The 144179-nt window shown below is 42.6% G+C and overlaps 4 protein-coding genes across 4 annotated transcripts in view; 3 read left to right on the plus strand and 1 right to left on the minus strand.

Annotated features, from left to right (window-relative positions):
- The first annotated feature begins 1084 nt into the window (after positions 1-1084).
- Positions 1085-91960, plus strand: spock1 (SPARC (osteonectin), cwcv and kazal like domains proteoglycan 1). The gene is made up of 13 exons (XM_061079174.1): positions 1085-1132; positions 1347-1487; positions 42683-42691; positions 45128-45173; positions 56547-56627; positions 67642-67756; positions 70851-70983; positions 74543-74663; positions 87201-87320; positions 87648-87869; positions 88575-88637; positions 89169-89306; positions 91764-91960. The coding sequence occupies exons 1-13, from the start codon at positions 1085-1087 to the stop codon at positions 91958-91960; spliced, it is 1434 nt and encodes a 477-aa protein (XP_060935157.1).
- Positions 91961-97364: 5404 nt separating this feature from the next.
- bicc2 (bicaudal C homolog 2) lies at positions 97365-107296 on the minus strand. Its single transcript, XM_061079175.1, has 19 exons — positions 107017-107296; positions 105854-105900; positions 105350-105419; positions 105134-105213; positions 104826-104987; positions 104668-104721; positions 104242-104457; positions 103903-104151; positions 103649-103780; positions 103219-103408; positions 102935-103068; positions 102632-102837; positions 101960-102065; positions 101487-101526; positions 99540-99709; positions 98510-98729; positions 98239-98408; positions 97615-97714; positions 97365-97495 (listed from the first exon to the last, which is right to left on the minus strand). Exons 1-19 carry the CDS (start codon positions 107294-107296, stop codon positions 97365-97367), a joined length of 2757 nt encoding a protein of 918 aa, XP_060935158.1.
- A 2694-nt stretch (positions 107297-109990) lies between these two features.
- Positions 109991-116402, plus strand: dele1 (DAP3 binding cell death enhancer 1). The gene is made up of 12 exons (XM_061079483.1): positions 109991-110170; positions 111331-111448; positions 111832-111934; positions 113350-113494; positions 113655-113888; positions 113985-114073; positions 114207-114300; positions 114490-114632; positions 114729-114887; positions 115077-115169; positions 115309-115468; positions 115608-116402. Exons 1-12 carry the CDS (start codon positions 110140-110142, stop codon positions 115847-115849), a joined length of 1611 nt encoding a protein of 536 aa, XP_060935466.1. The 5' UTR covers positions 109991-110139; the 3' UTR covers positions 115850-116402.
- Positions 116403-120192: 3790 nt separating this feature from the next.
- Positions 120193-144179, plus strand: part of LOC133012043 (amyloid beta precursor protein binding family B member 2) — a 29472-nt gene continuing 5485 nt past the window's right edge. The window contains exons 1-8 of the mRNA XM_061080009.1: positions 120193-121438; positions 122634-122842; positions 123479-123622; positions 124063-124148; positions 124292-124352; positions 126877-127023; positions 127396-127523; positions 142222-142227. Of these exons, the coding sequence (XP_060935992.1) occupies positions 120193-121438; positions 122634-122842; positions 123479-123622; positions 124063-124148; positions 124292-124352; positions 126877-127023; positions 127396-127523; positions 142222-142227 (2027 nt within the window). The remainder of the gene's footprint in view (positions 121439-122633; positions 122843-123478; positions 123623-124062; positions 124149-124291; positions 124353-126876; positions 127024-127395; positions 127524-142221; positions 142228-144179) is intronic.

The following is a 144179-nucleotide window of genomic DNA, read 5'->3' on the forward strand; positions in this document are numbered from 1 at the left end:
GCCAAAGCAGAAACTATCTTCACCGCACTCCACTCTCATCCAGACACACACCCTGCAAAGAGAAGGGGTGGGGGGGGGGGGCTGAGACAAGAGTGTTGCCAAAGCCAACAGAAAAAAAAACAGCGAGAGTCGAAGCAGAGAGTCAATGAGTAAATATTTAAACACACTGTATATAGTTATATCTCTCCACCCCCAAACAAGGACGGCCTACTTACATGGCCCATTTAAGAAATGTGTTTTCATATAAATACAAGAGCAGCCTGTCTCTGTCCATGGTGCTGAAAAAGACGAACAACTCACTGAGGCACCGAAAAAAACACAGCACTAATTTCTTTAAAAAAATGACTTCACAGTATTCACTATGGTGGACACACAACACCACAGACGTGTGACTAAAATGATTTGTGTTGTGCACCCTGAACAACACGACTTTCTCTGACACGGTTCCCAAATGTGTGCACCCTGGTGTGAACGTAAAAGAAACATGCATAAACCCCCCTGGTGAAAATCAATGACACGGTTATTGCGTTGGTCGGAGAGAGAGAGGGGGAAGGAGGGAGAGTGAGAGAGGGAAATGGAGGGAGGGAAGGAGAGAGAGAGAGGCGGTGTCTAGTGATCGAGGAGGAGGAGGAGGAGGAGAAAACTCCCGGTCCGCTCCTTGTCCTCTCAGCTCCCTCTCGCCGTCAGTCCTATAAGCAGTCGGGTGAATCCGGACGTAGTGCCCGGGGCCGTGGGTTTATTTTACCCGGGAATCGGAATAGGACACCGACGAACTCTCCCAGGTAGGTACACGCACTCCTACCAGCCGTGCACGCGCTTTGTCCGAAAAGGGGAAAGAATTCGAAATTGGAAATGAAAGTAAATAGTCGGCTCTCGCGGATGCTGCTGCTTCTGCTGGATGGATGAGAGGATGGAGGAGAAGAAACCAAGACAATGCTCCGTCTCCGTGGGGGTGGAAATTAGTGCTGACGCCGCTAATTGCTTTTTAAATTGGCGGAGGGGGGAAGCTCGCGAGCTGGAGGGTTTCTCCTGCGCCCCATCTGCCGCGGTGACAACTCTCCAATGTTTATAATCCGATTAGAAAATGGATGAGCCGCTCGGTAAAGTGAGCGCTCTCCACACACTCCTGAACGTAAACAGCGTGTGTTTTGTTTTCGGGCTCGTGGTCTGTGGTGACATCCTGACCCGCTCTGCGTCACAGCGCGCAGAGTTCTGGGTTCCTGCAAAGTGCTCACTTCATCCAACACTTTGCAGCAGCAGCAGCAGCAGCAGCAGCAGCATCCTCTCCTCTTCTCCTCTCCTCTCCTCTGTCCACTCTCACGCCCTCTCTCCGTCTTGACTTCCAGAAGATGTTCCTCTCTCTGCTCCTACCGGCCGTGGCTCTCTTGCTGAGCGGAGAAACGACGGTCTCCGGGGACAGTAACGACAAATGGCTGAGCACCGTGGCTCAATTCAACAAGGACAGGTCCTGGAACCGATTCAGAGACGTGAGTTGCGCTGAGCGACACAACATCCACAGCCAAAAGGGACATTATAATTAGCTTCATAGTGTGTTTTTGTGTGTGTGTCCGTGTGCGTGTGTCTGTGACGGTGTGGGAGCGCACTACGCCCTTGCTACAGCACCCTGTGAGTACTTGAGCACTTGCCAGCAGGCTTAATCCACCTTGTAGAAACTCTGCAGGCTCTAACCCTGGTGGAAACAAAGTCAGACTCAGAGAATCAAGTCTCCGCATGAGATGGAAAATGTTTTTCTAATGATTTGAGTTTGGCTTTTTTTCTGATTATTGATTCTATCTATTTGAGTCAGGTTTTTGGTGTTCCTACTTTTAAGCCTGCAGTACTTTGTGATCTTTTTGAAAAGGAATGAACATGTTAATCTACATATCTGCTATATCTGGAGGTATGTGTGTAGTTCACCAAGGCCAGTTTCTTCAGTTGAATGTGAACCAGCATGGCTCCATGTGCAGTTAGATGCAAACAGATTCATTTATGAACAACTCTGTATAAATTGCCTGGATTGATTGACCCAGTTTCGGTTTATGCTTTGAAACTCAGCCTTTGAGACTCGGGTTTTCACTGTTGAAACGATTAAATGCTCTTATGAATCACTTTAAGCCTTGACCGAAGAATGACTTGAAGAATAAAGTATCTGCTTTAGAGGAGGAAACTCTAATTCATCAGTGCTGCAGTGGTACTGGAACACAGAATCAGCCTGTTGCTGCAGCCTCATTGTTTAAACCCCACACAGCTGTGAATTTTTGTAGAGATCCTCAGGTTTTCCCGAGTCTCACTCTGTGTTTTGAGGAAAGGTGTTTAAAATGCTGCACAGAGTATTTCCATTTGCAGGAACAGTGCAGCCATAAAACCATTCTGTCATGGGTTGAATATTTCACTCTGTGTAAACATCATACAGATTTAATAAAGACCTGGGGAAAACTTTGAGGTGCTCCTTGACGATGTGACCTACTTTAAGATGTTCCACGTGTGGTGTGTTGCTACGTTAGCGACATTAGTCTTAGCTATTACCATTCTAGCAGAAACATTGCATGGACTCCGTCAAGCTCATTAAGAAATATCTTCTGACGTGGAAGACGTCTGTTTTTCTTCTATTTCTATCACTTTTTGCCTTTTATTTAAAACCTGCTAGCTGCAAGTCTTCGTAGGGTCCATTCTGTCCATTAGAAGTAGCACTGCAGAGGGGACGTAGAATAACCTCTCATTGTTGTCATTGCAGCATTGGCTGAAGCTCCTGGCAAGAGACCATCACAACTAAATTAAATGAACTGTTTTCCTTTATTCCAACATGTCATGAAGATGACGACTTAGATAGTCTCTATTTTAGAATAAAGGACTAGATGGTGAATATCTCTTTTCCATATGAAGGTCGGTGTAGGTTACAAACTACCTGAGTGGCATTAGCCTAAATGTCTGCTGATATCTTCCTACAAGATCCAACTCAGGGGCCGTCGGAAAGGCTAACATCCACTAGCATAGCCACTTACTGTGGACTTTTATGAATTGAACATTTGCATAGGGATTTAGAGTAGATTTCAAAATATTGATTGATTTTGTGTATATATCGATATAGCCTAAAAATATTGAGATATTTGTTCCAGGCCATATCGCCCAGCCCTACCATGATGCCTTCATTCACTAAACTTTCTCCAATTTATTATCTAGTCTAACCAGTTGTTTACAGGCCCATGCTGACAGTTGTGTTACCACTAGCATTGCATTTGATATCGTTCTCCTAACAATACGATGTCTTTTGTTGCATGCTAACGTATTCGCCAGGGATTTCACTAAACAGGCTAGCGTCAGCCTCATTAGCAGAACTGATCTTCCCTATACAGCACTGAAGTCATGATTTGAAAGCTAGTATTAGTCATCTCTCTACACACTTGGCCAGGGCTTGACTACCTGCAGTGTGTGTGAGTGGGAGTGAGTGTGTGTGTGTGTGTGAGTGTGTGCGTGTGGTTGTGCTGTCCACTCTTTACTCCTCTTCGTGGTCTGCTGTGCAAATGAAACTCATTAACAGGAAACTGTCAGTGGAGGACGGAGGACAGGAGCGGAGTGGAGGGAGGTGGGAGGAGGAGCAATAGATAGAGGGAAAGGTGGTGACATTTATGTTTAATATTTCAAGCCATGCTACCAACCAAACGCGGTTGCTTCTGTTGTGTGTGTGTGTTGTTTGCCCTATCACACAGGGAAACCCGCTGGTCGTAATTTGTCTGCTGAGACGTTTGCTGTCTTTTGTCCCACTGTGTCTTTTTTTCCCTATGCCAACCTTTCCCTGTTATTTCTTTCCTCGTCTCTCCGGTGCCACACAGTTTAATAACACAGATAGCTCAACCTTAGATTAGGAAAATATGTCTCTGTATCAATATCAAACAGGGAAACTGTTCTTGCAACCAGCTTAATTTGATGAGTCAGTTAAAGCGTGATCTTGATGTACTGCCAGTTTGATCATGATGTGTTCAAAGCCACATTCAAACTGGAATATTTAGTTTTCTTAAATTAGAAAAGATATCGGGAAGTCGTTGGCCAACAGGGAAAAATGGTGGTCATACTAATTTCATTTCAAGAGCTGATCGAGACATTTGGTGACCAGTGTCGAGCAGTTTCAGACAAAGTTACGTCCGATAATGTGACTGCTGCTCTGATCCACATTTAGTATTTTAGAAATGTAAATTAGTATCAGTGTCATCATTATTGGTTTTCACGTAGGGATGGAAAACCTTCCAGTTTCATGGTTTCGATGTCTGACAGTTATTAGTAACGTTTCTCTTTAGTTGGTTGGTACAGTAACAGCAAGGACTGCTAGTGCTCTGTCCATAGCTAGCAGCTGTTAGCATCCACTTTCCACCTGACATCAGTTTTGTTGACATATGGTTGTTTAATTCTTACATGCATGTAATCTTGTCTTAATAGTTGTTTTTATACGTATATTTCATTTGATTATTTAAGGTTTAATTTAAACCTGCATTTCGGGAAGTTTTCATCGTAAGGCCTCCCTTCTTTAATGTTAATGTTGCATATTTGATATGGTGTTGGTGCTATATTATTATTTTTTTTGATAGTAAATATAGTATTTAAATATTAAACTTGCGAAAATTTGTTCATTTTGTGATTCAGTACTTTTGAACATTTTCGGCATGGTCGTAAAACACAGCGGTAATACTCATCATGATATTTTTGGTTACTGTAACCGTGGAACGAAATTTCTCACTCTTTCATCTCTATCATCATCTGAGTGATTTGATGACGTAGTTTAAATCCTTTATTCTCCTCCACAAATATATGAAGTACAGTAGTAGCGACAAACAACAGCCCCGCCCCCTCCTGGCCCTCCTCACCGAGTCATGAACTCCACGTTTTCTTCTCTTTTCCTCTTTCTTATTTTGTTCCACTGTTGCCTCTGAGCAGCGAATGACCCTGTGCTTCCTCAACCATGGCCCCTCTCCATCTCCTCCTCTCGCTCCCTTTGCCCTCACCCATGTCTCCTCCTCTCTGCTGCTCGCCTCTGCCTGCCATGTTTCACTTCGCATCCCTGCTGATGAGCCACTTGCTCCCTCCTGCATAATGTATGAGCGTCCGTATGTTGGCAGGGGAGCCGGGGCAATAGTTTAGCCGTCAGAGTTCAGGTGGCCTCATCTAGAAAACATGAGGAAAAATGAGATGTGATTTATATGTTTATCCATATTTTCTAGTAAGTGAGCTTTAATGCGTTGGGACATTAGTGCAATGCAGATTGATGCAGTTTTATTCTACCTCGACTGAGGAAGGTCTGCAGCTGAAATTGAAACAATCCTCTCAGTTTAAAAATAATAAAGCCAATGTCTTTGTCTGTATTTGCTTATATACTAACTGCAGGTGAATTCCAGTGTGGACACATTTCTTGTATTATATGACACACTATATTGGAGTCACATTGAATTGCATGGACAGGTTTGCTGGTTGAGCTGGTCCAATTGTTTACTCCCCACGCCGCTGTGTAAATGTCTGTGTATAATTAGCTGAGTTGTCTTAGCAGAAAAGAGGTTTATCTTGGTTTCTAGCGCAGTGCCTTTGTTTCCGTAATGCTTGGTGAATGGCTCGGAGCCGGCTCAGCGTGTCTGTGGATATCGTAATGTTTACGACCAATTAAATTGTTTCTTAATCCTGAAAAATTTGCTACACCACATTTGTTTCCCATTTGCCAAATCACTTGTGATTTATGCGAGCGGTATTTCAGTTTTACCTAGGATGCAATCACCATTTAAACTTTCATGAGCTTTCGTGGATTTAAAATGCAACTGAAGAAACACACACACACACACACACACACACACACACACACACACACACACACACACACACACACACACACACACACACACACGCACACACACACACACACTCGCACACACACATACACATACACGCATTTGTATGCAGCAGTGAGTTTGAAAGTGTTTTTGTTTCAGACACAGGTCAACTCTTGTTGTGAGGCCGTAGCTGCTTCGTGTTGTCGGCTACATCAAAGTTTTCCGGTCTTGACAGAAGTGGATATGAGGCTCCAGCTGGAGCACGGATACAAGTACCTTCATGGGGAATAACACAACATCTTAATAAGATATCTAATCTCACAGGGCCGCACACTGACCCTCATAGCATGGAGCTCCAGTTCATTGTCTCCGGTTCTCTGAAGACCACTTTCTTAAGTGTTCTTCGTGGATAGTTATGGCCCTCCACTGTTTCTTAATGATGTTTTTATAACAGTGTGTCAGAATGGCCGACCTCAATCCCCTATGCCCTCTGCAGCCAGTAGAGGAAACACTGTATTATGATTAGGAACTAAACAATTTTTTATCACTGCAGAGTTTGTGGAAAGGTAAAGTCATAACATTTGAGTGATGTAACAGTACAACACCAGTATCATTTTCTGAGTGTATAATTGTGGAAAAGCTGTTTCCACTCCTCTCTGTCCCTTGTTTGTTTTTCTTAAAGGAAGCTTTTCCCTCTTTCCATCCTCCTTCTCCTGCTCTTCCTCTCTTTTCCTTCTTAAATCCCATCTTATTTCCTGTTTTCACGCTGTGAAGTGAACAAAATCGGATCATTTCCTCGTGTGTTTTGTGGAAATACATGTTATCGCCAGGGTGTCTATTCATTCGCTGGTGATCCTGTTGGCACGTCGAAAATCTTAGGAGGATGAAAACTGCTGTATGTGTGTGTTGTGTGTATGCAGAGGCCTGTGTCAGCTCTGTCTCATGGTAAGAATTATATGTTGTCATCTTTTATCGGAAGCTTTTTCCTTTCGGAGACAACGGTCTCTCTGGGGCGGCAAGTCACACAAACCCCAGAACTCTGCATGTGTGTGTGTATGTTCAATCCTTTCTAGGTGATACTACGTGGTCTTCACCATCTGCACTGACGCTGTTATTTTCACTTCAAAGGTGGTTGGTCGGGTCGCTTGTACCACATGTTTTCCCATCTATAAAGGAAATGCTTTTGCTGACGGTGCATGTTCTTTCTCAGCTCCACTCCACCTCACAGTATAAGCTTTCACACCTGGGAGCTTCCAACTGCATCCAAATTAACTGGCGGTCTTCTGCTATATCTGTGTGTCTGTCTGTGTGTTTTTCTGTCTGTGTGTGTGTGTCTGTCTGTTCTGATTGGTTGGTTGTACAGTTGAGGGGGAAGGGTGGGTTGCGGTTTAGAGAAGCAGCTTAGACAAGACGAACCCTGGAGTCACCTTCGTCTACAGACACACACACACAGCACACATACAGTATACAGTTAAGACTTGACCAGACAGCCATCAGTCTTACTTACAATTCTTCTCCCTTTATACCTCCTATTCAACCCTTTTTTTTAATCGCCTCTTCTTTTTTCTGACTCTTTCATCTCTCATTGTATACCTAATGAAAAAGTGCCCTTCAAAATAAACCTCTCTCACGCTGTCTGCTCCTTTCATCCCTTTTGTCTTTTGCATGCTCTCCTCCTGCCGGCACATTTCTCACTGGGCTATTGATTTCAAACGAGAAAATGCTGATTCTAATCTCTGCGCTGAAGGATTGTGGTTGTATGTGTGAAGAGGGACAAGGGCTTTTTTCTGTGTCAGGTGGTTCTCTTTAAACGGTGAATTGAAAAATGTTCACATCTCTTTGCTGCTTTCTCTCCATGTGTATATGCTCACACTAGTACACACACACACACACTAGTACACACACACACACAAACACACTTATACACACACACACAGACACACAGCTGCCCATTCACCCAGAGGCTCTTGCAGGGATCGATCAGTAAATTTACAGGGCCTGGTAACCCTGATTGGAGCCTTGATATAATCAATGAGAGTGTGAAAAGGCAGGAAGACCCACGCCAACACACACACAAGCGCGCACACAAACACACTAGAGGACAATTTGGTTGCAGGGTAGACAAAGGTCAATGTCTCCTATGACCAGGATGAATATGTTTTGTGCGTGTGTGTGCGAGCCTGTGTGTGTGTGTGTGTGTTTGTTTGGCAGCCAGAGAATTGTAATTTTGGCTGACGATAGGGAAATGGGAAAGGAAAAAAAGAGAGATTTAAGAGAAGGGAGGAAGAGGAGGAGCTTTAATGTGAAGTCCATAGAGACTGTGGACAGAACAGATAGACGGATGGAGAAATGTCGACTCCATCATCAGTGTGTGAGTGTTTCAGCCAGCTCTGTCATGTCAGCCCCTGCACACTCCCTACTCTCTCTCTCTCTGTGGGGAGAGTATTTGTATTAAATTGTCCAGTACATAAATTGTCCTGCTCAGCTGTCGATCCTTTTGAAGAGATGCTGTTGGATTTTGTTCTGCTAAGACGCAGAAACCAACAATGGTCCTGAGAGCTCAACGCATGGCAGCTGATGAATCCACATTTAAATACCGTCACAAGCAAGCAAATTAAGAAAACACCCTAAATTTGCACCACATTCACCAAAAGAATGCTGCAAGGTAAAACACAAGTTAATTCACAGAAAAACAACAAAATCAAGAAACAACGGCTACAGAATCACTGCGGGAATAATGTTTGAATGGTACAATAACATTGTTTAATCTTATTGAATCACCATGGCAACAAAAAGCATGTATTCTCCTATGTATTTGGTTGTGTGTCCAGGCATATGCTGTCAAGTTAATGAGTTTTTTGTTTGCTTCTGTTTTGACTATTTGCAAAGAAATATCAGTTTCAGTGAATTGAGCTCTCTGAAAACCTACCTTTTACTTATCACTATACTGTATCTGAACATCATTGCATTGCAGTGGTCAAGCATATTCTTGAAAAACATACTCGATTACTATTAGTACTAAATTGCAACATGACAAATTATTGTGACTAAAGAAGGCTTCAGAAACCTACAGATGGTGAGATGACATATGCTATCACATCATTTAATGTGTTTGAGATTTGCCCATTAGTTGAGATGTTCTCACATTTTATCTGATATTCAGGATGTGTTAGATCATTACTGTAAATATTGTAAATCAGCGAGTAAACAAGTTGTTCACAGCAATATCAGTCTTTTAGCCACAGTGGCACAGACAGATCACATATCACCTATTCCTTTCCTATACACAGTATTCTCTGTTCATCTATTAGGATATTTTGTTAATGATAAACTAGCACATACTATATTCAACATATACTGTACCTGCTTTGGGGCTACAACTAATGATCGATCCATTATTGATTAATATGATGACTTTCTTACCAATAATTTGATCATCATTTCATCCACAATATGTCGAAAAATATTGATAATGAGCTCAGGGTGACGTGTACAGGATTCTTTATTTGTCCCAATAACTGTCTGGAACCTGCACCGAAAGTAAATGTCTGTCAATCATCATGGATTAAACGATTAATCATTGCAGCAGAGTCACTCTAAATTTAATTTGCAGGTTTTATGTGCCATTACGCTGCACGTGGTTTTGATCCATATGGCTTCAAGCTGTCCTCGCTGTGTTTACACCATATTTCATCTTCATGGATGTCTGCCACCGTTGTTAGAAAATCTATTTATACTAATGACAGGCAGCGAGCTTTCTGCCAACATATGTCAATAATGTAGGATTTGAGCTTGTGTCTGTAGCAGCTGGTTTTCAAGGAAGGGGGAGGAAAATATGTGTGAAGAAAACGGCAAAGTATTACATTATTTATAGCATGTTTTGTGCCTTGAAATATAGATGGATGTAATCATTTTGTATGTATTTGTTGTTTGTTTTGAGCCGTCCTCCCCACAGTGCGCAGGGTCTCCTGTGTGATCAGATGTTTCCTCCGGGGTTTTGGCTCCTTCCACTTCTCTCCATATGCCAGGGCTGGATTTGTCTTCCCCTAATCAGGTTTATAAGTTGAATCTATGAGTGGAGATGAGCCATAGCAGCCTTATTTGCCTGCTTGTTGGGCTGCCAAATGTAAAGTCCCTGTACTGTTGGCACACACAAAGTATTGTTGTGCTGGGAGTGTGAGGTCTTGGGGAGGGTTTCTGGCTCATCTGAAAGTAAAGCTCATGTATTTATTCAGCAATGAAGATAAACTCTCTAACTGCAATATCGAGAGGAAAGAGTGCAGGCCATATTTTTTGGGAGTGTAGACTAATATCTTAGGGATGTAGATGCCATGATATGATTTATTTTACTGCAAGAAAGGATTAGTGGGGCTTATAATTCAGTGAACATAGAGCTGGGACATGCAAAAAAATGTTTTTTCTTTTTTTATTGTTATCACATCTTTTGATTCTTCTGGCTAAATTTTAACATCAGCTTGCTAACATGGTTACGATGTGAACATGCTAATGTTTAGCACGTATACCGTTAAATATGTGTAAGTGTGCCCAGTCTAAGTTAATGTGCTCAGTTTTAAATCCGTTATATTGCTCCATCATTGTCTGATCGGTCCACTCGCCTCCCGTCATGTGATTAGACGCCACTTCTCTATGAGGTGACTCTGCTCTGCAGGTCGGAGCAAACACCTTCTCTTTAGAATTAAAGCGTTCGACTCAAGTTCTCACAAGTTTTTCACAAGTTTGGGTTTGTTTTATGATGAATATGGGGGCTTCTGCTGATGCACAAAGGATCAGGTTGGTTGTCTGTAGAAAAATGAATAGATGATGGGGCTTTCTACAACTTTAAAGTATTGGATAAAATATTCAGCAAATTATGATGTTAGATTCAAAGTCAGGAAAAATAATTAATCCTTTGGGCACCTTTGAGGTCTGTGCCAATTCTCATCACAACCCACTCAATAGCTGTCAATACAGTTTGCTCTGAACAAGATGGTGCCCCTAGCAGTAAAGTCAAGAGATTACCAACATAACCAGGACTTCTCCATAATGATGACTGGGATGTATTCAAAACTGGATAGAATTCCATTCAATGATTGATAAACTACAACATTCATGCGCTGCCTTTCATTCATCCTTCCTCTCTTTGATTAAAGTTGAATAAGTTGATAAGTAGTCAAGGCAGCTATTAGTGTGTCAACTGTTAGTGTGTTAATTCAAACAGTTCTTTCAAACAAGAACTAGTCATTGCTTGCTCTCTATTGAGAAAACTGAACACAAGGACAGAACTAGACACACACTGGACATTGTAAAAAGTAATGGTTACTCAATATAAATGTGGACATGAGGTATAATCAGATATTTATTGGTGTTGTTAATTTTTTTCCGGTTCCAATAGTCGTTCCATTCCCATTGCCTCCACACTCTGGACCTCCGTTTTGCTGGTTTCGCTGCCATGTAATGAGGTTATATCTTTTGATTTATAAAGCAGCTTTGTGTTGTGATTGATTACATGCGTCTGCCTCTGCTTGTTCCCTGTAATCAAAGCAGTTGTTATTGAGATGATGGACGCGGTCATCGCTTCATGCCCACGGGGATAGCCGATGCAGATGATCATACGAACAGCATTCAATTTACACATTGTGCTTCGTCATAAATGACCTGGCCACGCATTTTGTTTTGGAGGCAGCTTAATCAATGATGTAATGCTGCTGATTCTATTTACAAGCGGGCCCTCTTGCTCCCATCACATGGGAAAAGTAGCCTCCCCAGCCCAGAGTGTCACCATGTGAAATAAATCATGGGCAGTCTGGTTCTCTTTTTCACACCTCTCCAGCCCTCCTTTCCATCAGTGTCAGCATATCTTCCCTCCCCCTTCTTTTCCCTCTCCTTCTCTCACTCTGATGTTTATGGTCTCTAAAACCATGTCAGATTGAATTCGTCATTATCTCATTTTCCCCCTGAGGGCAGATATACAGTTACTGTTTGTGTGTGTGTGTGGGTTTGAGAGATGTCTTGTCGGCTTCAATAATTCAGGAGGTTTTTGCTACTGCAGCTTATGTGAGGCTCCTGGGAGAGACGGAGACAGTGATGAAGGGAGAGAGGGGGGGGGGGGGGAAAGGGGAGGGAGAGATTGACACAAAGATGTGTCAGATCTGTTCCATGTAACTTTTAGTGCCTTTCCATATTCCTTGCTGCATCATTTTGTCATTGTCTGCAGTTGAGTTACTCCCCTGTTGCCCTCTTGTGTACGACATTCAAACATCGGGAAATTGTTGGTAATGGCAACGAATAGCTGAGCCCTGAGGGAATACAGCATATACACCCATAGGCCTATTGATGAGGGATCCCAAGTTTTTATCAACTATTCTGAGGTACACATTATTGGCAGTGGTGTGTCACTAAAGACTAAAAATATCAACCTGCTGGTGGCGGTGGAATAATAATCAAAGAATTAATATAGGTCAGTTATTTTTTAGTGACAGAACTGCATTGTATTCACTGTTCAGTTTGCTCATCTCATGAGCACATGGGGAGTTTGTCCACGGTGGTGCCAGTGCAGAGCTGCTATGTGACGTTTCTAGTATATCAACTGTCTTTCTTTGAATAAAAGTAGCCTATATTCTAAATGCTAGGATTCTACTATATTAAGCAATGCATGTTCCGGTCCTACAATAACAACAAAAACCTTGTTTAATCAAATAAATAGATTCAGTAAACCAAAACGCTAGAGTGCTTTCCTTTAAAACGGGTACAGGAATGTTTTGAAATATTCAGGTGGCACTGTAGCTGTTACTGGGAAGGAAGCAGGCTGTGATAAAAGCTAACCCAGTTTGGGGCTGAGAGAGTGAGGAAAGAGATGCATCAACTAAATGCCTGTCTGAGTAAGTCACCATGGTGTTGGAGTTGAGATTTTATTTCAGCAGAAATATTAATAAGATACTGGAAATGTGCTGCCAGAGTTAGTGCAAACTACAAGGTTTAGCTCGAAAAGGTCCCTGGCAGCAAAAATGGCATCGCAACTAGTTTTGTCTTGTGTTGAGATACAATGAAATCAATCGATCAAGGGTCAATCGAGTAGTTAAATAGGCTTATTTTAAATGCTCACAAATGTTGACTGACATAATTTATATGATTAAATTTGACAAGTGTCAGGTGCAAATGTTGGACCCTGTGACAGCGTATAAAATGTTTTTCTTCTCCACCCCAACTGTATGAGACCATCAGCTATAATCCAGACTCTAGAATTCAGCACCACGGTCAGCACCACAGTGTTGCTCTCCACTTACAGTGGAGAAGAACCCCGGTCCCTGTGCGGCTCTGTGTGTTGGTGTGTCTCTGCTGTCAGGGGGTAGTTAGGAGAGTGAGTAATTTCTGCTGAGTGTTGAAGGTCAGAAAAGAAAAGTTCAAGTGGATAAAAACAGCATTGGACAGGGTGTTTTGCTTTCAGGACAGACTGCTGCTGAGCTGAATGACGGTGCTGGGGGATGTTAGCCTTGGTTGTAGCCAGTCATTGCCAACTTTGCACCCATTTTCTCTGGCGCCGCAACCGCTCTCCAATCAGATGCCACAGTGTTGTCAGGGTAACAGCTGGCTGGACGTCCTGTTTCAGGCTGACTTTCAAACACAGAGAGACACGAGATTCAATCCAGATGGTGCTTATTCCCTTTAATTCTGTTTAAAGTTTTTATTTTAAAGTTTGAACACAAACAGGATATAAGTAGCTGGAAGGAGAAATTATAATTTGAAAGTCAAATTCTAATAGCATTTCTATAGTAAACGTAGAAACTGTTGAATTAATCTACGAATGTAATATTCATAAATGTACTTAAAGCACAGTTTACTTGGGCTTCTGTCTTGTGTACTTCAATAAGACATGCATGGTAAGCCACCAGCATCAGCTACTTCAGTATCCTCCACCGATACTAAGCCTGTATTTCCATTCAGCTGCAGAAGCTTTCACAACACAGTCTGCAAGGCAAACATTCACAAATCTCAGAGGATTTGGAAACTGATGAGGTTTGTTTTATTCAGAGTCATAATCCAGATAAATGATATTACACACCAGGGGATTGCAGAGGGTTTGTTTGCAGGTAAATGACAAACAGATTCATAAAAAACACAAACAGGATGAGATTACCTGAATCATATGAAATGTGTAATAACACAAGCTAATTATATACAGTTACTGCTACAAAGTGCCCCTGTGTGCACTTGGCACACATCTCGGCAAAGCCTGACATCAGATCAGATCATGCTTTACAAAAGATTTGTTCTTTTCCTTACTATACTAAATATGATAGGATGAAATCGTTAAACTCTTTACAGCAACACAAACAAGGTCCCCTTTGTGCTGTATGTGCTTTTTAGTTTATAATGGATGATAATCTTGGAACATGATGCTTGGCGCTGCTTTCAGGGACCCACATGTGATTACAGTGATCTGACTACTGTATATTTCCTGCTGCAAATGTGGTTCATTAAAAATAAAAGGTGGAATCTTTCACTGTGGAGTTAAAGCTAGGGTTGGTTATCATGGAGAGCAAGTAAAGGCTCCCATTGGAACTTGCGTCACAGTCACACCCCCAAAACACATGGACATGCACTGCCTGAGAACTGCTAGAACTGTCAGTGACTGACCAACCTGAGCTTTAAGGGCAAAAATCTTGATACTGTACTCGGTATACAATACTACTGTAAGTTTTATTCGAATAAGGTCCTTTATTAAACATAGGCCTGGAAAATATAACTTAAAACTCGTATTACAATAACAGTTGTATGTTAATAATATAAGTTACTGCGTCAATAACACATACCAGGTCTATATAATCTGTACATGTCTCGTAGGAATCCATTGTATTTTTATGTCAAAGGTCTGGAGCAGAACTCCTCCCACTTAATGACAATCAGTGCTGGACTCACCCTCCTCATTTTCTCCGCTCTTCACGTGTCTGTGCGTTTGTAGCGATACGTTGACAAGGCCAGTCCCTGTGATCGAGCTGGGGGCGGGGGGGCGGGGGGGGCGATGGACACGGATTGAATAATGAAACCAAATGGCCGGTCATGTCTTTTGCGATGAATAAAGGGAGATCGGTTATGCCAATTTTCCATTTTAATTGACGGGCGAGAGACGGAGGGAGATGGGAGTGGGTGTGGAAATGAATACATTTATGCATATGCATGTTGGAGGGTGACACAAGAATAGTTTGACAGCTTTAATTAAGCTCCGCTGAGTCAGCCTCTGAGCTGCAGCTTCAATCACATTTTAATGAGCTACACACCCAGCAGGCCACATGGAAGAAAGTCCGTCTCTTTAAGCCTCTCTGCTTCTTTCTGTCTGCCTCTGCTTCCTGTGTGTGGGGGGGTTCTCTCTCTCTCTCTCTCTCTCTCTCTCTCTCTCTCTCTCTCTCTCTCTCTCTCTCAATCTCTCTCTCTCTCTCTCTCTCTCTCTCTCTCTCTCTCTCTCTCTCTCTCTCTCTCTCTCTCTCTCTCTCTCTCTCTCCTCTAACCTTGAAAGAAGGCGTCAGCTTGAGTTGGATAATAAGGTGAACCGGGATGGGGCTGATCAATAGTAAAAGCTTCTTTTATCTGGAACTGACCGATAAAACTGTTCCTTCTCCGACAGCACTGACAGACCGGGCTTAACTTTGGATTTTGCCATTTCAAGGGGTCTAACAACATGTTTTTTCTTCAGGTCAAATAAAGATACCGATTAATAGTCAGACTTTATTTAAATCACTGAAAATGGGGTAACCAGACATTCAGAACTGGAGAAGTTCATTAATAGTGATGGCTATCACTGAATATTGCATATAAATAGTAATATAGGATAATAAACTTTCTACCATCTATGCAGTACATTGGGTGAACAACACAGACCTTTAGATGCAGTTCTAGTGTATTTAAACTCTCTAACAACAAATCCCTGCGCCTCTCTGCCAGAAACAGTCAAATACAGCCTCAGGAAAACCATCAGTAATGTTACTTTTAGGGCTGCTGTGATTAGTGGTTTTAATCAAGTCTGTTTTTTTACGGCTCGAATCATTGGCTGCTGCATTTTAAGAAGATGGTTGCTGCTGCATAGGCCATCTTGGTCCAGTGTCGGAGTTTCATGTTAGACTGCTAATGTTTGGGAGTTCTTCCCATTAAATAAAAATGATTTTTTTTGGTAAACTATGCAAAGTTTTGATGCCATCAGCAGCACTGTTGGACTATGCATGAGCGCAAGAAGAGGGAAAGACATAACCACCATCTTTTCTCTCTCCTTGTAGTTGCTAAATACACTCATAAAGAAATTCCATTGAATAAGTATTTGGGAAAATGTTGACGCTAATATCTGAGCTTGATCTGCGATGAATGACAGATTTCAGAAAGTCGAACTCAGCGTCTCCTCCTGGCCTGTTTGACACCAGAGGCAACAAGTGTCGTCACCGAGCCACATAACCTGTCATTATATCAACGATGACTGGGAGCTCATAAAGTGCAGTTTGACTACAGCGACACTTGAAGAGCGATACACTGCAATCAATATTGCATCCTAAAGCAGTGCTGCCATCAAGTAGGGGGAAAACGTTATGGGAGTATATATATTTTTTTCTTTCTACAAACACACAACTGAAGAAGTTCATGACCCCTTGTATTAGCTCTTAGTTTTATTGCAGCAGCTATTCATACTGAACAGCTCACACAAACCAACTCTGACTATCTCTGCCTGGCTTCTCTGAAAGAGAGAGTGGGTGAGAGTGTCTGCGCCTCCCTTCCAGGGAAAGTATGTTTTTATCATTGTGTGCTTGTCTATGTGTGTGTTAGTATGTGTGTGTGTGTGTGTGCGTGCACCCATATGGCACCCAGCATGCTGTTTGCCAGAGCTGAAACTCTGTTGGCTGAGCTTCAGTTGTTTCACTTCCTGGGATACAGGAACTACTTTACCTTCCCATAATGATGTAGGATCCCTGGAGAGTCATTTTGTTATAGACTTCAAGTCGTCGTGGCGATACCTGGGACCCTGCTTCCACTGAACCACGGTAACAAATGCCATGTTTGCTCCAGTCTGGCAGAGTAATTAATGATCATTAATTAATTTGTTCAAAGATACAGGAGGGTAATGGCTAATGCTAATGTTCAGACTGTGTCACTGACACCAAGAAAGTTACACTTGTTCAAAGGTTTCCTGTCCACAGAAAGTTACAGAAGTCCTAACTGCTTGTTTTAAGGCAGTGCTTTTATACAGTGCAGAGAGCTTCCTTATTTATCTGTTTGAGTGTGTGTATGTGTGTGCGTGCGCGTGTGTGTGTGCTTGTGTGTGTGCCTTATTGACATTTCTTACTTTTCCTCCCCCTTCCTGTTTTAACAAGGACACACAGCAAGGGAGTGACAAAGGGTCAGAATATCCAGGCTGTGATTTTCCTGACTCAGATTTTAAGACTGGCCTCGTTTCATAACTTTTGCAGCAAAGGTCAAAATAGAAGACAACATTTTGTGAAGTTGTGTGCTAGTACATTATACGTGTGAGAGTGGAATATACTTTTCCCTGCCTGACATTTTCAATAGAGAATGTTCTGGATGAATAGAATGAGGTGTGGGGTGGAACGCGAGCCCAGTAACTTTGGGAGTCTTTTGGGACACACACGTAGCTGGAACGAGACACACACACAAACTGAGCCTTTCCAGTTCGGTTTTAAGAGTTTTGAACAGAGCGTAAAAGTAAACATAACAGGTTTGAATTTTTATTTATTCATGTTTTTATGTTTGAGCACTTTTTACAGCCGCGTCTCAGCAGCACAATTCTTATCTCTGGAACATAATCTGAACCAGCAGCCTATAAAGTTTATTTCTGAAGTGGAGCCTCTTTATTTTTCTCCTGTAAAAAGCTCATCTTTGTATCATGGACGGATGCTATCTGTGTAATAGAAAGTCGCTGCTGATGCTCCGGTTGACTCTGGGTGGATAAAGTTGTGCTTTTCGTGCAGTCCTGCTGTATAACAGAAAACTGCGTTCTTGACACAGAATATAATAATATAGAAGAAATTTCCATCTTATTGATATGATTATTTCTTATTCCATATTACTCCTGCTGCAGCGGGGAGGATTTTTAAATCTTAGTTGATATTTAAATGTGAGCGAGATCATAACGAGAGATGATTTTCTTTTACTAGCGAGAACACACACACTAGACGATCCAGCCAGGAGGACGCAGGACCACACACTTTGGCCCCAAACATTAGAAACTCTCGGTGGTGGGTCCAGAGATGTGAGCCCATAAAAACTTGCGTAATCAAGTGTGACTTCAGAATAAAAACAAACATTGAGGTGAACTTCCGGCCTCGTTAGCTAGTTTCTCTTGCTTGTGTGAGTTTCTACTGTCCAACTGGTTCGGGACACAAAAGTTGTATTAGCGCTGTAGGCAGTAATGGTGCGGTCCGGTTGGCGACACTTCCTGGTCAGCTCACTATCATTGGCTATGGCAATTTTCTCTATCAAACATATGATATTTACAATTCAAAATCAGGGAGGCTCTGATTCATTCTGTGGTGTTAAGATTGTGTCTTTAAACCCCTCACACTGCAGGATAATTTGGCCGGATCAGTTCTGATCGTCAGCAGGGCTCAATCTGACCCGTAATCATGCCAATTTAATTATATATATATAATAGTAATTATAACTAATTTTGTGTTTTGCTCCACATCAGTTATGGTAACTGACCTCCAAAGTTCTCCCAATGTAACTGGAAAAATATAGTTGTGAAAACACAAGCTGTTTAGAGTGCGTGCCAGATAAATGGGTTGTAAACTGAAAGTATCCTCTTAGCTGTACAACAGCACTGTCCCTAGTGTTTCTCACTGATTATGCTCAATTAAATATGGTTTGTTTACCTAACTGCTCGGAAACAGCTTTATATTTAGCTCCAACGAAGGTTAACATCTGTAGCAAATGGCCGCTGCACAAACAAACCCATTCACCTCATTAGTTTATTTTTTTTACTGACTCCATCTTTTCAGTACATCAACCTCAGCAATAACACACATGTCAACACAGGTCTTTGATACAAGGACTTTAAAGCTCACGCACATTCACCAAGGTTTGATGGAGATTTTCAAACCTGAAGCAAATATAGATGGTTGTCATGACGAAACACCAGTGTAAAGTTGCAGCGTTGTGGGTCGGATGCAGCACAGGAAGTAATACTCATTTTATTTGTGTTTAAGACAGTGTCCAATAAAGGTAAAGGCCAAGCTATGCATGAGAATAGTGAGGAGTGAAATATTGATATGACCATTTTCATTAAAGTGTACAAATTAGCAGCAGGTACAGAAGTGAAGACAACAGGAGGAAGCGAGAGAAGGAGCTAAACAGAAGAGTGTGAGTTTTGAAAGTGACAGCTCCATTACTACTATCATCCATTAATAACCTGCCAGATCATTAGTGTGAGAAATGAATCCGGGCGCCGGCGGAGACAAACAAACACAATGCTAATCTGTGCTCTCAAACAGGGTGTCAACAGCCTGACATGCGCGAGGGGAATGGAAAGTGAGCGGAGAGGTCAGGGCGGCGAGGAGGAGCGGAGGAGACGGCGAGGACGACGAGGGGAAGAGAGATTGCGGCAGACAAATGAAAAGCTGACGGGGGAGGTTGACAGTGTTTGGTAGACGTGACGAATGGAAATTGATCCGAGAGATATCGAAATGGGGGTAATGAAAGTAAGAGGGATGAGGGAGGAGGAAAGATCTCTCTTGGACGACTCTCTCTCTCACTCTCTCTCTCTCTCTCTCTCTCTCTCTATCTTTCTTTAAGTTTTGGGGCAATGACAGCTCCATTATTTCCATCATCTGCGGGGATCCTGCGCAGTCATTAGGTGCCAGAAGTGAGCAGCGCCGAGACAAACAAACAACGCGCCGATCTCCGGCTTTCAACAGAATGCCACTCAACAGCCATTTGTGTTTGTAATGAATGGCCATTATAGTGCGAGGGGGCCAGAAAGAGAGAGAAGTGGTGTGTTCCACAAGTCTTATTGCTGCATCATTGCCACAGTGGAGTCAGCAAATTACATCTCAGGGAGAAAATCCTTCTCTCTCTCTCTTTTCTTACTTTATAGCCTTTTGTTCAATTGTGCACCTGCTCTTTTTTTATCCATTCCTCTTTTTATATCTGCCTGTCACTCGCTTTTCCATTATATTAGTCCCATTCTATATAATTCCTCCACTATCAGCTCAGCCATGCTTACACACATCTCACAGGTCTGTCTTCCCTTTGAAAAGCAGCCTCATGGGATGGTTTTGATGTTTTTTTTGAGGTACAATAACAGATTTCCTGCAGAGGGGCGAGGACACCATCTACAAATGGTGTGTGTGTGTGTGTGTGTGTTTTGGCACGCGCCTGCAGGCAAGCTATATGGGTGGGTGGACGTGTACATGCCGGAAGTTGACAGTAAAATGGACAATGTCTCTGAGCTGAGTCTGCAGATGTCGCTTTATAAGACGAGATGAGACTAAATGAAACTTTATTGATCCTCGTGGCGACATTTCTTCTTTGCGGTATCTAAAGTAATATACCCGGGGACAGGGTTTAACCACACACGTTAAGATATAAAGCAATAAATACAGCAATATAAAACATTAACAAAATTGAATATAAAATTTCATGTGAGAATTGATGCAAATGCACGCGTGAGTCAACTGTGTCCCTGCAGGGAGTTCTGTTCAGATTGTACATTCTAGTTTTGGATTATTTCTTGTTTTGCTGCCCAGAAAAGTCAAAATTCTAAGCCTGTAATTATTCTGTTTGTTAAAAAAAGAAATCCATTTAATTCCCTGCCATGATGCACGTGCAGCTTCACAATGGTAAGCGTGCATATTTGTCTAAAGGACCAGATGAATGTGGTTCGTTGATAGCTTCAGACTAATTAGAGTCTCGGATTTGAAGATTTCCATACGACAGGGAGTAAAGACCCCAGAGCTTCAGAATGAATCTTAGACTTTATCCCTGATATTATCAGTTGTTGACAGAATATGTTGGAGAACAAATTAAATCATTTTAATTCTGGTGGCCAGAGTGAGAAGTGTCTGGAGTCCTGCAGGATTAACTCATACAAAATTCTCCAGAAACAATGAGACTTAATTGCAGTAAACTGTGTGGATTTTAATTTTAAGACTTTAAATATTCTCACATCCCTGATATACGATTTGATTCTTTCACCCTCAATCGACATGGAAGCTCTTCCGAGTCTGTTGTGCAGAAATGCACAGAAGTTATTGAACCTATTTCATTCGATGTTGATCAGGGTTTACATGCTGTTTGACCCGTGTGCACTCAGAGCACAAACTGCAGATGGGAAATGTCTCACTGCAGTATAATGGCTGCAGTATTCTACAGTATTTGTATTAACTGAAAGAAAGCCTGATAACAAAACTATGGATTAAGTTATTTGCAAGAATAAATCATGAATCATAATCTGGCCAAGGATATCTGCTCTTTGGACTTGTACCTTGCTGCCTACAGTCTTGTATACATTTTTAACAATGATGGAAGAAGCAAAAGTTGAATTTTAGAAAAAGAAACTTCTGCAAATGCTTACTTTCAATCAATATTTCTCTCTGATCTATCAAGCCTGGGATGGCCACATATTGTTAAGGGCCACTGCAGAAACACAACCTCCATCCATATCACTGACAACTGTTTCATTCGGAGCCACAGTTTTGCAGAACGGACTACGAACGATTCACGAACCAAAGCCGAAACCTTCAGACATTTACGGTTCTTTCAATTTCCCTGTGGAGTTTTCCTGGAGTTGTTGGTTTATGAAGTTTCACAATAAAACCCGGAATGGACCATTTTTGTTGTATCTGTTTTTTGTTGTTTGAAATGGATTGAACTGAGCTGTGGGGGAGAGAGAAACAGACTTTGTAGGGTTTCAACTCTGGGTGTTGGGACCCTTATCTCTTTAAAATGATTTTATTTTGTTTAGGCAGTTTCATGTGAAGTCAAGTCCAACAGGTTATTTAGTCTTCTTCTCTTTATTGTTCCACATGTTCTGGAATGCTTTTTCTTACTCACTACTTTAAAAAAAAGTAATCCAAGGTCCGAAACGAACCAGTGGATTCTGTGTATCGTTTAAGCCCTATAACGGACACAGGCACCAAAGAACTGACTTTCATCCAATGGAACTGGATTGAATTTTACCTGGCTTTAGCCACTGCTGCTCTCCAGTCCCAGTCTGGAGCTGTTCCTCTTTGAATGTATCACAGAGGCGCTTTTATCTGCTGCATTTCTTTATCCAGCTGTATATCTATTAGACAGGTGTTATCTGGATCTACGCCTTCTTGCTGTGATGCTCCAAGATTGAACTGCAGTTTCACTGGGGAGCCTGAGGTCCTGATGAAAAAATTGTTTAATCGTGTTCTTCACTATGTGGGAGCGTGTGTGTGTGTGTGCATACCAGTGTCCCTTTCTCTCCTTTATTTTCAGTGGGATTGGGTATTGCTTCAATTTGAAATTCACAAATGGAAATAGATGGATGGAAAATGGTGGGAAAAAAACTACCGTGAATAAAGGAGCCTTGAAATTACAGTATTACTCAGTAAGATTCCCCTTTCAGCCCCTCCAGGCATTGTTCCTGCGCTCTTTCACTGGGAGAGCAGGTTTTTAACGTTGCCTTGATCTCTGACCTCATTTGACATTCGCCGTGAGCCTCACTTTGATTTGTTTACTGTTCGTGTCTCGCTCTGTTCTTTCACACGGGAAACTACAGCGCTGAAACACAACCACTCTGGTAGATCTGAGAAGGGAAGGAACATAGAGTCAAACATCTAAATTAGTGGAACACAGGGTTTGCATCCTGCCTGTGTTTTGTCTAGCTGGTGAATGTCTCCAGAAATGTTTCTTATTAACAGTAAAATGTCAGGTTGGTGATTATTTCAGTTTCTATTTGCAGTTTCCACTCACACCAAATAAGGTTCTGGTATCTTTGTGATTTATTCTCCGGGCGGGTCAACATCCAGCCACCTTTGCGTCTCTCTCCTCTCACACCATCAGTCCCCTGATTGGCTTGTTTCGGCCTTCTTGACATCTGGCTACCATTCAAAGTTACATATGACAACCTGTGATCATGACATTACTGCGACACAGTGTCTACACATGCTGCATAAAGAAATCAGCCCATTAGTAGCAGCAGCAGCAGCTTCAATCCTCTGACAGTGTCTAGACGGGATGCGTTCAGGCACAGAGTTGAGTGTAGGTTGCCGTTTGGCAGCAATCAAAGCCCAACACGGAATCACTGTAATTATGTCTTGCAGCCTCTGTTAGACGGTAATATTGGTTACAATGGTAGATTATCTGTTAAATCAGCTGCGCGTGAGATGGACGAATATAAAAATGTGGCTTAAACGCCTCCTGTTGAGACGAGCCTTGAGTTATAATGAGCCGGGCTGCCTCGGCTATAGAATTGCAAATGCACTTCAAGTAGAAAACACATCGGTGGAAAGAAACCCACTCATCATGGGGGCCTGTGAGGTCAGATTCAACATCATATGCATGAGTCTCTCAAGAAAGGTTGCAGACATGACAACAAACACTTTGTGTCGTCGTGACCACTGGCACCTACGTTGCTCCTTTTCTGTTACAAAAGATGAACTTGTTGTCATGGCAACGATTCTTGGCCACAATGCCCAAAGTCATTAGTTTAGAAATATTAGAGAAGATTAGAAGAGGAAAAGTAAAAGCATCTGTCTATGATTTGAGGTTTTAAACTGAGTCGCTTCTACCAGACGCTGCTGTTGCTTTATAAATATGGTGTGATGTGTGTATGTTTGTGGACAGCTAACATGGATTTGAAACAGGAAAAGTTGTGAATGCTTGTCGTCTACTTGCATGGAGCGCAATGACTTTTAACAAGTGCACTCCGGAGAAATTACAAGCTTCCTTTTTATCCCCACACAATTATCTCTTTCTCCCACACACAATATACACTTACTGACAAAAACTGACTCTTTTTTCCCCCGTTCTTTGTTATTCAATAATTTAGTAGTTTCTTTACTTTGTAAAGCAGACTCCCTGTGTATCTTTAAACTCTGTTTTCAAGTCCTGTTTGCTGCTCTGTTCCAAAGTCCTGTCTACAGCGTTCTGAAGTTATACTCCCTACAGTAACCTTAACCAAACTGGATAATGACCCGCAAAATCGTATATTTTGGCAGCAAACAATGATGTTGTACGTGAACATATGTGCAACACCAGGCTTTAAATTCAGCGTGTGACTGTACTATACTATTTTATTCAAATTTTATTCAAATTTTGTTTTTGTTTTTTGGTTGTAATGACTTGAGCATTGCTAGAAGAGAGCCTTTGACTCAAGCATTTCATTGCCAGCGTCCGCTTAATGTTATTGTTGTGCATTTGATAATAAACTCTTGAATCTTGGTTAAAGTGCGGTTTGGCAGCCCGTGACGAATTACATTCCTCTGGACTGGACATGTTGCGAGCTTCCATATGTCAGCTGTAGGCTGTGTAACATCACACCGATACACTTGGCAGCCTGGCCTGGACTCACCGTCGTGTTGTCAGCGGTGATGGAAAGGTCTCGAAGAATATGAGGCCCACCTGGGAAAAGAGCGATACTCTGTTCTGGCAGTGCTGGCCAAGCCTCAGCAGGCGGGAAGCCGTCCAGCTCAGCTCAAAATGTCACCCTAAGAGTGGGAGTCGACCTCATGAGCCAGAGAGTCCGGAGCAAAAATTAGGAAGACGTGCGTACCTCTTCCAAGTCCTAACTTTCCCTTAAACTCATTCAAGCTGCAGCACATTTCACACACAGGTAGATATCAGTTCCCAAAATGTGCCAGATTTTTTTTTTTTCATCTAGATCCATGCAAAATCCCTCCGCCAACAAGGTTGTGATATTGTTAGAAAGCTCAAATGTTGTTCTCACATAGAGCATATTATCTGGTCAATCAGTAGAAATTTAGCATGCAAAAAACTGATTATAGATTAATTGTAGTTCGTAGAAAACTAGAAAAAATAGAAAAATCTTTCCGTGACAGTGTTGACTGTGTGCTTATTAATGTTTTTAATCATAGTGCCGCCACAATCGTCACACATCCCATCAATGCAGCAACACCTCTCCTCCCTTCCTCTTCCGACCTTTAACTTCCCTCTTTATTTCTAGCTCCTCACCCTCTTTTTTCTCGGCTCAGTGTGATAATTGACTCCCCCCCTCCCTCCTTATATGTTATCTCCCCCTCCCATCCCCTGTGGAACCTTTCAGTCATAGCAATTTCCAACACCCGCTCTCGTTATTGACAACGTCTCTCTCCCTGCTGCACTGACACATATACTCACACACACACATACACACACATGCTCAGATGCACGTTACAAAGACAACAGAGTCTCGCAGGTGCACAAAATGTAAAACAGTCTCCCTCCCTCGCTTCAGTCATGATTATTTGTCCTGAAGTCGAGAAAACAAAAGAAGCTTCCGCCTTTTCAAATGGAGACAAATATCTATGCCTCCATTTCAATTACTTTTCCACTTCACTGTCGGTATTTTGATTAGCGCCCCTGTCAGCTTTATGATTATGATGCAGATTACAGTGATCATAACTGTTGTGATGATGGTGATGATGATTGTGTTTGTGATTACTCTGCTTATTGACTGTGGCCATGTTACCGACGCAATCTTTCATCCAACTCAACGTGTTCTGTGTGGACTTTTCTGTCTGGGGTAGAGAAGGACGAGCGTTAACTGATCCAGAGAGAGAGAGAGAGATGATGTCATCGGTGTGAGAGACTAACAAGCAAAGAAAAAGAAAAGATTTTCATTTTGTAAGCGGCGGATAGATATGGAGGAGTTCCAATTTAGTTTAATGTGATATTTTTTCTATTTTTCTATTTATTTTTTTTTTTGCTCTGCTCAGAAAGTTTGTTATCATCATTTAGCTGATATTTATATCCCGCCCTATCAATTTGGGAACAGCCTTTGTTGTTGATAAAACAATATTTTAAACATTGACAATTCAATTTCATTTGTATATGTCCAAATTGCAATATACATAGTCTGAAGGATTTTATATAGTAAAGTGGAGACTCAACAATATTATAAAGATAGATTATTTCCTTCTAACATGAATAAACCTCGAACAGAACCAGACTCAGTGTGAGCAGCCATCTGCCTCAGTCGGTTGGAGTGAGAACAAGGGAGAAAGAAGAGGGGGAGAGAGAAGAGAGAGAGAACGAGAACAGTTGTGCAGCCGTCATATTTAATCTCAGTCATGTTATTGTCAGAAGTGATTGTTTTCTGTTATATTCATTGTTAATTACACCTTGAAGCAACATTATAGTTTATTATTTTTACTGAACTATAGCAGAGTCTTTAATGTGATGAAATGCGCAAGTGGAGAAAAGTTAGTTTTCAATGCTTTTGAATTTAACATTAAATATATATTTGTTATTACCTATTGCACGTCCATGCAGTTTTTAATTATTCAACGCCAATCACCATCATGCATAGTGTTTGGTGTAGAGGGAGTGAATCAAAAATAACAAAAGGAAAGAGGAAAAGGGAGAGAGTAGGAAAAAGAAAACTGCTCTTCCACAGAAAATGTCCCTCTTGCTCTGTGAATTGGCTGTGAATAGAAAAACACACACTTGCAGACACACAGAGGTTAAGACCTATAATCAAATCAGTAATTTGTGGAGGAGAAGATAAAGCGTGTTGTAGGAAAACAAAGACGAAAAGGTCCATCCATTTTTAATTGTCGCCTGCTGGGAAGAACCGGGAAGAAACAAAGGTTGAAAGGAAGCAATGATAGCAAGATTATTCGATATTCCTGGAGTTTTACAGGTCAACTGGTTTTCCAGAAGGGAAAAGAGAGGAAAAATCACTAACAAATGTGACAGGGGAAATTGACAGTTATGACAACTTTTAGCAGTAATGTGTCTCTGGACGTTTGTTTTTTGTTGCTGAATTGCGTAATAATTGAAGATGATGAAAAAGCAGTCTGTATCTCATCATGCATTCCTCATGCAGTAGATTGTATTTGATGAAGAGTCTGCAGAGGAACCACCTGACAGGCCTTTGCAGCATGTTTCAGTTCTTGCACTGAACGGCAAACCCTCCTTCTGTCTGTATGAGTGAACGATGTAGCTCTCAGTTGTTAACTGCAGCTCTGTGAGCACAGAGGAGCTGCTGACTTACGGAGCTTCAACCAACACAAATCTGCATTGACAACAGTATGTCTAGAAATGTTATTAGAATCCTCCGTCATCAGGGTGCATGTTTGAACTGATGCAGTAGAACTCTACACTCTCTATAGCTGTAACTCCTGCATTGTGGTGTTGTCTCTTCTAGCTCAGTGCAAACTAATATATCCCTGTAAATAGGATCCAAGTTATTTACCAATGGTTCTATATGAAGGTTTCAGACATACTGAAATATCTAAATTGAATTTGGGGATTTTGCCCGTGGATGAGGGATGTCTGATGCTAGCAAAACTGCCTAAGTCCCCGACTGGCTAATTCATTACCTGAAAATTGTGATAAAGTTCTTGATTAAATAAAAATATCTTAAACGCCAAAGTCTGTTCAGTAGCTATCGTGGGATGGAACTGCGGATCCACATGCTCAACCATTATAAGTCACTCCTAGCGGTCAATCATGATGTTTCATGTCCCATCCGTTATCATGGAGGAGGCAGGATTTCTTTTCTGTATGTATAGTGTATGGGTTCAGGCATTTTGCTCTGGCCAGCTTTGTGATGAACATCACAAAAATTGTTGCGACATTAGAAACTGCTTTTGGTTCACAATTGGCCTGACTTACTGTTTAGTACTCTGTTACCCTCATGTGGTTTATTTGAGGATAAATCTGCACTCTGTATATGGTATTCAGTTGGTACCCTTACCCGAACAGGTACCCAGTCCTATCTGTCACCCTGAGTGAATCGCTGTGTCCACAGGATGACAGGAGGTTTGTTTGAAGGGCATGTGAGTTCTCCACGTCTCAGTCCAGGGAGACGTATGAAAGCTTAGAGCACAGATGACTGGAGCTGTCCCCTCAGTGTTCCTCGGAAGAGTCATTGTTGTTTTAAGAGTGGATTGCTTCCAGTCTCCCATCTCCTCAGCATCTTAAGCATCACTCTCATGTTTTCCGCCTAATTGGACTGATCTCATAATTACACAGCGATCAAGAGGGATTTTAATAAAAAGACATTAGGGCTGACTCGACTAATTTAAGTGAATCTAAAGTTGTGAGTAATCCACAGAACTCCGCTGCCGTCGAGTGTGGAAACACGAGGTTTTCCACTGAGCAGCTGGAGAGACTCAAATTGATAGTGCGTGTGAAAGTATCTCCTCTGGAGCATGGCTGAAAGACAAGTTAAGAGAGTTTAGAACTAAGTAGAGAGGGAGAGAGATAAAGAGAGAGAGCTATTACAACTTCACCGTCCCTGTTTAAGAGCACATGTAACATCCAGACTAATAATCATCACGAGTGACGGAAATAAAAGGATTCACAGATGAGAGCTTGTGGTTTGGCTGTTAAAATACCAGCTGGAGAATGTGTGAAGGCTACTTCTGAGTTTAAAATCTACATGTGACGTCACTGTCAGACACCATTATCCAATAGAGCAGTCATGATGAATCATAACAGAATTATTTTTTTAATGAAACTGCTGAATCACAGCTATTACTGAAGCAGCCCTCCTGCACTTTGCAAGGATAACGAAAATAAACCCCATTACAGTTATTTAAGGTGAATACTGTTTAAACTGTAGATAGCCTGTCATCATCTGCAAAGAGCCAATCACCTGGGGACGCCTCCTGCCAAGGAACCAATCATCCAACCAGTCAGTCTTCAGTTTGCATTATATCACACTCTCACACTCCTGTCATACCATCTGTTGGAGCACAAGACAGGTTTTCAAAAAATAATCCCACACCTAAGCCTGTTGTCTGTCTTTTGGGTCTTCTCACCTCTGTGCATGTTTACAGACGATAACCAGCAGCTACATATTCAATGTTTAGAGGGAACGTGTGTTGTTTGCTTTCAATTTGCTGTTGAGCTTAAAGTTGAGTTTCTGTCAGGTGAGGGATGTGGCCAGTCAAAATCATTCAACTGTTTGGTTTGCTTTGTGTTTTTGGGGTAATAATCCTGAAACAGGGGGATCATGTATATAAAGAGCATGTTCTACCTTGGTCACCCACAGAACTGTAACCCCATACTGATTGTTTCATTTAAAATCCAATGTGCCGGAGTCAAACCAATACAATAAGAAACATACGAGTTCCTTTATGCGTTCTGACTGCGCTATGCATCATCATAAGTGGGTAAAGAACAGAAATGGAGCTTGTATAGGATCAGAAAATGTGGTAAATCCTTGTTTCACCTCTAAAGGGTAAAACCAAGCTTGCATCAACCAGTGGAATCAGTGGGAGGCCGCTTTTCCCTGGAGGGCTCATTAAATTTGATTTTGTTGTTTGTTAACTCAAAATGAAGAGGAGAGACTTATTCTCTGTGTTATTTCAGACATTGCTCGGATTGGGGTAGTAGTTATAGGATGTCTCCCACCAATACCAAAGAAGGTTGCGTCATTGAGGTCTCATAGAATATAATAATTGTATTAGATCATTGTGTTAGTGCTGAAGAATGAAAGAACGTCTTTCAGCCAATCAGTGCAGTGATCACCCAGTTGGAAGGAGCATTCCCCATGTGGGGTTGTTAGGGACCCGGTGTTTGTTTGTCTCGAGGAGAGGGAGAGAGTTGAGAAAATAGCAGGTTAGAATGGAAAATTGTGTGTGTGAGTGTGAGTGTGCGTGTGTGTGTTTGTGTATTCGTGCATATTCTCTCTGTGGTCTTTCTATCAGGATATCTGTTTAGACACTTATACCACAATGCTACATTACCAGTACCTCACTCTGAGAAATATAAAAATGTGAAACAGAAGACAACATACTGTTTGTATCAGGTGTGTGTTTGCAGCTCTGCCGTTGGTCAAGTGTGATGGGCAGGAGAGTGAAGAGTTGGGTTCTCTGCACTCGTCTTCAAAGTGGAGCTTGAGGCTATTGTGATCCAGTGGAGACTGGTCCCCGGAGAGAGATGTGACGGATTAAACGTTCAAACACCATCTGGACTCGTGTGTCCCACTGATCCTAAAAAAGCTTTGGTGTCTCGCTCCTTAGTGAAAGTATAGACCATAATGTTGCCTTGGACATACGTGGTTCACACTCTCAACACTTAGACATCAACTGCAACAGGTCAAATAAAAGACTTTCTACTAAAAGAGTGATTCATGTGAAATATTCTTTACTTTTCTTCATCTTATTTTTCATGTTTGACATGTGGGTGATTATAACTTCATTTTGGTCAATTAATTGACGATGACAACGTGCAAATTCATCAGCATTAGGGTTCTTTTAATGAATCATTTAAACATCCATTTTCATGCATAGTAGATCAATTTATGTTAGAAGTCTTTAACTTGTAGTTTTAAGTAACAAAGTCAATATTTTGTGCAGTAACAGCTACAGTAATTTCTTCTTAAATTCTATATTATATTTTTATAGGTCTCATAAATTGAATAATGCAATTTACAAACCTGTATGCAACCAGAAAAGAAACCCTGGCTTTTACAAATGATGAAATGAAAACATTTCTGGGAAATAAAATGGCCATGTCGTATCTCAAATACCCAAGGTTGCACATTACTTTAACAACATTAAAAATACATATTATTTTATAGGTTTCTTCTCACAGTGTTGTGTATTGCTTTGTTGAAAACTCAAACAATGAAAAATGTATGTTTAATTTTTTTTCCAAGTCGAGGGAGGAATAAAAACACAAAAATCCTGACAGAGGTTTTCGTAACTCGAGCATGAAAGAAATATTGTGCTTTTATTTTGTCTGTTGTGAATTCCCAATGCTGAGACTCTTGAGTCGGTATTATTTGTCATTCTTAAAGTCGTGTATCAGTGGATATAACAGATCAGCATATCTGACACCAGTATCGTTTCAAAAGCCATAAATAAAACAACTCTCACAAACTTGGTTGTAATGTAACCAAACATTAACAGTATCTGTGCTGTTGATCTCTATAAAGTATAAAAAGGATCTGGTGTTTATTTTGATAAAGACGTCTCTCAGCTAACCTGAGGAAGCGTTTCTCTGCTTCATCATCTTGCATCTTGTCTCCTTTTCTCTTTCTCCATGGTTTTTATCCTACATTGACCTTTCCAATTCATTCACCTCCCTATTTTCCTACATCAGCACCTTTCCCGCTTTTCTCTTTGTTTCCCTCACTGATTCTGTTCCTGAGTAAGCATTTTAAACTCCCATGGGGCTGTGTGAAATTAGCTGGTTGTTGTGTAGTAGATCTGTGTGTGTGGGGGGGGGTGGGGGGGCGCATCAGTGAGAGGTCCTGGTCGTCTTCAGGACTAACAGGACAAACAGGACAATCAGACATAATGCAGTTTGGTTCCAATATTTGTCCAGAGTCTTGTCCTGTTTCAAATCCTCTTTCCTCAAACAGCTGCAGTGCTGTTTTGTCAAAGACCGTCCACATTGTGTGTGTGTGTGTGTGTGTGTGATGTGTCATTTTGGACAAGCAGTCTTACTTGGCTTTTGCCCTCTGCAGTGCTGTATCCTTCAACCACATGCGCCCTTAGCAGTGCATATTCTGCCTCCAACCTAGTATATAAAATACACTTGGATGCTGCAGCCTTTAGTACACAGAAGCCCTTACACAGTTTTTGCCGAGCTTCTGTGTTTGCCTTGGAGAGATGAAACAGGAAACTAATTGGGTATTCTCAGCATAAAGGGGTCAGTACGCTTCAACAGAAGTGCTTTTCAGGTTATCCAGCAGTGACATGTTTGTTGCAGGGTAAAAAAAAACAAAGCTTAAGAAGTTATTTTTCTGTTATACGAGAGGGTCAGAGATAATCAACAGAGGATGTGAGTTAACCTGCACAAGCTCAATTGATCAGTTAATTACTAATTACAAAAATGAATCGATATCAATTCTGGTTAATTGTTGAATCCTTTACATTTGTAGGTTTCAGGTTCAGATTTCATACAGGTTCAAGGTGCTGTACAGAGACATTTAAAACAGTTGAAGACATCAATTCAAAGTAAAAAAGCACAATTAATAAAGAAAAATTAGAATTAAGAAAATAATAAATCTTCATAATAATTTTTAAATTAGTAAGAGGAGTAAAATATAAATAAAATTGATAAAAATTAATAAAATAAAAAAATAAAACAATTTTTTGTAGTTTAATTAAAGACTGGTTTTCACCCTGATTTTAAAAGCTGCAATGGATGGAGAATTCCTACAACCAAGGCAGTTCCAACACGGTGAATATTAAGATGAATCAACTGAATGATTAGTTTTAGGTTAAGGTTATCCCTTTGATACCCTCACATATACTGTATAGTGCAGATGTCAGACTTATTTGGAAACATGTGATCTAACCAGGAGTTTTTAGATTTAAAATGAATATCACCCCCACCCACTACCACCACCAAACAACCCCTACCCACCCCACCCCCAATACACACATTGACCTGCAGTTTTATCCTAGTTTCTGTGCATGAGACACACTGTAGGCTCTAACAATAAATCACTGTCTGTAAAGTGAGGGATATATAAACATTTTAGACTTTAGCTGAGCGCAGCCTTTACTGTAAAGAATAGTTTGACTGACGTCCAGAAAAACTCCCTCGGTGGAGGGAAACAAACCCTGTAATTTGAACTCTGCAAAAAACAAATTTTCCATTCACACATCAAAACACTTTTTGAAAACCTTCGTACGAGAGCTTGTCTCTGGCCCGGAGCGGTGTGTGCGTGTTTTGTCTGCATTCATGTTACTTACGTTTAGTTTGACAAAGCCTCGGAGACAGGTAGGTATCAGCACACACACGCATAAACGCACGCTAACGGTAAGATATGAGAGGCCTTCTTCCTGCGGGCTTCCTTTCTGCCGGCATTTATTCTGCGAACAGACAAGCAAACACGAAGAAAGACAGAAAGTACCAGAGCAGAATGAACACCAACGAGAAGGAGTTGGCGGGCGGGGAAAGTGGAAGTGAAGAGACGCTGCGGCGCAAGACTCCTCCGACTGTTTCAGGGAGACTCGAGGAACGCTCGAAACCTTGTGAGGGGAACTGAGGTGAAGGAAAGAGAGGAGGCGGAGGAGTAAAAGGATTAAACCGAGCAGAGTAATGTACTTGGGGTAAAGAAAGGACATTCATCTCTCCGTCCTCCCGAGGTATATCCTTGTTTCATCAGTGGAGGAGACAGATAAGAGAGCCTGCGTATGATTGGCTTAACACTTGGCCCGTTGCCACGGACGCACTACCACCGTGGGAGGAGGACGGGAGCTGAGGGAATCTATTAGATAGGATGTGTTTTTTCTACTGAAGTATGTGACTGACATCAAAACGTGCATTTGAATTCTGTGTGTGAATTAGTCCATGCAGCTGTAAACCACCTATCATGGTCCTCTACACACTATCTGCATAATTCAATCTGTTTGTCATGTTATTTCACAGCTAGACTCAGTAGATCTCTGTTTAGGACACTTTACTCACACCGAGAGAAAAACCTCTGTCGTCAAATGAATATATTACACATGTTGCATCCGTTCTGCGCTTTACTCATCTGCCCCTTCATTTATCTCCATGCTGGAGCCTTCTCGCAGCTCATCAATGCAAATGTATGGATTTAGCTACAGCCAATGAATGTTTTCATCACCATTGGTTCCCTGTAATGCGACAAATTGAAGGTGTAGTCATCGGTTTGGAAGCAGGAAGAGGGGAGCTCGGCCCCATTGTCTTCCACCCTGTGATTCCCATTGTTTGTTTCCAAATATCACCTGATGCGGCACTTTCACGTGAATTATTCCGCTCTGCACATATGTAGGGCAGCACGAGCGGAATGCAGCAGAAGCAGGTGGGCTGGTAATGCTTCACAGTTTTCACTCTGAAGCTCTGCTGTACATCCTGTGCCACGGTGACAGTGGAGCAGCAGCTGTCAGCTAACGCAAAGACAGAGAGAGAGAGAGAGAGAGGGAAGAGGAAACTGAAATGTTTAAAGCAAGCTGTTGGCTTTGTTTCCAGGAGCACACGATAGTATAAAAAAAATGGACGACTTTGTTTTTCACACCAAGGAGAGGTTATGGAAGCATGGCAGCCACAGGAAAGCAATGTGTGAGCAGCCAGCAGCAGCAGCACAGTCTATTCATCATCATCGAGCTCATGGCTGCACACTCACTGGTGGAGCTCACCTCACAGATACCAAAATCAAGGACCCACATTCAGAGAAGACCAGTACAGACAGACCTGTAGTAGAGCCGGGCACTAAATCGATCAAGATATTTGACATAATATAATAAAGTGCCATCTATATATATATATTGCCTCTACAGTGTGCGAGCATGGTGAGATAGTAAAACATAATCAGTTTTAATGCGGTACCTCAGTTTTGGAAAATGTTTTGCTGTTTATCAAGTGCTTGTCATTCTCTGCTCATAAAATCCCAGCCCCTGCTTGGATCTGCACCAGATAGCACACACTCGGGTATCAGTCCCCTAGTCAATGCTTGTTTTTTGATAATTTATTCTCTGAGAAATCACCAAAAATGTTGAAAACAAATCTCCATTCTAAAGACAATGAAAACAAACTATTCCTGGATCTGCACCAAAATGTAATGGGTTCTTTCCTGACCCAGAATGCATCATTCCACAAGGTTTTGTAGTAATCCATCCAGTTTAGCAAAATCCTTCCAACTAACATTCAGGCAAACACAGATGGGAACATAACATCCTCGCTGGAGGTTACTTTGATAATGTGATAATTGTGATTATTGTCAAGATCGGCAGATTTTTATCTTGTTAACATTTTAAGCCGTATCACTCAGACCTGACCTGTTGTCAGCTACACACAGAGACAACACATTATGCTTCTTTGCTGCCTGTGTTCTCTACCGATCAAACAGCCAGAAGGCATCAGACGTCACATGTCCAGCTAATCTAGTGACATCTTATCGGTTATTTATCACTGTGTCCACCAGATCCTGTCTGTGTTGACCTTGACACGCCTGTGAGCTATTGTCAGACTGACTGAAACACTGATCTGACAGCCGAAAGAGACTCGGGCACAGTTTTCTAGCATGACACGTAGAAAATGTCTCACATATGACTTTGTGTAGCTTTTTCTTTCTTTGTCAGTTTCCTCCTGCTTTCGCTTGGATCTCGTTCTCCTCAGCTCTGTCTTTCTCTGACGCTGTATTTGGCACAAACAGTTTTGAAGTTTTTCTTCCGTATTTTTCTTTCCCTTCATCCTTATCACTTACAGACTTTTACAGGCAGTCACTCAGGAGTTCAATCATTCGCTAAACACTATCCACATATCTCACTGCGGACGTGTACAGGACATATCTATAGGTACAGGAGATACCTGACACAGATCACTAGGATGGTATCCATAGCAACAGTTTATCTTGGGCTGAAATAATGAGAGGAAATTAGAGGATTATCGCTTCCATCATTCATTCAGGTTAATTTACTGTTTCTGAAATGAGAATGAGTGAGAATTTGCTGCTTTGCTTTGTTTTGTAGGATTATAATGAAATAAATCAGGACAGAAATCGTTGTGTTTTGCTGTTGATCTGACAACACAAATCATATTGAAGATGTCAATTGCTGGAAAATTGTGGCAGTTTTCACCATTTTCTGGCATTTCATACACTCAAGTTTTAATTAATTGATGCAACATAAAACCTTATTGACAGACATTGACAATCAATAACAAAAAATATTTTTTTGAAGATTTTAATTTATCCTCAGATTTCGTTTTTGTCCAGGTTAATTTTTTATGGATGAATCCACAAACTGGCAGAACAAGAATATTTTTTATTAAGCCTCGTTAACAATGAGGCTTTTTATGTCTCATCGTCTTCTTTTTCATTAGCTGCTTTCCGTCCATACACTACAACGTTTGTAATATATTTTTTTATTAAACTGCATCAACATCTGGATGGCAGTATAACCGCAGATGCTCTGACAACTGGTCCAAAGTCTTATTCATCTTCACCGAGCACGCTGCAACCATCGTTCCTCTCAGTGGCAATGTGCAAAGATCGTTGTTTTCAGAGCTCCATTACCGCTCTCCTCTTTTGTCCCTTCTCTTTTCTCCCCAGCTTCCCCTCTCAACTAACTAACCAACTCCAAACCATTCCTCACCTCTTTCCGCTGCGCCTCGACTCTTGTCAGCGACTCATTTTCATGTGCAATATCCTCACACTGAGAGGAAATAAAAGGAAAAGCAAAGGAAGCCAGTTTGGAGAGAGTATTAAAAAAAGAAAGAATACAGAAGAGTGTGAAGATGGTGAGATATTTCCCATAACAGACCCGTCAGTGAAGGTTTTTCCCTCATTAACATGAAAAGAGAGGGAAGAATGAAGAGGAAGCCGATTTTTAATGTTCAGCTTTTGAGACACATTGTTCAGTTTCTGGATTAGTTGAGGGATGTTTTCAGCAGTGGGGGGTGGGGGAATGGGGTAAAAAAGGAATAGAGAAGTGAGGAAGAGAGTTGATGAATGAGGGGGACTATAAAAATAGAAAGCCGAGGGGAGAAGGGGGAAGTAAGCAGAGAGAAGTCGTTTGTCTCCGTTTAGAGCAGCTGGATTGGCTGTGAATGCAAATGTTCACGTTGGTTAGCCAGATCCTTACGTAACTTTACAGTCTAGATGGAAATCAGTGTTGTAATGATCCGTCCATGTTTATTTTAAGCCTATTAAGTGTGAATATGTGTGTGGGTGTGTTTGTGCATGTGTGCGTGTGTGTGTGTGTGTCTGTGCGTGTGACAAAGTGACAGATAGAAAGCAGGTGAGACAGTTTGATTACCTTCGAATTATTAATTTGAGTTCATGCAGCTAGAAGAAGGTCCAATATTGTGTGCCTGTGTGTTTGTGTGTTTGAAAGAGAGTGTGTTTGTGTGTGCGTGTGTGTGCAGTAGCGTGCTTCTTCATCATCTCAGCACCATATGTAATATTCACTGTTTCCTCTGTGTTCATATGAATGAGATGCTGCCTGTCAGTCTCCAGGATGTAGACACGAGTCTGCCAGTGCAGCTTCAGACTCGCATCTCTTTTCTTCTCTCTCTCTCTTTTTCTCAACCCCGGCCCCTCTGTCCTCTCGTCATCTCCTCTTCTCTCCCTTACTCTTCTCCCGTCTTGACATTCTCTCTCTGCTCTGCCTCTGCAAGACATCCCTTTGCTTCCATCTCCTCTCTCTATCCACTGCACTTCTTTTTCTCTACCCACTGTGACTCGATACTTAATATTTCATTGTTGCATAGTTCCACAAATCAGGGATGGAATGTCTAAGAAAATAAGCCTGCATTACAGTAGTGACATTTTACCTGTGGACATGCTGCAGTGACACTGTGACCCTCTAACCTCCAATACCATGTTGGAAATAAAGCCATTTAAATGCCATTGAAATAAAGGTTAATATACAAAAACTATACTAAAGTTGTACAGATGCGGACACATCTAACCTTTTCATCAGTAAATCAACAAAACCAGACCCACTGTTCTGTGCAACTATTGAAAAATATATAAGAAAAAATAAGGCAGTAAAATCCACAGTCCCCCTCTCTACCAAGTCCATTTGATAGTATTAATAATACATTTTAGAGACGCCTAACAATGTGCCATAAAGAAACGCATGAATAATTCAAGTGAAACCATCAAAATCACATTAGAGAACACAAACACCTTTCAACATGTGTGACACAAAAGGTTAAGAACAAGTTACAGGGAAAAGACACACAGAACAGCATATGTGAAAACAAGACTTTTAATAATCTCCATTAAACCTCACCTCTATAGGCTTACAACAGGCTTACGTTCCGACGTTCCACCTTTAGCTTGGATGTTTCCAATTGTACTTAAATCTTCCATCTGATTACGGGCTCAAGGATTTTCAGATTCACATTCATGGTGTGGAGGCCAGGCTAAGACAAAAAGTTCTCCTAACGCTCAGCCGGTTGAGGCTAACCTGCACGACCTCACATTGTCGTGCAGACGAATTGTTATTTGTGAATGTGGGCTATACAAATAAAACTTGATTGATTGATTGATTGATTGACATTGCTGTGGGTTGAACTCTGGTCATATCGTTAATAGCATGTAATGCCCTCGAAGTCACTTATAAAACTGCTGATCCAAGTCATTTGTCAAGCGTTTGACAGTAAATGAGTTTTCATAATAAACTCATCCTATTAGGACAACGGAGGAAGTCTGCGTAAGCTCTAATAATCCTGTTACCTTCATCAGTGTAATCGCTGTAATTGCGCTTGTAAAACCTGTGTAAATTTCTAACAGAGGTTCACGTGACAGTCACTTGAAAGGAATCGTTTTTTCTAATATAATACTTGACAAGTGATAGGCCTGAGCTCTGGAATAGTTTGGTTTTTCTGGGGTCAAACTATTTTAAGGTTGTTGCAACGTTTTGCTTAATTTTGGGAACATGATTGGCTCGGTTGAATTCATTGAAATGTGCAGATTCCTTCTAATGAGGACAGAGTTTCTTGGGAGAACAGGATCATCAGAGCTAAACCTCTGTGTGTGTGTGTGTATGTGTGTGTGTGTGTGTCATTCCTGAACAACTCAATACTGGTGCCGAAGCGAAACTGCATCCACTTAGCATTCTTCACTTCTGCAGAGGCCTAACTGTAATCTGATGCAGTGTATCGCTGAGATCCACTCGCTGCTCTGTTCTGCTATCTGCTCACAAAGCTCATATATCAGCTTCACCGGGCGCCGATCAGGCCCCAGACTGGTGGTGTGCCTATAAGTAGGATGTAGCCTTAAGGTGGGACTTGGCGGAGAGGGAAGGAAGGAGAGGAGGAGGAGGAGGAGGAGGAAGAAGAAGAGAGGGGAATGAATTAGAGACTATGGTGTAAAATATGAGGGTGGGAAAGAATTTGGCATGGTTCCAGTCCCATGAATAAAATGCATAAAGTACACAGTAAATTTTTAATACTGTTAAGTTTCCACCAAGAGGCTAGATTTGCATCCCCATCCCCTGATTATGACATCTTCAGTCAGCACTCCAGGCATGGCTTTACACACACACACACGCACGCACGCACGCACCCACGCACGCACGCACGCACACACATACGTTTTCAGTAGAGGTTACTTCTGCTGAGAGAAGCTAATCGAGCTGAAGCCATTTCCTCTTTCCTCTGAATCTATTCTGTCCCTTCTCCACCTTGTCCTGTCACACACTTCCTCAGGGATCTGCTATCAGATGAAATATCAGGTCCATCACTTTAAAGTGAAAAGCTGACCTGCTGGTGCCTCGCACAGAATGTGAACACGGGTCTCAGCAGAAATGGAAGACTTTTTCAGACTGTTCTCACAGTGAAATAAATGCTCTGTATTTATAGAGAGCTTCTCGAGTCTTAAGGACCTCTCAAAGTGCTTGACAGTTCACTTTTGCCATTCACCCATTCACACACATATTCATACTGCATATGTATTTGCAGTACTTTCTTTCACACATCAATCAATGTAGCAGCACAGCCATCAGGCTCAATTTTGGGTTTAGTATCTTGCCCAAGGACACTACAGCACATGGAATGGGAAGACCTTTTGCTACTTCAGAATCCCTTTTTTTAATCTTATTATTTTTCTAATCTTGTTTTGGATATTGTGTCTGAACTCAGTAAGATAAGATAACCCTTTATTAGTCCTACAACAAGGTGGTTTGGCATCAAATGGGACAATAACAACAAGAAGCACCAGTACAAAGTAATAGGTAAACAAACAAATAGCAAATAAGTAAACAGGATTGCACATGGAGAGATGATAAAAATTGCAAGGACGTTTTGAAGTAGCTGAAGTTAAATCTGTGTAAATTAGAAATGCATTAGACTGAGCTGGCTCCTTCTCATCATTCCGCTCAGTCTCTTCCTGTTGGCTGTTGAGAAGCTGCTGCCAGTTTGCCGGTGCCCAGTAAACCACTCAAATGATAGATTACCTCCCTGTCTCCCCTGTGGTGGGTGGGGATACTCACCGCTATACTAATGAAGAGAGTAAGAGCTAGAAGCAGGTTATGAATCTTTTTGTAAACTGGTTACCATGCCATGTATATATGCTCGAGCTCCCTGGATCTGTCTCCATCAGATAAACAGTAATGGGAGATGAAAGCTATAACATTTAGCATTAGGGTGTTTTCCGATACAGAATAACCATTCCAGCTTTTTTTCTATCTCAAAATCTATAAACATCACTTTATGGAATCATTTACATGAGCACCAGGATTCCACTGGCACTAAAAACAGTTCTGTGGCCCACCATGATGGAATGAATGTAACTGAATTTTATAGGGACTCGAGAAAGAAACTAAATTGTTAATGCGGCTCGTCACATCTGGTGGTTACCCAGTCCAATTACTGGACTCAATAACCGACTGCGATTCAGCCTATCAGACCACTGCACCCCTAATTATCACCATCAGACTATTTTCTCAGCATGTGCACCATCGCTACATCATTTATCATCATTTGCCACAGAACTGGAGATGGGGCTGCACCTGCTCGTATGACAGAGAATAATTAGACATGGCGTTTACAAGCCATAGTGTCTTGGTTTTTCTAATAAGGTTCTCTCGCAAATATGTCAGCTTTCTGAAACTGGGATAGTACTTTTGCATGTGTTGATGGCTCAGTAATTGCCCTTTTGAGAAAAACAAGATCTTTGCTTGACATAAAACACATTTATGTTCGTTTTTGTTGTTTACTTCAGCAAAAATCATTTTTCTAACTGTAAGTTTGACACTGAAAGGGTTCACAATGAGCATAACATGGCCAAGTAGAGTAATAGTTTTAACCAAGTAATACAAAAATTTCCTGCCCCCTTTCTCCCTCTGGGGTGACTGTCTGAACACTGCAGCCCAGTTTAATGTTATGATTTAGCTGCTAAACAGCAACTTCCGATGGGAGAAGTCACTGCCACATGACAGTGTTTACACATGCATGCAGTCACTTAACCAGAATTAAAGAAGGCTCTGCTAAATAAACTGCATCATGTACAATTTTAAAACAAAGGAATCCCATTTTCACCGACAGCTGTTGAGTTACATTTTAAAAGAAATTTTAATTAAACACCCCCTTAAAAAAACGACTTAATTAATCCATTGACATTTTGGCCAGCAAGTTCCTGCCATGCAAAAATACACATGGGTGAGAAATTTCATTCACCGCGAGTAACCAGTCGACTGAAAATCCCAGCACCACCTCGAACAAAGATGATATGATAATAGCGACACACTTTTATCTCCTTGTAATCACTTTGAAGGGTTTGAATGACATTGGGGCAGTGTCGCAGGGAGCTAAACAGCCAGTTAATGCTTTTGAGATGAGCCCACTAAAATATTAATGGGGGTCCTGGGCAAGGAAAGGTCATCGCTGAGACATAGACGGAATAACAAGAGGGCTGGTGGTTACTGCTGCAAACCTTAAGCAACACCAGTAAAAGCAAAAAAATAAAAAAAAGCCACAGCTGAAGACTATCACAGGCAGCAGATCCTCAGCCGCAGTCCTTGGGTGGACACAGTAAATGTTGATGAGAACAGATGAAACACTTTATCTTGTGCACACAACATGTTTGTAGCTGCAGGTCAAACTGAACCCAGCAGAAAACACCAACCAAGTGGCAAATTGTCCAGATGGTACAAACAAGACAACAAATAGTTTTATTTTTATTTTATAACAGTTTTTTATTCACAGTTGATTCTAAAGAGGAACTCAAATCAGCTGTTTCACTACAGGCAATAGTACATTTCTTTAGGATTTATATTTGTTTTCGCTCTGGGTCTTTCATCCGTTATTATAAATTTCACTATCTGCGGAACTCCTGCTCCTTAAAAGTGTTGTTTTTCCTATAAAACAGAAAGCCGGTGTTATAATAAAGCCGTGGAGGGAAATGTATTTACAAAATTAATGCATTTACACCAAATTGCATGAATCGCATATACAGTCAAAAGCTGAGATAAAGGTAGTTACTCTCTTAAGTTAATGCTAGTGGTTGTGGCTCACATCTCGAACTGCTATCCTGTTTAGTTTAGTCTGTCTTTATGAGGGATTCGGAAATCCTTCTTTGAGTTTTATTCATACTCAAAATGTACTTTTTTATTGATTGGTTGTCTTGATTATTGTGAAGTGGTTTGTATTAATGTTTTGAAAAGTGCTATTTAAATCAAGTTGATTATTATTATTTATTTTAAGCTAGGTTTTACGTAGTAAAGGTCGGAGATTCCCCAAAACTCGTAGTGCCTAAATTTTGTCCAAACTATTTCTGTGTTTGACTTTGGACTGAACATATAATTACCATCATCCACTTTACCAGCACCCACTCGCTCAGATCATAAGAGCCTCCACCTCCACCCTCTCGCCTCTCTTCCATCCTATTTAAGAACTAAAATTATAAGCCTGATGTCCTCCTGCCTCTACATTTGCACCACTCACCCCTCTTTCTTCCTGCCCTCTCTCTCTCTCTCTCTCGCCTCCCTATGTGCTGTGCTTTCGCTCCAGCCTGTAGAGTTTGCCCTCGCTGTGTTTTAAATTACATGCCACATCAAATAAGGCTATAAGGCTTATAATGCTGTTAGCGCAGGTGCGAGTGTGTATGTGAGTGCCTTGGTATTCCACCTCCTTCAGATTCCTTTTAAATGAATCTCTAGGGTAGAGCTCAGTATTCTGAATGAGTAACACCGAGCTGTAATAGATCTGATTGACACAGCATACTGTGCCATTATCACTGACCTTTCTTTCTCTCTCTCTTCTTCTCTCCCCTCTATTCCTCTGCCTGGCTGCTGTGCAAACATCTAAAGGAAGTGGAGGTGAGTAAATCCATTGTGCTCGTAACCTGATAATACTGCAAAGAAGCATACTGCAGAAATGGTATGTGTTTGTCTGACACTTGCTGCAAGGCATTGTTGCGGAGCTGAAGAGGTGTTGCTAATTTAAATGCACAGCAGGTTGGGTGGCTGGTCAGCTATAACGTGGTATAGTTCAGCATATTAAAACGCTGCGGCGGTGGTTTGATACTTTCCTCACTTTAAAGCAATTTATGCAGGTTGCACAAGTTTTATCAGTCAGTGCACAGCAGCTTCATTCACGTGAACCTCGCAGAATCTCCTTTTTAAATAGACATGAGCGAAAGTATATAGACATGGTAACATTACACCCATATTTGATTGGGTTGTGGTCCGTGCTATGTGCAAGCTAGTCAGGTAATTCTGCTCCAAACCTGAAAATGAGGGCCACCATCATCTTTAAAGAGGAAAAAGGCTGATATAATATGTCTAAAATGTCCATGCTAGTAGGACTTCAGCCCAAACAAGAACAAAAGAACACATCATTTGCATTGGTAATGTTATATTTCCTATTTGAACTGTACAATGTGATAATTTGCAATCCATATTTTGCTACAAAAAATAACGGTATAAAAATACATATAAAACATTATTTGATCAGAACTCCTATAACAACTCATATATAGTTCTGGTAAAGATAAAGGTATATATATTTATATCAGAAAATTTAGTGCGTAAAGCAGATAAACATAATGGTCTGTCATTTCTCTACAGGCTAGAAGTCTACAGAAATGACTTCTGGGACAGTAACATCCTACGTTTCACTCTCAAAGCCATAAAGTTAATTTTATATTAGAGCCAGGGCTTGAGAGATGGACATTAAAGAAGAGAAAAAAGAAGTGAGGACATGAATGAAATAAGGACCTGAGGGAGAAGCTAATTAGGTTTTAGCTCCTCATGTGAAACCTTTGTGTCGGCTCAAGCGTTGGCAGTTGTCATTAATAGAACAAGGACTGCAGGAGTGGGTCAACTGTCCACTTTCTGTGGACTGTTTCTGCCTAATTTAACTTATCTATCTATCTCTCCTTCTTTCTTTCTCCCTCCCTTTCTCCCTCTCTCTTTATAAAATAATGACCGAGGTATAGATCTTGCTCTCTAACGCAGCAGGTTTTCTCTGCCTGGTTCATTTAGTGTCACTGACACAGGATCACTCCCTGCTGGCACACATATGGTTTGCTTTGGGTTCTGCTTCAGATGCAGAACCCACCACTGTGTGTGTGTTTGTGTGTGGTAACACTTTACCTCCCCGTGTTTAACATTTATAAGCACTATAAAAACATTTTATAAAGGGTATAGAACAAACTTAAAGAGGTTGTATAAGTAGATATTCTTTATTTATTTTTTTGTCAATAGCTCCAGAACTCATGTTCATGAAATGGATGACAGTACATTAAAACACTGCTGCAATAATCTAGGTACTTATATGTGCTTACAACTACATTATAGTATGTTATAAACCATGTATACTGCTTTTAGATGCTATAAACCTTGGAGCTGATATAAACAGGTGAAATAAAGGAGCATAAATAGTGGTCCATTGAAATGCACAGCTGTGTTTCAGTAGCTGCTGCTGCACCAGAAAACAACAGCTCTGCACCTGGACCACTCCTGCCTCCTTAGATATCTTAGTTTTACAGGGTGATTTATGGATAAATAACCTTATTCTCACCTATATACTTAATTTAAATCGTGTTTGAGCCTTGGTTCTTTCCATAATGGGTTTTTTAATTGCTTTACACAATGGAAGATGTCTCTAGAATCTGCTCTGAATGGAGCCACTGAATCAAAGTGTATTTAACAAATCCAAATCTTCTCTCAACTGAGGAAAGCCAATTATTTTCAGTTTAAATATTTTTATTTGATGAGATTTTCTTCATGACTGTGGATTTTAGTGTATCTGAGCAGTAGGAATAATTTGCACTTATTCAAATATGATTATGAACATCCTCACAGCTTGAAGACCTAACAGAAATAATGTAGTAATACTGTTCTACACCAATCCCGCCCTCAAATAACCACCAGTGCCCTGTGTTCTGAATTATTCTTGGTGTTAAAGTCCATGTTGACCCTGACATCAAATATTTTTGTCCAAGTTCAGCTCATCTTTACTGAAGCCTACAATTTACTTCACTCCCCTGTGAGTCTCTTGCAGTTTTCTCTGTACATTTGTCCTTTTTTTTTAAATGCCCAAACAATCGTTTACCTCATGCTTTAAACTATCTTCTAAAATCATTTAGTCAAGGAAAGAACACAAGGAGAGAAGAATGAGGACATGCTTTTTTGGTTTAGTTTAGTATTTGAGCCATTTCCTCTCTGGTCTACAAAATAATTCAAAGATATCCTCGGCAGGGCGTTATGGATTTTTTATAACCCAGTTTCTTCTGTTCTGTTTCCATTCAGGATGACTACTTCAAGAGTTGGGCTCCTGCCAAGTCTGCAGACCAAGGTGAGTCCAGTTGTTTGTGTGACTCTAATGTTTATATTCATGCTAACTGCAGTATCTGAATCCGGGTGGTACTTTTGAGTACCAATCAAAACGGGTCTGGAGAATTCAAAAGGTGTGTCCAGGAAATACATAAATCCCTTAACAACCTGAAAACAAACTACAATTTTGGTGTCAGAATGCAGAGTGTGTTGATCTGTAAGTCTCTCAAGAAATCTACAAAAACTATTTAACAATCTTTTACAGCACCGATCCTAACTTAAGCAAGAAGGGCAATTTGTGCTAGAACACCAGAGGCCAATCAGGCAGTAAGATAAGATACAGTATGTACCTTTATTTATCCTCCTTAGAGGAAATTCACAAAATAACACAGCAGCACAACAAAGTAGCAGCGCAAGGGGGGAAAATAGTAAGAATAATAGTATAAATAAAAAAAGAAATATTATACAAAAAAGTAGAACAAAAATATATACACGAGACCATCATCACCACAAAGTCCCTAAAGGATTTCTTGCATCTTTTTAAGTTAATTGTTGCAGTCTTTAAATATGTGTTAAAACTTAAGGCAAAAATGTATTCATATTCATTATATTCACATGTATAACCATGTGTAATAAACCTTGTATCCTCTGTTGGCTCATCAGTCACACAAACAAAGTCAAATACAAACTCAATCAAGAATGTTACACATATCATTAAACAAAAAATAATGCAAGATTCTCACAGTTACATTCAAACTGCACCCTCTTGCATTAAAGAGAGATAATCATATGCAGGCAGTGTTACATTAATCAGTGTTAGGTATCTCATGGTAGAAGTAGTGCTAAACCATTTACTGTATTAATTAAGTTACTGTAGAAAATACACAGAAACCTAAAATGAATTTTCAGACAATATTTAATGAAACATGCTGTGTGTGTTGATGCGTATGGTTATTTATTTAGCTGGCATTAATGGTACAGTTGTACTCGTAATGAACTAATTTAGCTTTCTCGACACTGTGTGTGTGTGTGTGTGTGTGTGTGTGTGTGTGTGTGTGTGCGTGCGTGCGTGCGTGCGTGCGTGCGTGCGTGCGTGCGTGCGTGCCTATGCGTGAGTCTTTTTTTTCCAAGGCCAAAATGCTGCTACTTTCACTCTGCTTATAGATGTTTGCAATCACTCAGAATCAGTCACACTCAGTCTCACCGTCTCACACGAGGGCTCCATATTAACTTTCCTCCAACATCCCAGAACTATTAGCAGAAACAAACTGCCCCAAAGTAAATTAAAATTGTGTTCGCTGCTCAAAGAAATACGGTTAAAACAAAGCAGTATCGTCACCGGTAAAGATTAGAGATGCTGCTCAGTAGCCGTGTCCTTGATGATCTGTGCCTTTGCAACACAGTTTCATATTTATGTTCTCTTCAGTGCACGCCATGTGAATTTTCTTTTTCTCTGAGTGTAAAGTTCTCCCAGTTGTCCCACGACATACAGCTCCGCCCCCTTGCTGCAGAACTGAGCAGATTGCGTGTTTATTCAAAGTGTATTAATACTACATGTGTTGCGTGCCCAAAAATAATCAAACAGCTGTACTTCCTTTGGGTCCACAGGCAGCAACACATTCGCAAAGCGTCAAGTCGATAGGATGAACGTTTTTAGAGATAGGCTGTGGACACATGCAAAGAGACAGATAGATACACAGCTAGAGATTTATACTTTAAATTGGATTAGATTAGATGGTAAGATCTGTTCTTCCTGCTCATTTCTGCTCCTGATAACTCACCGTTAAGTTCGTTGAGTTGTGTCGGAGCAGCAGACCGCAGCTCTGCTCACATATTAGAGAAGGTAATTAATATATGCCTGATTAAAAATGTATTATTTCACCTCTCAGGACCCATCCACTATTAATCAGAGATAATTTTTATGACTTGACCTGCCTGATCCGTGGATTAGCTGTAGGGCCCGTGGATAAAACTTCAGTCACTCCTGTACGTGTGCATGCCACGTTTACTAAATGTCTAAGGCTCAGCTAATGAACACAGAAAACCATAGAAGGCCTTTTTCAGTCATTGCTTGGTTCAGTTTGTCATTTGCTAAGAAATGTAGATCTTAATAAATAAATAAATAAAATACTACACATAAAATCGTTTTGGTCTCTGGAGCCGTCTTGGGGAAGATCTCTGTTCATCTAAAAAACACATTTCCTATCATAGCCCACGGGAAGAGATGAGATGCCGTGCGTCATGAGCACAGTCTCTCACTCACTCTCTCTCTCGGGGGGGGACTTGATTGGTCTGCAGCTTTCTGAACAGCAAATCTCTCTACCGCCAAGTTTGTTCTGCTCTGTTCTGGCTTGGTTTTGCATATCTAGCACAGGAACAGTAAGTCTTCAGGGAAAGAATCGCTGAGCAGGTTTATCTGGGCCAGCTCCTCGTGGATACTGAGCCTAACAAAAAAACAGTCTCCCCTCAGCGCATCAAATTTGAGCTGCTCTCTGGTTTCTCAGAGACGACTGAAAGACAAAAAGTAAACAGAGCTTAATTTCCTTATAACTACGGACTAAATACATGAAAAGTTATGGAGGAATCCTCTGTGCCAGAAATCCGGGGGAAGTACATGTACATGCCGGATTCAGATGCTGAAACAGTGTTCTGTGCTACATCTGTGCTCTGTTCTCCAAACATGAAGGCTCTATTTGATTCCCATCAAAGGGGATTTCTGGTATTTTTAGTTTAAATGAATGGTACTTCCAAAACCTATTGAAATTAGTCCAGTAGATCGCCTCTGCCTGCAATAACTTATTGGGCAACTGCGACAATCAAGGCTAAAACTATAATTCTAGGTCTTTGTTTAGAATCTGGTAGCAATCTAACTCTCAAGTATCATTAAACTTTGCTTTGGTTTTTGCTTGAAGACGGAAGAAAAATGTGAGAGAGAGATAAAGAGAGAAGTTTGGATTTTACTGAGGGAAACTACGAATGCTAAATCTTTTTTCTGTTGTGAACAATGTCTATAAAGCCTTTTACTTGAATGCCCCCCCCCCTCTTGTTTCGGCATGGGTATATCGCCAAAGGGCTCCTACAAACTGAAGAGTGAATAAGCTAGAGACAAGCTGAGGACAATTAGCTGATGCACAGTCTCGAGTTCTGGAAACCTGTCATGTTCCTCAGAGTGTTGTGACCTTTTGGTGGACATTTTGTGGACTGATGCAGTTGCCCCATAAGATTACAATATAGCCACTGCTGGTGGCCGCGATCTTCCAATTCCAAAAGTTTTTCTAAGTAGCATTCATTTACACACATTTATAAACATATGACCCAGGTTGTAAACTACAGAAATTACCCTTTAAAACCAATCTGACTGTGGTGTCCATTTTGAATGCACTGAATAGTGTGGTTGTATATTAAGGGCAGCTGTGGCTCAGACAGTGGAGCAGCTATAGCTATAGCTAGAAAATAGTTTATGAATGTGTGTGTAAATGTAAACTGTGATGTAAAGGACTTTGAAAGGTCAAGAAAAATAGAAAGGTTCACTGTCCATTAGTCTTTAATTTACTAATATTTCATTCAGTTATAGGCCAGAGTCAAACATAGTGTCTCACTGTTGATGTCATCAGCAGCTGCTTGGGAGACCCAGAAGGAAAAAGCAAAAAAGTAAAAAGGTTAACTGTAAAGTAGGCAGGAAGACATCACCCTTAATTTACCAGTTTAACATTACACTGTGGTTTGTGTATTGTCCTTCATCGTATTGAAATGACAAGTGTGACTTAAAAAAACTTGGTTGGTGGTCACAACGAGGGAAAGGAAAGCGGCATCAATCACCACCTGCTGATCTCAGTTTGACTAATGAATCGCTGGGCGCCCTTGGAGACTAATCAGCAGCAGAAAGGTTGATGGGGGGGTATCCAGTCCCCTGATGAATCACTCTGTGGTTAATGTGTCTCCATCACCAATGAAGGAAATCAGCTGGATCGCAAATTACTTGTTGATAGAACTGAAAGTTGGACGATCAAATCCCCCGGTGGTAAAGCTGTTTTCCCCGCGTCTTGTGGCATAATGAGGACAGTTGTTGTGGAGCTGCCACATAAACTAATCCACCTGTCGGCTTTGTCTCATTATAACAAACATATGACCCAGCTCATCCGTGTATTTTAGACATGATAGGATTTTGACTTAGTTTTGCATGTAATACTGGTTTCTGTGGAAATCTGTTTTTCTGTTTAGGTAACAGAAGGCCAGGAAAAACGTATTATTACAACTTTTACAAAATCCAGATTTTACTCATTATTCAATTTAACTATTGTTTTTTTGTCTTTTAGCTCTGTAAAAAATCACACGGCAGCAATTGGGGGGGTTTTCAGGACAAAACATCATGACAATAACAACACTGGCCCACTAGATATTTTTGTGGGATTACTGTGTGGTGTAGGAAGGAATTCATGCATGGCACTAGCAAAGGTGAAGAGTAATTTGAGAAAAAGTTTTTGGGCTTAAACCAGCAGACTTTACAGTATAATCATGATTATCATTACCATCTGACATCAGACACTTCAAAGTAAGGATGATATAGATGTTCAATAATTTAGTTTCGTTTCCAAGAATGCCACAAAATGTATATGACAGAAAAAAGCTTTCCTGCCCTGGATATAGGTTACTGCATAATTAAGTAGACCAGTAACTGTCTGACACAAACAGTTATGGTGGTTTACAGTGTTGTGGTCTGTTGAAGCTTTGATACAATGCAGCCAGGAACCCAGTTCCCCACATTCCTGCTGCTCCCTCTCCTTTTTCTTTTAATTTTACCCTCATTTTCACTAAACTCTCTCATCCTTTTAATTTGTTTTTCATTTTTTCAGGTCATCTAACTCTCACCAGCCCTTCACCTCACACACCAGTTTCTGCTCATTTTTTTCTATTGTTTCTGACATATTTAGTTCATCAGATGGAAATTACATAATTATGAACAATGGATGACTGTGAATCAACATACCACAATGAAGTAAACACACACGCGCACACACACACACACACTGGCAGAGGAAGCCTGTGAGATATTGCTGTTTGAGGTCTTCAAAAAAATAATTGATTAATATTTTAAGAGGTTTGGTTATTACTGTCACATTTCTATTGTGAATTTGCACTTCTCTTCTCTCTTTGCTTGTTTTGCCCTGCAGAAAAAATTAGCTGAAACAGTCTTGGTACATATATACACATTTTTTCATGTTGGTATCGCTGCTTCTTTTATGCATGTGATCATTTTTGAACTGGTCATAAACTTCAGTTGTTCCATGCTCCGACATCTTAGTAGAGACCTTGTCCCAGTTGTCATTTTCACAGTACAAACTATATCTAGCCTCATTCAGATTCAGGTGGATTCATGATGGAAAGTTTGTCCGAAATTAATGTTTCATTGAATCAATCTTTACTAATCTACCTTAATACACAGCTCTTGAGATGAGAAATTTAAATATTCATCTGTATTCCAGATGATAATTAAGTTAAAATGCACAATGTGATATTAGTTGAGAAAAATATGTGGTATTAAGCTGAGAGAATTCTTGAAATCCCACGTCACAACCCCTCTTGTGTCCATCATGCATGTGGACCAAGGAGTCTTAAGTGCAGCATGTACTTGTTTCCCTGGTGACAGCTCACTCACCTGCCGGTTTTCCAGTCATGGATGGTTAATCTGCTCAGGCTCTGTACATGTAATGCTTAAAATTCTTTAGCCTTGTGAGTAGGTGCAGGTGTGTGGCTTGGGTTGTGTGTGTGTGGGTGACATTGGCCTGCATCCCGGACAGCCCGGCTCCCCCTGTGAGTGGATTACACGGACATCTGCTGTCCTCAGATCAGAGCTTCATGCTTTCATAGTGAGTGCATGGGGGCCAGTAGGACTGACAGGGGACATCGTTTGCAACAAAATAAAAGATAAAAGCAGCACTTGAGGCTGATATCACTAATACAATAGAAGCTATTCAATAAAAACAATCTCAATACATGGTCCTCCAGATATTTTTTCTCTTCATTTATGATTAATCTGCAGATATTTTTTAAAGAACAGGATGTCAGATTGATGTTTTATTAAATAAATCAAACAAGGAAAATACATCCCAGCAGGTGACCGTTTTTATTTTTAACAATTCAAAGATATTCAGTTTACTACGTCTGATGAAAATGCATCAAATCCTTTAAAACAATATAAAACATGATTTTTTATCTTTAAGAAAGACTAAAACTTTCATTAGACTTTGGAGTTTGCTCATTAATACTCGAGTGATAGGCTCATTTAAATGTATATCAAATATATGATCAATAATATTTTACACGTAAGGACACTAATGCTCTGCATCCTTCAGAGGCTGCAATTGATGACTGATTGCATCATAGTGTAACCCACTTGGATTAATTGCCCTGTGACAAAGCTAAAGAGCTAGCCTAGCAGAGGATCTTTGTCAGGAGTGAAGTAAGTGTGCAGGCCCCTCTTTGTTTTCATTGAAGACAATTGTCAAACATTGTCAGACCATGCTTTCCGTTGTCAAGAATGAAGTTTTACATTCAACAATAGCCACATTTTTATGGAGTTATGGATTTGAATTCATGAGGAGGATAAACGTACCTGAGATGCGTCTCCCTAGTGATATCTCAGAAAACAGCCCCTGGAAAACTTTAACATGTCACATAAGAACCAGTTTTTGCATTAATTTAACTTTTAACTACCAAAGATAGTCCCATTGTTTAGGCAAAACCCAATATCCTGTGACTTTCCACCGTCATAAAAAGTACAAGGAATATGAGCATTTACACCCACATAGTTCTCTTTTGTTCACACAATATACACAATGGGCTTATAGACTCAGCTGCACAGGCACGCTCTATGCTTGTTACTTTTACTTTCCGCCCACCCGTGACTGACTGGAGCGGTACAGGCTTCCTCGTAGTCGTTCAAATATCAGCCATGTTTTCAGTCTTGTCTGAAAACTTTTCTCATTTACAAAAAAAAACTGAATTACCTCCCGTTAAACAATCTCATAGACACATACACACAAAGCTTTTCGACTTGAGCCACGACAGTGAGGGGAAGACAAATTTTCATATTTAGATTTAGTGGCCTGAGGATTTATGTTTACGGGTTGTCTGTCCATCTTTCTCATTCTTGTGAACACGTTATCGCAAGAATTTCTTACATTTTTAGTGCAAATGTTCAATTGGACTCAGAAATTAACCGATAGTACTTTGGGGGTCAAAGGTCAAGGTTAGTGTGACCTCATATTGCACTATTAACCCTGTGAAATCGATATCTCAGGAATGCTATCAAGGAACCTCTTCAAACATTCAGTTGGACTCCTAGATGAAATGATTATAGTTTGAAGATCAATGTCACTCTGACCTCATGTTCTTGTGAACGTGATTCATCAGCTACACCAACAGGGAATCTTTGAATCGGTTGTAAAGGCCCAATGGTCAAGATCACAGTAGCCTCACCAAACATGGTTTAAGGCTCTTGAACATTATATGTCAAGTCTTCCTTTTGGGAATTTCTTCACATTTTGACCAGTTGGACACAAAGACTAATTTATTAGATTCTAGTGGTCAAAGGTCATGTTGACCTCGTAAGAGCCTGGACATAAAATGTATGTTGACCTAAATGGCACTTTTTTTTTGTCTGAGGCAAACATCCGTGGGGAAGTTATTTTTCTTTATTGATTGTTGTTAAATTATAAAGCTCTGTTATCAGAAGCAAAGTAATAGAGAAAATATAATACAAAATAAATAAATAATAATAATTAAGATAATAATTTACTACCTGATTACCTATGTATCAAAAAATTTGAAAAACGTAGATATCTTTAATTAATAGGATAAATTCTACCAAGATAGAAATACAATAGTGGATATTGTTTTTCTTTAACTTAATAGTGATATAACAGCTGACTTCTCCACCTTCTTTAACCATGGCAACACACACTGTACATGCCACAACTTCTCCACCTTAATGGCCACCCTGCACAGCTCCTCTCTAGCTTTCAGCATTCAGCTCAACATAAAATCCATCATGTCCCCTCCAGGTCAGCTCAGCCTTCCTCCAAAAGTCAAACTGAATTTTTATTTATTACTGCTTTTTTCTGCATCTGCATTATTTTTCCGCTCGGTCCCATCTGAAATGATTGGAGAGCTGCCCTGAAAAAAGACCTTTAAGCTTGTAGCAGAAACACAGAGAGGCAGAAGGAGAGGAAGAGGAAGAGTCCTTGGCGGCTGTTGTACTGTCAGCAAGACCAATGTCAGAAGCAAAATTCAGCCCATTTCTCTCTCTGGGCTCTTGTATGTGGGTTGGCCCCGCAGATTTGCGAGGCTGTGATTGCAATGCATTATCCCGAGATGGGGAGTCAAAGAGAGGATTTACAAATGGCAGGCGGTGCTCCTTTATCACAGCCAGTGCAGAGGAGCACAGGAGAGTCAAACTGGCAGCGAGACGCGAGCAGAGAACACACAACACACACACCAAGACAGAGAAAAAGACAATACAAGTTCACAATTCTCAGGTGATCACTACTCCTGCCTGTGCGCTTAATTAGATTATACAGTGAATAAGTGGTTGCCATGGGAACTGTTTTGGCAGCAAAAGGAGAAGTCATTTGCGATGCTCCCTGGTTTGGCGGTAGCAGCCACAAACAAAGCATCGAAAAATCTGGAACTTTCAAATTGCCAATCAGCCTGATTAGACGTGACATTGTGTTTTCCCAGCAGAGTGCGCGTCTCTGTTATATATTTCATCAGCCCTTTCTTCAACTCACTAAGCCTCTGTCTTTGTGAAGATATGATTTCTGTCTGCTCCCGTTCCTCATCGGTCCATCTTTAATCTCCCCCAACTCTGTCACCCGCGTCTCAATACATTCTCATACAGCCATCTCTGATCTGTGCCTGCGGGCGCTGAAAGAATTAGAAAGAGAGAAACCGATAAGAGAAGAGACGGATAGGACAACAAACAATGGGTGGCACCTCAGGTCTGGGCATTAAACGGAGTGTGTGCCGGGGAAAGAACAAATATCTCATTTCAGTTTAATGTGCTTAGGGTTTGTAGCTGGCTCTCCAGGCGTTCTTTAAACATTGCTTACAGCTCAGATTTTAATGGCTTGTTGGCCACATCATAAAAAGTGACTCGCTATCCGCGACCCTCGGCTCGGCTCTTATCTCGCTCTTTCAGCAGGGTGAGCGCTCGCAGTGTCGAGTCTTAACACATAAATGGGACTATCAGCTGGAACACACTCGTACATGCTACAGTGATTTCAGGCGTGTGCGGTAAATTAAGCAGTCACACACACACACACACACCCACACATACACACTGGGAGGTGGTAATCACTGATACCTGGAGCCCGCTGACACACAGAGGAAGGCGATATACACAGTCACGCCAAGGGTATTTGGTAATTCAATCCACACGTGAAGCAATCATATCAGCGAAGCAGTTAAATTTCTGTTTAGGAAGGAAAAGAAGGGATGGGATGTGGAAGAAGAGGTGCAGATGAGCTTGCGGCTAAGAAGAGGAATGGTGATTAAGAAAGGCAGACACCGCCACAGTGAGTCCGGTGAATTGTTACTGCTCCTGCACTTCCAGTTAACAAAGGCAGAGCCAAAACCAACAACAAACTCGAAGCAAAATGAAGTTGTGAATCAATGGGCTGCAGTGTTCGAGCACTGCTGAACAGGCTGTTTTCAAGGGGAGATACACACAGCAGTAAATCACACAGAGGGAAGACAAGGTGTGTGTGTTTGTGTGTGTGTGTGTGTGTGTGTGTGTGTTTTCATTTTGCCCTTTGTGCCCAGTAGGCAATAGAGCCTCCAATGATCATCATAAATTAGGATAAATAAACTTCAGAGGATGTGAGCCGGCTGTTGCTAGCGATCACAGCGGCAGCCCTCAGGCTAAATGCCAGCGTGCAAAAGTGACAGTAGCATCGAGAGAGTCTCCCGGGAGGCAGACGGAGGGAGATACAAAGATATACAGACACGGGGCCTACAGAGAGCACTTGAGAGAGATTGCCTGCCGAGAGGATAAGTCAGAGATAAGAAAGGCATCTCGTAATGAGGAGAAAAGGGCTCCGGCAAAGAGGGGAGAAGGCAAAGTGTGGAGGAATAATGAGTACAGGGTGGATTTACCAAAAAGTTGAGGTTTTGTCTCACGTAGTCAGATGTCGCTACCTTTTTTCTTGGGATTATGTTCAGCCCTCCTTCAAAGGCGTCACTCGCCGATAAACACAGGAGATGGATGAGTGTGAGAGTTAATCATCTCAGGGTGTTAATGTCACAGCCTACAGGCAGACATGACAAACTCCTTTTACCTCAGTGTTTGGCTGCTCCGCTGCCCCCCCCCGAGGCGCCTCCATCACTGGCCTGCCTCCATGTGGGACGCTGCACTGCAGCGCTGGTGTAGGAGACGAGGTGGATCCGCGTAGAATCTAGGGGAAGAGATTTAGAGGCTTTGCTTTGCTTTTCCAGGGGACGTTTTTACACGATTTCACGTCTCAGTAATGACGTTGCGATGCTATTATGCTTCCAGCAGGTTGGAAATCTGAGTCTATGTACCCAAGGAGATGCATTGGAGAGCCTCTTCTGTGAGTTCACGCTTAGCGATTAACGAAGGCACGTTCAACACCAGAACTCATCAGCAAATCGAGACGAAAGTCATGAGAGAACTAAGCGTTAGTGTCACTTTACAGCGACACAGCGATGTATTAATTAAGATGTCCTTTCTCATTTGTTAAACCCGTGTAGCGCCCGTTCAGAACGCCTAACCCTGACGCACTGTGGTTCAGGGGAGAAAAGAGACCGGATTGGTGGCTATTCACAGTAAGAAACCCCAGTGAAACACACTGTGGTTGAGGGAGAAAAACTTTTGTCGTAAGGCAAGTTAGATACGTTTTTGTGGGTCACCCAAAGTCCATATAAGCTTATAAGTCACTTGCTGGGACATAATAGAAGTTATAGAGTCTAGCATTTGACTGGAGCCTGCAGTATAACTTAGTATGGTAAATTTACACAGTTTGACCTCAATGGCAGAGTGGTGCTGTCCCTGTAGGTGATTGTGGTCGTTGAGTGTTATTGTGTTACCACAATGCTGCCGGGCTACCAGCAGAGATGTTAAGTTGTAGATTTTTCATTAGTTCCTGTCAATATATGAAATAAAAGACATGAAACGTGTTAATTAATGCTGGCTTGTGTGTTTTTGTACCTTGGATGGAGACAGACCACCTGTTTTTCTCTGCCTCTCGGCTCATTGACTGATTTGAAGTACTATTGATCTTCTCTTTCAACATAAAACAAGTATATTATGTTTCACAAAATGTTGAGAAATACGAACTACTCTCATATGTCTTGTGCTTCCTCTTGGTTTCTGTAGAGCGAGAGGCCCGACCCGGTAGAAGTGGAGACCCAGGCAGTAAAGCCCACCCTGGCTCGACCAAGAAGACAGTGAAGGATGGTGAGTTCAATGGGATCATCATTCCCATCGGGGTGGAGAGTTTTTTTAACCCTTAATTGACATTAAATTCCACTGGAGGAAAAACTCATTTCAGCCAGCATGCAGCTAAAAGTCAGTGGACACTCTAACCACTATGTTCTTGGCATTACAATCGATTTGGCTAAAACAGTGCATGTGAATTACTCCTCCTACAAAAGTGAGATTTGTATGGTAAGCGTGATCATTGCAGATTATCAGGTTTAATGAGAAATAAATGCAAACTGAGGCATTGTGGTGCGTTGAGCCTAAATTGTTCCGCTCGAACTCGGTTACAGTTCCTGTTAAACAGTGGAGATAATGCAACAGCGTTTAATACAATTAGTTCTCCTCCCTGTCTCAGGTCTGTGTGTAGAGATGTCGGTGCGGAGAAGAGAGATAACCGAGCTCACACTGAGCATTTCACACACAGGAAGATCAAAGTCGGCCCCTTTAGACACATGGAGCTATTTCCAGGGTTAGCTTCAGTTCTAACATATACAGTGCAGGCTAACATTGTAATTTAAAATTCTGTAAGTGGGTGGTAATGTACTGGGGTAACGATTCCAGTGGCATGCTGCTCTGGTGTTTGTGCTTGTGGCTTGACAAGCTCATGTGGGTGTAGTGCGCCAAAATGCTTTATAATGGCGTGTGAGATTTCCATGGGTAACAGCCAACGTTTTGAATATGCTTATTACTACTAGCCAGAAAGTGTGACACAGCTTTAAAGGCCATATTGGAGGACAAAATTGGGATTTTGAGAACAATGTCGCAATATTGTTCTCAAGAATAAGGTCGTACTTTAACGAGAGAAAAGTCACAACATTGTGAGATGTAAGTCATGATTTATGTCCCTTTCACTGTAAAAACAACAAAAGCCCTTTGAATATGATGCAGATGTAAAAAACGATCATCTCCTAGTCGATTACAACCAAACTATACTAAAGTTTAACGGAACAAAATGCTGCACATTCCTATTTCAATGCAAGCATCTGGCTGATGTTTGATATTCCCCCTGTATAATTGCATTTGGCTCAAATCATAAAAGGACTTAATTCTCATAAAATTAAGAATTTACTCTTGTAACCTTTTCTCTTACTTATTACTTATTTCAAGATTAAAGTGGTATTACAGCATTTAACATTTGATTTTTCTGTAGGTTTACTGTAGTCAACGAATTTGTTAGACTACAATGTGTGTGTTACTGAAAACAAACTTGCTTATTTACAAAACAACGTATGATCTCATTCATAAACAGTTGGTGACTATACGTAATGAAATATCTCATGTCCATCTCCCCTGAACCTGGAGACACAGTGCAACCAGGAGACTTTTAAGATGGCTCGACTGAGTAGTTCCGTTCAAGAGCATGTACACGCAAGTCGGTCGCTCCACTTCATGGCAGATTAGTTTTGCCACAAAAAGGCTCCAGAGAACAAAAGTTAGCGAATGGAAATCTAAATGGGGAACCAATTGGCAAATCAAAATGCAAATAGAAATGTCACTGATGCAGCGACACATTGAGCTCTGTTCGTTAGGTAATTAAAAAAACAATTACACATGTTTTGATTGAATTCCCTGTGAGATAAGCTGCACGGTAACATATGTAATCCACGGTATCAAAACCCAAGAAAAATCTACAAAAAGAGCATCAGCCACATTCTTCTGCTGATGTGAGAGCTTAAATCAATACATCTCTGTGTATTTGAGTCAGTTCAAATACAGATGTGGTGAACTGTCTGCTTATTTTTTACAGTTCTTCTCTTTTGATGTCGTGTCACTGATGTGGACCCTTCATTTTCTATATGGGCAAACGAACCATAGTCGCTTCTTTGTTTAAATTGAGCAAAGTTTGTCGTCTCATCTGAATCTCCATTTTCTCTCGTCTGGTGTTTGCTGTGAGTTACTGTGTGGTGTAGTAATCTGGCTGCAGGCACAATGTGTTCAGTTCGGCGCACAGGCTTTGTCTTCTAGATGGTGTTTAAAGAAAGGAGAGATTGAAGAGGGTTTTCAAACACAGACAAATTGAACTGTCTATTGCTGTTGTTTTAGATCCAACACATGCTTTGGGTAACGCTGCGATCTAATGGACACTCAGAACCTTTGCATGTCAGTGGAGGTACTTCTGTTTTGCATATTTGTATGCCTCCATGCTGTTGGCAGCCATGTGGCCGGAGGCATTCTCAGTTTTCAGGGTTGTCTATCTGCAGCTGTTCGTCCTAGCCTTGTGAACGCAATATCAAAAGAATGTCTTGAGGAAATGTTTTCACATTTCGCAGAAACCTTCACTTTGACTCACCGGTGAACTGATTAGAGTTTGGTGTTCAAAGAACAAATGTCAAGGTCATGGTGGCAAAAGTGTGAGAGAGTGGAAAAAACTGTAGGCTGAAACTACACTGGTAGAGGTGGCATGCGAACATAGTGCAGTGTTTTGTAATTTAGAGTTAAATTGATAAATTGGTGAACATAAGTGGATAATAACAGGAGATAATACTAGATGGAGGTAGAGGAGACAGAAGGCTGATCCAGACACGCACGCACGCACGCACGCACGCACGCACGCACGCACGCACGCACGCACGCACACACACACACACGCACACACCTTTCAGATTTAGATTAATGAATGCCTCAGTCTAGGACAGAGCAAAAACATTTAATTATCCCTGTCACCAAAGGTGAGGCAACAGGCCAGATGCCTGTCATCCACCTGTGCAAGTGTGTGTGTGTGTGTGCATGTGATGGTGTGTGAGGACAAAGGAAAAAGTCACAGTGGGTCAATGAGAAACCAGGCACAAGTCAAGAAAGAGCGTGGTCTCCATCGTGACCTCTCCTGACATCGACTACAGGTCAAACTGACACAAAGTTTGAGTCTGGCTGCAACATGTGTCCAGTTTAGAGCTGAGGGGATTTTTTTTCTAAAGCGAACGAAAAAAAAAGACCAGCTGACATTGTACAAATCTAAAAGAAGAAGTGAGTGAATAAAAGGAAAACCTTCCCTTCGTGCACAGCTGTTGGCACCTCTAACCCTGCCACAATCGACAAAACAGATACAAAGAGAAAATAGATATTACAAAATTCAGCCAAAGCAGATCCTCTCTGATTTTCTAACAAAAAGGTTGATAAATATTGTATAATATATAATATTCCAGTATTCTCTGCAGAGAGAAAAACATAATGTGATTTGCTGGCTGAGGTCGGAAAGAGACGACCTGCTCACAAAATCTGCTGCACCGGTGACGTCCTCTGTGTCTGAACACACTGAGCAGACTTATTTCTTTAGTGTTTAGAATAAAAAGAACGACTCTATTATCGTGGTGTTCCTTCAGACCATTTATACTCTGCAGTGCAGGATCATAAGCCTGGGAAAACAGGCGAATGTGAAATATTATATCGGGGCAGCGTGAGTGACTGGGTTCAGACACTGAGGTTGGAAAGATAAACAGGTTCACCGAGCTTCAATTCTAATAACCAGCAGTAAATCGGGGCAAGAAACATTCGGCTGCAGTTTCTTATAACGTCTTATTGGAGTTTTCACTGCTTTTTGTGATATCAACAAACAGCAGTTAACATCTGTCTGACATCTCATGGCCTGGATGTAAACAAGATGGGAAAATAAAAAAAGAGTTTTAGCTTTTTTTAAATCAGATAGAATCCCCCTCAATGGTTAACAGTAGCATTAAACAATTTTATCTTGGGGTTTTATAAATGGCTGAATAAAGTCTTTAGACTCTAAATATTAGCAACTCATCACTATAATCAAATGAATATCTTATTCAGAATAAGGTCAATAGTTGGAATATTGGTGTCCATCACTGTCAGAGGTGGCATCTCCCAACTGACCTTTCAAACTATAGAAATTTTTGATTTTCAGTATTTGGCTAAAGAAGCTCTTAAAAGAATAACATGTGGGAGATGAACTAGGCTGCAGCTGTGTTATTTCAGTGTGTTGGATACACAGGCTGTTTAATTAAATATAAAAAAGATTCTGTATCCTTAGATACCAAATATTAAACAATAATAAATGATAAATACAATTTGAAGCCTAATGATTCAAATCCCGGTTTATTTTCCTAAAAATTTCTCCTTGTATTGAGGAAAAAAACATAATTGATAAGTTTTCATTACAGCTCTAAACTTCTTTATGCACTCTTTAAAAAAAAGTATAAACGTCGAGCCCCGAGCTCGAACTAAATATCTGTTTGTGTTTCTCTGAGCGTGTCCGTGTCCCTCAAACCAAACACATTTCATGCATGTTTTATTTTCATCCTCTCGGTTCTCCTTGATGATGCCAAGGATCGTAAATGCAATTTAAACAGGTCGTGTATAAAAAAAAAAAAAGTGGATTGTTAGTTGCAAATTACGCTTAAAATGAATGTTGTGTAGGTTTCGCATGCTCCTTCACTTTGAAGCTGTCTTCAAACACCAGTAGATTATTTGCTTTCACATTGTTCTTATAGAAATGTTTTAAGCTGAAGGTGTTTTTCTATTACAATGTGTAAGTTTGCATAATGTGTTGGAGTATGTGTGTATAATGTTAATGGCCCAGCGATGATTATTCATTTTGTAGGTGATAGTCCACAGCCTCCCTCAGTCTCCTGGTATTTTGCCGTTTCTTCTCTGACATTCAAACTGAAGCGGCCTGTTTATCTTCTCCATTCCACAGCCACATCCGCAAGAATATGATTTACCCATGTTTTCAATAATTAATTTTCTGGATGGTGAATCCATTCTATCTCCGTCTTCTCCCAGAGGCCCTCTCTGTGCTTTCATGCCTCCGTCATTCCTCTCTGTCATCCCTCGCTCCGACGCCTCTCACAGCCCAAACAGTCGGACCCGGAGGAACGTTCACGAAGCAGAGACAGACGGAGATTTCATCTCCTCCTGATCGGTTTCTCTCTCTCTCTCTCTCTCTCTCTCTCTCTCTCTCTCTCTCTCTCTCTCTCTCTCTCTCTCTCTCTCTCTCTCTCTCTCTCTCTCTCTCTCTCTCTCTCTCTCTCTCTCTCTTCTCTCTTCTCCTCTGCAGACCCCCAGGTGAACGAGAAGAACCACCTTTTTAATTAGTTCATCAGGGCCTGAATGTGATGCTCATTTTTCTAATAACAGAAACATGTCCTTTGGGAATGGTTGTTGGAGCTCTTGTTTATTTAATTTTAAACTTGTTTATTTGCTATTAGAAACAGTAGCTGGGGAGAGCAAACAATGAGAGCAACAGAGCACACAGATGAGGAAGGAGGGCGCACACCCGTGCACACAGATTACAGAAACACCCCATTGACCCATGTACAGCGCAGCAGCAATTCATTTAAGGTCACCCGCTAGTCTCTGACAGGGCTTGTTGGCAATGTGGCCTCTTCTATTGAACTATGACTATCTTTATTATCCAATCACTGCGCTGTGTTCTGGCCACCGTCCAGTATTAGAGGACATGGGAACAGTGTTTTACCTCACCCTTCTCCTCCATCGCCACTTCTCCTGTCTCTTAAGACACATTAGGTGGGAAAGAAAAGAGGATGGACAAAATCTTGCGGAGACAAAAAAGTGGACGAGTAAGGCAATTTACTGTCAACTTTAATTGTAATAAAATTTTACTGCTTCAAGTGTAATGTGCTTTTTCTGCCAGGAACCCACTTGGAAGTGTTGCAGCAATTAAATAGCTGGGAGACATGTTTAGGGTTGAATCATCCAGGAGCCTTTTTAAAGGAGGACTTCTTGCACATTGTAGACAATAAATTGCCATATTTGTGCCGTGGCTGCGTGAATAACGGTGCAGCGAAACAGCAACACTGTCACGCTAATGCAGTTAACAATGATTCAGTGACTGTAGACCGATTCTACGTTTTCCCTGTAAAGGCTTGAATCAAAACCATGAGTATGTGTATAACAAAGTCGTGTACGCTTTGGAAATGTTAGAAACCACTCGTTGTGGTTAAATATTTTATATATTCCAAACAACCTTTAGTGGAGAAGAATTGAAGAATAGATTTGTCAATAAAAAGTTTAACTTTTGGCCAAAGTGCCTCCCCCTGGAAATTCAAAAAACTCCTTTTTTGGGGGAGGGAAGCACCTAATATGTTATATTATATATATTCACACATATATATAAATGGCATGACATAAAGATGTCCCAAACAGTTAACTCAAGCTCCAAGGCTGTAACACTTGGTGATGTTACTGCAGATGTGTTGTACAATGCCACACACACACTCACACACACAGGAACAAAGCTGAGAACGATGATAGAGGGAGTGATTGACAAACGACATGTGAGACGTTGGGTAAAACGTTGTGGCCAGAGACACAAAGGGATGAGAAAAATACACCGAACCTCTCATAGCTTCACTTATTTCTTTACATGCTCATAGATAAAATTTAGGTATATTTTTACACAAGCTTAATGAACATTTCATTGATCTTCATGTTCAGTCAGGTGAAGCTTCTTTTTTGTAACCAAATTTTTTTTTCTGTCTATGCTGCAGCACAACTTTTTTTTTCATAGCAGGGATGGATTTTCTTTCATGTTCGTGCTGTGCTCTCTGAGCCTAAGCTACCAACCAAGGACTATATTGATCCTCCCCCCCACCCCCCCCACCCCATTCCCCACCACCCCCTCAGCATACAACGGCAGATCTAACCAGATGGTAGCTGGGAGGATTCTGAGTTTGCAGCAACAGCCGAGCGTTCAAAGCAAACAGAAACACAGCAGTGAGAAGCACAACAGCCACAAGGTGTCCACGTGAAGGCCTTTTTAAATTCAAGATTATGAGGTTTAGTACAGGAGTATTCTGGTTCTGACGAATATCATGGAGCCACAACTCAATTTTACTCGTATTAATTACAATATATACAAGTATAAAACACAGAGATATGGGATCCCTTCAATTTAATACCAATTTTCTTAGAGATGGATTCATTTCAACTGGGAATTCCGCACACGATGCATAATACAGTTGGATCATGCTCTGAATTCATACTCCTGATTAGCATCAGTTTCTTCATTTATGCTTCACCAGCTGCCTGGCGATCAGCTGACTGGTAACATCCAATCACATTCATGCACCCCACCAACAGCGAACAACGGAGGCTGCAACAGCCCCCTTCACCAACCCTAGCTCTCCCCTTTGGTCCCTTTACAATGTACAATTTCTGATCCGCACCAGAGTTGACTCTGAGAGGAACATGATGAAACCATCGGTCATCGGTAAAAAATTTTTATAAAAATGGTTTCTGCAGCAGATCAAACGCTGTGGGACAAAACCACTAGCGGCCAATTTAGTGCTTTTGCAAAAAAAGGAACAAAGGAGGAATCAAATTTCTGACAGTGTCGTTACAGCCTCTGTTTATAAGCACCGATATGAATATACCACAGGAAATGACACCACTGCTTCTTTAGAGCAGGAGGGACATTGTTATGAATAAAAGGGTTTTAGTGAGTTTTCTGTATTAAAACTTGAGAACAATGGTGGATTAAACAGTTTTTTTGTTCCATATACATTGTATTTCTAAGAGTAAACTCCATCTTCAGAATCTCTCAATTAACATTAAACAAAACACATATGTTTGCGTTAACTAGCGCTTCACGCTGGGCTTGCCTGACGCTGAGGTTTTTCACGTCATCATAGCGACAACAATTGGTCATACTTTGAGCACGTAACATAGCCAGCTATCTTGCTAACATGCCATGCTAGCTATCAATGTAATACTGAAGAGACATACACAATAAATAACAACCAGATGAACATACACCTGGTTCACCAGCTGCCTCTTTCACTTTTGGATTTGCTTGGCTGGTGCCTGTGTAGTTTGATTGGCTGGTCCTCCAGTGCAGCTGCCCAGCTTCCTCTCTGATACATCTAATAAAGTTAAGTGGGTCCATTGTAACATCCACATGTGACTTGAAATTAATATGTAAGATGATTAATGTGATAGTGTTTTTCGCCATTGCTAATTTAAGTTAATTTGTAGGGTTATTAGCACAATAAGCATTGCTTCTTGCATCATTTGAGAGTTTATTGAGCCAAACATTTTCTACCAAATGTAACAACGTGGCCATTTGCCATAAATCCTCAGGAATATCTGACTGAAATACAAATTATATTATATATTTTACAGCACAATTTGGCCCCAGCAATTATTTGGAAATATCAGTCAGGAACACAATAAGTCTGTGTCCGACCAAGAGTGTATATGTGCCCGACTTTAATTCAAACTGAGGACGTTTATTGGGCCATATGTGACTCATCTGCAGTTGTCTTGTGTCCTCGCTACCCTCCACAACCGCTCTGCCAACCCCTCCATCTGTCTCACCCCTACAGTCTAGTAACTGGGCACCCGGGGGTCATCAGTCAACTTTACAAATGGCCAAGGACAATTGCTAGACAAATTGGGATCCGTGTCTGTGTGGGCAATTGTTGCTGTTGCTCAGAAACTGCATCTGGAACCTTACAGTGAATAACACACACGACTAAACTTCTCTTGTGTTGCGTCCTCTCTTATCAGCCTCCGATTTCAAAGCAATGTGTTTTCACCGTTTCTCCATTCAGCAGTGTCTGATAAAGAATCAGAATGATTACACACACACATACACGCACACACACACCGTACACCACACACAATCCTTTGCACTTGTTCACTTGGCAAATTCTTATCAGCAGCAGGCAACCTTGTTCATTTACATAAATCAATAACGTGTTCAAGGTAAAAATGTGGCTCATGAATGGATACGTAATAAGGCATTTCAAGTTGTATTGTTCGTGCAAATTACCTTATTCACGCACAAGGATGAGAATAGAGTCATATTTAAGATTAGAGAGAGGAAAAAAGGTATGAAAGGAGAAGAGAGACACGTACCGAGGAAAGTGAAGGAGAGGTGGCAAGAGTGTGCTGCAGTGCTCCTGCATCACAATTGATTGGCTGGTTTAACTGCCAGTGCTGCTCACTCAAGCTTTTAATAGATGGATAAAACTCTCTTTCACCCAACAATCCTCCTCCTCTTCGCTCTGTCTTTTTCTCCTCTCTTTTGTCTCCTTTTCTTTTCCACTTCCCCCTCCCTCTTTTTCTTCTGTCTTTGCCTTTGCTCTCTGTTTACAGTGCCCCTCATTTCCTCTCTTCTCTCATCTTTTCTTGCCCCCCCCAACTCCCCTCTCCTCCACCCTTATTTTCTTTCTCCTCTCGTCCCTGCTCCTCTTGTCTCCTCCGTTATCCTCCCATCTCCTGTCTCTGCCTAGCATAAAAATTCAAATCACACAAGCCGAGAAAAACGATTCCACTTTCGGCGCCGCAAATTAACTGTTTTATTGTTGATGAGAAGGTTCTATCGGCTTAATGGTCGACATGCGATGCTTTGCATATTGGTGTGTGTAGGTGGATAAAGTGGCATTTGAGTACGTGTGTGTCTTACTTCCAATTTGTCCGCGAGTGGAGGTCACACTCTGATCCTAAATTGTACTCCAATCCTCTGTTAACCAGAGACAGTCCCCCGTTTTTTTCTTCCTCGCTCCATCTCTCTTTTCCTCACTGTGATAAAGTCGTTACGTAGCAAAGTGAAAAATAAAACAGGTTTCCTGCTGCACTGCGAGATGGAGGTCTCAAAAAGCAGGCAGCAGAAACATGCTCTAGCACAGACGTCAATCTCTCTCTGCGATTGTAGATTATGAGAGGCCACGCAGGCTTGTGTATGTGCTTTTGCATGTGTGTGTGTGTGTGTGTGTTTTACAGGTTGTAAAGACATAAGTGCGTTGCTCATTAATGACAGATGTGTGAAGCGTACTATGAATCTCCTCCCCTGATCTCAGCTTCTCCGTCATTATTGACTGTGTTTGTTCTCACACTTTAGAGATAAAGAGAGCTCTTTAATATCTTCTGACAGAGCTAGGTATGTTTACAGTTGATATGGGTCTCTGCTCATTCATTCTTAAAGATGGTTGTGGAGATGATAGCGTTACCGCAGGCAGAGGAGTGACAAACTGCCGTGGTGTGTGAGTCGCCGGCTGATTTAACGCTGATAAACCAGCATGTAAACAGCAGCACAATGTACGATCGGGTCAGAAACTAGTTGATGTTCCCATCAGACACCAGCTGTGGCTCAAGCATAACCCATTAGGGTCCCTAATGGAGACATGGCCACTCTTGTTTTATGATGTTAGCAGGCACATGCTAATGACTGGTACATAACACGGGGCTTTGATCTGCACACTCTGCACTCAGTCTTAATTAACTTGGGATTTGAAATCATTTTTGGTCCCTTCACCGTGGTGATGCCATGTGGTCTCCGCATGTGGTTTACACCCCCCACTATGCCTTTGATCTCGTTTAATTGTCTTTGTTTTTCCAGTGGGTTTTGTTCATTATTTAAAAACAACAAACGTTTTATCTTTCCTCAGCCCACATCCAGCACAGCCTGTGTGACAGAGAGGGTCTTCCGCCCAGAACCGGCTGCCTGATGTGGGCTCGTCTCTCACTTCATTTGTACTCAAGGCTCTGCCCTCTCTCTCTTTTACCTCCGCCGTCCTCTGTTTTTCTATTTTCTTCTGTCTGTCAAATGGGACTTTCTGTGTGTGCTGTTAGCCTCGTGTGAAACGACACAATGCTCGGAGTCAATGAGCTGCTGTGATCTTTTGTCACCTTGGACACCTGCCAGCTGTGCCTGGCGGCCACGGCGATAATGTCACTTTGGAGATTGATTTGGGAGAAGATGGGGTCGACGCTCGGAGAGAATAGTCCTCATTAAGAGCAGCTCACACCGCGGAAAACTCAATGTTTACCTCGTGCCTTTCTCCATTTTTTGGTCTCCCTGTTTTCCCCCAACTCATTATTTCTCTGCCTGCTTCATTTAGTTGAATGTAAGAATTTACCAGCTGGAAAACGAAAAGGACAGCTTGATGTTTTGCCGCATCAAACTTGAAATGCAGCTCTCTATCAGCACTGATGCGCTCGCTCTGCGTGTTATTTATATTTGCACTTCGGGAGATGAAGGTTTTTCCTTGTCCTCTCCCCGTAGGCCCAGATGCCACCAAGGACCCGTGTCTGAAGGTGCGCTGTCCTCCTCACAAGGTGTGTGTCAGCCGTGACTTCCAGACGGCCATCTGCACCAATCACAAGCCGCCAGCTCACAGGTAAGCACCGGCAATATCACATTTATTCCTCAGCCTCTAATCTACAAAAAGAAAACAACAAAGCTGTGGACTTGTGGCTGTTTTAATGCAAGAAACTCTCACCCTCAAATATGAAATTCATATAAAGTTGGGGTAAATGCCTGTTATTCACAATTACTATGCAAAGTTGAACTTCAATACGCTAAAGACCCTGAGGGAAGGTTAGATAAATTATACCAATGCAGCAGAAGCATGAATTGAAGTAGCATTTTGTGTGTCAGCAACGTGCAAGAATTTGTATTATAGTGAAATACAAATACACTCTGAACACAAATGAATCGTGATCAAATCTGTTTGCCCTTTGGAGTCTGTCAGGACCCAATTTGTTTGTGTATCCAACCTTGTCGCGTTGCCAGTTTTAAGGTTTTTCAATTTCTCAGTTCAAGAATCATTTCCCCCAAAAGACATGTTGTGCGTTCTCCGTCTTGAGGTTTAATTGATTTCCTCAAGTCATTAGCTCCTGAGATACTCTGCTTTAATGCCTTTCCTTGTGTTGCATTAATTAAGTCCTATTTGCTGCTTAATATGTCAAACGATTCACCTGGAATCCACGTTTCCCCGACTGCATCGCTCATCTAGTCTTTCAACCATGATATTGTTTATCTACATGAGGTGAAGTAGCTGCAGTAATTCCCATAACGCAGATTCAGTGACCTCTCAGAGGACAAATTCAAACTTTGTTGCTCTCGAGATATTTGAAACCATATTGTGCATTGCAATAAATGTACACTGTGGTGCAGCATGCATAGTTTATCAGGGAGATGAGTCAAGATCATTATTCACTACTGCTAACAAAATACTTTCTTAAAAATACCCTGTAGACTCTTTGGTATCGCTGCTGTTGTTTCCACAAGCAAATTAGTCTTGCTCTCCCCTAGGCCGTCGTCAACGGAAACGTGCAAACCAAAGTTTCCTCTTCTTCTTGACATTGATTTAGTTCTTCGCAGACTTCCCCTTATAGGTGGAAAATAATGTTTGACTGGACGTCTACATTAGCAGCAAGAAAAACATTAACTTTTTTAAATTATGGAGGCTTGCAGTGTTAATCTGTGCGCGCCTCCTTCCTGCTGTGCAGAGGCTATAGCAACGTCAAATCAGAGCCACATGGAATCTCAGCAGGTGGCTGAAGTATAGTAGTGTAACGGGGAGAGAGAGAGAGATCGCTGTCTAGTGTCTGTTTGAAGTTGTCTTTCCTCTCTGCTCTCTGCAAATGTCCTGAACATTGAATATGCATCATGCATATAGACTAATTCCCCTCGCCAAGCTAATCCCGCCTTTCAAATCACACTATTAACTTGAGCACGCTCTCGTGATACACAGCATTTAAGCAGAGCGCTTGATGGCAGAGGATGATGAGCACTGGATTGGACTGCGAGGAAGATGATTATCAACTTACAAGTTTCCAGCTTACCTCTGTCTTGCCTTATCTGCCAGCACAGTTTTTGTTTATTTGTGCAGTGTGCATGACTAATCTGCTGTGGCAATCACTGTGGCTCCGTCGATGAGTGGGACACTTCTATTGAGGCAAGAAGTGGTTGAGTCTCTTCCTGGGATTTGAGTGTTGTAGTTTTGCAGAATGTTGACGTCTCTGGAGAGATTAAATGATTAGCTGTTGCTTAATGTGATTTCAAGCTTTTTGACTTCGGATTACTATGTAAGCCTAATGCTTTGGGGTGGGGAAGCTTCAACTGGACAATACTGTTAGTCCAAGACTAAGTTTGGTCTTTAATTAGGCCGAATCTAATAAGACAATTTCTCAAGTTTAAGTGATGAATTAGAAAAGCAAGAATCTGAGCTCTGCTGCAAGTGTGCGCTGTGCTGAGATTTTAAAATACCACAATATTTTAATATTGTTAAATTATTAAATGTAGTTTCATATGAAAAAATATATCCTTCTGGTGTAGACAGTGGATATCCGAGTCAAAACCCTTTGTGCACTGTTCAGTCCGAGTTTCTTTTTGTCACACAAGTCGAACTTTTCTTGACAACTCACAAACAGTGACCAGATGACATTTTGGCTAATCCAAATAACAGCTATCTGAATAAGTCTATACGTATATGGACTGCTCAAATGTCATTACATAAACTTGAATCCGAAACCAGAAGGCTTAAGGCCAGGAAAACTAGTCCCTTTCCTATTGAATCCTGGTCCCCTATGCAGAAACAGTTTATGGTGGTAAGTTAGATCTCACCCTAGCTTTGGGATACAGATCCTGCAGTTTGGGGCATTCGTCAGTCAGGTGTGAAGCGCAAACCAGTTGACTTACACGATTTCTGTCTTGCCATTTAGCTATGGGATGGAAAAATATATGCAGCTATTTATAATTAATGCATATTTACCTTTCATCATTTTCTGTCCCTTGCATATGCTACCTGCTCCTCTGATTGGATAATTCAGCCAGCATATATGTATATCTAGAGCTGTTGTGATGCCCAGCCTTATATCTGATGAGGGTTCAGCAGACTTAAATGTTGCATAAATATTACAGCAGGAATCAGGACAGAATTTGCTCAGAATCTATTATTTTTGTTCACGGTCTTCATTTTCTCTAACGCTCCTGTTACATATCCACACGTGCAGTGATTTTCTTCCTGTAAAAGAGGTTGCATGCGGCTGAGAATCTCCACCTGTTCACTTTAGTTGATGTTCACTCTGCACCAATTGTCGTTGTCACTCTTGTTTCTCTGCGACGACCCGCTCTGCCTCTAATTCTGTCTTTGCTCAAAGGATGTGGGCTGTGGGGTGATCAATGAGAGCACTTGGAAAGAAAATTGCTGTGAGATTTGAATGAAACGTAATTACACTGGTTATTGAAATGGCCTCCGTGGTACAATCAGGATTCGCTCAGCTGACCCTGACAACCAGAAGCGGCTCTCAAACTTTCTGCTCATGTGTGAAACAGACTCTGCTGGGTTTCGATCACATTCCTGACCGGAAAGTTATTGCTGTGCTTCAATTTACCCCCTCACATTGTTTTATGGATGATATGGTTTGTTTAAAATCCCAATTCGTGACTTAAGGAAATTAATTGTTTCTCATTGTTCTCTTCCTCAGTGTTAAACCAAGAAAAGGCAGCGCAGTCCACAAGCGCAGGCTGGAAGCTGGTGCTCCTGGGAAATGTAGGCTCTGCTCTGCCCTGCACTCAACTCCTGTGTGTGGATCTGATGGACACACCTACTCCTCCAAGGTGAGGCTCATCAATAATTCATTTTTTTGTTTAATATCGACCATGTAAAATATTTAACATAAATTTTATTCATCTCATAATTTTCTCTTAGTATGTTGGGAAAATGACAGAGAACAGGGTCAACCTTAACCACCCAATCAGCAGCTTAAACTAACCATTGTAAAACTATCATTACCATCTCCTCTGACTCCAAAGCCCCCAGTTCCAACTATGCTCCCATCACCATCAAATCACACAGAGCTCACAGGAGCAGGTTTGTGGAAGAAAGAAAGACGAGGTTTAACCTTTAGTGATTAGTTAAGGAAGAAAGGAACAGACTGTGAGGCTGAAGAGTGAAACCAGGTGGAAAAGAAAGAAGTTAAGCACCCTGCCTCTGTCCTTGATAAAGCAGAGCTTGGCATCTTATTGACAACCACATTACTATTATCTCATTGTTGCTGTGTTCAACCTTTTGGTTTCCAGGGGTGAAGAACAATCCAATACACAGGAACCTCATACAAAGAGACAATAGAAGGCGTCTCTCGAGTGTCTCGAAGGAGTGAATCGATGTGTTGGTGACAGGGATGTTGGCAAAGTGGAGCAGCCTGTTATCACTTGCTCTGTATTGTTTATTAATTCCAACGTTTAAGCCAGCGACATTCCTTGAACAGTGTATGGAGAGAAGGGCTCGGCAAAGCAGTGTTACTTCTGGAAAGCTTGGTATTCATCCACATACCAGTCATGTTTCTTAACTGCAGGAAATTAAACATGCAATACTGCAGCTGCTGGGGGTCCCGCAATCACAACGATAACACAAGACCTAGTTTGACGACGTCCTGAAGCAGCGTGGGATCATGGTCGTTGTTTTCACCACCATTGCAGATGAAAATCTTCCTGGCGGAACTTAGGGCGCAAATCATATTCACAGATCAGGGAATGTGTTAAAGTTTTAATCATGTCACACAGCAAATGCCAGTGAATAATTGTGATCTGTAAAGAGTGACCAATGCAAACAGTGGGAAGAAACAACAATTGACTGGCTGGCAGTGAGTTTTTCCTTCGTCAGACCCCAGAAGTAATAGAAGAGATGAGCAGAGCCTATGTAAAGTGGATATGATACAATTAAAATGTGATGAAGTGAAACATCCCGTTAACTTTGAACATTGTTGCAGACATTTGTGATAAAGTAAGTAGACAAGTCAACAAAATGTATGACATATAGGTCTAGTTGTTTGTAGACATTTAATAAAGAGAATTATTCCATGTTATTCTAAATGTTTGCCGCAAGCTGAGATTGGGTTTCTCTTCGTTGTGTATGTGGAAGTCTGTAGAATAATATTTCTTAATAACCTGCCCCTGTGAGCTAAGCTGTGCTGAGGAGGAGAGGTGTTGAAGAGAAGGAACAGAAGGAGGAGGAGAGCTGGGGGAGTCCCTCTGGTCTCTGAGGTACTTTAGTTGGAGGGGTTCAGTTAGCTGCTGGAGTGATGGGTCCCTGTGGCCCAACTTAAATTCTGCTCACCAGTGAGCTGCTGGTCTCAAGATTATTCATGTTTTATTATTACATTACATGCCTCCCTCATCCCAACCGCACACACACTCACTCACACATACACACACACACACACTCAATATCCCATTAAGAGGACTGTGCTCTTATCTCCTTAGAGGCTTCAGCCCACTGAGTTAAAATACTGGATGGCAAACAACTTCCTCCAACTAAACCTCTCCAAAGCCAATGTAATTGTCTTCGGTCCCACCTCCAGCACAGTTGATAGCACAGAATACCCTGGTGAACCAGCACCATTTACTGAGTCCTCAGCATGAACCTGGCTGTGGCCTTAGACCAAAACCTGAGCTTCGTACCCCACAGTAAGAAGGTTGTTCAATCATGTTTTTACCATTTAAGAAACATATAGCCAAGGTTCAATCTCTCACATACAGACCTGGAAAAAATCCTTCACACCCTTAAATCCTCTCTCCTGGACTACTGTAACTACCTTTATAGTGGTTTTACTCTGAAATAAATCAGACAAGCCAAAGTTCTCCAGTGTTTTAGCATCCTTGCACTGGCTGCCTGTTATTTTATTACTTTTAAAGCCAGCTATAATTCAGTCCTTTTATCTCCCTACGAGCCAGGACCCAGTCCGACATTCTCTGGTAAGACGTTGACAGCTTTTCTAAAATCTAGGCTGAAAACCTTTGGAAACAATCTGCCAGAAGAGATTAGACTAGCACTAACAGGTGAATATCGGTTAACTGCTTTATCTCTCTTCCTAAGACACGTCTCTATAGAAAAGCTTTTATCGCATGATGTCTAGGACTTTTATTATCTTTATCTTTATATTTATTGCTATGTTTGCTACTTTCATATACTGTTGTTAAGCACTTTGTTACTAACAAATAATGTTATTATTATTATTATTATTATTGTTACAGTCCATTACTTCCCTTCTCTTAAATCATCCTCTCTTCCTCCTCTTTTCTCCTCTCCTCTCCTTTTCTCTCCTCCCCCCCCCCTCCCCTACTTATAGTCAGGTGTTAAAACGCTATTTCATCAAAACCACATTAACCCTTGCAGAGAGACAAACATAAAGATTCATGGGGCCTCTCACGGTGCTGACAGTGACTGGGGGAGGTCATCCATTTTCTGGGCTTTCTCTTCTTTTTCGCTCCCTCCGTCTGTGTGTCTCCCTCGCTCTATCCCTCTCTCTCCATCTCCCTCCCCAGACAACTAATTCAATATGCTGTGAAGCGGACGGAGCGCTATCCCTTTGTCAACACATTTCATTAAGCAACATTAGCAGCGTTATCAAAGATGTGATGGGAAGGATTCAAACGATAGATTTTGAATTATAACGTGGGAAATGAAAGTGCTGGCAGGATAAGGATGAGCCTGTGTGTGATATGATGTGTGTGTGTAGATGCATAAATGCACTTTCCTGGTCTCACCTTGACAAAACGTCATCGGCTCGCAAACGGAATTTACATAACTCATCTCGGGTTTCATTATTCCTCTTGGAACGATCTTGTAATTGGATTTTTTCCCCCCCAACTAGTCCGAACGATTTCTTACCCCTCACTTACCTGGAAAGAGATTTATACTGTTAAATTACTTTCTCAAGTAGCCCATCTTGTTTTTTGCATTGCATTAGGTTTGTAAGCTACTGCTGAACGATGCTGGGCATCTCTGTGTCTAATTGTGTGTCTACATGGAAAGGGCCGAATCTGCATGTTAGTAGTCTGCAGGTCATGTTGATGTTGACATATTCTAGTTAGGAAACATCCAAAATAATAGACTTAAGAATTTAATTTAATTTAATTTAAACCAATATTTAATGGATTTTCCATGACCCATAGCACATCCTTTCACCAAGTTTTGGGGTAATCCATCCTGTAGTTTTTGCTTGATCTTTCCCACAAACAAACTGACCATCAAACACATGAACATGGGCAAAAACATAAACTCCTTGTTGGAGGAGATGAAGAATCTACCTGACGGGGTTGTAATGTCGTTTTTGTCTGTTTCAGTAAAAACTCAAAGAAAACCTCCGTTACCCATGTTTTTTGTCTTTTTTTTCAGTGTAAGTTGGAGTTCCAGAGCTGCCTCGCAGGGAAGACAATCTCAGTCAAATGTGATGGGCTGTGTCCATGCCTGCCGAGTCAGGAGCTCATAAATCCAACACACAGTAGTGAGAAGATTGGTGAGTACAACACTAATTTTTTTTTTTGTTTAGGTAGCCTTAATATCTGTTTGCCTAGAAATACATCTGCATTTTTGGATTCATGTCGAATAAGTTATTTAGACTGTTACTTACTTGGGAATGGCATTTGTTGTTGTGATTGACAAGCTCAGTCACGTGAAATGCCTACTCTGGGGAAAATCGAGTTTCCCATTTGTGCAATCTGTATGATAAGCCATACTGAGGAAAACAAGCATTCACCACCATGGTTGAGTATTTCCAAATGAACACTGTAATTAAACAAAGTTACATTTAAGCCATTTTAAGGCCATGAGGGGATTTTTTCTTGACAAACCATTTTTTGTAATTTTGAGTTTTAGTGAGAGTAATAACATACTAGAGTGTGACTTTAATATATAAGCTTAATATGTGTGTAAAGTATGGATGGGTATTTGCATGTAGTTGCTTGGATGGATAGACGCATGGAGGGATGAGTGCATCGACAAAGAGAAGAATGTGCAGACAGAGAGAACGTTTTTTTAGCTTTATTCAACTTAAAGTTCTGTTGGATGCCTTGGAATCGGACCAGGACCCTCCACACACACACGCACACACACACACATACACACACACACACACAAACACAGGCAAAAATCCTTTCTCCGGTAGTCCCTCAAATTCACTGGTGATTCACTGCGTTTCCATTCCTCTCCTGTCACCTCTCCCCTTACTCATGTTGTTTTCTCCCCTAGCCCCCCCCTTCCCGCTCCCAGCCCCCAAACTATTCTCTGACAGCTACAGGCAGCAGTGATGGAGTGACTGTGTGTGTCTCATTGTTTGTCATGGAAATAGGATTTCAGCAGATGGATGGCGAGATTCTGGAGGAGAAATGCAATCTAAAAGGAAAGCAGCACAGAAAAGGATGGATTGATATCGGTACAGGCTTCCTCTGTCCCAAATTGGGGGAGTAGTGAGATGGTTGTGCTTTGTGTTCCCATATCAATCGGTCTAGTTGGAATATTGAATATTTAGATATGCTTACACCCTCAATAGGTTCGCACAACACACACAAACATGCACACGCTGCCCTCGCACTCTCTGATTAGACAGTATTTAGAAGGATGCCACGGTTCATCACGCATATTTAATGTGAAAGAAACTTACTAATTAATGATGGCTCTCTCTTTATCTCACACTCGCCTTTATTAGTTTAAAGCCGAATGATGGAGAGAACGGAGAGCTGTGTCGTAATGGAGAAGTATTTACCAGCTTGACTGCTGTCTAATTGATCCCCCTGCATCTCTTCTCAATAGAAACTATAATTATAGGTTTGGTCTGCAGAGCTTGCCTTTGGGAGTGAAAGCATTGAATGAGAGTGTGTGAAGAGGAGGGAAATCTTTTACAAGATCTTGGACGGTGTCAAAACAAGCAGTGTATATCTTATGATGGCTTATGGAGACGGACATAACTGAGCAGTGCCACCAGAAGTCCTGTTGGGGGCCAGTGTAGCCAAGTGAGACAACAATAGGACACAAGGAAAAAATTAGACAAGCTTTGCGAGTTGGTAAGAAACTATATGATGTTGCTTCACTGAGACACAGGGATAAGGACTATCTCAAGAGGTACATATCACAACACATCTGTTTTTGTACGTTAAGAAAGCATAAATGAGCCTTTACCCGATCTGGCTCTCTACTTAGAATCTTTGCTCTTTCAACTTTCAATTTCAGATCATTTTTATCTTCCTAGCTTCCTCGTTTCTCCTTCTCTTGAACGTATTGACACAGCTCCTTTGTACATCTTGTCCTCAGCCCATCACTGAGGTAGCGGTTTGATAAGAGGTTACAGGGATTAGCAAGTGAGCATTTCCTCTCGTTAGATCAGCAACACAAAATGGTAAAGATATGAATGTGGCAGCAGGTTGAGGGAAACACTGTGTGGGTCAGATCGTGCTTCTATGGTAACAGTCCAACGATTTGCAGCAGTTCAGTGGGTGCAATCACTCCTGCATGTTTACCAGTAGCCTCTGGTTCAAGCTGGGTTCGAACATTTGTACCACACTGATATAAATATCCCTGCTCACACAACACCTGCGTCTGAGACTGCGTCACAAGCATCACCTTCCCTGTGTTGTGTTTCCACACCTCAGTCGTAGTTTGAGGTGGTGGTGCTCTCACGTCACAGCCTCAGACTTTGGAGAGGAAGAGACGGCTGGTGTGGAAATTATTATATGAAAATGCGAATGTATCTGGATGTAGAGGTGGATATGAATAACAGAAGCCAGATGCAGTGAATATCCAGTGAAATGTTGTGTGTGTTTTTCTGTGTTGCATCTGTGCGGAGCAGGTGAGTGTTATGGTGATCAGGAGAAGCTAGACTAATTAAAGTGGTAATGAGCTCGACTTTTTAAATCAAGCGTTAGTAATCGTATATGTGAGGTTTTCCGAGATATTCAAATATACAGTACCACACTGCCACATACTCTGCGCAATGTTAATGACTTTGCTGAGGCAACTGAGCTCACTGTGCTTTGATATTTTAATAAATGTAACGCACCTATTCCTATTTTAATCAGGTGAGGGCCCTGAGCTCTTCAAGCAAGTTAACTTCCAATATAAAGTTAACTTTTATGATAAAGAGTTATTAAAGCAATGTTGGCCTGTATCTTTTTTCCTGTATGAACTCCTGTGAACTCCCACTAATATTAAGTAAGGTTCACTTAATCTCCACCAAATAAACACAGTGTAATCCAAATAGCCAATTAGCATGCTGCGATAGGATTGATTTATCCCACCTTTCACCACAAACAAACCATTTAGCTCCTTCACTTGTACTCATAGGAAATACCCAAGATAACTCTAGGATAAGTTTGAGAAATAAACTTTTTACCTGCCTTACTTGCAATTTAACTTTTTCTCTCCTTCCGATAAATTGAATTCCTTCCACCCAATTCAAATAGCTGATGGAACTCTACTCCACTGAAGGAAAGGTGTTTGAAGTTATGATTTGAAGCTCTGAGCGTCTGCCTGTCTCTCTGTCAATGAAGCAGATGTCCATAGATGTTGTTTTGTTCCTGCTTTGTCCAATGAGCTCTTAGCATTGACGTAGTGCTTTGCTTCCGATGCTACCAAAATACACTCATGGTTGGTGGGTTTGCGGGTCGGTTGGTTGGTTGATGGGTTGGTTGACTTTACAATGAGGGCATCACCATATGTGATATTGTTACTATGGAATGATTGTAAGAATATCTCATGAAGCCTTATGTGATTCCTTGATGAGACGTTTAGTTGGTTGGTCGGTTGGTCGTTCGGTTGATTAGTTGGTTAGTTCCTTTGTTCATTAGTTAGTATGGTCCACTACTGTGTCATAGAAAGCCGGAGTCTGAGTCAGTATGTATATGTCTACCAAGTGTATAGTCTGAACAGTCACTCGAAAACTATTTGACGTGGCAAAGAGCTAGAAAATAATACAAATAAGAATAAAATACAGAATAGTTGTAAAGGTATCAAGCACCATATAGCGCAGCCATTTCTCTTTCACTCACTTCCTTGATTTTGATTGATAACTGCAGAGGGGGAGTGTGTGTGTGCTGCAGTGAAGGAGTGCCGAGCGAATATTGTTTCTTTATCTGACGAGGCAGAGTGGAAGGCTTCAAATACTCTTTTTGAGTACCTTTGCCTCCACCACACCAATAACCTTTATTCCTCTCTGAGTGTTGTGTGGGTGTGTGTGTGTGCGTGTGTGTGTCAGTCACATTTATTCTTCCACAGTGAAACTCTCCCATCTGTCTGCTGCTCATTTATTTTTTGTGTTGAGTCCGATCCAACATTCTGCAGAGTTAAACATTCACCTCCACCTTTTGTCTCCTTCCTTTCATTTCATCCATCGTACAAAGGACTAAGAGAATGAGACATCTTTGAATATCACAAATAGATTTGGACCTTTTTACTTATCTTTTGACATTGGGTCAAGTTGGTGTCTGCTTGGCACAAACGGCTCATACACTTGACAGAAGCTGTCTGGAAATTAAACATTTGAAATAAAATTGTCTAGTCCACCGTTACAGGTTGTTTTAACAGTGTTTTTTTTCTGGAATCTTTTTTAAAATAATAAATAAAGACAAATTTAACTGAACAGTCAAACCTAATGTGCAGATATTCCTCCACTAAATATAATTCGTTCACCAGAAGCAGCCCTGTCGTGACATTTCATTTTATGAGTCTCATATAAAACTATGTCTACATGTTCACCAATATTCTGACTATTGACCTTATTCTGAATACGACCTTATTTAGATGATGGCGTTTACCCAGGTTGCTAATAGAATATTTAATTAATATTCCAGTTAAGATGTTAAAGAGCGAAATTTGTTCATGAGTCACATCCTTACGTCCAACAAGGCATTACACCTGACTTTATTCAGCCAGGTTTAAAACCCTAACGTGAATTGTGTGATACCATGTGTATGGGTTTTCTGTCTGATTTTGCAAACGCTCCAACTTTGTTTTACCTTTTCCATCTTGTTTACACCCAGGGCCAAACGTCTACATATTGCGACTAAGGTCGGAATACTCCATGTCCATAATCATTATTAATTATTCAGAAAATAACCTTATTCAGGTTAAGGTCATCGGAAAAAGTGCTCTTTACATGGCACTATCTAATACAGAATATTGGCTGAAATGGGTTAAAATATCAATATTAGTATCCATGTAAACGTTGTCAGTGTTTCGATCTGACATAAAATGATCCTGCTTGTGATAAAGGCATAAATCATTTGACTGGTTATGGTAATTTTTTTAAATGATGGTTACATTTCTCTCCGCTGCTGCTGAACAAAGACATTGACAAAACAAAAAGAGCCTTCAGTGGATGAGTGGTGTAAATCTTGGAGCCTAATTGAAATGTTCCTGGTCTCACAGCTTCACAGAGAGCATGCAGGAGGACAGATTGTGTTCTCTCTCTTCTGCCTCCACACTTCCTATCCTCTCCAAACACATGCCAGTAGCGTGGGGATTTTAAACCCAGAGTGCTGACCAGCGTGTATGGTGCCTGCAGAGCGTTTTATAGTAGATCCTATTTACACTGTCCTCACCAGGAAAAACAAGCTGCATCGGCCATTTGTTCCAACACTGAAGACAAATTATGTTTACGTTTTTTTGACAAGCTACTCGTGTGACTAGGATCTTGTTGTGGTGAAGCAAAGCCTCTTGGGAAGGATCTTAGGGGGGTGTACACAACCAGTCAATGGTTTTACCGCAGCACTGTTTTTCCTGCTTTTATTGACATTCAAGCTGTTAAAGTCGAGTGAATAACCTTAAATCGTACAAAGGGCCGCTATAAACTGCCCTGTGCACAAAACAGAATTAGATCAGCCAACATGTTAATTTCATAGAAAACATTGTTTTCTTTCCTGGATCAAGACATTGATCAAATATTTTAATATTAATGAAAACAATCAGATATTTCAGAGAATAATTACACAAAAAGGGCCAGCCTTTTTATACTACCAATATTACTAGTAGCTTGTTGAAATCAAAGACCAACTCTCTACATTTTACAGAGGCTGTAATAAGCTGTTTGTTTGTATCTATTTTTTGTAGATACAAACAAACAGTTTCAAAGATGTAACACAGCAGATCATGTTATTCATGTTGTGGGATTCGCTGTCCTCTGAGGACTGCAGGAGTAGGTCAAACCTGAAGCAAATTATTTAGTAAATAAATACTAACCTCCACCAAGGCCAAACAGTCTCCCTTAATTCAGCACCAAATCCACCATGTTTGTTTGGGCATAGTTTTTAGGAAGGACTCTGCACCAAATTGCACACGCTCATAGATATTGGTCCCCTATGTGTGTTTTTTTCTGTCAAGATCAATGAATTACTCAAAATGATGATAACCCAAAACAGTCTTGACCAATGTCCCATCTTTCCACCCAGATTCATAGAAATCTCTTGAGTAGTTTTTGTGTAATCCTGTAACCAACAGACACGGGTGAAAACATAAAAAATATATAGAATGGCACTGTAGAGTGCAAACATCCGCCAAGGTCCAACACTCCCCTTTTAAAACGTTTAAATTAACTAGATCTGGATCGGATCTGGACCTGCACCAACATTTTTTGTAATCCATTCAATAGTTTTTGCCAAATCCTCCTGAGACACAAACGAATGGACATTGGTGTTAATCTCCATGGTTAATGTAAAAATAATCTCACTCTTCGGGTAAAAACTTGTGGTTCTCTCTCTCCGTCTCCATCTTTCTACCTGTCTCTCTTCCATCTGTAATTGTCTTCCTGTCCGTGCAGACAGTGTATTACTGATCATTATCTGGTCTAACCTTAACTCACTGCCAGTGCGATTGTTCTGGAGAGCCGATAGCTCCGGGCAAAGAAAATCAAACAGGCCCTTGTATCTTTTTAATGAATCTGACCTTCTATCTTCCTCATATCTCCTCTACGACTGTCTCAGTCCATTTCTTGCTCCTTCTGTTACCTTGTTAAGAAGTGTCACCTCACTCCGCTGCCTCCCATTTCTTCTCCCTCTCTTGTCCCGTCTGTCTTTCATCTTGATCCGATCTCATCACGCTCCTGTTGTTTCAAGGTGATCGCTACCCTGCCGTTCCTCTCTCTGGATCTAATGTCAACGCCTTCTCTTTTATATGACAAACTCAGTTAATTATTTAAGAAAGATAAAGGAGACCTATGGGAGGATTCAAAGCCTAATGTGATGGTAGCAGATGTATATTAAGAAGTCTGGAGGACACTTTTATCTAATGACCTAAACCAGCCGGGATGAATCGACACCAAGTTTAATTTGGGAAAAGACAAGTCGATCACCTACTAATGTGGCAACCACAGCATCTATGGCACAATGGTGTTGGATGTTTGTGTGAAGCTAAAAGGAAACAAAGGAAATCTCAAGTACACAAAAAGCAGGTTAATTAAAGTGACACTTCTGATAAACATTTAATGGGATAAATGATGGGTGTGTGGCTGCGTGTGGCAGATGTTTTCAAATGGGATGTTTTCATCACTTAAGAGACATTTATTGTAGCCGTTGGATACAAAATAGATCACATAAGTACAATGCTTCAGTGTAGATGTGTTCTGACTGTAGAAATTGTTGAGGTGAATGTGTAAGCTCTCTCTTTTGTTCATGCCTGTGTATTTACTTAATCATTGAATCAGTGTGGCTGACTGAACAAATATCAATCTGGTCATAGTCTAAACCCACTTAGTATCCATTAGATCCTTTCCTTCTGCAGAATTGAACCAAAACTGTGATGAGGTGTGGCGGACAGGGACTTAAGGCAGAGGAGGAGCTTGAGGTGAAACAGAGCTGGTTATTGTAGCTCTTCCCACTGACTTGAGCTGCTTACCGACACTGACAACAACTGGAGCAGCAGCAGCAGGAGTGTGTGTCACCGCTCAGGAAGGTAATAAAGTTAATTTAAAACCTTGGCACTTATCGCCAAGTCATAACTCAGTCGAATCGGAAAACGCTGATGTTATAGCTGCTCATATTTTTAGATTCTGAGGATATTATCATCTCCAATGTTCGTCACAAAGCAGGTCCATAAATTCAGCGAGAAATCATACAAAATGAAGCTACTTAAAACCTGCTTGACAATCATCACGTGCTTGAGCTTTTATCAGAATCATAAATCAGTTATCCACTTGTCTCCACATCTCCTGCTTCACATATTAAGTGTAAGGAGTCTATTCAGCATTATACAAAATTAAAAAACAACTTAAAAACACAGACAGCATAACTGATATAAATCAATGGCAAAAGTGTGATTCATTCTTTATCTAATTTTAAGGATCATTTTGGTGATTCTCTAACTTGCAGTCCAATAATAGTTTCTTCTTCATAGCATATTTTTTATTGATCTCTGTTTTGTGCTTTTTCTTTAAGAAGAAGATCAGCAAATAGGAAGTCTCTCTCGGGTATTAACTTTATAAAAAAGTTCAACCACATAACAACAGATGTCCAAGTTAGTCTGAAAAAGTCATTAGAATTCACAGACATGTGAGACAGCAGAGAAGAGGAAGTACCCCAGTCATGAATCAGTTTGATATTTGACCTGCTGCTCTGATCGATAGCTTCTACTAAAAGCCGCCTGTGTGTCTGGTGGTGGGCTGTCTGCTCTGCTGCCTTTTCATCCTGTGTAAAAGTCCACTGTCAACCAGTCTGCGGTGGGTTGGAAGTGGTGTCATCTTTGGCAAACCCACAACAGTATGTCTCTGTCTCTGTGAACACAAGTGCCTCCTCTGTAACTAGTAGGAAGTAACTGTGTGGATTAACTCTTTAGCAGCATTCTGATGGAGGAACTCTCTCTGCAGATCCGAAGTGGAAACTTCTTTGCCAAAGTCATTTAGCTGTTCTGGCTGCTGCCGACTTTATGTCACCATTTATTGTTACACCTGTACCATAGATTACATTTTGTCAGACAAAAAACTTCCACTCCTTTAATGCTGATGAGTGAGAACCTGAGAAAACCAAACTCTCTTGATCTCTTTGCCTTATTTTGTGATACAGGACGCTGGAGTCATGAGGAGTTACAGGTGGTTGCCATGGCAAATTGTTCTGTATGCGGACTTAGAGTCACACAGCAGTTGCACCTGTCATGACTTCACAGGGACTGTTAACACATCATTTGGACACTCGGCTATCACATACAACACTTGAGGCTAGCACCATATCTTGCTATGTTAAATAAAGTGAAAAAACAAATCTAGATCCACGCCAACATTTTATGGGTCCTTCCAAATAGCTGATGCACATCCCCTCTACAAAAGAGTTTCAAAGGTGCATATATATAACAAAAAGTTGCTTGAGATTGGAAACACATTTTGTCAAATGAATAGTGACAGAACCTTTGTGCGATCGGCCAGACAAATGGTTCATTTAGTGCTGTGGTGCCCAGCCCTTTGTCACATGACACCTTGTAACAAGGCGTCGTTTTAAAGGCCTGATGAAGTTAAATAACGTTTTTCTAAAAAGCTGTGGGAGGAAGGAAAGAAAATAGTTTCTCGACAGTTCAAGGAAAAACGCTGACTCACCACTTGAGGAGTTGGACACTGCACTGGAGGAAGAGAACGAATCCTTATAACTAAATGTTGACGAGCTCGTCTTGCAAGTTTAATGGTTTGAGCATCGGGGCCGGGGGACTGGTGACCCTACAGGTTAATGCAAGAGTCATATTTTCTATTTATTTGGAGGAGGTAAGTTTGTTCCTTCTCTCTCTGCACACACTTCACATGCACAAACAGCGAGTCACAGTGTATGAGTTCTACACAGTTTATAGATCAGGGACAGACTTGGGTTTGGATGCAAGATCAGCATTTTTCCCCTGATCTTTCCTTGGAGATCATTGATTTATGAGCATGTCGATTTATTAATGTGGTCTTATTAGTGTTTGGAGGGAAGGAAGAAGAGGGTTGAAAAAAAGTTTATTTTTACAAGGAAATCAGGCCAATCCAAAATATCTGTACTAGGACTCTCTGATTTTTTTCAGTACATTACTGCTCAAAATATTTCAGAGAAGGAACGCTGTCTAAACCCCTTTATAACTGAGTGACCAAATTTCAAAGTTGATTCTAGTTGAGTAAAGTAATCCTTGGGTCCAGCTCTTAGAGAATCCACTCTCTGAACCAAACTTTTTTTCTGTGAAGTGACCATGAGACAGTTTTTCAACTGACAGCTGCAACATCGGCTCCCACATGATGTCTTGTTCTGTCATCACAGGGTCATCTCTGCAGCTCCTGTGGAAAGCCATTGATGATGGTTGTGTGCCTGCCTGACCACGATGTGGCTCGGAAAGAAAGGAACGGCCAGCGGGCCATTTGACCTGTGCGCTGTGTCCTTCAGTGCGTGAATGTTTTCAGTCCCAGCTTTCTGACTCATTGCCCAACAAAAGGGCTCCTAACACAGGCAGCAGTGTCGGGGCTGTCCAGAACAATTTGGGTCACACTGAGAAGAAGCGATAAGAAGGGTCCTATGAGACTCGTTGTGGGTCATAGGTACCACATGAGACTGGCGAGAAAAAAATGGGGGCAGTGAAGTCAAAAGATGGAAGAGGGGTTAAAGGGACAGATGGAGATTCGCGAAGGTGTGGGAAACCGCCGGCCTCCCGCTAGACATTTCAAAAAGCGTTCAAGAAAAAAGCTTTTATTTCTCTGTAATTAATGAAAATAAGTTAAATCAGTGGACCACATGTTCCTCAGGTTGGTCCCGTGTGCCTGTAAGTGTAAGACCACATTCAGAATGAACACAACACACATCACTGACATGCAGTATGATGATTGTGAAGAGAAGTTGTTTTGGAAGGTCTCGCTTCCGAGAGAAATGGGCAAACAATATAATCATGCATGCACAATATAATCATGCACGCGTGTCTTTGGTTCATGGGACACACTGATGAAAAAGGCTAATCTTAAGCATCATTACAGCTGAACCCTGCACGCCTGCTGTACGGGGATGTTTCAGGAGAGAAATGGGAAATGAAGCACTCAAAGCAATTTGAGTAAAGAGAAAGAAATAGGAGAGTGGGGCATTTCAAAGTGGGCTTCTCTATCTAAGAGAGAAAGTGAGTTAGGTAGAGTCAGGTGTGATGAGTCGCCTCAGCTGAAAGTCCGAAAACTGACAGAGTTAGAGCAGAGAGAGAGGAAATGAAGAGGTGATAACGGGGAATGAGCAAGAAGAGAAAGAATCGTTAATGCAGAGAGTGATTGAAAGGGCAATGTGGGAGAAGAGAAAGGAAGACGATGGAGGAGAAGCATGGTGGATTGAAGGACGGCCGAATAAATGAACAGAGGGATAAACCTTCCAGGAGTTTGTGTTCAGGAAAGTGTAACACGCCGCTGATCCACTTCTGCCTGTGGGAGTTTTATTTAGGAGGTGAAGACAGATAATGTTCAGCCGTTGGTATTTCGCTCCCTCTTTTCTTCTCTCCACACAGTGGGAATGAAGAGTGGGCTGAATTGTTATCTCTCTGGTCCTGGAGGGCTGTATCACACACACACACACACACACACACAAACACACACACACACACACACACACACACACACACACACACACACATGCACACCTTGGGATTGCAGCTAATATCACACGGATGCCCGGCCAGATTAATGTTATTTTGTCCTCTTCTCCGCTCCAGTCTCTTTACCTGGGGCGTCTTCTGCTGTGTATCAACTCTGATAATGACACAAACCCTGCAAACTATGACTGTAAAATATGACTATTTGCATATATGTTGGGCTGCAGGATAGAATTCAACAATCGCCTGACAGAGTGACTCACCAAACAACAAAACTCTTCCGACAGGAGAGACGCTGCAGACGTCTTTATCCACCGACGGCAAACTGTGATCCAGACGACCAACCTGCTCTGTTCTCTTTTAGAATAAAGGAAGTGTGTATATCCACGAATTTGGCGATAGGAACAGACAAAATGTGATTCGTTTTTTAAATGCGGCTCTTTGTTCGAACCTCCGTCCACGCTCCTCAGCAGACTGCCTCAATTTTGCAAAGGGGACTCCGTGGGAATGTTAATGGCCTCCTCCTTGCGTTTTCCGTGGAGCGTTCGCACTGGCAGGCTCCGTGCACATCGTGAAGAATGGCTCTTGTCCTTCAGCAGCATCATCAAGCTCTCAGAAGAAAATGAATTGAAACGAAAATATGTCAATCACATGCAGGGGAAAGGAATAGAAAGAAAGACGGAGATTGACAGACAGAGAGGCAGGCGGAGGCAGGAGTCGGCTTGACTTGCAGACAGACCCTGTCAGATCTGCAGGAATCTGTTTGAGCAGCACCACAGGCGGGTTTATACTTTCAATTAGGGACGTCATTAAATATATTTTTTCCGGTTTGCGCTCCCTCTGGGTGGCTGCGTGGACAGCAGCGTTCAGGTGCTTGACGGCTTGGTGTGTTGGATGAGCTGTTGTTGTGGGTAAACAGAGTGATTCTGCATAAAAACACAAACACAACTCCACTACCACCACAAATTAAATGCAACGATCAAGTGGCCTGCGAGACGTTCAGGAATGTTTCCAGGCAAGACGACATTCAGGATTTCCAGCAGATCTTGGTTTTGTGTGTCTGCGTGTGTCTGCTATAGCCTGTGTGAGTATGTGTATTTCCCACATGAATATAAAATCCTTCATTTGAACTGGAACATTAAATGTAAACAGAGAGATGACAGCAGACGAGGAAACTCAAACTAAACGGAGTGCACTGTATTTTCATGTATGTGTGTGTGCGTGTGTCAGATTTGGTTCCTATGGTTACTGACAAGAGATAGCAGCAGTTCAGTATGTGTTTTCGCTCCTCTGTGTTTAGTCAAGAAGAAGAGTTGGATGAGTAAAAAGAAAGAAAAGAGAGAACACGGAGAGAAAAAGTACACAGCAGAAATGAAATGAAAGTTTGATAAGGAGCAAGGATAAATTGTTTTTCTTTGATGACAGCAGCTGATTGACTGCTTTTTCCTTCTCCTCATTATTTTGTGTGCGTGTTTGTGTATTTGTGTGTTTGTGTGTGTGTGTGTAGCCTGCACTGACACAGAGCTTCACAGTCTGGCAGCCAGACTGAAGGACTGGTTCGGAGTTCTGCACCTCGACGCCAACAGAGATCTCAAATCGTCTGACAGCTTCGATTCTGCCACTGGACGTGAGTACACCCCCCCACCCCCACCCCCCCCCCCCCCGCAATGTCTCTGTGTGTCTCTGTGTGTGTGTGTGCGTGTGTGTGTGTGTGTGGTTGGTGGTTGGTGTGTGGTGTGTGTGTTCATCCCTTTCCCGTTGAACAGTCATGCTTCTCAGCTGTCATGTCGGCTGGCAGTGATGTTGACAGCGACCCCGCTCTGTTCTCTGTAATGTCAACATGCCTGAACACATGTCAGTGTGACACGGACGTGTTCCCTGGTTTCAAAAATGTTCACATCAATGATGTTTTCTCTTTCTCTGTTATTTTTTTTCCCTTTCTTTCCTCCTCTAGACTTCGACACCAGCATCTTGCCCATCTGTAAGGACTCACTGGGCTGGATGTTCAACAAGCTGGACATGAACTTTGACCTCCTGCTGGACCAATCGGAGCTGAGCGCCATCTACCTGGACAAGTATGAGCTGTGCATGAAGCCCCTCTTCAACTCGTGCGACTCCTTCAAGGACGGCAAGCTGTCGAACAACGAGTGGTGTTACTGCTTCCAGAAACCTGACGGTGAGGGAGGGGGAGCAGGGGATAAGGGGTTAACAACTGCTTTTGTTACTTTACTGTGCTTTTAACCTGAATGTTATATCTCACTAAAAAGGTAAGAAGTTCAGGTTTTCAGTCATTGATGAAGTGATCAGAAACAACTGATAACTGAAGAATTGGACATTCTACTTCAAGAATGGGCTTAAATTAGTTATAGGACGGTATGAAATTGGAGTAATCAGAGCAAAGTAGATGGTAAGACAGAGGAAGAGACATGTGCTGGAAACCAACGTGCATCAAACCTTGCCATCTTGCATCTAGCATGATATGAAGAAAAAATAACTGTTTCACATTTTTTCCAGTGCGTGTCACAACAGCACAATTGAAAAGGTGCAGAGCCAAGGTCTAGACTGATAAAATAAAGAAAAAAAGAAATAAGCACGATCACCCAGGTTTCATGTTTCAACTGATGATTGGAACCGGAGCCGATAAAAACCTGTGTCCACTTGAGAGTGATTTATCCAGGGAGTGATTGGTATTTTCCAATAAATAACTTTTGATTGATAGCTCTGTGTGTGGATCTCCCTTTTTGTTGCCAGCCTTGAGCCAGGTGGTAACATAGTGGAGACAAAAGCAAGATGTTAGTCGGTTCTTGTGTGTTTTTGACCATTTTGAATAGGAAACTAAAGAAAGCAGTAATAATATATTTTGTATGTTCTCTGGTTGCAGGACTGCCTTGCCAAACTGAAAAGAGCAGGATCCAGAATCAGAGTCGAAAGAAGAGCCTCATAGGTCAGTCTGAATGATTAACCGCTTTTGATGCTAACAAGCACACACCCACACACAAGCGACAAACTGTGTCCCTTTTCACTTGACTCACACAGGCAGAAACACACACACGTAGAATAAAACACATCCTGACATTTTGTACACGTGTCGTTTGTTCCCTACGGGCAGAACATTCACTGATCCAGCTCACAACAACAGCAGGAAAAAAAAAAAAAGCTTGAAAAATGAGCTGAGACTGGGTCAAGTGAAGGTAACAGAAAATAGGTGTGTGTATGTGTGTGCGTGTTCTATTGAAAGTGATTGCTTCCACTTAAACAGGATGTATTGTTGTTGCTTTTCAACCTTCGAAGCAGTAATTGATTGTTGATCTCCCCCCGTGAACAAACTTCGGTTGCAGACACAGGACTCGTGCAGTGCATGTCACCTGACCTGGCATCAGATTTTACCCCTTTACCTTTGTCGGTGTGTTCCCAGAGCTTCCTGTCTCTATTCATCGCTGCTTACGTTTCATTCCCTTCCTCCCTTTGATTCTAGGCTCTTATATTCCTCGCTGCACCGAGGAAGGCTACTTCAAACCAACCCAGTGCCACGGCAGCACCGGCCAGTGTTGGTGTGTGGACAAATATGGCAACGAGATCGCTGGCTCCAGAAAACAGGGCAACCCCAACTGCGGTATAAAACCACAAAACACAAACACACACATAAAAGGAAGCACGACAATCAAGCGAACACCCACAGATAATTCAGTTCAGCAACAGTGAGGTTTGGCTGTGTTGTGTTTGCCCAAATTGGCTTCCAATAACGGTCTTCACAGGCAAAGCTTTGATTCTTTTCTCTTCCCTTTGTTATCTGTTGAGGACGAGAATCACGTTTGCTCTATTTCTTTGCTCAGTATCTCTCCTCGTCTTTCTCCGTGCTGGCTTCCATGCAACAGTGATCATTTAAGAAATAGATAACATTAGGCATGCCTCCGGAGAGAGTCGGGCTGGTTTACCATCAGTCATATGTCTTATTCTATCTCCCTGATATTTAGCCCGTGTAGCTTTGATAGAAGACCAGCGTCTTACAAGTCAAGTAGGAGAATCTGTCACGCTGTTGAGCAGAGATCAGAGTCAGAAGATTTGTAATAAACATGAATTTGGACCAGTATCTCATTTTCACCTTGTAGGAAAGAATAAACACTTTAACTGATGTAGATGCTGCATTCAGACTAAGCCCTTGTCAACACTACTGCAGATATTACTTTTGAACAGATATTTTCCCCCTGCATTAAAAAAATTATCTTTGTCGACACGACCTTCATTTTACAAAATATCTCTGTCCAGAGGAGAACATGAAAAATAACACAAACACTTAGATTAGTACGCCAAGCCTGTAGGTGGCGATAAAATCTCCATCAAAGATCTGTCAAATGCCACAGAGGAACATGACAATGCTCAGTGAGCTTATTCTCCTGTCAACTGTCATTTTTTACACCATTGTTGCTGTTGTTTTTGGCGCATGCTCATTACACGAAGCAAAAACTGGCAAGCGTAAAGTGACCCGTGACATCCTTGTTCCCCTAAGGCTTCATTTTGACATGTTTTCGCACAGACAGAGAAAGAATTTGAAAAAATTATCTGTTTTAGTGTTTTAAAAAGGTCCATGGAAAAGTTTGTTTTGCAAAATATCTGCATTAGTGTGGACAGGGCAAAAGGAGTGTCATGTTAAAGATGCAGTTCACCAGCAAACAGTGGACATTCAAAGGAAACGGTCAAAAAGTCAATGGACGCACAAATCAATGACTCGGGATTTAATAGTGGGGGAAAAAAGAACAATAATTAGCACGAATGAATCCTGGGAGACATACTGATTACCAATCAAACAGCCGACTCAAAGTCATAGATTACGACCTGCTCGAATGCCAGTCTAGTCCAAAGCCAGTAATTGCAGCTTCCAGTATTGATGAAGTGTCTCTCTGGCCATCAGACACACACACACACACACACACACACACACACACACACAGCAGCAGACCTTTGTCTCCGGTCTAACAAGCTCAAGTCTTACTCTGAGTGGCCTCAGGCTGCAGCAGGTTGGATGTCTCCCAGTTGGCCCTGCACAGAGCCAACAGGTAGCAGTGCAGGGACTCTCCACTGACTTGTCCAAAAAGACATCAGACCTTTTTTACACTGCGAGTGCCACTCAACCCGAGCACACGAACACCCAGGTGTAAACAGGTTACTTTGAACAGAAGGAGGCAGCAGCAGAGTCAGTGGCTACTGTTTGGTGTGCGGCTGCACCGGATTCAACCGGATCACCAGGTATAACTTGATGAATCTGAGCCGAGCCACTGAGAGAGCTACTTAATCAACCACTTGACTCTGTGTTGTGTTGAGGTTTGATAGACAGGAGCTTTGTGTTTGTTTCTTGTCCAACAAACTGATTTTATATTCCTGCAGTCACACAGGGCGTCTATCAATATCAATTTAATACACTAGTACAGTGCCCATTCTAAACCTGCCTGTTTGAAATGAGCTGTTTGTTTGGCCTGTGGTGATGCTGGTCGTAGCTTTGTTTCTGAAGCTGTAGGAGAGATCTCTTTGCAGTGCAACCCTTAACCTGAGTCTCCACCAACGCACTCCAACTCATGAGGTTCAACATTCCACCCACTGCAGAAAGCAGGGCGGGACCATGCAAACACAACAAAATGCACACAGCACCAAACAGTATACTGGTCACAATCACAATAAAATATGTGTTTACTCATGATGCGGGCATTTCAGCTGAGAACTTGCTTGTGTTTATAAGCAAAGTAAATTAAAATACTTTCTTACTGAATGTATCCAAATCCTTGTGCCCTTAGAAATAAAAATTACAAATTTGAAGCCGATAAAATTAAAGGTTCTCCAGATATGCGAGCCACATACAGGCAAAGATTTCTGGAATTAGTCGATAGGTTTGTGAAGTATTTAGCTTTAAATTCAGTTATACAGAATCGACCAAATTAGAAAGCCACTGGCGGCATGGAGAGCAACCACAGGCTGCAGTACAATACCTGTTTATATGGAGGGAAGAATCACACACTGCACAAGAACTGTTACTCAGAGTTCTTCCTGTTTGTCTATGATTTTGTGAACTTCCCCACAGACGAGGACCAGGAGACATCGGGGGATTTTGGCAGCGGCGGAGCAGTCATCCTCCTCGATGACCAGGAGGAGGAGCCATCACCGAGCGTCCGGAGCCGGCAGAAGAAGAGGCGGGGCCGGATCCACCCCAGAGGCGCCGTCTGGGACGACGAGGACGAGGAAGACGACAAGGATGACGAGGTTGGCTACGTTTGGTAGCTCCGCCTTCATTTTACTCTGCCATCAGCCCGACCAGGAAACTCCGTTAACTCAGCACAGATCTGAAGCCATTCCAATGTCTCCTCCTCCTCCTCCTGTTACCTTGGCAGCAGTCCGTCGTTTGGCTCCTGAACTTGCTCCTGTAATGCCCATCCCTTATTCAAATCTCTCTCTTCGGTGAAACTCAACCGACCTCTTCCTTTTCAAGTGTTTCCTCAGACAGCAAACCGAGAGCCTTTTAGATTTCACCAACAACTGTCAAGCCCCCTGTTAGATTCTGTCCACGCTTCCCCCAAACCCGTCATCTTTAACCTCTTCTAACAAGGACTCTTCTCTGTTCTCTCTGTAACTCCCTCTATCTCCTTTAACCGCTTCTATCCCTCCTCCTTCTCTCGCTGTGTGTCCATGTCGGGGCCTCTGGTCAGTCTGTGAGCCCACATATATTAGCTGATGTATTGGATGTAAATATGTTTCCTCCAGGAAAGGCCAGAACGGGGATTTCTTTCCCTGTTCCTCCATCAGCAGTTCATTCTTTACTCATTCATGTTCTGTGTCCCACTGTTGGGCTCCTTCATGTGTCCATTCATGTTTCCACAATTCAACGCCCCACTCCGAGGCTCTCCCTCTCTGTTATTTCATGGAGGATTGTAAATTATTTAATCGTTGATCCTGAATGTCCAAGGAAGCCCGGGAAGCAATGAGATTAATGATGTATTGTCGTTGTTGTTGCATGTTCCTCATCGTGTTTCTGTAAAAGAGAGATTCCCTGGCCAGGTCTAGCTCTATGCATCTCAAACAGAAAGTGATGCCTCTTTGGCTGCTACAATACTTTGTTGCTATGTCGATGCTGTCTAGTGTCTCTTTGGTTCTTCTCCCAAACTCAGGAGGTAGGAAGTTGCATTGCAGAGGGATAGCGGTGTAGAAAAGCGAACTGCAAGGCCTACAGTCCAAAATCTGCAGCATCTCAGCCATCTATACTTTTACTGAGTGGTCAGTCGGGGCTGCTGAGGCTGTTTGACTGTGCATGGACACTAGAGGGAAAAAAAGAAGCTGCTCCTGAGCTGGGAGGACACATGAAGTCGGGCGAGCAGAGGAGAGGCTCTGTTCTGCCTCCCAACGTCGGAAATGTTCAGTAATTTGAAATTGAATTCTCCACCATGTCAACTAAGTGAACTTTTATTTGTAACTTTGAAAATTTAAGTAAAGTGGCACTTTGGGTGTCTTTTGAACCTTACAGCTCTGTGTCCATGTGTCTGCTGTTCTACCGTTTACAACACCTCCTCAAATTTCATGTTATTTCGCCAAACCGTGATTGATTAAAATGTCTTTTCCTCACTGAAACCACAAACACATTTATATGAGTTTCCAGGGCTTTGGGTTTTATGTTTTTCTGAAGCCAAGATTTCTCTGAAATAGAGCAGTCAAAGCCCATCCATCAATTCTGACCTTTTCCAACCTTGAGAACACAGCCTCCCCCGTTAGAAGCAGATTTAAATGGTTGCTGCAGAAACTACCCTTATCATTTGCCTTTGAGAGTGTAGACCCACAAAGCGAGCAGTGCAAGCAAAAGAACATGAAAAGCTTAATGAGTGTTTTTGTAAAATCGCTGGCTAATGGGACAGCTGACCCCATTGGCTTGAAACGGCGCGCTCAGCACTTTGAAAACACACTGTAACAACAACCAGACGCTGTGAGGACAACTGAGTCCTCTGGTTGGAAGCAGCCTAATAAGCAGTACACAACACACTCTGTCAGACACAATAGACGACGGGTTTAACTATGTGCATCGAAATTAGGCCAAAATGTGGAGGGAGGTGTATAATCACCCAATTCTGCTGCGTCTTCTGCTGTCCTCAGGCTACAGGACAAATGCTGTGAAGAGAATGTCTCAATTCTGCTGCTTTTTCCAGCATCGTATCTACATTATTCTAAGTCCCATAATGGCTTGTGTGAATTATGGATGCGGCTTCTGCTCATTCCGCTGCATCTCCAAGGTTTAGCAGAATCCTACAGGTGCCGTCCCTTTTACTATTCAACCATTCAACCCTTCTTTTCCACACTTATGCAGAACAAATTACTTCAAAAGTGCAAATGGCTGCACCCAAATCTGGGATATTTTGGCTTAATTTTTGTACAATAGGAGGAAGTGGATCTGCGTATACCGGTTGACAGGAGAATAAGCTAACGGATGTAGACTTTATCGCCACCTAATGGCGCGGCCTGCTTGTTGAGCATTTGTAGTGTTTTTGTATTTCTCGTCTGGACCAAGATAATTAGTAAAACAAAGGTCATGTGGGGAATATATCAGTTCAAAAAATATCACCAGTCGTGTAGACAAGGCCTGAGGCTCTGATTTGGCTCTATGTTTGCTCTGAGGTAAATAAGGTTTTATTTCAGCTCCTTCGAAAAAACACACTGGACTTCATTACTATATCATCTCCCAAGCTTTTCAAATTGTTCATTGCTTCACGTGAACTGTGCGTAAAGATGGTCAATGGATCTACACTCTACACCTCTTATTGGAGAAAAGTGAGGCCAAAATACCCCCAAATCTCTTTTATTTATTTACTTACTGATGCTCCCAACTATCGCAACAGAACGCAATAACCAGAAGTCACGTTCATTTTAGTCAAAAAGCTATCATGAGCAAGATATGTTTAATCACATGGCAGTTCATTTCTCCTCCTAACCACAAAACACATCTATCGCACACCAGCACTAACTTTCAACCCTCGCTGGCTTCACAAACACACACTCACACACACACACACACACACACACACACACACACACACACACACACACACACACACACACACACACACACACATTGTTAATCCTGGAGTGAGTTCTATCTTTATCTCAGTAAGGAAGTTGCATGGTTGTGTTATATCCTCAGGGCACTTTATTCCTCTCTTTCTTGTCTCTATTGGCTGCATTTCCACTGTCTACTGATGGATTCTCTGTCATGTAAATCCCTCCACAGATCTGAGAGGGGGTCTTCAAGCAGTTGGTTATTGGGGGGGTATGTAGTTTGTCTACTGCCATCATGATGATTATGATGTTGTAGTTATGTCGTTTAAGGTCTTAGTTATTAGTCGTCTAATTAACTCCACCAAGGAGGTTAGTGTTTCATCTGCATTTGTTAGTTTGCAGGATTATGCAAAAGCTACTTTGCCCATTTCCATGAAGTTTTGTAGAGGGCTTGGGCATGACCTCCAGAAGAATCAGGAATAAAACTTTGGAGCGGATCTGGAAAAACAGCCGGACTCAGCTATTTCTTTTCACTCTATCTAAAATGTTGAGATAGAGTTATAGCCTTGGGTGAGGTATGCACTTTTTCAAACATCTTTTTTGTGTTAATACAGATCACTTGTAAACCACCGAATCGTACAATCTCTAACTTTAACAACACACACACAGTGAGGAACAGAACTGTGTGGTAAACCCTAGGCATGTCACAAACGTATCACAGGGCACCAGCTTCCTGTTTACCACATAAACATGAAAGTGTGTATGTGGACCTTTTTATGTAGTTCTGGGTTTGTCAAGCTATTCTGTAGCTACACCTTGTATCTGATTGATTGATTGATTGAATCTTTATTTAAGCCTCGGAAGACACATTGAGGGATAAGACCCTCATTTACAATGGTGCCGAGGGTACAATAAAAAAGTTGATACATTAAAAGTTAATACATTGAATAAATAGGAATTAAATAAATATGCATATATATATACACAGTAATACAAGGTATAAAATGTATTATTGGTATCTATGGTGATTGTCAATCACATGACCAATGAGCAAACATAAACATTGGAGACACCACCACGATCAAGCTGATGGATCATAAAGCCGCCATGCTTTCACATCCTATACAATAAAGGGTTAACTTGCACTGCATCATCTTGATATCAAGTTTGGACCACAGGACCGGCTGCAGATGGAGTCGGCTCACAGCCTCATTCTGCACACCCACCATGTATCTGGGCCATGTGCCATGATTGCCACTTTAGCAGGTGAAAAGTCCAAGTGGCTCTCCATAGTCCTCAGGGTTTCTGGAGCACTGCTGGTTCTTTCAGGTAGTTTCCATTCTAGCTGTGTGATCAAGGACCGACTTAGACCTGCCACCGCCAGGCAGTACAATTAACTACCTGACAGAATAAAAAATCCAGCGCTGCACCGAGGCCCGAGGACCAGATTTTGAGGATCATGGGTCTAAAGCCTGTCTTGGTAATTAGCAGAGACATTGTGATAAATAGGGATCATCTCTGCCTAATCTGTCACAGCCCAGCACTTCCACTTGATGCGTGGCTGCCACTGTACCCGCCAGCAGCTTCTGGAGCGTCTGAGCAGATCAGAACCCCGCGTGCCCCCAGATGGAGGTTTTACGGATCAGTCACTCGATGTGGTAACAAACAAATTAAGAGCGAGATCAAACTGTCTTCGTCAACTCTCTGTCAGCGAAGTCTGTCCAATAGCACACAATTGCTGGGTGTAGCCCTCTGCTACATAAATGAAACAGGAAACAATTCATAAGCAGTTCCAGTGGACTCACTCCCGGGGACAACGATAAAATAAATTGGAACTTTCAGGTGAGCAGTCAGGCGAGACCCACCTCATTAGAAGCAGTGTCACATTACCTTCACTCTAACAAATGTATTTACATATTTAGGTCTTTGAATGTCTTTTGTTATTAACTGATTGTTGTGATTGTGTATTTAAATTCTGTAATGCTATTGTCTCCCCCGTAGACAAAGCCATTATTCTTCATTCAACACAACTGAACTTGTAAACACGGTGTGTGACACCAGTGCCCTCTGGTGGTGTGATACCAGCTCTGAGTTGATGAAACTACAGCTGCTTCCCCGGGGTTTTAGACTTTTAACGTGATTTTGCAATTTGCCACATTTTTTTAAAAGTGGCAAATTTGTTGAGCCCCAATAACAACACACATTCCCAAACCACAGTTTTCTTGGATAAATCTTAAAAGCAAAACTTTATTTTTCATCACTATCATATCACAAAACATTACATTATAACGAATGATTTTTGGTAAATATCTATGTACAGTTGCATAAATGTAGTGGTTACCGTGATACGTTTGCATAATATAGGCACACAAAAAAAGATGCCACAAAAGAAAAATAATCTTTATCGTCATATGTTTGTTTCTTGCAGAGTCAGAGGACTGAAAGGAAAGACCTCCTTGTCTTGATTTTGTATAAAAAAAAGCTTTGGGGTATGGCTGTAGGGGAAAGGCACTGGATTTAAATGTTTACATAATGATTGCTCATTTAATCATTCATAGAAAAGCAAAAGAGACTTTTCCTCTGGCAACAGCGTCCCTGCACTCTTTCCCGCTCCCCGCTGGTCAGATAGAGCTCAGGACGGTGTCTCCTCTCACCAGTGGTTACTCTGAGCAGCAACTTCCACATCCATGATTCGTGGCAGTCGACCGCTCGCACCCCCCTCCAGGTATCCAGGTTTCACAGCAGGTGTGTCCGAGGACCTCCTTTTGCTTTTGGTGAGGTCTTGATTGATGGATAAACAATTGAATTACTTTCACAAGACGAGGAAAGTGACACCAGAAACAAAAATAAACATGGAGAAGCACGTCTGAATCAAGAACTACAGGACATCAGATTCTCACCTGAGATGGCCAATAACATCTTGCGTCTGGCGCCAAAGGTGGACACGCCCACTTCCTTCAGATCCTCATCAGACAGAGTGAGGAAGGTCTGGTAGTCAATCTGGATGAGCACAGAGAGCAAATTGCCTCATGATGCTTGTTCATAATGCGTAACTGTAATTTGGCTGAGGAGCTGTGAATGAAATTTCACACTGAAGTTAAAATATCCTGAATACTGAGCTTTTGACGTCATTTAAAGTCAGAGTCTGTGCAGGAGTGATCGAGGTGTGGAGCCACGGCATTGTTGTTCCATCTGTTCACGTACTAAACCAATCACGAGTCAGATATGGCTCTGAATCATGATGTTAAGCCACATCTTTACGGTATCAAATGTCTAATTAAAACCAAACTTACCAGATACATGAACACTTGAACAAGCATTGGTGTGATAGGAACTAACTCGAGTGACAGAAACAAACTTTGAGAAAAAGGTATTAAACTTTGACTTTTTAGTTTGGTCCATGTCCCATCCACTAACATGTAGGAGACCGTGTTTGTGACCTATACTGCAACCAGCCACCAGGGGGGCAATCAAGATGATTTGGCTCCACCTTGATGTGCAGTCTACACTCTGTATTCGTTTACCTCTTGTTGTTCAAACACATCGATGTACTTGATCAGGCCGAGTTGATGGAGCAGCTCAGGTAGGTCATCTGTGATTTGGGGGGAGGGGCTCCGCTGACTGCAGGTCGACGCCCTCCTCGAGGAACACATGCCTTCAAAGTAGCTGCCGCTGCTGCTCAGGAAGCTCTCCGCTAGTAGTAAAAAGGTCAAAGTTCAGAGGTGAGGGGCCAAAATTTGAAATAAGCAGTTGACTTGTAAGCCTACAAACCCAAAGCACAAGAATAAAACTTACAAGGTTTCTCAATTCTACCTCTTTTCATTGACGACACGAAATCAGGGAAGGAGGAGGTAGACGAGGAGAGAGTGGAGGCTGGTGAGGAGGGGGAGGAGGAAGGAGAGGAGGAGGAAGAAGAGGAAGAGACAGGCAGGAATGAAGATGCAGATGCCCGTCTGTCCCTCCAGTTCTCCGAGTTGCTCCCGTTGAACATCTTCCCTGTCGGTGCAGCCCATGGCTACAAAGAGAGAGAAATTGTGACAGTTTTTTTTTTTTTTTACAGTGCACGCCACATTTATCACTGTTACTTTCATCCTCAAACATTTCGCAGCACTTTGTTCTTCTGTCGCTACCTCCGTCTTCCATCCATCATCCGTGCTCGAGGTCACCGGACAAATATCTTCAAGTGATTACACATTCTCGGGTGTGCCGAAGGTTTGAGTGGACATAATATCAATTGGTCCAAAGACTCAATCAGAGAAGCGATTAATCATGTCTGTAATCCAGTTCATTTTCCCTCTGGTGGCTGACCTGTGATCGTAGCACTCTTTCAAATTATCAATGCTGGTGGCAGGGCGAGTGCTACCTCACAGCTCCCTGGGTCTGCCAGCCAGGGATACCTCTTGCTCTTATTAACCTAAGTGAGTCGGCTTCTCCATCACTCGATAGCGAGCGGTGAGAGAGAGCGCCCGTTCAGGAGGGTTTTAAAGAGGTAAACAGGTTGCAGTGGAGTAGTTGAGTTGACCGAGGCGATGGTATCAGACCCCGGGAAATTGAGCGTACAAATTGGCTGTGCTTACCACACAGTGAGATAAATGCTTCACGCTGTCGGAGGGCAACGCCAATAAATGAGGCCGTGTTAGTCGGCCACAACAGGGGTCCTGGTTTCACTGCATCGCAACAAAAGACAGCTTTGGCGGCTCAGAAGAATTTGGCAACTTCCGCAAATACATGTAAGCCAAGCCAGCTCAAGATAAAATCAACAATCACAGAGAGCCAAAGGTCCATTTCTCTTTGTGGCAGAAGTCCGCATTAAAGTTGTGTGTACCTGTTGCTGGGCGGTGCTGGTGCTGGTGCTCAGGTAGGGCTTGTAGCAGCGGCGGCCGATGTTGCGGAGCTCTTTCACGGCCTCGGCTGGCATCGACTTGGAGAAGCCGAGGCCACTCCAGGTGTCTGTGGGCGTCTGCACCTCAGTGACCACAGGGTTCCTCTGCATGGCTGATGTTAGATACGCAGCAGACATACAGAGGGAAAATGCAGAATTCTTAAGTCTTAATGTTTTTTGAGGCCAATCTTCGTAACTGACATATTATCTACATATATAGACTATTTATAAAATGGTTCAATGATCAGTGGCTGCTGGCTGCTTAAGCATTTAACTTTCAGATTCAGAGAAACATGAAAACTATGAGCCAGGTTTAAACAGCAAGCAAGAAGATGCAGAAAAGCTCTGCAGAACTGAGTGGAACTGTAGAGTTTGTGATAATATCTGTGGCATCATCATTACCGCTGTGATTCCCTCCATCGCAATTGTAAGAGCATTGATTGTGGCAGCACCGAGATGAAAGATCAGAGCGTGCACACACTGTGGAAAACCTCTCAGCTGCACAGAAATACACACGTTCACTGTACATCACTTTCATATTCTCATTGATACTCTCTGTAGTATGCAGATCTGCTCCTATCTGGAGTCGGCCTATCTGGAAAATGCATCGCAGGTTTTCCTCGTCTTCTCTGATATTCTGAATCGAACGATCTGCACCTCAGCTGATAAATAATGAATCAACAGAGCTTCTTCTTCTTCCTCTTCCTCTTCCTCTTCCTCTTCTTCTTCTTCTTCTTCTTCTTCTTCTTCTTCTTCTTCTTCTTCTTCTTCTTCTTCTTCTTCTTCTTCTTCTTCTTCTTCTTCTTCTTCTTCTTCTTCTTCTTCTTCTTCTTCTTCTTCTTCTTCTTCTTCTTCTTCTTCTTGCCAACTTGGGGCAAGACAATTAATAACACTCAGTTTGCTGAGAGTGAGACTGATGCGCACACTCAGATGACAATTAAAAGAGACACTGGGCATCCATGTGTGAATGTGTGATAAAAACTGTAGCAGCACTCCACAAAGAGTGAAATATCAACAGGATTATAGCTGCTCGGCTGTCGTATTGGTGTGGACGTGTGTGTGTGTGTGTGTGTGTGTGTGTGTGTGTGTGTGTGTGTGTGTGTGTGTTTGGAGTAAATGTCCCACTCATACACTGGCATATGGGTGTCTTAATGACAGCCAGGCAGATGGCCCATTCAAACTGCTAATTCATATTCCCATAAAGCAACACTGGGGGAGTTTAGTACCATTTGGCTCCAGATCTTCCCAGTGGCTCTCATTCTCCATGATGGACGAGCTGGTATCCTGTGTGCATGTGTGTCCCCCCCGCACATGTATGGACTCACTCACACGTCTGTCGGCGTGCATGTGTGTGCTGTCTGCATTGTGTTCTGCCCTGTGTGAATTCAGCCGGGGAGCCAATGCTACTCTATTATAACTTTGGCACAGTGCAGCCCATAAACAGGTCCCTTTAATCAGCTGTCTTGGCAGTGAGCAGCACTGAAATGCCCCCCCCCTCGATCGAAACCCCAGCCTCAGCTCAGGATATTAATGTGTTGCATACTCAAACTAAAAGGGCTACGTCGTCCGGCCTAAATATTTGATATTAAATCACTATTTTAGCACATATATTACCCAAACTAACTTCGGTTGGTCTAGTTGTGTCTAAGGGGGAAAAGTTACAAAGTTTTCCAATCTTTGATCTCTCAAACTTCAAAATCAACAGCTCGCTTGTATGAGAATTGATTTTTGATGAGCAAAACAGCAATGCACGGTGGTTTAAACCACAATCATCTGCAACTGGATCAATAATAAAATCCTTGCTCAGCAGTGCCCTAATTGTTGCAGCAGAAACCTGTGCAGGGCTCCTGTTGAGACAGGAAGACATATGAAACATTTAGCAGCACTAACCTCTGGTGGCCAGTAGTTTCTTCTTCTCATAGTCATAATCCTATAAAGCACAAACAGGATATTGATAAATAATGCATGAAAATGGTTGACAATTGAGGCAGGGAACAATCACTTGCAGGAAACAACATTTCCTGCTGCTGTGGCAGTAAACTTATTTATCCACCGTGGAGTTACCATTGAGAGGGTGAGATGACAGATTAGAGGCGAAGCAAAACACCAACATCGATTCTCAGAATCAAATCTTAGTGCGGTCACGGACGCAAATCAGCAAGTTACCACAAATAAAAAGTTCCCTCTCTTTTTAATCCGTTTGTCGTACATACCTTTAAAACAGGGTCACAGAAATTTGATTGTGTTGACTTAGAATACATTTTTGTTATATAAGGTTGCCCACACCTTCTATACAGTCTATGGTTTATACATGCATCAGTTTGTGAGAGAACAGAGGACCTTGAGTTCCTGTTTTTCCTCACCTCAGCCTGGGATGAGTCAGTGTGAACATCCAGAGCCAGCATCATGTCTCTCCTCAGGCTGTTCCTCCATTCATTCCTTGCTCCCTCCATCTCTGTGTTGAGCAATCTGTCACAGTCAGGACACACACACACACACACACACACACACACACACACACACATGTATAGGGTTAAACTGTGATCAGACCAGCAACAGCAATATCACAGGAGAGATTCAGTGCGAAAATGACGTAGTGCGTTAGGGCAGATCTGCTCCATTAAAACTGCACAGCACTGCAAACTTTGCAAAGGAACAGAATAAGTGACTCAGCGAAAAACAAAATATAGATGAGGTCAACAAGCATTACTCTGTCCCAATCGGTTTTCTGTGTTAACAAAATTTATGGGATCTCCAATTGTCGACAGATGTAGTGCACGCAGGTGTGTGTGTTTCTGTGTGTGTGTGTGTGTGTGTGTGTGTGTGTGTGTGTGTGTGTGTGTGTGTGTTCGTGTAAACCACCTTAGGTCAGCTGCTATTACCATATACCATATAGCTATTATTGGTTTAATAACATATGTTCGAGTTATGACTTTTGGTTAAGATTAATATTAGGACAAATGCTGAGGTAGCTAATCTAAAAGCAACAACAATCCCCAACACTGATGGAAGAGGTGCATCCCATGAGTGCTCACCTGTAGGTTAGGGCCTGTCCTGTTGAGTGTCGTCGGCCCTGGCCTAAAACCTTGACCCTCTCGGGGCCCTGGAGACTCCCCCTCCGAGCCATCAATCCCATCCTGCCGATGCTGCTGTTGATTGCATCACGCACCTCAGATGATGACATCATGACCTCAGAGCTCTCATCCTCGGACTGGCCAGACTGGTCCTCATTTTCCAGGATCTGAGGAAAACAAAGGAATATAGTTGTTTGTTTGAGGTTAATCTTTCACTTTCAGGAAGTTTTTATATATGTACAGTGACTATACACAGTGACAAACCTTCTCCAGTGGCCGGCTGTCTGCTCCCTTTAGTCCTGTCCTCCCCTCCTCAGCGTGAGAGGTAAGGCCCGGTGGAGCTGAGGGGCGGAGCTTGGTACCAGTCAGCACCTCTGGAGTGGGAGCAGGAACAGAACCTAACGAAGGGCACATTTTGACAGAGAGGAGAAAGGTTACAGTAGTCTGAACTGAAATACAACAAACATATTCCATTTGCACTGCTGGCTGTCTTTTTAGCCACATTTAAAAACATATTTTTTGATGGATAGTATGTGAATGATCCTCACCTTGCTCAGACAGTCGAAGCTGCTGCAACAACATGTTGAGCCAGTAGTTGGTCAGCCCGCTGCCAGAGAGCATGGGGTCAGGGGTCACCTCAATCAGTTTAGCAGTCTCACAGGACTCCAGCCCCAGGAGCAGACGCCGGGCCTCATACAGACAGGAGATGTTCCGCTCCAGCCCTTTGACCACCACTGACTGATAAATACACACCAGCACCAGAGTTTTACATCATTATTCAGCTCACCGCAGCGAGGGCGAGACGTTTTACATTCATAATCAAAGTAAACACAAATATTTCAGCAGACATTTCTTATTTAAGGGAGTGTGCATGAAATAAGCAAAGGAAGGGGACTGGCAGCCAATAAAACTAAAAAGAAAAATGTCCATCCCTTTTCAGAGGGTGAACAAAACAAAATAAGCAGGGTAAAACTGCACCTTGCTGGTCTGTTTTACTTTGGGCTTCACACTGATGAAGACTCCCAGGTCTTGCATCATCTGAGCCAGCTTACAAGGATCTGCCTCTCCGTCTTCACGCATGTCGAACATCAGACACACCGGCAAACAGTCCTGGACGAGCACACAACAGAACTGTGGTTATTACAGCAGCAACAAAAACATCCCGTTCTAACGCTCAGGGATGATCTCACAGCATAATTCTGCCTGAACGTAAACAAAACAGCCGGCTGTACCATGAGCTGCTGCCGTGCCAGACACACTCCATCAGGGCTGCCCTGGATGAGCAGCGAGGGGGGGCTCTGCGGAGCGCTGAGGTCTGGTAAGATGATCTGGGTCTGGGTCTGGTGCATGACGCTCAGGAAGTGAGCTCCGTTCTGACCCAACAGGAACAGATGCTGCTGAGAGGTGACGTCCAGCTGGCTGCTCACTACACCTGTGACCTCTGACCCCAGCAGCAGGTCCATCAGGATGCACGTCCCCTTCTGCCAGTGGATGATTTATATGATATTAATGTAATTGTCTTGTTCTAAAATGCATCGTCTCTAGAGAGGATTCAGTTTCTCTTTACTAACCTTGACTGCAGCAGCATTTCTCTGCAGGCCCCAGACGGTGCAGCAGCTTCCATAGAAGGGGGGCTGGGCCTGGGGCTGGGGGGGCACGGCCCTGAAGCTCACACTGACCCCCAAGGTCTGCATCACCTGCTGGATGAGTGGTGAACCCGCCTCTGGCAGAGACTGGGGCACCAGAGTGACTGGGAGGTCAAAGGTCAAGGACAGCGGCTGCAGGTCCTGGGACAGCGAGGATTTTGCGGAAAGCCAGAGGAAGATGAGATAGAGAGGAAGAAGAAGTGACAAAGATGGGTTAAAGAAAGGAAAAGACACAAAGACAGACAATCGCTTTCTGACTATGACTTTGACACGAGTGATGAAATTGTGTTATGGGACAAACAACATTCTATCCTGTGGAGCCTCTTCTCAAATGACACACTGACCACTCACTCTTATCTTCCTCCTGGCTTCCTCCACTCCCTCTATGGGCCCGGCGATGGAGACCTGGAGGACGTCGGAATAAAAATAAATGGTATTAAATGACTTTTATATTCCTCTTAAAGCAGCCATTGGAAGCTCATTAAAAAGCCACTTTAGAGACTTCTAACCTGATTGCTTTTCTCTCCCGTAACATTGTGGCGGTTGGAGTCGGGGAAGTGGATGTGACAGGATGTGACCTCCATCACTTTCTTTATGTTTCCTCCGCCTTTCCCGATGACGTGGGAGTGCTCGGTGTAGGCCACGTCCATCTTCAGAGTCACCTTGTTCACCTGGATGTCATATAAACCACGCTGTCATTTGAGCAGGTTGTAACATACTTTTACAAAAGTGCAAAGGGGTTTTCAGAATAAAATCTTTTGGGGTGTAACTGTAACAGGGAAAATGTAAAAGTGTGATTATCAAGTACCAGTCTCACCCTGGTTTCCAGCACTTCTAGGATCTTCTTTTTTGCTTCCAATACATTGGGCCTTTTCCCTTCCACCTTCACATGTGGATCTGGATGAAAATAGCAGTTTGGTTTTAAAGAGCTTCAGGGTTCATGAACTGTGTTTAAGGTGTAAAAGAAAGATTGTGCAAAGAATAAAAGAAAAAAACACACAAGACTGGAAACACAGAACCGTGTGACCGTCACCTTTCTTTGACTTGGCTCCAATCTTCAGCTTGGACGGCCATTTCACCTGAGTGTTAGTTTCTCTCATCACCTGAGGAAGCGCACACAATGAGAGGGAGTGACAAAGAGAGAGATGGCCGTCATTGTATGCGGCGTAGACACACACACAGACACACACACACACAGACACACAGACACACACACAGACACACACACAAATCACAGTACGTTCAATCTGAACCGACTCATGCAGACACGCAGCAGATCTCGTCGCTCTACGAATACAAAGCCTCATTTGCATTTCAAAGACTGCAATTACCACCTCCATAAAACCAGTCATCACTCGATGGAGGCTATGAAACAAATGTTAAAAATGTTGGCAGGGATGCACTCGCTGATCTCCAGGCTGCATTTGGGTGGGAGGCTTCATGCTCGGACGATTACTGGGGAACAAAGATGCATTTTCTCTCTATGCTATTTCCTCCTCTGGTTCATGATATAAAATGCATGTGGCGATTTACTTACTCTCTCAAAAAACTCCTCGCCTGTCTCAGCATCTCCGTGCTTTGGAGCTGAAAGACACAAGGAAGAGAAACCATGAAGAATGTATATCGGTAAATTAAAGTTCCTGCGCCACATTCTTATGTTTACTGCACAATAATGTTCAAAATCAAACATGTGTGCAAAGTCAACATTTAAATGTTTACTCGGCCGAGCGACCGGAACAAAAGGCCATCGTTCCAGGGTGACATTTACAGGGTACCGGGAGGGGGGGGCAGCCCAAGGAACGCCCTCACCCCCTGTCATCGCTCTGGGTTACGCTGGCCGGAGCTGAGGAATGGTAAGAGAACAGTGTGGGGTGGAGAGAGAGACGTTTGCGGGTGGTGGTGGTGGTGGTTGGGGGGGGGGATACCACAAATTAGCCAGAGACATTGATGGCATTTGGTGACGCAAAGACCTCCCACTCGCCCCAAACAGATTCAAGAACGACTCCAGTATCGGGAAGGAATCTGCAACAACAAAAAAAGCAGCTCCTCAGCCCATCAGACTGACATCTCGAGTGCAGGGTGACAGATTTACACCTGAGAGGATGAGCTGGGCAATAATCACCCGAGTGCTTTAAAAGCCCGGCCCCAGCTGCACACACACACACGTTAAAAACAGCCACACAGCTATCACAGCTCCACCTGCTCCAGCGCCTTCCCATCGAGAGGCCGTGCAAGGACAAACAGACAAACATCAGCTCTTATCTGCAGCAGTGGCGCACTGTCAGAAAGATCCCCCCCCCCGCTAACACAGGGGAGGCATTTGTCATAAACCTGCCGAGCGGTGATAACTAACAGAGGCAGTTACCCCTGCTTCCCAGACAGGAATGATAATAGGGGGGGAAAAAGACTCCTGAATGCATAAACAATTACAGGTCGTAAATCACGGTGATACAGCAACAGGAGTTTAGGGAATGACAGGTGGAATGATGGTGACAACAAGGGAGCAGCCAGCTGGAGGCGCTGACAGACACACAAGGTCAGGTAGATAACAAGCAGCGGTAGGGAGGAGCAGGCAGGGAGGCCTCAGAGGCGTCGGACACAGAGGAAGTTTCACGAAAAGCAGCTGTGAGGATGAAAACGATTACATGTGACAACCCCTCAGTTGTAGGATTTCACCAACATTCAACATTTCATCCTCACCGTACAACATGTTCTCCAGCTTCTTCCTGTCGATCCTGAACCTCTCCTCCAGCCACTCCGGGTCCAGACTCTGCCCTCTTGCATTCTCCTGCCCCGGCACGGAGCTTCTTCTTCCTCCAGGGTCCTCCTCATCCTCTCTTCCCTCTCTGTCACTTTGGGCCTCGCTGGGCTCAGGCTTCACCGCTGAGCCGGGTTCTACGCTAGGTTCCAAGTCAGGCTGCTGGGCTGCTACGGAGGCCGGGACCGGAGAGCTCTCCTCCGAGGTGGTGGTGGTGGCCATAGCAGGACTGAGCCCTCGTCAAGGTTGGTGTGTGTGTGCGAGTGGTATGTGTGCATGTGTGACCAAGGAGACCGGCAGGGGAGAGAAAACAGGGGGAGTGAGGGGCAAGAAACCCCCCCACCCCCCAGTGCCTTTTCTTTAAATCCCCCGCCCCCTTCACTTAATTTAGTACTCAAATCTAAGTCTTTCTCTCTCTCTCTCTCTCTCTCTCTCTCTCTCTCTGCCTCCAAGCTATTTGGAGCTTGAAGGATTTGCTGCCGTGGCCTTGCATTGCAGAGAAGGAAAGCCACTTCTTTACTTCCACACCGGTCATGTCTTCGCTGTCTGAAAGGCCCCAAACGGACAAACAAAATCTACAACTTCAACCCGGGCTCACTCTGCTCCGAGCAAATCCTCTGATATCCTCAGTTCAGCGTCCACAGATTATGTGGATAGAGCCGAAAACCTATGAGAAGACAAGATTCACATCTCACCCTTCACATACACACGTCCTGCAACCCGTCCTCACACCGGCCCACACAGCTAACAAAATAGAGGGGTCATCCAGTTGGGTTCCACCGCACGTCCTTCCACGGCCGCCCTCCCTCCCCTTCCTCTGAATGAGACCTACGTGGGCCTGGGATTCCAGAGGTCGGGGTGAAGAGGATTGTATCACAGCGGTGAGTGTGCAGTGTTTGTTTGGAAGGGCAGCCTGCAACAACGCTCGAGATTTTAAAAAAGAAGAAAAAGTACAAAAAGTACAAACTTTACTTAGGTGTCAATACGACAATGTAATGTACTAAGTAAAAGTGTCTTTAAAATCATAGGGAAAGGACTCACTCCTCTGAAAAATGACCTTATGACTCAATCATTAATTACATTATGATATATACACTTAAGTAAAGTACTCACATACTTAAATAAAGAACTTATACACTTAAGTAAAGTACTTATAGATATAACATTGTGTATTACTATGTTTCTTCTTCGTGCCCTTTTTTGTGTGTGGAATGAGTAAAAGTAAAGCAGAATGTGTTTATTGTTTTGTTTTGTAAAATGGTTTTTCAGATTTCTCTGAAATTAAGAAAATAAATAAATGAGTGTTGGCACCTGTGGGCTACTGCCTTGAAACCCACTGTCTACAATCACACAGGCAGCCTGAGAGTCATAAACTTTAGTGACATAGGAGAAGAGCTTTAAAAGAAGCAAAAAAAGTCCTGTCTTTGCTTTTAAATTTCTCAAACATAAAACCTTGAGTACAAACTGAAAAATGAGTAAAAACAAACTGCTCAATTAGTCAGGTGCAGCGGGACCCAGTTTCCATCTCAAGTCTGTGTTTTCCATATTGCACAGACAAATTTGGCCCCGGGCAAGTCGGCAAACATTATTTTGCCCTGAAGAGATCTCGCTACCATTACAAATTACTGCAGGCTAGACTTATTTGCTCGGGGAGGATGCTAAGCGAGAGTCACCAGAGTCATGATGACTCCATGTCACCATGGAAACCAGTCAAGAAGTGAGTTATTCCAAGTTACTTCGAACTTCACGACTGCAGCGCTCCTCCCTTCTACCCGTTGTTTTGGACCCTGTCTGACTGGAAAAGTGCATGTTTCCAGTAATGGTGTCGGGCGTGCGTCACTGTTTGACCCACAGGCCCCGAGGAGAAAAGCCAAGCTGTCCTGCTGAGTGACTGATGATTTCTGGACGGTTTACTGAATCAACCCCTGAACCTGTGAGGGAATCCTTTATTCATGTGAACTGATAAACACAGAGAGTTCACGAACACAGTGAGAAATCATTGAACGGAGTCATCCCTCTTGGATAAAACACAGACTACTAATTCTCTCCACTACCTCTCTGCACATTACGTATTTACAATCAGACCAGAGCTGAAAACACCTTCACAAATATTCACGTGTCCACAGAGAAACTTTGGATGAGTGAAGTGCTACAGATGTAAGAAGTCAAAGAATTAATGGCAGAAATGTGGTTAATTTTTTATTAGACAGCATCATAAATACTGGTGGTACCAATATTTAATTCATGACTATGCAGAAAAATAAAACATATGCCTTCCTCAGGTGAGCTGAACCTCCACAAATTATTGATTTTAGAAATGATGGACGTATTTCCGAAATTCAGAACGTATTCCTAAGTTATTGACTTTTTAGCATTTCTGCAACATGGAGATACCAAATTGCATAGTGTGTCCTGGATATGAAATGGCCTTTTCAAAATACAGTTTCATATTTATGCAGTACTCTATCTCCAATGAAACAGGGTAGTGTGGTGGGGAACTCCATCAGTGAGTTAAAACTTTTTTTTGTCATGTAACAAACATCAAATTTACCTTCTCTTAACATTGTTGATGATATTTAAAGTATGACAGTCCCACCATAGCACAAATCAGGAGAATGTCCTGGTTTGGCTTGTTTCTGAGGCCAGAGATGAAAATAAACCAACCAAACATAACAGAAGCTACACTTTTATACATTTCAGTATTATCTCTACACTCTTCACAAAATATAAGAACATAAAACATAGTATTTTATTTTCTTAATCCAACATCCTCCTTTTTCTATTGAAATGTAACCTCTACCCACAATGAGTGAGTTGTAATCCCCCCACATGCCGCACCGTGGCGCTGTGAGTTTGCACACCACCTTATCAAACCTTCTCGGTTGCATCACTTCCGGTTCTGTTCGGAAACAAACTCGTGACTGGTTTCGTGTTTGTGAAGTGACCGCAGCACCGGAATCGGCCGCTGCGGCGGGACGAGCCGTCTGACGACCCCGAACATGCCTCCTCGTCCTCGGACATAAGTCTCCAGTCACACCCGCTGTGGAAGAAGAAGAAGAAGAAGCATGTGGAGAATCCAGGGTTTGGCTGGCAGAGGTGAGAGAAGAGAGTTGTACAGGCTGCTGCCATGTTGTTTCTGCTGGTAGTTGTTTACCACCAGTGAATGAGTCCTCACACACACACACACACACACACACACACACACACACACTTACACACGCTTACACACACACACACACACAAACACACACACACACACACACACACACACACACACACCTGCCACCATTCACATGACTTTAAAACCTTTGAATTTACTTTCCTCCTTTAAAACCGAGCTGGTGAAAACTTTAAAATTCATTATAAAGACATATTTATATATATATTATTAGGGATTCTAAACACTAACTTGTGATATAGTGGGTCATTGCCCAGTCTTAGCACCATTATTTGTCAGATAATAGGCCATTACATAAACTGTATTTTAAATCCAATAGCAAGTAATACCAGGGTCTGGATCTCCAAAGTCAATACAGATATTAATACTGGGATTTGTGTTAAATCAGTTTTTACCAACATCTTACAAAAAACAATGTGTCCTGATTTATGAATTCATATTCTTGAATACATTATAGTTACCACCAAATAATTACCAAACATGCAGCACATCTTTTAGACAACTCTTTATTTACATGCATGTTCAAACCGCAGACAGCTTTTATTGTTCATTATTAGGTTCCTTATGTTGATTCTCTGAAGAGGTCATTCCTGCACAGCACAAAGAAGATTGTTCAACATGATGGATTACTTTTTGTTGGTATCTGTCTTAATAATAAGAATATTAATAGGTAGTTTTTGGGATCAGTCTCTCTCTGTCTGAACTTAATTTCTTAATCATCGACCAGTTCTTATACACCTGTCTGGATGGATGTCTTTTATTACTTATTGGCTTGGATTTACTTATCAATTCAGTTTGGAAACTTAATTAACTTGTGGAAAAGTTGTCACCTTTGGACTCCACTGTATATGAAATTAGTATCTCTCTGTTAAACAACCTTTGTCCTTTATAATAGCTACTCAGACAGTCTTTGTTATAGTGACAGTTACTTTTATTTTAATGCATCCCACTGTGTTGTTCACCAGTCAAATCACATTACTTAAGTTCTTACCACCTCTGCAAAAGCTGTCAAATGTCTCCCTCCCTCATTACATTCTAATCTCTTTTGTGTTTATCATCCCACCTCTTCTCTGTTCAGTTCTGCATCGATGCCATGGCAACAGCTCCCTGCGACTGCCGCAGAACCACCACGTGGACGATGAGGTCTTCAACAGCTCCACTGTCCTCGCCACCTCTCGACACTCCTCTGACAACAGGTGACTTCATCTTTTTCCTGTCTGAAAAAAGGGTTTTTGAGCATCACTTTGATCTCTTGCCTTCCCTTCTGTCAAACCACCAGCCATATAATCAGCTGACGAAAAGAGGCCCTTAGAATTAAGGTCAAACTTCCTACACTGTCCTCATGCTTTCTTGTTCCTTTACCCCTTCTTTGAACCCTTGTATCACACTCTCGGCAACATTTTCAGCTGGTTGCATCATCCAGCAGCATCTGCTGTGTGTATGAACGGGGTTCGTCAAAAGAACGGAAACAAAGACATCTGCCTTAAAAACAGTCTTTCTTTGATGCTTTATGACAAGAGACTGGAGATGGGAACAGAAATGAAATTGTTAGATGTAATTTAATCTGTTTTTCTCTCAGCTCTCAGAACGAGCAGGATGGAGAGAGGAGGAAGAGACAGAGGACCTTCCAGTTTGGCTACACTGAGCTTCCACATTACACTGTGCTGGATGCTGTGGGATGGGTAAGTCTGTTGTAGTTACATCTTCAAATCTAAATACACAACCAACATAATCACCCATCTGTTCAGCAGCAGGGGGTGGGTGGCTGATACATGTGAACGTGTGTGATCTTTAATAAGCACTAAGATGTAAAAACAGGCCGAACAACTGTCAGACACAGATATTTGAAAAAGAGCCTGATGGGGTCAGATGAAGGACGCCTCCACTTGAAGCCTCCAAATAAACAAACAGATGGTGATAAGATATGCTATTAAATGATTTGTCTGCAACAACCACACACACAGATTTTAGATTTAGCTTTTCAGAACCAATCAATCAAAAAGCAAACACTAAAGACAGCTTCATTGTCAATTAGTCACTGCCCTGGTTGGGGCTGGGACCGTGCAAAGCAAGAGAACAAAATACTACGTTAGACAGCTTTGTTATTTTCCGAAATGTGAAAATATTGTCGGCTCATTACACAGTCGAGGTAATTAATCAGAAAAACTGGAATAAACAAAGTCATGCTGCTTTGCCGACTGTGGCTAATGACATCTGTGCTTGCGCCAGCAGCCCTCTGGATGCTGGTTACCGTCCACCTGCCTGTGCTGAGTGTGTATACACGTTGCTCGGTTGAATAGTTAAATGCGAGTTTTCAATTCTCTTCTTCTATACCAGTAGCTGCTGAACAAAACTGTTTGTCCACAGCCTAGATCACATGGCCTGTGAGGACTCAATATGAGCCTGAGCAGAATCCTACTAATCCAACTAGCATGAACGCCTCAGTAAGGTTCATTATAGCATCATTCTGGCTCAAATTGACATATACTGCAACTTTGGCAGCGTAGGCTCATCCAGGGTTTGAATTTAACTTCACTGGTTATTTATTCACCAAATTAAATTCTCAAGGAGGCAGACCTGGATTTTAAAAACAACGTATAACTGTGCAACAGCAAAAGGCTGAGTCGATCGCAGATAGCTGATATTTGTCCAGTCGCCCAACACTAATGTCCAGTATTACATTTTGGATGGTGTCAGGTTATCAGAAATTGTTATTGTAAGAAACATATTGTGAGCTACTCTCTTTAACAGTCCAGACTGATCAAACACATATTGCATGATGGACTTGCTTAGAGTCACCATTTGAAAGCTATTTTTATTAAATTGATATAAATAGAAAAACTAACGATACTCATAAATAAAAATGAAAGCCAATGAAACTGCCATTCAGCACCAGTAGACCTGCTCACATTTCCTATGTAGCAATTTAATTCTCTTTGCTCTTGTACTTTATGACCTGATTTTTTTCTCTATAACAGTTTTTTTGTGTCCATTTTAACACTATAAACTGACACTTTAAAGTGTTAGTACACTGGAGCACCAATTCACATCCTTATTGCCACGACTAGACAAACTAGAAACTGATGTTTCTGTGCAGGGTGCAGCAGCCGCTCTGTTAGTGCAGATCTGCAGGAGGATCCACTCTAAGTTCTCTTCAGGCACCGAACCCAGTCCAGCGCCTGGAGCCCTGACAGTTCCCTCCTCGCTGAATAAGTGTGGCTACCGCATCCTTTTGGAGATCTGTGAGTGCTGATGGTTTCCTTGTTACAAATGTGTAAACTCTCTGATGGATTTACCCATTCAATAAATCAACATATATGGCATTTGACCATCTATAACAATTATTTTTCTTTTGAATCTGAATCCTGACTCTGTTTTGTCGCTTGTCTCTGGGTTGCACAGTATCCCGGAGGGATGTCCTGCCCAGGGGGAGGAACAGTGTGTTGTGCCTGGATGTGGTGCCAGAGAGACAGAGCCACGATCAGGCTGCAGCTCAGAGCAGCAGCAGCAGCAGCAGCAGCAGCAGCAGCAGCAGCAGCAGCAGCAGCAGCAGCAGGTCAGGTGACAATCTGACTGATCACAGCTCCACCTCTGACCACCAGAGGGCAGTCCTCAACCACAATTCACCCATACCTGGTTTGTCCTGTTGTCTTTGCTGGTCATAGTTGAAAGAATATTATGTATATATGTATTTTTCTTGTTATCACATAATAACTGTGTTTTTCTCTTCAGATTTAGAGGTATCACATCTGTCAGTATCCCATCTTCTGCAGAATGATGCCAGTCAAGACAACACAGAGGCTAAAGATGCTAATGAGAAGGTGAGAGACCACCTCCTTTACCTTGTCCAGGGTTTATTTCAAATAAATCAAAAGCATTTAGTTTTCTCTTGCAAAAGATTGACCAGCTTCTCATATAATCTTTATTGTTGATTTTATCTCCTTCTTTTTGCAGGACGTGTTGTCTGACGAGGAGAGGCTGGCAGGAGCAATACAGAACCTCAGACAGGTTGGACACAGCAGCGTCTCTGTCACCCTCAACATCATAGGTAATTATTTACTGACACAATTAAACACCCAATCATTTTGACACATTGATTCCTACTCAAGATAAACTATTTAGAACCAATCACATGTCCCATTACCTCTGTTGTTACTGTGCTGTTTATTTCTTTACATTATTTTTTCAAATGATGTTCTTGCCTCAGCTAATATCTTTATCTCTGTGTTTGTATCAGGTCTGGAAAGTGCCAAAAGTGAGAACTACGATCAAGCTTTTACCTGCTTTCTAGCTGCAGCTGAGCAGGGTTACAACAAAGCCCAGTTTAACGTTGGTGTGTGTTATGAGAAAGGAAGAGGAGTCAGCAAGGACAAAAAGAAGGTGAGGATCCAGACAGCACACTTTATTTTCTTTAGTGCTTAATCCTACTCTTCTATTCTCTCCATAAATCTTGAAACAATGTTTTCTTTTTTCCAGGCTCTGTATTACTACAGGCTGGCAGCAGCCGGCGGCCACACACAGGCTCAGTACCGCTATGCAAAGCTGCTCCTGACCAGCAGGGGGCATCACGGTCCAGAGGAGTTGAACACGGCCATTGAGCCTCTCCAACAAGCTGCTGGAGCTGGACTCACTAAGGTAGAAGTCATGAAAGGAAATGTCTTATTCATTGTTGTATTTCAGTAAAACAATTAAGTAAGTAATGTATTGCCATTATCCATCCTGGGTTGCTTTTAGTGTAAATAAGGAATCCAGAATTAAGAAAATATGTTAATTCACTTTTTATTGAAAATCACCTCCTTCCTTTCTCTCTTCCTGCACTTTCAGGCTCAGCTCTGCCTCGCATCAGTCTACTGTCAGGAGCCAGTGAGAGACGAGAGCAAGTCTGTCCAATACCTGCAGATGGCAGCAGAGAACGGGGTGAGTTCACTTCTAGATCCTTCTAGGGTTTTATCAATGGCTTTATCTCTGAGACAAAGAACCTCCCTATGTACTCTATCAGTCCTCCTCATTCTCGAAGATCAGTTAGCTTAAATCCTTTGTGTTGTTTTGTGCTCAGGATGACACCGCCCTGCTGTTCCTGGGTCAGTGTTACCAGAGCGGCTTCGGGGTGCAGCGGAACCTGGGGGCAGCGATGGAATTCTACAAACGAGCTGCTCAGGCAGGCAACAAGCAGGCTGAGGCCTTACTGACGCCTCCTAAAGACAGAGACATCAAATGTAAGCACACATTCTCTGTTGAAAAGAAAAGCATTTGCATTAGTCACTGACACCGAAGCTTCTAATGAGCCCAGACAGCAGTGATAATATCTGTGAGACTGAGCAAAAGATTTCCCTTGTGTCTCCCTCTCCTCTTCAGCTGAAGATGCAGTGTTACGCTCCATCCGTTCAGCTCCCGTCTTCGCTGTGGCCGATCGTCTGCTCAACCAGCCGCTCGCCGCTCTGGCCACTCGTGTCCCTCCCACCACCCTCCCCCTCCTGCCTCACTCCTGGAGCACCGGGAGCCTGTGTGTCCCGCCGCTGCTGTCGTCCACACCTCTTCACTTCCATCCCCAAAGCACAGAGGGAGGAACCTGCCAGTGGACTGTGGGGATTGGATAGTTGCCCCTGAGCCAGCGCAGGCCGAACTGAGGAATGTACTGTTACTTCACAGAGGGCAAAGGTCAAGGTGTTTAATGTGAAGTCTGGATTTGAGTGAAAAGCTTTTATACCTTTTTTAAGTATGTAAGTGTTGACATGTGTGTTATGTGTGGATCTGGTGACAACATATGTGTCCAATGATCATGAATAAGCTTCCCTGTAATCTAATCTGCAGTGGGTCAAACGTTTTCTCGGTGCCTTCAGGTGGATTCTTGTTTCTCGACACTACTCTGAGATTAATTACATGAAAAACCATGATAATCTAATCTCCTGCTAAATGTTTCTGTGGGTTAACACCTCTGTAACAGACAAAGTGCTTTTATTTTAATGTCATATTTGAACCTTAAGTGATAGTTTGTGGGTCAGTGCTTCCAAAGCCACAGAGGAGGACCTGAAGAGGATGGGAAAATAAATAATGTGTCTAACGTGTAAACCAAATGCTCTGTGAGGAAGATGTTCTACTGTTAAACGCACATGTTTAGTTGTAATGAATATTAAAATTCATTGATAAGCATTATCTCTGTCTTTATTCACAACAACAATCACTCTAATTCGTAGAAGACTATAAAACGTGTTACCAATTAAAACAATTCCAGAAATGATTACACATCAACACAACAAATAAAAAGTCATATCCAGTAAACACACACTTGTATCACTGCAAACCATTCATGCTTCTGCAGACCCCCCTGCATGACGTAAGACCCCGATGATGTGTGACTTCATTACCGGAGTTGGAAAAAACCCAGCAGATTTATTATGGTTGCGTCTTCATCGTGCGCCGAGCGTGCTGCGTCCGCGCCTGTGATTGGCTGAGGAGAGGCTCGGAGCTCCGGGATGCTGTGATTGGCTGAGCCGGGCTCGGAGCTCCGGGATCCTGTGGCGCAGAGAGGACGCGCAGCTTGGCCGCCAGCGCAGCACCGATCCGGGGCGTGGAGCTGTGATGTGATCCGCAGACTCCCGGAGGCTGAGCGAAGCGGTGAGTGGATGTGAATTGATGGAGCTCCTCTCCCGGTGCCGCTGTGCTGATGGAGCCGGAGAGCTGTGTGGATGCTGCCAGATGAGGGAGTCCAGCTCCGTCAGGAGGCAGCAGGAGGCTACTCCACCCATGACATCATCCACTTCTTTCAAGTTCATCCTCCTGCTCTGCCCGAGCTGTCATCTGTTGCATGTCATTCCGGTGGAGCAGTGGGTCAGAGGGGGGTGTGGATGGAAGGGGAGCTTTCCTCTGGACAGGCCTCAGATCTCACCCTGTCACTACCTGGACGGGATTGTGATGATGCCTCTGTGGAAGCTGTGAAGTGACGAGAATCTCTTGTTTCCTTTTTCAGGCGACCTTCAGCTGGAAACGGCCCCACCTGTGAACCCTGTAAACAAGGTGAGACGTGGGTCGTGTTTTGACACCTTTGCTTCAGGAAATAGAGAGAGAACTGTAAGTCTCATCCAATATCACCATGCAACTACACATCTGTAGTTTTCTACAGCAAAACTGGCAACAACAATCCTAACACTAACTGTTTCATTGTGTCTCTGCCGTCCTGTGGCCTTGCTGCTGAGATCTGCATCTCATGAATGACCTCAGCTGTATCAGAGCACAACAGGTTTATTGTAGTGTTGAGGACGACCGTTTAATCCTGGGGCGAGTGTCCTGCAAACTGCTGTGTCATTCTCCTCTCTTTCGCCTATCGACTGACCATCCTTCCTCCTCCTCTCTCTCCCTCGCATCCTCTCTTCGCCCCCCCGATTTAACCATGCTGCGACCTGGTAGGGGGGTAGAAAGAAAGGAAAGGCCACCGTGTCCACCGAAGTAAATAGAAGGAGGAGACGATGGAGAGATGAGATGATGTGCTGTTTGTTTATCACCGGGGGGGTTTTTTTGGGGGGGGGGGCTGTACCAGGATGTGTTATTCATCCTCTGAGTCATGAAACGTGCTGTGAGCTTCAGATTCAGTGGCTCCAGGCACAGTTTGTTGTTGTGAGGCCTGTGTCTGTTTTTGAGGATTTTTAGCTTCGTACCAGGGCAATTTTTTGGCCCCGATCTGACTAATTCTAATGCAAAAATCAGTTTGACCCTACAAAGGAAGTAAAAGCCAATGAAATGGAAAATATACCCAAAAAAACAATAGTTGCCATTGAGGGCTAGAGGAGGGCTGGAGTGTGGTTCAGTGCAGGTATAGTTTGTACCTGTTGACCCTGTGTTTGTGTGCGAGTCGTTGGTCTGGAGACAGCCTGAGCGCAGAATCAGCACAAACAGGTTGTTGTGGTTGTCTGGCTCAGTGACAGAGGGACAACACGGCTGCCACCCGGGGAGCCGAGGGCGGATAGGGGGCCCGCACAGGCAAAGTGCACTGCCCAGGGATTCTGCTCCTGCCTCAAATCCCACCGGCGTCTGTTCCCAAGATCTTGTCGTGCTTTCAAATCTGCTGCGTGTGTGTTTTCCATATTTCTAAGAAAAGGTGCTGATGATGGCTGCAGCCTTGTTTGAGGTTTGCGTGACTCGGTGAAAGGATGTTTATACATTATATGCTCTCGGCCTGGGCGTGTTCTTCTACCTGCATTTGTGGTCTGCCAGCTTTCCACAGGGTCGTAGCCTTAATTAAATCAGGCAAAAACCTAAGTTATGCAACCAAAACATGGGCCTGCGATCGAAATGTGTCTCTGCCGCTGTTTTAGCTTCAATTCCTGTTTGTGTTTAACATCACAACATTGATCCACCCAGAGATAAAAGAGATGCGGTGCAGCTCCTGTCAGCGGGAGCAGGCTGCCAGCTCTCCTCCCCTCAGACCAGGCTGTGCTGCTCAGCCCCAGCTGTGAACCTCAGTCCTGGGTGAATACATCCAGGCTCTGACTCACAAGCAACATCATGCAAATGCATTCCAGCTCCAGGACCCTGATGTGGAGTTTTTTATTTGAACACTTCAACACCGACTCCTTATGTTTGGTGTGAGGGTGAGAGGCTGGAAAAGACTCTGCATCGACCCTGCAGGGTGTTTCATCAGCTTCATGTGTGGCTGTAAAACCCCAAAACACAACACTGTATTATATTTTCTTATATGCAATATACTGAGGGAGTATTCTAACCCTCCCTGTGAATAACACAGTGACCAACCATTAGTCAGCTACAGAGATAAGTGGGCTTAAAAGAAGCTCAACCACAAGGAGGAAGTGAATGATTAAACTCTGACTGACTCAGCAAACAGACAGTACGGAAATGGACCAGTGGATTTTTGCTCAGGCCGCTAAAGTTATTTAGATGATGGTTTTCATGAATCAATTAATTTTTACTAGAACTAATGATTGCAATTGTGAAAATATTCAATAACTGCTCCAAATATTATTTTTCAAACTCTGACACAATAACATCACAATGCACTTCTTTAAACATTCCAAATTAGAAGCACAACGGAATTTGAAGTTCATATACTTCAGAATATCTTCAGCAAAAGATGCAAATTGAAGCTGCAAGCAGCGTTGAACGGGCCCTCGCACCCCCGATCATGTCGGGGGAGCATGTCAGGATACAAGGGTTACTTTACATTACAAGGATTTAAATCAGGACTTCAGATTTTCCTCTTCAGCCATATGCTGCACCTTGGGGCCATTCTCCCAAGAACCAAGACCTTTATGTCCAACCTAGTGTTCCGACATGGGGCAACATATTACGTTCGCTAATCTTTCAGTGCCTCCAGTTTTTCATAGGCAGAAAAACTGAATTACCCCACGATGGAACCTCCTCCATGTTTTACTGTCGTAACAATCATCTTTTCCTTATTTCAATAACTTGACCTATAAACAGGGCTGCGTTACAAATGTGATTTCATGACTGTGAACCTTCTTAATAACTTAACCAAATGTTAAACAAGAGATCTTTGACGATTGCTTTGCTGCCGTTGGTGTTGTTCTGTATTTTGATAATATCTTTTTAGCTTCTGGCAGCTCTCTTGTCTTTATGCAGTAAAACCATCATTCATTAGCAATTTTCTTTAACAAATTTGTATTCATCATCGAACGGGGTCAATAATTGTGCCTGTTGTGGATTCTGTGTTTTATTATTCAGCTTTTGTTTCCTTTTGTTTCATTTTCATTTCATTTGTTCACCATGGGCATTTCATTAAGCACTTTTGTTTGTACATAAATTGGTTCATTTGGATGAATTCAACAATAATTTTGACCATAACTCTAATATAAAATAGGATCTGTCTATAATGTGTTGCAGCTACATCAGGTTAAACACGTTGACTTGGTTCCTGATGTTGCGTCTCTTCTCCTTTCAGCTGTATCACAGCCCTTGCTCCCAATCGGCCATGATGTCCGTTCAAACCCCTCCGCTCTCCCGCTCCGGCTCCTCCCCTTCCAACGTGGGTCTGGCCAATCGTTCGTCGTACAACCAGTTGCACGGGCGTGATGTCATCAAGGAGTCCATGGAGACCGGAAGTTCGTCCACTCTGCCGAAGAGCCGCCAGAGGTACGCCATGACCAGCGTGCGGAGCGCCATGGGGATCAGCGACAACTTGTCGTCTAAAAACCAACCCGTGACCAGAGGGAGGGGCCTGCCCACCAAGTCCTCCTCCAGCTCGGCCCTCTATTCCTCCTCTTCCTCCTCCTCGCTGTTTAATGCAACCAACCCCAAGCTGGCCAAGAACGGAGCCAACATGCAGCGACGAGCTGAGAGCCAGCAGCTGGAACTCAGCAGGGCGACTACCGAGGGCAAAATACACAACGATCTCATTAATAACCCGACTTCTGATTGGCTAGAATTGGGGAAAGAGAACTCACAGCAGTCATCGATCCGTAGACGCACCAAGAGCTTCTTGGAGTACCATGGGAAGGGCTTGGATCTAGACTTCAACTGGGGAAACAAGGAGGAGAAGAAGGAGGAAAAGGAGGAGGAGAAGGAGGAGGAGAAGAAGCAACAGCCTTCTCCAGAGAAGGAGCAGGTTAGTCCTGCCAAAGAGAGGGAGAGTCAGAAGGAGGAGAAGCCGAGCAGCAAGCAGACCTGCCCGGAAGAGAGGGAAGAAGTGGAGCCAGTGGTGGAGGAGGAGGAGGAGGAAGAGGAGTATGACCCCACACCTACCATAAGACTGCCCCTGCTACCAGTGGTGGTGGAGGCCCCTCTTTCCTCCACCTCCTCCTCTTCCACCAGCAGCCCAGAGTGGATCCCAGACAACCTCCACCCGCTCCAGAACCAGACCCCAGTCCAGGTCAGAGGGGAGCTCTGTGGTCAGGTTCAGACTGTCGCACGCAGTCCTGCTAAACCCCCCCGCAGCACCCAGCCCCGGGTGATTAAGGTGGAACTACACCCCAACAATGAGAACCAGTTCCTGCAGCAGTACCCACCCTCCTCCCCTAAACAGGCCCGAGCTGCAGAGAGGAGCCCCCCCGCCAGGAGCCGAGCGCCCCCTCCTCTGCCGGATCCTGGACATGAGACTGGGCTCCCCAAGGTGGGCTTGAGAATGGACCTGACTCCTGAAACTCCTTCAGGGGATGAAGACTCCAGCTGGACCACCCTGTCCCACGAGACGCCGTCTCCTCAGACTCCCAAGGAGACAGGTTGGATATGAGTGTGTTTGTGTTTTCATCTGCTCGACACGGCCTCATCAAACTGTTGCAAAAAAACGTAAAACAATGCCCAAAACAAGATATACTTTAACTATAGAACCCACAATATACAAAATATAATTTAACTGTACAAAACTTAAACTACAAACGTGGATAATATAAGAAATTATTAAAACCAACATGATTATTTAACTATACACACACACACACTGCATAATGGCTCTTACAGCCTTTAATCAACCTTTATTGCACATCCTCTTTCATTACCCTCTCCCCCTCTCTACCGCCCACACTCTGTCTGATCTGGAAATTTACCAAAAGACAGTAACACTGCAGGAACCTTTAAGGCCCGTCATGGTGCAGGTAGTGAGAAGCAGGGACAGAGGGATAGGATACTGCAGAAAGAACCGGGTGGAAAAGGAAGTGAGAGAGATCTGGGTGCAAAAGACTTGATTGACATTTGAGACCCCCTGAAAGCCTCAACAGCAAAATTCTGAGGGGTCTCTGTTTAAAATATTTTAAAGGTATTTATCCCCCCGGATACCGCAAAGGCTATAATCATAGTTATTACCACACTTGCCTTAGTGCATTGATGTGGAGAGCATCAAAATAATCAAAATATAATAAACACTTTTGATGGTATTTTATTCATTTATTTTTGGGGGTATGTTCAGATTACGATGGGGGGGGGGGGGGATTCAGCATAACACTGGAGAACTAGGTAGTGGGGACCCCTTAATTGCCACTGGGTATTCCACACGCTGCCAAGGATGTACTACCCACACACTCTCTAACTAGACATTAGTTAGAGAGTGTGTGGGTTTGGAGACCAAATATTAGAAATCAGACAGGGAACAAATAAACCAGCAGAAAGAGGGGGGGGGGTGCTGATGCCCATTGGAGCTTAGTACAGACGATGAGTTGTTATTAGAATAGAAACTAAGAAGGGACAGACTGAAAATTACCCTGTTCACCGCTGTGTGTGTGTGTGCGTGTGTGTGTGTGTGTGTGTGTGTGTGTGTGTGTGTGTGTGTGTGTGTGTGTGTGTGTGTGTATAGAGCCTTTTGGATGTGCATATGTTATGGTTAAATGTGTCTCAGCAGAACCCGCCTGTGCACAGACATGCATATGTATGTGTTTGTGCGAAAGGCTCAATATGTGTTTGTGTACCTCTGTCATCCGTCAGCAGATGTATGGAGCGACGGCGACCTGCCTCCAGGCTGGCGGGAGATCTCGGACTCATCAGAGGTCTATTTCTGGCACATCCCCACCGGCACCACGCAGTACCACCGACCCGTTGCCTCTGGCAACCAACATACCTCTCCTGACAACGAGCCTGACACTGAGCGCGACCCACAACAGGAGTCACAGGACTCTCTCAAGCCCCCCATCGAGGTGAGAAGACCCGCAGATCTAACACACTTTGTAGGCTACAGAGGATCAGCCAGTGTGGGTGTTTGTTTTTTAGTAAAGCTGAAGCTTGTTTTGTCTCATGCAATATGCAACATTAATGCAGATTTAGACACATGGTCAGCAAACATTTTAAATACAGGAACTTTGAGAGAATGTGTTTTTGACCAGGAAGAGGTCTATTATTTATAAGACTAAATCCTCAGTGTTGTGTAAGAAAGTAGAATTCCTGCACATCTCAGCTCACCAGGATGTGAGGAAACACTCTGTGGACATGTTCTTTAATTTCTCTCAGAACTGCTTTACACATTGTTGGTATAAAACATTTGAAGTTGAGTGACTTGAGTGACCCTCTGTAACATCTGCTTCCACTCTTTTATATCCCTGGGAATCCGTCCTGCTCCCTATGTAGATACGACATTAACTGTATATAAAGATGGAAAATATGACAGGTCCCCAAAAAGTGAAGCCAAATGAATGACTTGCAAATTCACAATCTCAGTCCAATATAATGGAGGCAGCTGGGGATCAATGAAGTACCCTCCATCCTCTCTCTCTCTCCGTCTCTGGGTCTCTCATGCTGCATCTCTCTGTTCCTCTATGCCTCCGTCTCTCCCACAGCGCCCCAGCAGTCTGATATCTGACAGCTCGGTGGAGCCCGTCCCCTCCCCCTCCGGCTCCTGCCCCTCCTCCTCCTCCTCCACCCCCTCAGATGATGTCACCTCTTCCGGACCGATTCTCAACGCCGCCACCTGCACAGCCAAAGTACGACACTCGGCCAAATTTATCCACTCGTTGAAATAGTCTCTCTCCGTAAAGGTTGGAATACATTTTGTTTATGTGGTCCTTTATTGTGATGTTGAGGTTTTCACCTTGAGAGCTACAAAATCTTTGAGTTTCCTGTCTAAATCGTATTAGCGTTGCTTCATCTCAGTAACATCTCCGTCTCCATTTCCCTCTAAAAGCTCGATGGTGATATTGATCTATCTCTGCTTTCACTGCTGCACTTATTAAATGGAAATCAGCTCACCACAGTGTCTCTGTACAGTCTCAGCTGCATATTCAACATAGATGAATATCTCACATATGAACTGTCCCCTCTGTGGTTATAACAATGCAAATGAGATCAGATACGTTGGTTTAATCAGGATCAGGATCGGACGTTTTTAATATGTCTCTATGAACATCTGTCTGTTTTGCTCCAGGAGCTGAAGGACTATCCAGTCTATCCAGATCCCAGTCTGAAGGCGTTCGAGGGAGCCACCCTCCGCTATGCTTCACTTAACCTCAAGTAATAAATACACACATGCTCTACAGCAGAGTGTCATTCTAGTGTTTCCTGAGCAATGATGCGTTTTCATGTAGTGATATATGTCTAGTTTGTGAAATTTGACTTGACACTAATTATTTGCTATGTATGATGTTACCCTGCAGCCCTCCAGCCCAATTAGAGACGGTGGACCTCAACAATACTTTCCCCAATGAAGAGGCATTGGTAAGATCGATACAACAATAAATAACACGAGCATACATACAAATATTTCTGCTTGACATAACTAAGTCATCATCATTTATTGATGATGATTATACTATGTTAAAAGTTCGGTGTGTAGACTTTAGTGACATCTAGTGCTGAAGTTGCATGTTGCAGCTGAACACACCTCTCCTCACCCTCCCTTCCAAACATGAATAAGAACCTGTGGTGGGCTTCAGCTGTGATAAAAACTCAAAAGGTGTTTAGTTTGTCCAGTCCGGGCTACTGTAGAAAACATGGTGGCCTCCATATAGATTATGTCAATATTAAGTATTTAAATATAAAGGGCCCATCCTGGAGACCAGGCTGTTTCAGATAAGTTCTACTCTATGAACTATCACCCTGGGGTAGAGGCCAATAAATAGAAATAGACCATGCATAAGAAGTGAAAAGGAATAAAACTAAAGTAACAAAATTGACATGTAATCTTTCATAACATATATAACTGATGTTTCATATACTACCACCTCAGAAATCATCTGAGTTGTGTGTGTGTGTTATTTAAAACTCTGCATAAATTCAAATGTTACTCAGATAGTATCAGTAACATGGTATAATACCAATAACCCTTTGTTGCTATGTATAACATCTATTGTGTCTTAGATCCATGTATTTGTTAAAGAAAGGAGGTCACCAGGCTTTATTTATATTTATATGCAATGACATAATGAACCTGCTCACTAGCATCTGCTCCTCCCTCTCTTTCTCTCCATTCACTGCAGTGCCACTCAGTGGTGACTGTGGGAAGTGACTTGTGGTGAATGTGTTTTCAGGCAACCTATTATTTGCTACCCCCATGTGGAAGGTATAGAAATGCTTGAACAGAGCTCACAGGGAAAGTCAAAGTGGAAAGATATGAATAATAAAAAAGAAAAAATGCATCTTTTGTTAGATTCTGTTAAAATTAAAGAAGGAGAAATATTTTATCTGACAATGATACACGTATATAATTCCTTTATGGAATTTGGGATTTCAATGGCATCATATTTTTGACCCTTTTGAATACAAACAAGTTCCACAATGTTTTGTAAATGACATATTATGACATTATTTAATTAATCACCATGTTTTTGATGCCCAAACTAAAAGTACAACATACATATGTTTCCTGTTTAGCCTGATTTTTTACTTTATCTACGCTGAGCCAAACAAACCTAAATCTCACAGGACATGCAATGAGACTTGGAGATGTTTTACTGTAAAATATTAAATTCAAGTGGAAGAAAAGCTTCAGAAATTCCCAATCCTCAGAGGAACCAAAGAAACACAAGGGAGAGGTGTGAGAATTCAGCTCCGATCTTAGCACGTGTGAAAGTTTAATGAGGAAGAAACACAAACAGAATATTATGGTCAGTGGAAGACAGAAGGACGAGGTGAAGTGTATGATCGTGTGTTTGTATGTGTTGGAGTTGTGTGTTTGTTTGACACGGATATAGAGCTTCAGGAGTTTATCCCGAGAGTTCCCTCAGCAGAGAAGGCCGCCTTGTTGTGGCAGAGAAAGAGAGCGAAAGTGCAGAGAGTGTGGTTAAAGCTGCTGGCTAGAGGCATACCACACACACACACACACACACACACACACAAACAAACAGAAATAGTGAGAGTGTCATATTCATATTCACTCACAGGTTTTTACTGAGTTTAATCTGAGAAGTTGGAACAAAACTGTAGGTGTTATATGTATCTGATGTGTATGCAATATAGTTATAAAGAGGCAAATCAGCATGGCAGGGGTACGCTCCCTCCCTTATAGTTCATTGTAAAAGTTGTTATTTATTACAAAGTGGTTTTGGATAATCAAACTTATTCACAACCTGTCTAATCATCCAACTGCTTGAACTATTTACCGTGTCAGAGTTCATCATATCCTCTATTTTACCAAAGTCAGTGTAAAAGGAGGAGGAAGACGATGACTGAAAACAACAATTAAGTCCTTGTTTGTGTATATATTCTGTTAGTTTTTATGCCATTTTGGTTTTGTGTCATACATTTATATCATTTTCAATTGATTTGCTTCTTAACAGCAGGAAGAATATATAAGATAATTTGGTCAACTTTTTATAACTGAGTGAGACGTGGAGTTAATCCAGGTGTCCAGTCATACAGTTCAGTTAAGACAAAGCAATGACAGGCGTTCATTGACCTTTGACCTGGTTCAAATAAACAGAGGAAAATATGAATTAATAACAGCTATGGATTAATGTCAACAGAAAATCTAAAAATGAAAATGTGACAATTTAAAAAAAAAAATGTGTTAAATAAAAAGACAGATGTCCGTCCCAGGTTGTGAGTGTCCGAGGAGACACAAATTGAAAGATTGCACTTCAAAGGGAAGATCTCCATTGTAATTTGGAAACACAAAGAAGGGTTAGTGTATCCCATACTGGATAGAGGGAAAGTCCATGAATGGATGAATTGATGGGTGATGAAGTAAAGCAACTTCTCGAATTCTCTAGTGTAACAAAACGATCCTGTGTCCTCCTCCCAGTCGTTTCCAGTGCGATCCCTGGGCTGGTTGGAGATGGCTGAGCAGGACCTGTCTGAGGGCAGAAGCAGTTTGGCCGTGCACCACTGTATCCGGCAGCTGTCCTACTGCAGGAGGGACATCCGGGACTCAGCCGGGGTCTGGGGAGAGGTCAGTGGGTAGCATGGAGTGGGGCTTATATTTTAATAGAAAAGAAAATCATAAGAAAAACATTTGTTTTATTCTTATATATGCATTTAATCGAATTTTGCTCCTAGCTGGAAGTAAACTAATACATTTTTTATTTAATTGATTTGGCTTATTGTTTTAAGAGGCCTCAAAAGTTAAAAGTATTTATAATGTTATGGGAAAAAAACTAAAGTTAAAGAGAAATCTGAAAAAATTAATTATTATTAGTGTCCTACTACATGACTAGTAGTAGTAGTGCCTTTTTTTTTAAATAATTTCCTGTTTTGAGTCACCTTCTGGTCCCTCACGTGTCCCCCCCCCCACCAGCTTTACTGTATGTTTGTGGTGCTGCAGGGTAAAGGGATGCTGCTGGTGCTCCAGGACCGCATGTTGACCCTGGTGGACCCAGACGATCACAGTCTGCTTCACTCTCAGCCAATCAGCAGCATCCGCGTGTGGGGCGTCGGCCGCGACCACGACAGGTAGGTGGAGATCACAAACATCTTTATTCTTTCCTGATAGCTTGTTTGTGATTTACGGGCAGATCCAACTGTTTTATCAACTCTCAAATGTCTTTCCCTGGATTTGAATGAGAAGCAAAAAAAGAAAAAAAGCATAAAAATCATACGCACACACCACATACTTAGTAAATCCTCATGTGGAACGGTTCTTGATGTTGGAAGCTGAATCAGGAGTTTTACCTAATCACCAGAGAATGGAATCGGCCTCATTATTATTTGATGCATATTTGCACAAACTGCATTCAAAGCACAATAATTATGCTCATTGCTCGGTGGTTCTGCTCCACACAGAGGTCCCCGGGGGCTTCAAGTCATTTGGCAGACGCCTGTGGTCGTAACCTTTTCTGGTTGTGAGCTGACAGTGTGCTGAGGCTAGCATGGCTGCTAATGGAGGGGACAAGCTAAGCCTTCATTGATAAGGACCCCTCTGGGTTTTCATTAACCCGTGGAGCGAGCACAAAGCGCATCTGGAAAACATAAGTGCTGATGTAAAATTTAACATGCATGAAACATGTATGCATATTTGCATGTTTCCATATGCTTAAAATACACCGGAAAGGAGATGTGGAGATGTGTCACGAGATGCAAAGATACAAATGAGACGAGCTTTGCAGTTGTGTGGTCGTGACGAGTGTAATCAGCCTTTAAAGGACTGGGTGGAAATGAATTTTAAAATAGCATCTGTGCAAAAAGGCTTGATCTCACTTCACTTGGTCGTGCTCGCCAAGTCTTATTCCTCTCTCTCTGTGTCCATGGCTTTTTTCAATCTCTTTGTCTCTTTCTCTTTATCTCCCCAGTGCTGATATAGTCTCCCTCACACCCTCTCTCTCTCCCTCCCCTTCCGTCAACTGTGTGTGTGTGTGTGTGTGTGTGATTGTGTGTGTGTGTGTGTGTGTGTGTGTGTGTGTGTGTGTGTGTGTGTGTGTGTGTGTGTGTGTGTGGGTGTGTGGGTGTGTGTGTGTGTACGTGTGTGTACGTGTGTGTACGTGTGTGTACGTGTGTGTGTGTGTGTGTGTGTGTGTGTGTGTGTGTACGTGTGTGTACGTGTGTGTACGTGTGTGTGTGTGTGACAAATTGAGGGAGAGAAAGAAAGAGTCCCCCCACCCTCGTTCATCTCAGAGGTTTTAGAAACTTTCAGTGTCTCTTTCTCTCTCTCTCTTTCTCTCTCTCTCTCGCTCTCTCTCTCTCTTTCTCTCTCTCTCTCTCAGCAGTAATGCATAAAGCGTGTTGTGGAAAGACAAGGGGAGGGTCGGGCCAGGATAACTCCCTTCCACTTATCCCCTTTTCTTTCCCTCTGACTCCATCCCCTCTCTCTCTCCCTCTCCCTCTTTTACGACATCCTCTCCTCCCACCAGCACTTTAAAAATCTGCAGCCTGCTGTCTTATCGCCTCTGTTTGGTTGCAGGCTCATGACTCTTTATGTGCGGCGATATTACCCAGTGATCCAGAGGGTGTTGGGGTGCTCTGGGATCACAATGCACTTTTCACGTATGCAGCAAATTGTTTCACAGTCCGTCCGGATTGTGCATGTGTGTATTCGAGATAAGAGGTTGGAATTATGCAGACTTGCCACTAGAGTGCACTATACATCCAAAAGAGCTGATATGATGCAGCCGGCTACCATATGGTGGTGTATACATACTTAAGTGTACTTTTGGTCAGTTTCATGGTTTGGCCTCTGGATTTTGATAACGAGATAAATGTCACTAAAAGGGTTTCATTCAAGATAATGATGTTTCTGACAACAGTGTACAAATTGTAGCTTTGTGGCAACAATTTGGGAGATGCTCTCCTCTGGGGAGACTGGGGAGATGCTGCCGTCATCTTAGTTGGTCTGTGTTGACAGTTTCTTCTGATCATGAGTCTTTCGCCTTTCTTTTGAAGCGCCTGTTAATCTACCTGACTGACGCTGGTAAATGAGGAAAGGCAAAATGAAGACAAGGAAAACGAGGAAAATGGAACAGGGAGCCCAGGATTTGGAATAGTGAGCTAATGCATGCATGAATGCTCACATGGAGGATCCTGCAAAGTAAAGCTCCCTTTAGTCTCTCCATCCCTCTCTCTCCCTTTCTCTCTATATCTCTCTCTCTCCGTCTGCTGCCTCTTTCTCTCGCCATCTATCTGAGGAATATTCCCCATCCCCTTGTCCTGAATGTTCTCGCTCTCTCGCTCTCTCTCCCTCTCTCTCTCTCTCTCTCTCCTTCAGCCTGATTCAATATGAATGAGCCCCCTCGTCCTTTCAGCAGGTAGGGCTGGGGGGGGCTTGAAGGTTGGGGGTTGGGGGGTGGTGCGTTGCTCCCCCGATGAAGTCATGAAGCTATATCTGGAGCACTCAGCAAGTCTGTCTACGTGAACGCCCATGGGTTACGTGTGCACGTTTCCCTGAGAGAGAGAGAGGGTGTGTGTGTGTGTCTGCACGTGGGTTTGAATTGATGAAGTCATAGGTCTAAATCTGGAGCACTCTGTTGTACTTGGGTGAGGGTGAATGGGGGTTGGGGGGGGTGCGTTTCCCCTCACTTCTCCATCTCCTCTTTCTTGTCTGCAGTGCTCTCGCGCACAATTTCGACTCTTTGTCTCCAGCGCTGCTCCTCTCGCCTCCCTATCGTTCCATTGGCTGCACTGCTTTGCCTCCTTCTTCTTCTTCTTCTTCTTCTTCTTCTTCTTCTTCTTCTTCTTCTTCTTCTTCTTCTTCTTCTTCTTCTTGCTGCCATCCTTTTGTTGGTTCCGGCTGTTGCACTTCAGCAGAGTGCGAGCCACCCCCTGGTTTTTTTCCCCCCCAGCTTCAGTGAGACATGAGGGCGAGAGACAAAGATAGCAGCAGCTGAGGAAGAGGAGAAGATAGTGAAGAGAAACAGGAAGAGTGCAGGGGGAGAGAGAGTGGGTGTAAACAGACCGCTGGAGAGCAAGTGAGAGAGGAGGAGAGAGGCGCGCTTGTCTCCGTGCGCTGAGCAGGACCTTACCGGAGACTCTCTGGACCGGGACAAGCGAAGCAGAGGAGGACGATAAGGGAGGAGGAGAGGGAGTAGCAAAAGGGGGGAGGGGAAGGAAAGAAGCTCAAGAGGAATTGAAAAAAAGAAGAGGAAGAAGAAAAAAGAGTGGAGGCAGACGGGTAGAGATTGGACCCCCTCGAGTACCATGGAGAAGGGGCTGTAGCGATGTCACCGTGTCGGAGGATCTAACGAGGCAGGGAGGTAGTTGTTGGGAACAGGGCGAGGATGCCTGCCTGTGTGAGTACACCTGCCTCTTGTTCATTCACTCCTCTAGCTCTGCCCATCCCTCCATCCCTCCATCCCTCCGTCCATCCATCACTCTTCATCCCAGCACCCCTGTCTCTCTCCTGTATCTGACTTCTAATTGCTCAGTTTGTGCAGTCGACACTACACCGAGCTCCGAGCCCCGCTTTCATTTATTCGCTTTCCCTTCATAATCTTCTCTCTTTGACTTCTCAGCCTCCCGCTGAGTGTTTGACTTCAAGCTGTGTACTTTCTCTGCCGCCCCCCCTCTCTCTCCCTCCCCTCTCTGCCTCTCTCTCTCTCTGGATAGCCATCAGGGCTAGAGGTGCAGGTTTTCAGCAGCGGAGTTCGCAGCTAGAGTCACTGAGACATGAGCAAGATGTTCAGGGTGCTCCGATAAGAAAGAGTGAGAGAAAGAAAAGAAAGAGAGATGAAGTGAGCAAAGTGGGGATTGAGGAAGGCAGGATTAAAGAGTCTGAATGTGCTGCGGGGAGTGTGTGTGTGTGTGTGTGTGTGTGTGGTGTGTGTGTGTGTCACCGCTGTTTGTGAGCAGCTTGATATTGCTTTTGGTTAATTTATGTGTGTTTATTCTTCTTCAAAGCCCAAATATTATTATTTTTCATGTATGCATCTTGCACTCCCTCATGTATTTCTTAAATTGTGTGGGTGTGTGGTGTGTGTGTGTGTGTGTGTGTGTGTGGGTGTGTGTACCAAATATGTGGAGTTTCCCTCTCTCGCTCATTACAAGCAGAGGAGGAGGAGTGAGGAAGAGTGAGGGATGAGCAGGTAAACACTAAGCGAAGAACCAAAAGATTTACGATATCGGGGGGCAGGTCCTGCTTGTTTTCTCGTCCTTGACGTGTGACACTGATGAGGTCACTGTTTAAAATGTCTGTGTGTGTTTTTTCCTGCTGTTAAAGTGAACAATTTTCTTCACTAAGTGCATCATCAGCAGACGTGCAGCAAATATGCAACAAGCATAACTCCTGCAAACATGGACCAAGTCCCACTTCATTCATATTCATTAGTGGGCAGCACTGGGGCTCTGCTTCCTATTTCCTCCAGCTCTCACTTATTTCTCCCCACTGCTGACCTTCTGTGGACAGCTGTGGCATGTAGAGAAGAAAGGGAGAGGAGAGGAGGAAAGGAAAGGAAAGGAAAGGAAAGGAAAGGAAAGGAAAGGAAAGGAAAGGAAAGGAAAGGAGAGGAGAGGAGAGGAGAGGAGAGGAGAGGAGGAGCGGAAAGGAGTGGAGAGCAGTGGAGGAGAGAGGAGAAGAGAGGAGGGCAGAGGAGAGGAGGAGATGAAAGGAGAGGAGGAGTGGAGGAGATGGAGAGGAAGAGAGGAGAGGAGAAAGGAGAGGAAGGAAGAGGAAAGGAGAGGTGGAAAGGGAAAGAGAGGAAAGGAGAGGAAGAGGGGAGTGGAGGAGAGAGGAGAGGAATGGGGTGGAGGAGAGAGGAGAGGAGTGGAGGAGAAAGGAGAGGAAGGAAGAGGGGAGGACAGGAGGAGATGGAGAGGAAGAGAGGAGAGGAATTTGGAGGAGATGGGAGTGGAGGAGAGAGGAGGGGAGTGGGGTGGAGGAGAGAGGAGAGCAGTGGAGGAGAAAGGAGAGGAAGGAAGAGGGGAGGAAATGGAGAGGAAGACAGTAGAGGAAGGTGGAGGAGATGGAGAGGAAGGTGGAGGAGATGGAGAGGAAGAGAGGAGAGAAGTGGGATGGAGAGGAGAGGAGAGGAAGGAAGAGGAAAGGAGAGGTGGAAAGGGAAGGAGAGGAGGAGAGTAAAGGAGAGGAAGAAACACGCAAGCCTCCACTATCATTAATATTTTAATGCTGAACACACTCCAGCCATCACCTCCATTTATGTCAATGGAGTGATCTTGTATGTGCATGTTTGGGCTGCACCAGCGGCTCCTCGACCTCCTCCAGTCACGTCGTCCCGCTCCAGCCGCAGCTGATTTGCTGATGTCGAGGCCCCTGTCGCCTTAATCAACATGCGAGGGACCTGGTGTGGCCCGCCGGGAACGGGCCTGAACATCTAGATCCACTCGATAGACGCCAGGGTGATTGATGGCCTCCTCTCCCTGCTCCTCCTGCTCCGATTTGAGCCCCATACCACCCTCTCTCTTCCCTCGTGGAGTCATCGCTCCTGCACGTCAGCTCCCCCCTCATCTACCCACAATCCATCACTCCGGCTTCTCCGCACACACCCGCACGCGGTCTTGACAGATCAGGATGTGTCCACCCAGCCTCCCAGAGAACCTCATCCTCTGCAGGGTCATCATGGCAGGAGCGGTGGAGTCATATGTCAGGCAAACACAGAGAGAATTACACACAATGGTACCCAAGAAAAAAACTCTTCCCTCTCTCTTGCATTTCATCTCTCTTTTGCATTAGCATTGTTAGGCACACCTGCTGTAATCCCTGCCCTCCTGACGGATTACTCCTCCCGGTCCCCCTATAGATCGCCTCCCCTTTCCCCCCACCAGCCAATAAATCTCCTCCCGATAAAAACCACTCTGGTCCTCGGCTGCGGCGATGCTGATGTTCGCTGATCATACAGGACCGAACGCAGCGGGACAGTCGGGCTCGGCCTGGAGCTCGTCTATCCACAGCATCCAGACAGCACAAGTGGCCACACACAGTTTTTGGGGGGGAATATATTTGAATACTCATCGTGTTTGATGTAGGTTTTTCGGATTGTTTTCCTCTGGGGCAGCTGACGGCGTGTGGAGCAGAATATATGTATTAGGTGGGGAATTAATCTGGTCTTCGTTATCTCGGGATCAATATCGCATTTATTCAAATAATGTATATTGACATTTTTGAATCAAAGGAACTCATCTATCACTTTTCTTGATTATGATTTTTAAAAGATCTCTTCGGCTCATTCATGAGTAGAATATTTTTCTCATAAATCGATAGTTTGCATATTTGCTGACTTTAAATCGTGAATGCATCTTAGATCAAGATAAAAGCTAATACTCTGATTGGAGACTAACACCAACCTCCACCCACCAACCCTTTCTCTATACCGCTCGTCCTAGGGGCTGGAATTTTTAATTAATAACTGTTTTAATTTTTTATCATGTGCTGGGTATTTTCCCCATGAATCATTTAATCATTTCATTTGTAAATGACAGGAAAATGGTAAATAAACAATCACTCTTCCCTCGGATCGCTTGTTTTTTCTGACAATAACGCAGATATTCGTGTTGTCAGCACAAGACAAAAACAAGGAGACATTGATGATATTACGTATCTGACTATAGTCAGATAATCTATCTGATCAAGTTACAGAATCAAGCATTCTGCATATAGGGGCTGGACTTTGGTTCTGTCCCGACCCTTTGCTTTCCCATTTTTACTTTATACTGTCCGTTCGGTATAAGTGAAATCTTAAAAAAAAGCTAACAGAATCATAGTTTAATCCTTTGAGCTTTAAATTTTACTTTAAAATGTTTTCTTACGTGCCTGAAGTGGTATCTAGCCTCACTTTATAGTTTCGATATTTGCCTTGAAAGATTTCTGCCTGCAGCCAAAGACTCTGGGACACTTGGAAATTTTTTATTGAATAAAAACATTTCTCTCTAGAAGAAATATTTAAAGAAAATCACAGCAGAAACATGAAGACTTGAAACTAAAAGCATCTTCGTCCAGATGCTGCTGATATTTCAGCGTATGCATTGCATTCCAATGACAGACTGTACTTCACTGTACTGTGTCTGCATGAAACAATGATTTAGGGCACAGGCACCAAATGAGGCACTGCACTGTGCATGTATACAACTTGGACTTTGTTCTAACTCAACACCAAATTCCTGCACTCTCTCTCTCTCTCTCTCTCTCTCTCTCTCTCTCTCTCTCTCTCTCTCTCTCTCTCTCTCTCTCTCTCTCTCTCTCTCTCTCTCTCTCTCTCTCTCTCTCTCTCTCTCTCTCTCTCTCTCTCTCTCCCGCTCTCTCGCTGGAAACGTCAAACTGAAGTGACATCTCACTGAAGCTTTGATTCAATAGAGAATATCTTCGCTCATGTGCAAAAACACACACATTCTCACAGCCACACACACACTCTCACATACAGATAATCTCTCTCTGTCTTTCTCTTACCCTCTTTATCTCTCTATCTCCATCTCTATATCTCTCTCTCTCTCTTTTGCTCTCTCTCTCTCTCTTTTTGCCTAGCAATGTGATGTATAAATGATCAAGAGCAGAGAGAACAGCAGGACATCATCTTTCCCCCTCTCTCGCCCACCCAGAATCCCTCTTTCTCCCCCTCACACACACACACACACACACACACACACACACACACACACACACACACACACACACACTCTATCTTTCCATCTCTCCCACCCACCTCTCTCTGCTTTTTAATATGTAATGAAATACAACGAGTGTTGACACATGGGTGCTGCTGTGAGTGTGTGCCTCCTCGGCTTGTTGCCCCTCCCTCTCTCATTTGCCTGTGTTGCCACACTCGTGTCACAAACCTGTGTGTAGACAGGCCCGGGGTAAAGTGCGGTTTACTCCCAACTTTTAAGCAAAACACCATCTCCACCATCAACGTGGTATATCGCTGCGTTTTCGCAGAAATGATTCACAAGTACTGAGCTTGAATCAAACCGACGCAGAGCTGCCGCTGTAAACAACATCAAATGTCTGCTCAGATCACACAGGCAGCCCTCTGTGCTGCGTATGCTGCTTAATACATTGTAGACAACAGTTTTATTTTTATTTTCAGCTTGATTTGTCCTACTTCTTTGCTGCCTCGGGCAATATTGATGATTGTGTGTGTGTTTCTGCCAGTCTGCCTGCGAGTGTGGGTGTGTGTGTGTTTGTGTGTGTTTGTTTGTGTTTACAGAGAAAGGGAGTATGTGTCATGTGGTACCTTCGCTGCACCCTCTGGCCCTGGGTGCTCATTTTGCTGCTCATCTTGGTGCAGTAAACAAGTTTACGATGTCGAGAGGTAATTACGCTCAGACATTTTGCATTAGGTCTAATGGCTGTGGGCCATGACTAATTCGCCAGGTCGCTGAGGGGTTTAGCCTGTTCTGTTGTCACACTGCCTGGAAGTACTCTGTGTCACTGAGGCTGGAAGAGCTTCGACTGCTGTTGACTTGAGTTCGGTACAAACTAGTCCCAAACATCCTTGTTTTCAGGCACATCTGTTTTTCAGTTCAACGTCATTAAAATTAATATTTCAACGTTTTGGGAAATATGCAAATTTTTGCTGAGAGTTTGACGAGAAGATCAATATCATTAAAATCTCTGTGTTAACATGGAACTGGAGCCAGGGGGTGATTGGCTTAGCTTAGCATAAAGACTTGGTCAGCTACTCTTTGTGTTACTGCTTCTTTGTGAACCGCTTAAACTAAAACCATAAACGGTCATTTAAAATTATTGACAAATTAGATTCATCATTCAAATTAATGAGTTTTTGTTTAGGTTGGTGTATTTCTACGACAGCTTCATGTACAGATATGACAGTGGCTTCTAAAGATGGACGACAGGATAGCCTTCCAAAAGTGAAGCCAAATAATCTTAATCGCCCCCCCTGGTGGCTGGCTATAGTATGGTCCATTGATCCCTTCCCTCCATGTTAGTGGATGGGATTCTTGTGACTAATGTACGTTGAGTTCAATTATAAGTTTGGTTTTAAGTACTTATTTGATGCGATAAAACTGGAGGAAACGTCATAATTGGTCGAGCATGTGTAAAGACAGGACCTTGATACCACGACTCTGCACCACAATCACTATAACCAGGCTCTGGTTCTATATGAGGTCAACAGTGCAAGAAGGCATTATCCCTCTTTAAATACAGTCTATACTGATCACCTATCTCTCATGCTAACCTTTCCCACAGGGACTGTGCTTACGTGTTTTCATGGAGTTTGTGATACAGATCAATGACGACCGACTCATAGATCTATATCGAGTCGATATGTGTTGGACTCTCAAATATCAATAACAACATGGGCTAAAATATCAGTTTTGATCTGTCTCTAATTTAAATACTGATCATTTAAAGCAAATGTTATAGAGGCACAGATGTATATAAACAGGTGGTGGACACTCACATAGCGTCAACAGAGCTATAAAACTAAGCCCATTTCTGTCAGCAGCTCTAAAGTAGTGTGGTTTCTTCTTTCTGGTTTTATCTGTGTGCTCTATTACCTTGTTTTATCACCATATTCTACTTTCCATTACAATAAATTACAATTAACTTCAGTCAGGAGCAACACTCACGGTTTTCTGCAAACTATCAGCAGGGGTGCAATAAAATAAAAAAAACGATATCTTTGCCGCAGTGTATTGCAAAGTTTATTGCTAGGACCAATGGAAATGGAGAGTTTTTCAAAAGAACAAATGTTCCAAAAAAATGTTTATGTGTTATTATGTTGTGTTTTAGGGTCGATTTATCTTTTTCTATTTGTATCAGTACTTGTTTTATAGTTGTCATGAATATCATTTAGGCTTGTGTTGGCTCATGTCATGAATATCATTTAGGCTGATACAGATTATCATGAGCCTAAATGTTATTTATGTCAATTATAAAACAAGTTCTGATGCTTACCTCATATTCACTAGCAAGGACCTTGCTTTATCGATCTATAGGTTTGAATGGAAATAGATGTATAGATATATTGGATGTTCAGAAAAAATGAAAGATGAAGGGATGAGGGTAGGGATGAGGGAAGTAGTATGAAGGAATGAAGGAAGGGGGATTAAGCGAGGAGTGTATGGATGACGGAAAAAGGATGAAGGAATGAGGGAAGGAGGATGAAGGGATGAGGGAAGGAGGATGTAAGGATGGCAGAAAGGGGATGAAGGGATGAGGGTAGGTTTTTTTTCCCATTATTCTTCTTCTTCTTTCTTCTTTGTCCGTTCACCTTTTCTCTTGCGGTGAAGGGAAGGATGGGTTAAAGAATCCGAGTCAAACCGAACGTGATGTGTTGACTGGTGATTAGAAGGCCGGTGATTAGAGGAGTGGTTGAGGCGCGGCCTTTATCCACCCGTCTGATAACGTTATCTAAACTCAAGCAATCCCAGCTTTTTGCTTTCCTGGGATAATTTCATACTGCAGCAAAGTTTTAAGTGAAGCTTCTAACACACAGTCTTCACACAAATGCTGCACAAAAAAGCAGAAGAAACAGCTGGTAAACATAAATCTACCTGTCAGTTGTTATGTTATTCTCTTTGCAGTGTGATGAAAGGGCTTTCCTCTAAATCACCATCCAGCGGTAGTCTCCACTCTCACATGTTGCCATGGAACTGGATCTGATCCATGTTGGACTGGGGCCAGACTCACCAGTCCAGCAGCGATCAATACGTTCAACACACTTTCTGCTGCCGGGAGAGTCTCCAGCCACTTCCTCCTCTGACATTTCTAAAATAAGCGTTGGGCTGTTCAATTAGCATATGTAAGAGCATTAGCATATAGCGGCCGACACTACCCAGATCCTCTCTGAGCTGCTCGATAATTGAAGTCTGTGTCAAGTGTGTGTTTGCATGTACATGTAGATGGTTTGGAGAAGACACAAGTCTCTGCTGAGTGATGGAGGCTGCACTGCAGACCAACGCACTGCAGTGCAGGTGCTTTTCTCTGCCGCTCATTGCACACTTTAGATTTATGACAGCGTTTTAGTGCCTGAAGATTCACCTTGACGTTATTCTCTATATGAAACTTCTTGAATTAAATTAATGTAGTATTATCGGTGAAAGTGTTCTTTTGTCAGAAATATCTAGAGTTACATCTGCAACTCTGGTAATAAGCGAAACACTTAAAAGCAAGTGTTGCTTAAGTACTTGAAACTATATAACAATTTAACATCATGTTTTCAAAAGTTAGATTTACCTCCACCAAGGTTGTTATGTTTTTGGTTCCATTTCTTTGTTACTTTTTAGTTTTCAGGATTACGCAAAAACTACTTGATGGATTTCAATGAGCTTTTGTGCCCAAGGAAGCAGCCCAGTTTCATAAGGGGAGTGCTCAGCCTTGGTGGAAGTATACGCTCTGCTATGTCCTATTCTCATTTGCAAACTATGCAGCTTCAAAATGAATTTGATGATTCAATGACTTGGAATATGGACGATAGAGACACTTTTATTCCCACTGCTCACCCTGAATGTCAGCTCTTGCTCTATGTGACTTTGGAGAGTGGGTACGATCGCCTGTGAGAAGTGTGGAATTGAATCTGCCAAAATCAGGTCCAGAAAGTTCAAGACTAATGCTGATAGCTGATTTTTAATAGTTCAGTGAGTGGAAATTAAGCAGTCAGAGCTCCAGTCAGAGAGGGCGCTGTTGCTCAGTAAAAGTTGCTTTAATCAAATCATATAGCATTATTTACATTATTTATATTTAATCCCATGCTCAATCTCAAAAGAGAAGAAGAATCCAAGTGTACACTGAGTATTTGTATTCCTTTACCTCAACCAAGGCTCTTAAGTGTTGTGTGTTTGGAATGTTTCTTCCATGTTAGAGTTAATAACTTTGATTCGCACGACGACTGTATATAATAAACACAGTGTGGTTTATATTAGATTTCATTTGACTTGTGGAGATATGATATCAAGTGTACATTTTTACTAAACTCACCCCCTGAAAATCGGTGAACCTCCGAGGTGAGATCATTTAATTTCCTTCAGGTACAGTTGTGTTGACGTGTGATCACCGGAGCCGAGCGGCTGTTATCATTAAAAACACTGTTCCAGCTGAAAATAGTTCTCACTTCCTCGGGAGTCTCGACTGCTGAGTCGAACTTGCCAACTTTGCAAGAAATCAGAATTGCTATTTTCCCAAAGCGCTACGTACTGTATGCTAATGTTACCACTACTACTACGCACTAGGCTGTTAGTACCACTGATGCTGGGTGAGTGATGTCAGAGCTGCAGATGATGATGGTCCTCAAACCCTTGCTCGCCATCCATCTGCAGCGGTGACCTCATGTAATCTCCGAGTTCTACACATCCTCTCCAGCCGAGCCTTCCTCACAGCCGCGGGATCAAAGAGAGATTGGTAGTTCCGAGTCCGTCATCCTTTATTCAGCCGTGGAAATATGTGAGGCACAGAGAGAGAGAGAGAGAGAGAGAGAGAGAGAGAGAGAGAGAGAGAGAGAGAGAGAGAGAGAGAGAGAGAGAGAGAGAGAGAGAGAGAGAGAGAGAGAGAGAGAGAGAGAGAGAGAGAGAGAGAGAGAGAGAGAGAGAGAGAGAGAGAGAGAGAGAGAGAGAGAGAGAGAGAGAGAGAGAGAGAGAGAGAGAGAGAAAACACTTAAACACTTGCTCCTACTCATCTCTCTGCTTTGCTGCTTTCATTTATTCCTGACTCCCGTCTTCTTATCCATCTCTTCCTCGGCCCTGGTCTCACACCTCGTTCCCATTCCTCTCTTGACACGCCTCCAACTTTTCATTTTGGCGTTCTGGCCTCCTGCCTTTGTCGCTCACCTCTCTCTCTCTCGAGATTTTATCTATCCATCCTTTCTTCCCACCTCCCGGCCAAAAGCTCTTCCTCCATCTCTGAGGTCTACATGTCATTCATCCTCAGTTGCTTGTTGATTCCCTGCCTGTCTCTCTCTACAATATGTCACCCGCTCCATTATCTGACGTCAGGAATGACTGATCGTAAAAGCCTTAGTAAGCCAGCAACTCTCTCTGTAGTTGTCGGCACTGTCTGCCTCCACACTGAGCTGCCTGAAGGTTTACATAGACATATATAGGGGTCGTCTGACAGCTGGAAAATCCGTATTGTTTCCTTCTTTATTGGTAAAAAGCTAAATTAAAAGTGAGTGTTTACAAAAAGCTCAAATAAGGTGAAAAAGATGCATTTCCAGATGAAGCTTAGACTCTGTTCAGACGACTTGATCTGAACACAAGTGGTCAGCGCTAAGTTCAGGTTCCAGTTCCTAAATGTCTCTTCCATGCGTCCTTAGATCTGTATCCATTCTTAAAGCCAAATGTTAGCGGGTGTTATTGGGTTTTTTGACCAGTGGCTTTAGTCTCAGTCTTGTGCTGCCAGAGTCAAACGAGGTCGGTTGATGTGATGATACAACACTGTCGTTTCTTTAGGATCTGTGCTTGGTTTGAATCACCTGTGTTGTGGTCACCATCAGTGATAAAGCCTCTGCAGCACTTTCATTCTGCCAAATGCAAATTGATTTTATGGAGAACAATGCAGGGCAACGTCTGAGAAAGAGGAGAGCAGCTTTTTGAGACTTTAATCCAATTCTACCAAAGTGACTTGACTGTGGAAAAGGTTTTTGAGTTTAAATCGGAAACGGAGCAAAGGGAAGTAGAAAAGAAAGTAAATGAAGGCAGAGCAAAAAAATAATCAGGAATGCAATTCAAATATAGAGAAACAGGAAGAGATGAATTTCAACACAGCATGCGTTAACACACACACACACACATGCAAGTGACAGCGTAAAGTCAGTTTATACATGTGTTGATTTAAGCTTTGAGTGTGTGTGTGTGTGTGTGTGTGTGTGTGTGTGTGTGTGTGTGTGTGTGTGTGTGTGTGTGTGTGTGTGTGTGTGTGTGTGTGTGTGTGTGTGTGTTTGTGCGCGTGAAAACAGGCTGCTTGGAGGGAGCACTTCGAAGCAGCAGTTCTGATGCTCTGACTCTAAAGATTCTCTGTTTGAAATAATCTGCCAGCTACAACACACACACACACACACACACACACACACACACACACACACACACACACACACTGCTGAACACTAAGTGGCTAATCAGAGAATCAAAGCGAGGCAATGTTTGAATTAGACTTCTGATCTTTATTCAACCTGCCTTTGTAGCTCTCCTTGAAGAGCGCGGCACTGATGAGACATGCTGTTGATTTGAATTGTTCGGAATCACTTCGTGCTGCATTCTTTTCTGTGTGTGTGCGTGTGTGTGTATGTGTGTTATCCTGTGTTGAGTGGGGAAAAATTGTGAGTTCGGGAGTAAGAGAAAACGAGAAAGCTGGGGAGTGAAAAGGAAGATTAAAGAGCCAGAGCAAAGAGGAGGATGAAAGAGACACCGAGGCAGAAAAAGGGAGAGAAATAGGGAGTAAGGGAGAGGAGGTAACAAGAAGGTGTGTGTGTGTGTGTGCGTGTCTGTCCTATCTAACAGGAAAGGTGTGTTGTGTCATAATGTAGTGGAACGCAAGCCACTGAAATGAAAAGTACACAGAGCATTGAGGATATGGAATGATGTGACAGAGCTTTGTGACTAAGCTGTGTGTATTAATGTTCCTCTTGTTGTTTTTTTCTATGTCTCTACCTCTGATCTCGTTTTCTTTTCCCGTTTCACCTTTTTGCTCTGATACAATTGTCTAATCTCTCCATTTTTCCCTGTCTCTTAACTTCCGATCACTTATCTCTTTCCTTTTATCCCTTTCCTCCCTGCTCTCATCCTCCTCGCTTCCCTGGTCCTGCTTCCTGGGACCCAGAGAAAGGTAACTGCTCTTCGAGTGTTAAGCCCACCCACCCGCTCAACCACCCATACAGTGTAATCACTGTCAGGCATCAAACCAGTGGCTTTGCTTCGCCCGGAGTCACTGTTGCTCTTTGCAGGAGTCCATCAGCAACCATTGCAGGTCTAAATTGCAAGTGTTAAATCATCAATGATGCCAGACTGGCCACCGGGCTATTTCCTATTCAGAGTTGCGTGCGGTTTTATAGCATTTTGATCCCCCAGAGAGGGAACACGAGTCATAAAAGACCCATTTGTAGTGTGCCAGGCAAGGCCACTCATGCTGCTTTGGTGACACACTGCTCAAACGGCCCTGAACAAAGTGCACTGGATGCATACACACACCCATCTTAAGATATACACACACACACACACACACACACACATTGCATTGTACTTTACTTCTTGGCCACAGGCAGTGAGCATTATTGACCCAAAAGTGTGTGAGCACACAGTTAGGCACAGGAGACATACCGGATGGTCTCATAAACATAAAGAGCCTGTTGTGATAAATGCTGGCTGTGTTTGGCATATTTCTGTTTGTGTCTGTGGTTAATGTGAAGCATGCACTGTATATGTGTCTGTGTGTGTGTGTGTGTGTGTGTGTGTGTGTGTGTGTGTGTGTGTGTGTGTGCACTGAAGCTGTTGCATCTGGTGACACCGCCGTCCAGCTGGCTCCTCTGCACGTCCCCTTCCCAATCTTTCACTCTGCATTGTCTGTTTACTAAATCATTTCAGTCCAGGATGGAAAACTCAACCTCCTACCTTTTGTTCTGCAGCTTGTCTCACCTGTTAATGAGGATCAGACATCTATCGTTCATCATGTCTGTGTTTGTGTGTCTGTGTTTGTGTGTGTGTGTGTGTGTGTGCGCGCACGCTTGTGCATGGTATCACCCACACGTCGCTGTGTCTCATCATCGCCCACCCGCTGCACACACTTTCATATCTCGGTGGAGCTTCCTCTCTCAGTCTTACCCTCCTCCTCCTCCTCCTCCTCCACATCTTTCTCTGCCATGTGGCACCATTGTGGAGCTTGAGGCACGTAGTTTCCTCAGGCTCTGGGGCACGCATCTGTTGTAGCCAAATTTGGCTTCAGCTTCCAGTGAAGCAATTACTGAGAGAAACATGCTGTTAAAGGGGCTTTAAGTAATCTATGTGTCAAATAGAGCTATATGTGTGCAGAGCAAGTTGATTTATCCTGATGATATTCATTGCTTTCACTTAGTTTTTACTTATGCAGGAAATGTTTCACTTTTTCCCATGTTTGCGGATATTAAAATGCAAATGCAAAGTGCAGGGAGAGAATTGGATTTGTTCTTTTATTTCAGAGCAGAGTTCTGGCAAACTTTTATTTTTTATTTCTGCGATCAGTCACCTCCTGACAACAGACAGAACAGAGACGAGATGCAACACTCACTTTAATATAACTTACAAGATGAAAATAAAAATAAAAAGGCTGAAAACACTGGGAAGGACTTCAGATGGAAATATCCCATCTCTGCTGATGAAGCCAAACGTGAACCAAACAAACTGAAAACGGCTAAAGGAAATTTAAATATACTAATTGGCAATTAAATCTGATAGATAGATATTGGCCCCTAAGCCAGTTGCACTCTGGAAAAGGAGTTTGAGGCCCGTTAAGAAATGTTGCACCAGAATATTCCGAAAGGTGGCTCCAAGTCAGAGCTGTAGAATTAGGTGGATAAAACATATCCCTCATAAAATATATTGAATGAAGAAGTTTAATGAGACGGAACAAACGGCCTATCGTTATGGCAAAAACGCACATTAGTGAAAAGTTCAAATACATTTTTATCCGTGTTGTCTTAACCCTCAACAACCCACCATAATTCTGTCCTGTCCCTCTTACACATATACACTACAGACTGTGTGTAAAGATGGACGATAGGTTTGCTTCCTAAAAGTAAAGCCAAA

This window comes from Limanda limanda, chromosome 10 (genome assembly GCF_963576545.1).
Source record: "Limanda limanda chromosome 10, fLimLim1.1, whole genome shotgun sequence".
Classification (NCBI taxonomy): Eukaryota; Metazoa; Chordata; class Actinopteri; order Pleuronectiformes; family Pleuronectidae; genus Limanda; species Limanda limanda.

Bases quoted from the DNA above. Each gene is read 5' to 3' on its own strand.
- bicc2 (XM_061079175.1), bottom strand. From the start codon at position 107,296: ATGGCCACCACCACCACCTCGGAGGAGAGCTCTCCGGTCCCGGCCTCC. The intron at 105,901-107,016 runs GTGAGGATGAAA...TGTGTCTTTCAG, and splicing joins GCTGGAGAACATGTTGTACG to CTCCAAAGCACGGAGATGCT. The intron at 102,838-102,934 runs GTTTGTCACTGT...TGTTTTCCTCAG, and splicing joins ACAGCCGGCCACTGGAGAAG to ATCCTGGAAAATGAGGACCA.
- spock1 (XM_061079174.1), top strand. From the start codon at position 1,085: ATGGATGAGCCGCTCGGTAAAGTGAGCGCTCTCCACACACTCCTGAAC. The intron at 88,638-89,168 runs GTCAGTCTGAAT...CTTTGATTCTAG, and splicing joins TCGAAAGAAGAGCCTCATAG to GCTCTTATATTCCTCGCTGC. The intron at 89,307-91,763 runs GTATAAAACCAC...ACTTCCCCACAG, and splicing joins ACAGGGCAACCCCAACTGCG to ACGAGGACCAGGAGACATCG.
- dele1 (XM_061079483.1), top strand. From the start codon at position 110,140: ATGTGGAGAATCCAGGGTTTGGCTGGCAGAG. The intron at 113,495-113,654 runs GTGAGTGCTGAT...TGGGTTGCACAG, and splicing joins CCGCATCCTTTTGGAGATCT to TATCCCGGAGGGATGTCCTG. The intron at 114,888-115,076 runs GTAGAAGTCATG...CTGCACTTTCAG, and splicing joins CTGGAGCTGGACTCACTAAG to GCTCAGCTCTGCCTCGCATC.